Source organism: Canis aureus, chromosome 30 (genome assembly GCF_053574225.1).
Source record: "Canis aureus isolate CA01 chromosome 30, VMU_Caureus_v.1.0, whole genome shotgun sequence".
NCBI lineage: Eukaryota > Metazoa > Chordata > Mammalia > Carnivora > Canidae > Canis > Canis aureus.
In genome coordinates this window covers 6,431,761-6,548,400 of record NC_135640.1, presented here as the reverse complement: position 1 = coordinate 6,548,400, position 116,640 = coordinate 6,431,761, and the positions used below count along the sequence as shown (strand labels likewise).

The 116,640-nt window shown below is 37.5% G+C and overlaps 1 long non-coding RNA gene across 4 annotated transcripts; it reads left to right on the top strand.

Moving 5' to 3' along the window:
- The first annotated feature begins 3,904 nt into the window (after window positions 1-3,904).
- Window positions 3,905-70,077, top strand: LOC144301713 (uncharacterized). Of its 4 annotated transcripts, none has more exons than XR_013368446.1 (5): window positions 3,905-4,098; window positions 5,997-6,080; window positions 8,898-8,924; window positions 61,409-61,478; window positions 69,088-70,077. It is a non-coding gene; the product is annotated as an uncharacterized LOC144301713 (long non-coding RNA). The 4 variants fall into 4 exon arrangements; XR_013368448.1 differs by lacking the exon at window positions 3,905-4,098 and adding an exon at window positions 4,112-4,345; XR_013368445.1 differs by lacking the exon at window positions 8,898-8,924.
- The last annotated feature ends 46,563 nt before the right edge of the window (window positions 70,078-116,640 follow it).

The following is a 116,640-nucleotide window of genomic DNA, read 5'->3' as shown; positions in this document are numbered from 1 at the left end:
CAGAAAAAGAAGACAAAAGTACTAGCTGGCTCTTAGAAAACACTACACGAAGAAGAGACAATGGGAAAATACTTCCCAACCTAAGAGGGTAGGACTAGCAAAGAGGCCAGTAAGATCTTGACATGTTTTAGCAACAGAGTTTTTAAAAGATTTTATTTATTTATTTACAGAGAGAGGGAGCTCACACAACTGGGAGAAGTGGTAAGCAAAGGGAGAGGGAGAAGCAGGCACCTTCCTGAGCAGGAAGCCTGATGTGGGGCTCTATGTGGGACTAGATCCCATGACCCTGGGATCGTGACCTCAGCTAAAGGCAGAGACGCTTAACCAACTGAGCCACCCGGGCGCTCCGAAACAGATCAACTTGAGGATTTTTCTGCAGCAGTTGAGGAGAATGGAACTGGTGGGGGAAGCTAGGTTTTGTTTGCCTGTAAAGACTGTGCATTTAATTCTATAGGACATTTTATAAGTCTACTTTTGTTATTTTTTAAGGTGCAGAAGCTTTTGTTTTTCTTAACAAAATCAAATGTTGAAGTACAGAAAAATGAAATTGTAGCTGCTTTGTTAAATGGACTTGAAGAAGCCTATAATTCCTTTTCACTAATTTTTTCTTTGCCATTCCAAGTTAACTAAACCGTTTAATTTGTGGGCAGCATTAGAAAATCACTGCTAGTTACTACAGTCAACAGATATATTTAAATTGAGAAATTACATAATTACAGGTTTTTTTCTTTGTTTTTTGCTTTTCACAAACAAAACTCTTTTGGCAGCAAGGAGGGAAAAGCAGAAGAGGAAGAGATCCTTTCATTAACTTCTTCAAAAAATGGATGTTTACTGAGCACCAGCCTTTTGCTAAGCCCAGAGCTGGACAGTGGAAATACTGAGTGAACAAGATCCACTTTCTGCTTTCAAGATGTTAGTTAAGGAGACATATGTAAACAAGTAATTCCAGTATATGGTACTAAGGACTGTGTTTGGGATAAGTTCAAAGAAAAATGGGCATCTTACAGCATCTTGAAAAAATCAAGGAGACTCCTGGGAAAAGTGACATCTACATAGAGATTGAGAAGGGAAGTAGGGTGGTCCCCCGTTACAGAGAGGTCAGAGGAGGAGAACACCTCCTGTAGATGGATAACAGAATATTCAGCAATAGAAATAAAAAGCATAAAAATGAATACAGAGATTTGAGAGAACTACTGTTTAATAAGAGCATACAGTCTACAAAGTTGGAGAGATGAGTTCAGAAAAGTAAGATGAGTTCAGAAAAGTTAGCCAAATCAGGAATTCTTGTACATGTCCTTTAGCATCATATACTTTACCCTTGGAGAAACGCCTTGTCATTAAAGCATTTCAAGCGTTTGGGGGCAGCAAAAACAGTTAGTGCTACTAATGACAGGACTGTCCACATTTGCTGAGGGATATGGAAGCGATACTATTTCAGCAGTAGTATAGTATTTGAGTCCTTAAATTTTTTGTTGTTTTTACACATCAACACATTGGTTGTTAGGAAATGATGGAAAGTGAAGCTAGCTCCACCCAAAGCACAGATGGAGAAATGTTCTATAATCCCATCTTCTTCAGTCCTTGACTATCATTCCTGAAGATAGTCTTATTCTCTATTAGACCATTTGCTTTGGCCACTTGTATTTATTTAGGTATATTCTCTTTTTTTCTTTGTCCAAACCCAGGTCTTTTTTAGAGGAACTTCTCTCTGTTCAAGTCTTATGTTAATCTTCAATGCACTTCTCTTTCTTTGTTGATACAACTGAAAATTTCACAAATTGCTAAAATATTTACATACAATGGAGTGTGTTAAAATGTAGGAGTATAGCATAAGCTGAGGTTCCATTTAACAACAGACATTCTGAATATTTAAAATAAAAATTTAGTACGTACTCAATAAATGTTTGATACATTCAGATTATTTAGTTTTTTTTAATTTACTGTTTTTCTAAAGGATGGTACATTTATTCACACATTTAACAAGCGTTATTGGGTGCTTCCTGTATGTCATATTTTTTTTCAGGTACAGATTATATCATTATAAATTAAGAAATTGTATTCTTCTATGAGTGGTAAGATAGATGATGTGTAAAAAAAATTAAATGTATATTTTTTTCAGATTACAATAAAGTTCATGAAAGAAAATTAGAAAAGAAAGTAAAGTAGATCATGAAGAAATAGAGATATCCAATTTTTAATAGGGTAGTTATTAAGGATTTCAGTGAAAAGTTCATATTTGAAAGACAGAAAGGATAACGAATGAGAATGTGGTATTCTGGGAAGAGTGTTTTAGGCTGAGTGAAGAGCAATGCAAAAATCTCAAAAATGTTTGAAGAAAAGAAGAGTCACGGAAGTGGAACAGATCAGAGGAATAACAATGAGAGAAGGAATACTTTGTAGGACCTTGCAGACTATTTTCGATACTTGTGTCTTTTTCACTGTAAGTAAAATTAAAACCATGGAACAGTTTTGGGCAGATGAAGGGCATGTTCTAACATGTTGTAACACAATGGCCCTGGATTCAGTGATAAGAATAAACTATGAATAAGGAGGAACAGAAGCAAGGACACTGGTTAAATGATTATTACAATAGTTCCCTCAAACATGATATTGATTTATCAAGGTCATGATGATAAGTTTTCAGAGAATACCAGATGTATTTTAAAGAAAGAGCTGAGTATTTACAGAAGGATTGAATATGGGGCGTTAAAAAAATAAATCAAATAAAACTCCAAGATCTGGGTCTGGAAAAATGGAAATAAATAGTTTCCATTAGCTGAAATGAAGGGGGAAGAAATTTAGAGGAAAAATTAAGCCATCTTCATTTTTAAATACCTCTTAAACATTCAAGAGGGCACGTTGAACAGACAACAGGGGTCTTAACTAGAGACATAAATCAAATACTCGCCGGCTTATAAAGATTAACCATGGAACTGAAAGAGATGGCCAAGAAAAGAGGTCCAAAGAAAGAACGCTGGACACTCCAACCTGCACAAGTCCAAAAGATGCGGAGAAACCAGAAAAGATGTCTGAGAAGGAACAGCCAATGAGACAGCAATTAACAGGGAGAGTGCAGAGTACTTGGATTCAAGAGAAGCAAGTATTTCTATGCCGAAGCAATCATCGCGTATGTCTAACATTTCTCATAAACCAAGTTAAGGATTGAGGTTTGAACATTTTATGACCTTGACAAGACCAGATAGTTTGGCTAGTAGAAAAATTCATTCTGGAATGTGTATTAGTTTTCTAGACTTATCTAAGAAAGTGTCGTAAACTGGTTTGCTTAAAAAACTCAGAGATGTATTATCTCACTATTCTGAAGGTTAGAAGTCTGAAGTCAAGCTGTCGGGGCCATTACCCCTTGAGGGGAAACCCTTTTCTCTTCCTCGCTCTGGTAGTGGTTGACAATCCTTGGTGGTCCCTGACTTGCGTCTGCATTAGCCTTGGCCTCTGCTATCATGTAGCGTTCTCCCCGGGTATCCTGTGTTTTTTATAGGAATTCTAGTCACAATGGATTAAGGTCCCACCCTATTCCAGTGTGATCTCTCTTAACTAATTATATCTGTAATGGCTTTATTTCCAAAAAAAAAAAAAAAAAAAAAAAGTGCTGTGGGTCAGGACGTCAACATTTCTTTTGGGGAGAGAGACACAATTCAACCCATCAAAGAGTGTTTTGGAGGAGAATTGTGTAAAATGATAATGAGAATTTCTTTTAAGGCAAATATATGGGTGATAGCTGCAGGGAAAGTGATATTAACACATGATATTTATTATGAACTTTACATTTAAATTCTTAAAAAATACATATTCTTATATTGATGAGAACTACACCCCCCCCCCCCCCCAGGGAGAGGACCAACAATATAAAAAAAATGGTGATTCAGGAGAGGGAGGGGAAATTTGAGGGAAAGAGAAATGAGTAGCTGAGACTGAAGCTGGTGAACCCCTGAAGAATTTAGCTAGTTTCTTTTTCTTTTTCTTTTCTTTTTTTTTTTTTTTCATTTAAGGAAAGTGGAATGCAGAAAACAATGATAAAGCAAAAGCGACAAAGGAGTGGAGGAGGCACCGAGAGAAAAAGGGCGATAAACACGTCCGCTGGTAAAGTGGGGAAATGAGGGAACAGAGAGGACTGGGGAAGCAGAGTCTAGGGAACGGCAGGCGGTGGCGTCGCGGCAGGGCCCGCGGGGTCGCCTGTCCTCCGTCCAAGAGGCCGGAGCGTCAGCGTGCAGTTTTCGAAAAAGCAGTTGGGTGGGCATTGAGGGCTATATTTAAATAAAAGGACTTACTTGACTTTATTATGTAATTGAAAACTCAGTGTATACAGGAAAACTGCGGGACCAGCAAAGTAAGGATTCTGGAGGCAGGGGTGGGAAGGGTCTCGGGAGGGGTGTGTGGGGTGCGGGGCGGCGGGGAGCGTCCCGGGGGGAGGGGTGCGGGGGGGAGGGGGTGCGGGAGGGGAGGGGAGCGGGGGCGGCGGGGAGCGTCCCGGGGGGAGGGGTGCGGGGGGGAGGGGAGCGTCCCGGGGGGAGGGGTGCGGGGGGGAGGGGAGCGGGGGGCGGCGGGGAGCGTCCCGGGGGGAGGGGTGCGGGGTGCGGGGGGGCGGGAGGGGAGGGGAGCGGGGGCGGCGGGGAGCGTCCCGGGGGGAGGGGGGCGGGGGGGGAGGGGTGCGGGGCGGCGGGGAGCGTCCCGGGGGGAGGGGTGCGGGGGGTGCGGGGGTGCGGGAGGGGAGGGGAGCGGGGGCGGCGGGGAGCGTCCCGGGGGGAGGGGTGCGGGGGGGAGGGGGTGCGGGAGGGGAGGGGAGCGGGGGCGGCGGGGAGCGTCCCTGGGGCCGCGGGGGGCTGTGGCCAGGAGCGCGGGAGGCGAGCCTCGGGGGCCCTGGCCCGGGGTGGGGGGGTTGGGGGGTGCGCCCCGGGGGGGGGGGGGATTGCTGAGCCGGTCTCGGGGCGGAAAGCTGCTCCGCGGCAGGGCGGGGGCCGGCAGGGGCCTTGCGGGTGGCGGCGGGGGGACTTGTGGGTGGGCAGGGGTGCAGGCGACGGCGGGACACCTTGCCCGGGGCGGCGGGGCGGCGGGGCGGCGGGGCGGCGGGGCGGCGGGGCCCGGGGCGCTGTAGGGGAAAGGCGGGTGGTGCGAGCTCGAGCCTCGGAGGCAGAAGCCCGGCGGGATTAGGGAGCGAGGTGGGTCGGGGACCCTGCCGCGCCGCGGACGCCGGGGCCCAGCTCCGCCCCAGCCGGGCTCGCCCGTGGTTGCCAGAGGATGAGGCGGGTGAAGACGACCCGGCGTCTGGTGGCTGTGGCTGGCCCCGGGCGGCTCAGCTTGGCCCGGGGCTGACCCTGGTCTCCGGACGAGGCCCCGTCGGGCTCCCCTCCCCACGGGGCGGCCGCTTCTCTCTGCCTGTCTCTGCCTCTCTCTTTCCGTCTCTAATGAATAAATAAATAAATAAATAAAATCTCAAAAAAAAAAAAAATAGAAATTTTGATGGTTCAAAGGAAGGAAGAGGAAGAGGGAGGGTTTGTGATGTTTTGTTTTGTGTTTTTTAGGAAAGTGCAGAGTTCTGAAGTTCTCCCTTGACTTCTGACTCTGAAAGTTGGGAGGACAGAGAAGTCCTGTCCTCCAGGTTATATTCCAACCTCTGTGACCCTCTCGGCTTATGATAATGGAGTGTATTATATATATATATATATATATTTAATTTTTGTATTTAGAATACTTTGACGTTATAAAATATCTTTCTGACTTGGAAGAGACTGGCTTAGAAGAGGCCAACCAATTCTTTGAGATAGCAAATGGCCCACCTGGAATTGGTGATTGTGAAAACTAACCATTCTAGAGCCAAACCTACTCGACCTGGCCTATGCACTTCAGGAGATAAAATTCCTCTATGCGATCACCCTGGCACCGGGAACCGGGCAAGAGACCACACCTATGGCCCAAACTCAGTGGAATTATTCAAGCTAGCCAATTCTACACTGCTTAACCCATCCTGCCTTTTTTCTTAGCCCCAGCAAAGGCTCTGGTCTGAGGCTCTCCTGGGTTCCTGTCTTCATTCTCCTGACCACTTGTGCCCACCATTTCTAGGACACGTAAGCACTCATTCCCCCGCCCCCCAGCCTCTCCTCTGTCTCCTCTTGCGGCCACACCTGACTGACCATCTCACAAAAGAATACAAAACATGGGGTCAGCATGTATTCATTGCATTGCTTGTTTGCAAATCTAATAAATTGAAGTAAAAAAATTATTTTGGACTCTACCAATTTTCAGTGTTCACACAGATAAGGACTCTTGGTCTGACCTAACCCAAGCACTCATTTCTAATATAAAATCTGTCTGGGGCACCTGGGTAGCTCAGCCAGTTAAGCCTCTGACTCTTGATTTCCCCTTAGGTCATGATCTCAGGGTGGTGAGATTGAGCCTTTTCAACCAAACTACTTGGTTTTCCATCTTAAAATGAATTATGTTGACTTCTGCCTATGATCTATATGGAAAAAAAATCTGTAAATTGCTTTGAGTAGCACTGACATTTTTAACAATAACTCTTCTAATCAATGAGCAGAGCATATCTTTACATTTATTTGTGTCATCTTCAATTTCTTTTGTTATGAAAAAATTTATAATTATCTGTGTAATTACCAGGTCTTTTACTTCCTTGGTTAAATTTAGTCCTAGGTATTTTATTCTTTTTGAAGCAATTGTAAATAGAATTTATTTCTTTTTCTGATACGTTATTATTAGTGGATAGAGATGCAGCAGATTTTTGTATATTAATTTCGTATCCTGCAACCTTACTGAATTCATTTATTTTAATAAGATTTTTTAATTGTTTTTTTGAGTCTTTAAGGTTTCTATATAAAATATCATGTCATTTTTCAAAAAGTGACAGTTATAATTCTTTCTTTAATTTCCTTTTCTTGCCTAATTGCTTTCAGTAGGGCTTCCAATGCTATGTTGAATAACGTGGCAAAAGTGTGCATCCTTGTCTCATTTCTAATCTTAGAAGAGAACCTGACGTTTGAGCATGATGTTAGCTATGGGTTTGTCATATAAGGCCTTTATTATGTTGGGGTACAGTCCCTCTATACCCACTTTATTAAGAATTTTTATCATAAATGGATGTTGAATGTTGTAAAATGCTTTTTTTATATATCTATTGAGATGCTCATAGGACTTTTCTTTCATTTGGAAATGTAGTTTGTCACATTGACTGATTTGCATATGTTGAACCATCTACGCTTCTCTGGAATAAATCCCACTTGATCAAAGTGTGTGGATTTTTTAATGTATTGTTGAATTTGCCTTGCTTATATTTTGATGAGGTAATTTGCATCTGTGTTCTTCAAGGATATTGGCCTGTAATTTTCTTCTCTTGCGGTGCTTTTTGTATCCTGGTTTTGCTATCAAGGTAATGCTGGTTTTGTGAGATAAGTTTGGAAATGTTTCCTCCTCTTGTTTTTTGGGGAAGAGGTTGAGAAGGATTAGTTAATAGTCTTTTATGATCCTGTGTATTTCTGCGGTATCTGTTGTAACTTTTTCTCTGATTTTGAATCCTCTTTTATTTTTCCCTTGTTGATTATAGCTAAAGGGTTGCCAATTTTATTTTTTCAAAAAGCATGCTTTTAATTTTATTGATCTTTTCTATTGTCTCTTTAGTCACTATTTCTTTTATTTCCACTCTGATCTTTGTGATTTCTTTTCATCTACTAACTTAAGGTCTTTTTTTTTTTCTTATTCTAGTTCCTTGAGGTGTAAAGGTAGGTTGTTTACTTGAAATCTTTCTTATTTCTTGATGTAAGCCTTTAGTAGTGTGAATTTCCTTCTTAAAATTGCTTTTGTTACATCCCATAAGTTTTTATATGTTATACTTCCATTTTCTTTTTTCTTTTTTGGTAATATTTAATGTATGTATATATGTCTGTATATATTTATTTATAAAGAGAGAGTGCACATGCACACAAGCAGGGGTGGGGCAGAGGCAGAAGAAAGAATCTCAAGCAGACTCCACACTGAGTACAGAGCCTGATATGGGGCTCAATCCCACAGTCTTGAGATCATGGCTTGAGCTTAAATCAAGAGTTAGAGGTTTATCTGACTGAATCCCCCAGGGTGCCCTTGCATTTCTAATTTCATTTATCTCAAGATTTTTTTTAAGATTGATTGATTGATTGATTTTAATTTGAGGGGAGACTGTGTGCATGCATGTACCCAAGCCACGGGAGGGGCAGAGGGAGAGAAGCTGACTCTCTGGTGAGTGTGAGGCCCTCCAGGGGGCTCAATCTTATGAACCTGAGACCAAAACCTGATCCGAAACCAAGAGTCAGATGCTTAACTGAGTCACGCAGGTGCCCCTTATGATATTTTTTGATATCTCTTTAGATTTCTTCTTTGACCCATTGATTGTTCAGTAGCATGTTGTTTAATCTCCACATATTTGTGACTTTTTCAGTCTTCTACTTGTAATTGATTTCTAGTTTCTTACCTTTGTGGTCAGAAAGATACTTGATATGATTTCAACTTTCTTAATTTAATTAATACTTGTTTTTGTCGCCTAACATATGATCTGTCCTGGAGGATGGTCTGTGAGCACTTAAGAAGAATTTGTATTCCGTTGCCTTGGATGGAATGTTCTGGTGAAATCTAAGTCCATCTGATCTAACATGTCATTTATGGCCAATGTTTCTTCATTGATTTTCTGTCTGGATGATCTATACATCGATGAAAATGGAGTATTAAAGTCCTCTACTCTTATTGTATTGCAATCTATTTCTCTCTGTAGATCTCTTAATATTTGCTTTATATATTTAGGTGTTCCTATGGCAAGTCCATAAATATTTACAAATGTTATATCCTCTTGTTAGATTTAACCTTTGTCATTATCTAATGACCTTCTTTGTCTTTTATTACAGTATTTGTCTGAACGTCTGTTTTGTACAGTGAGTATGCTGTTTTGTGTGCTATAAATATAGTTACTTCAAGCTTTCTTTTGTTTTCCATTTGCATGGAAAATCTTTTGCCATCCCTATATCTTCAATCTGTGTATGTCCTTATTTCTGATGGTAGTATATCCATTAACAAATTTTTGTTAGTTATTGCATGCATTTGTCCATACTTTTAAATTGTGCATGCAGAATTGGTGAACTTTATTATAAATACATTGTACCCCAAAGAAGCTGATTAAAAATATTACTTATAGGATAAAGTATATGACAAATCATACCAGGTTAATTATTTTATCTACATAGAAAACTACCACTTTCCTTCATCATACCATATTCAAGAATAAATTTTAGGTGGATTAAAGAGGAAGAGATCATGGTACTAGGGAAAATAATTCAGAAATATTTTCTTTCATCCATAAAGTTTTAATGAAAGAGTTGGAGAGCAGAGCTGAAAGTAAGACTAAAAAGACAGGAGAGAAAAGACATGAAGAAAATATGAAAAATAGGTTATATTATGATTGTCAGATAAGTGGATATTACAGTATGATTTGCCCTTTCTGTACTCTAAAATAGTAAGACTAAATAATAACAGTTCTACTTTTTAAATTAAAAAAAAAGATTTTTATTTATTTATTTGACTGAGCGATAGTGAAAGTGAGAGCATCAGCAGGGCAGAGGGCAAGGGAGAAGCAGGCTCTCCACGAGCAGAAGCCTGCTGCAGAACTTGATGCCAGGACCTTGGAATCATGACCCTAGCTGAAGGTAGACACTTGACTGACCAAGCCATCCGGGTGCCCCAATAATAACAGTTTTAAAAAGAAGCAAAACGAGGCAGAAGTACAGGTAAAAAGTTTGAAAATAAGTATGACAGTTAAGCAGAGGAATACCGATAGCCAAACATAATTATTCATTTATTATCAAGGATTAATCCCTCTTGAAGGACAATAAATAATATAGGATATCATCATACTGTAAGTAACTATGTTTTTCAGCGAATTTCCAAGAGTAAAACAAATTTGCTGTAACAAATTATGTTTTCTAGCCATGGCCACCACAATATTTCTAGTCCAATATCACACTTCCTTTCACAGACAAATGGTACCTGTGGCCCCTCCTCTTAAATCTGGAAGGGGGCTTGTGAGTGCTCCGACCTGCAGAGCATGATGGAAGCCATACTATTTAAATTCTAAGGCAAAGTAATACTGAAGCTACAACTTCCCCTTGGGTAACTCTTGGACCGCTTTGGAGCCTGAGAAGCCACGTACCAATGCCAACTACCTTGAAGCTGATGTATTGCTAAAATACAAAGAAATAAAGAGAGATAACCAAGGAATCCTTAGCCATTCTGGTGCTCAGTCAAGCCTTCCTAGCCAAGGCTTTGCATCCCAGACCCTGTCGTGTGAATAGATGAGATTTTGAATGATTACAGACTTCAGGCTTCAAGCTGTCCCTGCTGATACAAAGTGGAGCAGAAACAAGTAGTCCTGCTGAGGGGCCAGCCCAGGAACCAGATCCAGGAGCAAAATGGTTATTTTACACCACTAAGTTTTAGGGTTTTGTGTGCAGCATTAGCTATCCAAAGCATTTTCCTAAAAATGGACGGTAGGTAGAATATTTAAAAGGAAATTCCATCAAATGAGGAAAGACACTAAGTTCTTTTTGGTAAAGTGTCACAGGGCAGTGGACATTTCATGTTTGTATCTTCAGACAACATATACATTGCAGAAGAGAAGCCCAGGAAAGCGATCCAGAGGAGTTGTAAATAGGGAAGACATTAGGTTAAAAATTATCTCTCAAGAAGGTGTATATGATGTACTTTCATATTTCCAAGAGGTGCTCACTCCTGACTAAACGTTCCAAATCATCTGGAAGGTGATATCAAACAGAATTCTTACAGTGTATTTTTGTTTGTTTATTTTCTATTTCCCATCAACACCAACCTACTTGTTCAAGTTAATGTTATCAATAATAATTCATACTTGTTCTGTCAATTTTATGTAGGATGTGTAACTTCAGGGCGGTCACAAGTTAAATGTTAAGTTGGAACTCAGAATGGTTAAATTGATCTTTTTCTTGCCTTCACAAAAGTGGAAGCTGTTTAATACAACTGTTTTTGAAGATTTACTTTTAAAGGGACACCTGGGTAGCTCAGCGGTTGAGCATCTGCCTTCGGCTCAGAGTGTGGTCCTGGGGTCCTGGGATCCAGTCCCACATAGGGCTCCCCACAGGGAGCCTGCTTGTCCCTCTGACTGTGTCTGCCTCTCTCACTCTCTGTGTCTCTCATGAATAAATGAAGAAAATCTGTATAAATCAATCAATCAATCAAAGATTTACTTTTAAAAAATTAATTCACAAATGTTCTCTGAAAACTTGCTAGATTAGGAGCCATCATGCAAATATTCATGATAGATACTGCCCTGAAAGATATAAATATCTAGAAGCAAGAGTAAGACATTTTAACCTAAAACACACATATTTAAATAAATAAATAAAATGTGGACCAGGGTATGGCAAATGTTGCAATAACATAGAAACTGAAAAATGATAGTATCTGTTAAGTCAATGAAGGAAGCTTTTCCATGGTATTAGCTTATAATATATAAACATTGTTGATTGACCAAGAGAATATTTTAGATAAAGTAAACATTTTAGATAGAATATTTTAAATAGAGTTTGTGCACACTCATAAAGTTGAAGAAGCATAGAGCATAGCTGGAAAGACTGTGTAGTTGAATTTACTTTGATAAGTACATGCATTCCGAGGTAAGAATATTAGATTTTATCTTTTGGTAAAATTTCCTTTGATGGTTTGAAGATAGAGTAAGCATGATAAAAACCGTATTTTAGAAATGTATACTTTTATATTAAGGATAAATCTGAAATCTAGAATAAAAATTTACAAGTAGGAGATACATATGTGTGTGTTTATATTGTGAATAAAAGTGGTATATGGTATACTTTCAGTTTAAAATCATGGAGTGAAGATTTGTTGTCATCTCCTAAACAGAGCTAGTGAAAATAAGGGAAACAATAAGCAGAGGTAACAAAAAACAAAACAAAGTTGATTTTAACCAGAATTGGGAAGCACCAGCGCCTGCAGCATCAATACATGAAAAATGTATTGAAAGAGCGTGTCAGACTTTGGCCAGGTTCACCAAGCGACTAGGTTTTCTAAACTACAAGGCACAAACTGAGGAGTAAATCAACTTATTTTGAACAAACAGATCAACAGATCATAGAATAGAAGCTTGTTGTAGAAATCTCCTGAATTTTGATTGACAATATTTAAGTTAGAGAAGAAGCCAGAAATCATGCAGACATTCCATCACTGCAAAAGCTAGCCTTTAGTGTGACAAATTAGAGAGACTAGGGGTTGCAAACAGCCTTGCTGCTGCCAATATTTGTCAGCTGAAGTTAAATAAGAACTTAATCATCCCCCCGCCCCCCCCCCACACACACATATGCGCACGCATGCACGTTCCTTTCCTCCCACCTAGCCTCCCTTGTCACAGGGGAATGATTTGGGCTCTCTAGAATACATTCACTCTTCTCCTCATAGGGATACTTTGGCGTGGGTGTCTTTCATTTGTAGTCTCTATGGTCCAGGTAAAGCTATTTCCATCTTTGGCTTTAGAGTTGAGAATGTTAGCCTGGCATCCCCTCCACCCCCATCTCCAGACATTGTTGTTTGTTTAGGAATGACCTATCACACAAGACAATAAATAAATTAGATTGAATTTCAGAAATTTTGTAAGTGAAAGCTAGGAAGTAAAATACTGTCCCTTTCTCATCTTGTGATTTGGGAATTTTATTATTTCTATGTACCAGATATTCAACTACAGTTTCTTAAGAAAATAAGGTTTATTTTTCTTTTGTGACTACTAGAGCATAAAAGAAAACAAGTCAAGTGCAAGCACAGTCATTACAAGACTTAGGAACCTAGGCTACAGCCAGCTCCATTCTCTGTTCTCCTTATTATGTGGCTCTTATGATCATAGAATGTTTGCTCCATCTGCAGGCAGAAAGAAGGAGGAAGGGGAAGGAGTTAAGACTTGGGTCAACTCAATCTATTCAGTTATTCCAGGAAAATAGTATCATTCCTGGACCACATCCAGTAGGAATCTTCCTTTTTCATTTTAAGAACTGGCTCATATAGTCACTCCTCAGGGTCACTCAGTCAGGAAACACAAATAATGCTCAACTGGACACATTGCATCTCTAAACCAAACAGCACTTCTATTAATAAAGGAGAAAGGGAAAATAGCCATTGAATAGTTAATACATTTTCTGTTGGATTTGGTGAGAGGAGTATTAAAGCCTAGAACTCATGCAAATAGAAGAAATCTAAAAGAAAACAGGACTGAGTAACCTCCTGATGCAGGCAGGCTGGGTTTCATAACCCAAAGGAGGGGTCCCACAGGACCAGCCAAGAGGGTCTGTGGCTTCATGCAGAAAATCTTCATTCATGATAGAAATCATTCATGATAGAAATCAAACATGAGCTGGAGGAAGTAGAAACAGAGTTTATTGAATAGTGCAGGTGAGGGATGCGTGGGTGGCTCAGTGGTTGAGCTTCTGCCTTCGGCTCAAGGGTGTGATCCTAGGGTCCAGGATCAAGTCCCACATTGGGATTCCTGCATGGAGCCTGCTTCTCCCTCTGCCTATGTCTCTGCCTGTCCCTCTCTCTGTGTGTGTTTCTAATGAATGAGTAAATAAAATCTTTAAAAAATGAATAGTGTGGGAGACTCAGAAAGGAAAATGAGTCTCATTGTTGCTTGGAGCTAGGGCCTTATATTGGAAAAGGGTCTAGGGGATGTGTTCCTTCAGGAATCTAGCGTAGGATATAATCAAAGGCAAGGGTCAAGTAAACAAGTAAACAATAGGTACTATTCTGTAAATTACTGAAAGTAGGGATATTGATGCCAGTGTCAGCTGAGGTTTATCTGAAGATAATGTCCTGGAATGTGTTCTGGATCTGGCTCTTCTTAGGTCTTATCAGGTGTTTGGGGCCTAAGACAAAACTCAGAGAATGATTAACTTTCTTTTTTCCCCCTAGAAGTGGGAACATAATATCTTTGGCTTACTCAGAGGCAAAATACATTGGAACATGAGTGAATGAAGCATAGTAGAAAAACAGTAGAGTTGGAACCTTTCTAGAAATGGAGTCCCTTCAGCTCCCTTACTGCACTCTAACTCCAGCCAAGTTCTGATGACTCTGATAATCTGGCTCCTGTGTCCTGGTCAGCCCTACCATAGAACTGTCAGACCCTGAATAAGAGGAATTCAGATAATTCCTTAATCCAGTTGAGTGTGTATGTGTGCACGCACGTGTGTGTGTGTGCGTGTGTGTGTGTGTGTATTTCCTTACAACTGGATAGGTCCAAAAATAGCAGACCCACATTGTGCTATAGACTTCTGCCTATACCAGAGTAGCACCAGGCTACACTGGAGATGCTCATGAGAAAATGACAAGGCTTTAAGTTCAATATCCCTGGGTTTTATTTAATCTCTCATCACCCTAACTCACCACTCTACTTCCTACTTTATTGTAAACTTTTGCAAAGAGCTTTTCTTGGAAAAACTTTTCAGATTCATAAGAAGAAATAAAAAGAGCAGTATCATGGCAAAAATAATTGAAAATAAGATGTGAAAATGGGTTTAGCCTCCAAAAGATGTTTATGAACATACTAGAAACATGCTAGAGAGAGTATACCATAAAGCAGGTGAAATTCAGTGTACACATTTGGTCATTATGTTAAGCAAATTAAAGTAAATATCAATGAAACCTCTTTATAAAACAAGATAGCATAGTGAGATACAAAGACTTAAGAAAAAGTGAGACAATGCAAAGAAATGAAAGATTATGTGACAAAATTAATATATTCATGTTTTTATATGAATTTCATTGGAAGTACATAAAGGGAAATATATCCTCCTAAAAATAGTTAGGGAGATAAAGGAGATAGTTAAGAAAATTGAGCCAAGTGAAATGTAAAAGAAAATAAAAAAAAAAGATTTTGGAAGAAACTAATAATTATGTGTAATAGAAAAAGATGATCTAACAAAGGTATTATTGCCGACCCTATTAAAGAAAGCAAAATAAGTAGAATGGGATAAATGAAAGCAGAAACAAATATTTTTCAAAGAGACAATTTAAGAAAATTTGCGTAAGATAAATGAAAACTTGAAGCTACATACTGAAACTATAAGGAAGTTTAGGGGGAAAATGTATTTAGGGGAAAAATGAAGATCAATTAATATAAGTATACTTCAAAAAGAAAATATATTTTTTATGTCACTCAGAGGGAAAATGTAATTTGACTATAAGTTGGAATAAGGCTGGGTTCAGAGCACGTGTATAACAACATGACAATTAGAAAATGAAGAAGCATTGTTCCAAGGTCATCAGGGAAGTAAAGTGGAATTCTAAAAAGAATTTTAGATTGAGCTAACGTCTTACTCAAGCATGAGAACAACAGAAAACTTAAAAAAGTCAGGAAACCTGCCCCTAGTAAGCCAATTGAGAGGACAAGCTTTAGGAAAGAGATGAATTAGGGCAGCTTGATAAAATTAGTGAACTTTAAAATCTTTATTAATTCCAATTAAGCAACACAGTTTTGGCAATTAAGATGACAGAATCATGGTTAAGCATAGTTCTGGTGTCAGACTGTTCAGATCGCAGCCTGGGCTCTGCCCCTGACAGCCCTGTGACCTACTACTTGACATCTGCATAGAGACGTGTGCCAGGGGGTTCCTGCCACAGAGGGTTGCTTAACAACATTAGACTACTGAGTCAGGCACTTGGAGTACTTAGAACAGTGCTTGGCACATGTTATCCCCTGGAAAAGTAGTCTTAACTAAAATAGAGAGTAGTGTTTAATAGGTGCTAAGTCTCTAAGACTTTGTGGGTTCAAATCTTGGTTCATACCCAGTTCTTTAGAAAAGAGAATCTAACATTCCAGTTTTACGTCTTACTCCCTTGGAGTCTCTGAAATAAAAATAGACTTAAATTAACCCACTGATATGAATTATGCTATTTTTCTCCAACTTGGAATAAAGAAGTGACTACAAAATTATTTCTTAAACTGCATGTATGTCTAAGGTGTGTGTACGTGTGTGTGGTTGTTTTAATGATATAAAGATCTTTGCCTTATATTACTTTAAAAGCCATTTATAATGTTCAGTGTATATTTCAATGTCACTAATGTTCTCTTGGATATACTATAATTTATTTTACTATGATCCTTTTTTGAGATCTTCATTCTTTGTGATTTTAAAGAATGTTGTAATAATCTTTTAGTGACGTTTGTAAGTCCATCCATTCTTACGTCTTTTGAATAAATTCTTAGAAGTAGAATTGCTGTCTCAAATGGATTATTTCACTGCTTTGATAATTATTTTATTTATTTATTTATTTATTTATTTATTTGTTTATGTTTGTATTTTCTTCCATCTTATTTTTTTACAGCGTAGAGAATGGTTAGAATATGTTAAATCTATGGTCTCTCTTTTTTTTTAATTTCAGTTTGGAATTTATTTTCTATTCTTTTTTTTTTTATTGGAGTTCAATTTGCCAACATATAGCATAACAGCCAGTGCTCATCCCAAGTGCCCCTCTCAGTGCCCATCACCCAGTCACCCCCCCCCCACCTCCCTTTCTACCATCCCTTGTTCGTTTCCCAGAGTTAGGAGTCTCTCATGTTCTGTCTCCCTTTCTGATATTTCCCACTCATTTTCTCTCCTTTCCCCTTTATTTCCTTTCAATATTTTTTATATTCTCCAAATGAATGAGACCATATAATGAGAGACAAGATTCTGTCAAAATCCAAGAGGAGAACACAGGCAACTCCCTTTTTGAACTCAGCCACAGTAACTTCTTGCAAGATACATCCACGAAGGCAAGAGAAACAAAAGCAAAAATGAACTATTGGGACTTCATCAAGATAAGAAGCTTTTGCACAGCAAAGGATACAGTCAACAAAACCAAAAGACAACCTACAGAATGGGAGAAGATATTTGCAAATGGCGTATCAGATAAAGGGCTAGTTTCCCAGATCTGTAAAGAACTTCTTAAACTCAACACCAAAGAAACAAACAATCCAATCATGAAATGGGCAAAAGACATGAACAGAAATCTCACAGAGGAAGACATAGACATGGCCAACACGCACATGAGAAAATGCTCTGCATCACTTGCCATCAGGGAAATACAAATCCAAACCACAATGAGATCCCACCTCACACCAGTGAGAATGGGGAAAATTAACAAGGCAGGAAACCACAAATGTTGGAGAGGATGCGGAGAAAACGGAACCCTCTTACACTGTTGGTGGGAATGTGAACTGGTGCAGCCACTCTGGAAAACTGTGTGGAGGTTCCTCAAAGAGTTAAAAATAGACCTGCCCTACGACCCAGCAATTGCACTGCTGGGGATTTACCCCAAAGATACAGATGCAATGAAACGCCGGGACACCTGCACCCCGATGTTTCTAGCAGCAATGTCCACAATAGCCAAACTGTGGAAGGAGCCTCGGTGTCCATCGAAAGATGAATGGATAATGAAGATGTGGTCTATGTATACAATGGAATATTCCTCAGCCATTAGAAATGACAAATACCCACCATTTGTTTCCACGTGGATGGAACTGAAGGGTATTATGCTGAGTGAAATAAGTCCATCGAAGAAGGACAAACATTACATAGTCTCATTCATTTGGGGAAGATAATTAATTTTTAAAATATTTTATTTATTTATTCATGAGAGACACACACAGAGAGAGAGGCAGAGACACAGGCAGAGAGAGAAGCAGGGTCCCTGCAGGAAGCCTGATGTGGAACTGGTTCCCAGGACTCTAGGATCCTGCCCTGAGCCCCTGAGCCAAAGGCAGGCGCTCAACTGCTGAGCCACCCAGGCGTCCCTTGATAATTAATTTTAGAATATTATTCATAAAAGTTATAGTAACTTATGTTCCTTTAGTACTTAGAGTCTCTATTTATATCTCTGCCAAAAATCACTATCAGTATTAGTTTTTTAAGTTGAAAGTGATATTTTATTACTTGATTTTGCATATCATTTGTTACCTATAAGACCATATAAAATAAATGTTAAACACAGGAGTTGAGAGCCAGAAATTTTTACATTCAAATCCTGGATTTGCCAGTTTCTGGCAATGTGTCCTTATGTAAGTTAATCTCATTGATACTCAGTTTCTGCATCTGTGAAATAGGAAAATTATTATGCCTAAACCGGCCAAGTGGTTTTAGAAGCTTTCATTGATATCTTGCATGTTGAGGTACTTGTACATATGGTATATGATTAATAATTTGTATCTAATGTAATGTATCATTCATATATTAATAATAGATATATTTTAGGTAGAGAGCATTATTCATATTCGTACGTTTTTAATGAGGTGTTTGTCGTACCCTCTTCTCTGTTTTTGTTTGTTTTTAGAGGGAGACTTGTTCTATGCAAATTGACCTCCAGGAGATTGGGTTGCCACCTGCTAGCTTTCAGTTTGCTGTGACTTTTTTTTTTCCCCCCCTATGGCTCCCAGAAAAACTGCTTTGGGAAACCTCTGTTGTCACCGCCAAGCAGTGGTTGTTTCCCACATCTGTGCCTATCCTGGCTTTTCCCTCTTCTCTGCTTATTCCCTATAATCCAGCTTTCTCTGGGAGGGCAACAGTGAGTGTGGCCTCACTGTCTTCTTTCTATCTGGTCCCATCTGTACTGCATCTAATGGAAATTAATCCATATTCCTGGCAAGAGTATGCTATTGTTTCCTAGTTCCTAGTTCTGATGTGGATGTCTTTCTTCCAGGATTGGTTCATAAAGAACTTGTATTCATGTTGATACCTAACTACAAGTTAATCCAGGAAATATATTCAATCAATGTTTATAAATACTGGTTTTGTCAACTTATTGACGTGTTCCCCTCCAGGGAAACAATTAATTTGGCATGAATTCTTCAGATATACTTGGCTAGCATCCAGGTGTTTAAAAATAAGTAGATAAAAATAAGCAGAAGCATGTTTAATTTTGTGTCATCTTTGAACTCATTTATATGTTCTCTGTTTAACCGACATTCTATTGAGTGTAAATCTTTTATTACTTTTGTTTTTCTTTATCAGAACTAGAAGAGAATGCTCTTATTAGACATTTAGTTCTCTACCCAGAAGTGCCTCCAAGTGAGGAAAAAGTTCACTATGATACATGACGTGATTTCTAACAAATTGGTAATTAAGATCTGTTGTTCTCTATTTGTGTGATGAATGGGAAACAAGAGTACTGAAGCTTTATTCAAACATCACAATTATTGTAGGTAGTATAAATTTTACTTAGCTCTTTTAAGAGCTGTTTTGTAATTTTTATATAAAAAGAAGGGGAGGGCAGCCCCGGTGGCTCAGCGGTTTAGCTCCTTCAGCCCAGGGCCGACCCCGGATATTCGGAACCGGGATGAAGTCCCACGTTGGGCTCTCAGCATGGAGCCTGCTTCTCCCTCTGCCTGTGTCTCTGTCTGTGTGTGTGTGTGTCTCTCATGAATAAATAAATAAAATCTTTAAAAAAAAAAAAGAAAGGAGGGGAGAACTTCTTCAAATGTAGGGGGGAAATGAAATTTGAAATTTGGATTATGTATATATAAGCAGATTGCTTTTATGTCTCTAATAGCCTCAACTGCTTTTCATAGTGCTGCTTTACTAAATCAAATTCAAGGCTTATCCTTTTCCATGATCCATATACATCAGGATTGAACAAGCAAAACTTGTTGTCTATCAATATAATACTCTTACCCAGTATTTTTGGTTATTTTTTTCCCACCCTGCGCCTGTAAAAATACTTGATAATTGAGTAGTATCAAGTAAAGAGGTAAATTTACCAAAAATGCATCCTTGCATCATTTTTTATTTCCAATTAACTTGATCTTTTTCAATTGAGCTCAAAACATACCATCTTCCTTCCATCCCTGGAACCCCTTGAATTATAAGCATACTCTCTTTTTTAAAGATTTTATTTATTTATTCATGAGAGACACACACACAGAGAGACAGAGACACAGGCAGAGGGAGAAGCAGGCTCCATGCAGGGATTCCCATGCGGGACTCAATCCTGGGACCCCAGGGTCACACCCTGGGCTGAAGGAAGACGCTCAACAGCTGAGCCACCCTGGTGTCCCATAAGCATACTCTCTTAATTGTTTGTTACTAAATCAACTTAAGCACTTCACAGTCTTGTTACATAAGTTTGGTCCATGGACCAATCCCAATTGCAGTGGGAGGTTTTTAAAAATGCACAATTTCAGTCTACATTTCAGAATTACTGTGTTAAAAATATATATTTTAGAGTCATGATTATATGCTCATTAAAGTATGAAAAGCTAAAGTTTTGTCAGATCAATATCTGATCCTCATCAGCCATTTGCCCCATATAATTTCTTCCTTGATTTATGTCCCACCCAATATTGAGGTTGCTTTGAAAAAGGTCACAAAAAATTCCTTAATAATCAAACACAGGTTTTTCCACAAGTCACCTCTTCTTCCAAACTTTTTTTTCAATGTATATTTCAGTGTCTGCCAACATTTCTTTCTATAGTATTGTTTCCTGAGTCTTTCATGGCAGTCTTTCATGGAAGTAAAGACTTCTCTTTCTTCTTTTGGAACCACATCTCTTTTGTCCCCATTCCTTTTTTTCTAACATTGATGTCAGGAACACTTCAATATTCTGGATTTTGCTATCATTTTTATTCTATTCTTTGATCAAATTACAATCATTCTTAAAACTTATACAATTAATTTGAGGTCCCTGACTTCCAAATCTTTATCTCGGGCTTGCATTTACCTACTGATATCTCTTTTATCTTAAACAGCTTGATGAGCACCTTAGCCCGGACATCTTCAAGGTCAATGGGTTTGTATTGATCTTATATCTTTCCTTCCCAAACTAGATTTTTTCTTCTCTTTGGCTATCAGGCAAAATGTCATGGTTTATTTCTCAATCCACTGTGAATACCTTAAAGTTGTAGATCAATTTAATCTATTTAGCACTTTATAATTTGAATGCAAAATACAAAATAATTCCCATATAAGTCATTTGACTAACCAAATTCTTGCGTTCACATGTCTGTTTAGTTCTGTTCTATCAAAGTGATTCTTAGGAAAGTCTGGTGAGGTTCTCTAAATTAGAGTTATTATTATAACATAGGAAAGGGTTAAATAATAGGATGTTAAAAACACCCTACAGATGTTTGGGTGGCTCAGTGGTTGAGCGCCTACCTTCTGCTCAGGGCGTGATCTTGGAGTCCCCCATTGGACTCCCTGCATGGAGCCTGCTTCTCTCTCTGCTTGTGTCTCTGCCTCTCCCTCTCTGCGTCTCTCATGAATAAATAAATAAATCTTTAAATAACAAATAAGTAAATAATAAAATCTCCCTACAGAATAAACTATATGGAGAATACCAAATAGTTACCTGAAGCACATGTGAATTACATATATCTGTATTTCTGTGTCTATATGTCTGTCTCAAATACCTATCTTTTTACCTACTAAAAAAGACTACTGGAATATGCCAATGTGATTATAATAATATCCTCTTTGAGAACTCGGTGGAAATATTTGCCAAATATTGTAGGTGAAGTATCTATACGTTATTCATTGTATAGATTCTTTTCTTCATTTATTGTTATATTTCCTTGTTCACTCATCTTGCTAAGTATTATATTTCTATCATTTATGTTAATATAAGTTGGACTTTTCTTTTTTTAGGGTTGATATGCAATCCATAGGGAAATTTTGGATTCTTTAATGGCTCCAAATTAGAAATAAATTCAAGGTCCAATAACTATTTCTGTAACCTTTTCTTATGTTAAAGTATGTGCTTGTGAGTACAGGCCTACTGCCTGTTTCATACACCAAAAAGGCTTGAAATACAGTGGAGGCTGAAATCAGTGGAAATAGAGAGCAGGTTTTGGACTTGACTTTAAATATCTGCCCTCTGCTAATTGACATTGTGGCCCAGATAAGTAAATTAAACTTTCTGATTCCATTTCTTTACCTGTAAAATGTTGTTACACATACTTTGTGGGAGTGTTTTAAAGAATAAATAATGGTATTTATGAGTGACTAGTAGCATAGGTTTTAGGGATTAGCCAGACTTCAGTGGAAAATTTGGTTCTAATGGCTACTACCTATATAATCTTTTTTTTTTTTTAAGATTTTATTTATTTATTCATGAGAGAGACACACACACACAAAGGCAGAGACACGGGGAAAGGGAGAAGCAGGCTTCATGCAGGGAGCCTGACATGGGACTCAATTCTGGGTCTCCAGGATCAGGCCCTGGGCGAAGGTGGCTCCAAACTGCTGAAGGTGGGCTGCCCTACAAACTATATAATCATGTGCAATTTATATAGCTTCTAAATGCTTCAGTTTCTGCACAAATAAAATACTGATAATTCCTCTCATTTGGTCATTTCCACTATTAAACAAGGTAGTATATGTTTGAAATCCCCCCATTTTTTTCTTATACTCTTAAACAGTGCATATAATTATATTAACTTTTAAAAGATGACCAGTTTATGTCTTATTTTCTTTCCATTTCTTAACCATTTCCATACTTTTGCTTGCTATTTAGATTGGGCTTAGGAGCTCTGATTTCAAGTACTTGTTTTTGCTGACTTACGGTGGTGCGTCAATATTATTTCTGAACTTTATATTTTCATTGTTGGAACTGGGATTATAATGCTCTGATGAGATAAAGCCTGTAAAAGTGCTGTGACAACTATAAAATGATACATAATATGAATTATTAAATTGTAGATGATATTGGTCTCCTAATTCATTCAACATATATTTACTAAATGCATAACAAGTTCTAGGCTTTGTGTTAGACATTCAGGAATGATACAAACAGGCTCTGCTTTAAGGGACTCACAAATCTGTGGATGATATAATCATATATATGGTAGCTGCAATAGTATGAGGTATTGCATAGAGACAAGATGACTAAAGGATGACTGTTCATTGAGTAGTCCCAAAATTCACTTTTCTGAATTTTACTTGAAAGTATTGTGATTGATGGTTGATCATTCTCCTTTTAATGATCAATTTCTATTTTTACCTATGTGGTCATTAATTTAATGTATGAATGTGACTGGGCATAGTGTCACCCAGACATTTTGTCCCACATTATTCTGGGTGTGTCTGTGAGGGAATATCTAGGTTAGATTAACATTTGAATTTGTAGAATTAATAAAACATATTGCCCAACCAAATATGGGTGGGCCTCATCCTATCAGTTGAAAATCTGAATAAAACAAAAAGTCTACTAATAATAAGTAAGAGGAAACTCCTTTTGCCTGACTGAATAAGCTGAGACATTATTCTGGCTTTTTAATTTGAACTGAAATATTGGTTCTTACTGAGTATTGAGCCTGCTAGTTTTTGGACTGGAACATGTACCATCAGCTCTCCTGATTCTCCAGCTTGCTGACTACAGATCTTGGGCTTCCTAGTCTCCATCATCACATGAGCAATTGCTTAAAATAAATCTGCATATACACTCATGTATATGCACATTCACACATATACACACATACTTCCTATTGAATCTGTTTCTCTGGAGAGCCTGGACTAATTCATTCCATTTTTAACCCAGATCTCTTATTGTGTTTCCTGTCTAACTTTCCTACCCTTCTACCACAGGTCAGATCTATTAAATGACTGAATCAAAATAAAATAGTTTTATGGGTAATCCAGATAAAACTATTTTGGGGAAGGTATGAGACTGTAGAAGAATGTAAGAAAAAAAATGATATGTGTGCCAGTTATTGAGTATGTTTGTCAATTTTTTTTTTTAACAAAACACCTTGAGGCCCTATGCCATTCTCAACTCTGCCGGTATCTTGTAATTTGTCCTTTAATCTATTCTTGTCCACAAAATGATGGCCTTTATCTTTAACTTTAAAAGACTTAGTTAGTCTATCCCTAAGTAAAAATTACATAGAATCTGCTAAACTACCACTAATGCAAAAAACACTGATGCAAAAATGTTAGCTTCTTAGTCATATCCTTTTATTTTCATGTTTGTCTTCATGGTTCAAAAGATAGCAAATGCAAACTTTACAGCAGTAGCTGACAGAGAGATTCTTTGCCAGCAGCAAAATAGTTCAAGTAAGTTGTAAAATCCGCATGGTCAAATTGAATTCAGAGAAAGTTTGACTTACTCCTCAAGGCAATGATTAATTTTATTAAGAGAAAAAAAAATGCCACCAAGTTAGTCTGTCAGTCATAATGTCTAATTTCATTGAATACTTAAGTACTTCATTGAAGTACTTAAAATACTTAATACTTATATAGGATATAAGCCTTGGATCTATGTGAATTCTCAAATGGTTAATGACAGTAGAACACAAAACCAGGTACTAACAGTTAACTATGTATGAGATAGGTAAGGAAATGTAGGTGCATCTAAGAACATATTGTCTAGGCTTAACCACTAAGCAGAATTTTCCAAAGGGTCTCCCTGGGGACTAATATCTACAGGAATGCATTTAACACACATCTTTCCTTAAATAATATATGATGTTTCTAAGCACTAACTGTACTTCAAGTTTAGAATCACTATCAAAAAATAAGAAGAGAAAATAACATAAGGCTGAAGTCAGGAGAAAGAAAGAGAAAGAGAGAGGGAGGGAAAAGGAAGGTGAGGGAGAAGAGGGAAAACTTTATGAAAAGGTGCACTTCATTTGCATATCATTCCTGCAGTGTTAATTATTAATTTGTGTGTGTGTGTGTCTGTGTTCATTACACAAAGATTAGAACATTGATCTGAAAATGTCTGAGTGACCTTGTTACAAGAAATGAGGGTTTTGGCTAGACAATTTCAATATCTCTCATAGCTCCAGAATTCTAATTATCTTTCAGTATATAAAACTTCATTAATATAAAAATTAGTTTCTTTGCACTTCCTTGCTTAGACTGATGAATTTCAAACAATTACATGAACAAAGTTGATTCTTAAAAGAAAACAATGAGGATACACTCTATAAAATATAGAACTATTATATGTTGGCTTAATGTATGTTATTGGTCATCATTTCATTAATAAACCCATATTTATATCAGGTAACATAGTGTTATTTTCAAATCTTAAAATTGTACTGATTATAAGGCATTAATACCTTTTTAAACATTCAGAGGAATATTTTAAAGATTTATAGCATTAAATAATATTTATATATCTTCCAGGGTCTCATTTTAAATTTGATTGGAATTTTTAGTAATTATGGTTAGCTAACAGGGAAGAAAGAATGAGAGATAAGTGAGCAGGTCCTTTTCTATTCCCAGTTGTAATGCAAATGAAATCTTTCATAAATAAATTAAATGCAATTTTATAAACATATACATGTTAACATGTATCTGGCAAAAACTTACAACCATGTACATTTACATTAGAGTAGGAAATATGACTAGGGATAAAGAAGAGCAAGAATTTTAGATTCTAGAAACAAATATCTATGCTGGTTTTGTTTGATTCCAAAGTCACACAAATGTGATGTTGATGCAAAAAAAAAATAGGAGGTATAAGTCCTTCAACTTAATTCTTTTTTTTTCAAGGTTTTTTTTCTTTTTTCTTTTGGTTTCCTTGCATTTTCATATGATTTTTAAGAGTTATTTTGTCAGTTTGTGCAAAAACTGGTGGCTGGGATTTGAAAGGGAATGCATTGAATTTGTAAGTCAATTAAGAGTGTATTCCTATCATAATAAGTCTTCTTATCCACGAGCACTGGTTTGCCTTATCTAGGCCTTCTTTAATTTTTTTTCAGTAACATCTTGTGGTTTTTCTGTGTATAAGTTTGAACGTCTTTTGTTAATGTATTCCTACATATTTTAATCTATTTGGTGATCCTATTGTAATACGGATTATTATAATTTCATTTTTGGATTCTTCACTGCTAGCATATAAAAATACAAATGACTTTTATATATTGATTTTATGTCTTGCAATCTTGTTGAACTTTCTTAGTTCTAATAGTATGTTTTGGATTCTTTGGGATTTTCTATTTACAAGATCACGTCATCTGAACAGGGACAGTTTTGCTTCTTTCTTTCCAATCTGAAGGCACTTAATTATTTTTCTTGCTTGATTGCTCTGGCAAAAATTTCCAGTACAGTGTTGCATACAAGTAATGGGTATCTTTTTTATTATTTTTGGGGGGAAACATTCAGTCTTTTTTTTTTTTTAATTTTTATTTACTTATGATAGTCACAGAGAGAGAGAGAGAGGCAGAGACATAGGCAGAGGGAGAAGCAGGCTCCATGCACCGGGAGCCCGATGTGGGATTCGATCCCGGTTCTCCAGGATCACGCCCTGGGCCAAAGGCAGGCGCCAAACCGCTGTGCCACCCAGGGATCCCCATTCAGTCTTTTATCATTAAATATGATGAGAGTTGTGGATTTTTATTGATGCCCTTCATTACAGTGAGAGTTTTCTTCTGTTCCTAGTGTACAATGACAAGGTGTTGAATTTTGTTAAATGCTTTTTCTGTCTATGGTGATGATTGTATAGGTTTTGACACTTATTTCACTATTTTGGTGTATTATGATGATTAATTTTCATACATCAAACCAACCTTGCATTCTTAGGATAAATCCCACTGGCTGTGATGTATTCTTTCTATAAAGTGCTACTGGACTTGAAATCACATGGATTGGGCTTTTCTTTGCAGGAATTTTACTAATTCAGTAGCTTTAGTTATTAACCCCCTTTGATTTTCTATTTCTTCTTGGGTCAGTGTCAAAAAATTGCATCTTTAGAAATTTGTTCATGTCATCTAGGTTATCTAGCTTGTTTGCATACAATTGTTCATATTATTTTCCTATTATCATCTTCTTTTATTTATACAAGTGTAGTGTTTTTTATTTTAATTTTTTAAAATTAGTTTTTATGTAATAATGTGATTTTTTTTTCATTATCAGTAAACTAAAGGCCTACTAGTTTTGTTGCTCTTTCAAAGAACCAACCTTTGGTTTCACAGATTTTTCTATATTGCTTTCCTTTTCTTTCTTTATTTTTTAAAAATATTTTATTTATTCATCAGAGAGAAAGAGAGAGGCAGAGACACAGGCAGAGGGAGAAGCAGGCTCCATGCAGGGAGCCTGACGTGGGACTCAATCCCGGGACTCCAGGATCACACCCTGAGCCGAAGGCAAGCACTAAACCACTGAGCCACCCAGGGATCCCCACTTTCCTTTTCTTTAATTTTGTTTTCCTTGCTTTAAAATTGTCTTCCGGGCGGCCCAGGTGGCTCAGCCTTCAGCCCAGGGCCTAGTCCTGGAGACCCGGGATTGAGTCCCACATCCAGCTCCCTGCCTGTAGCCTGTTTCTCCCTCTCCCTGTGTCTCTGTCACTCTGTGTGTGTGTGTGTGTGTGTGTGTGATTAATAAATAAATAGAATCTTTAAAAAATAAAATAATAAAATAAAATTGTCTTCCTTCTACCTTATTTCAGTTTAGTGAGCTTTTTTCTGAATTATTTTTAAAATTATATATAAAATTATATAATTATAATATATATATTTAGATATCTTAATTTTTAGAGCAGTTTTTAGTTATAGCAAAATTGAGAGGAAGGTACAGAGATTTCCCATATAATCTATGTTCTCACACATGCACAGCCTCCACAATAGACAAAATCACTTATCAGAATGGTACCTTTGTAACAAGGAGGAACCTACATTGACACATCATAATTACTCAAAGTCCAAAGTTTACCTTAGGGCTCATTCTTGGTGTTGTGCCTTCTATGAGTTTAGAAATAACATACAGAGTATTTTCATTGTCCTAAAAATCCTCTGTGCTCTGCCCATTCATCTCTCTCCCTTTCCACCTCTGGTAACCACTAATCTGTTACTCTACTTCTAGTTTTGCTTTTTCCAGAATGTCATATAGTTAGAATCATATTGTATTTAGCCTTTGCAGATTTTTTTCATCTAGTAGTATGCACTTAAGGTTCATCCCGGTCTTTTCATCGCTTTTTATTTTCTTTCTTTTTGGCACTAAATAATATTCCATTATTTGGGTGTATCACAGTTTGTTTATCCACTCACTACAAGGATATCTTTGTTGATTCAAAGCTTTGGCAATTATGAACAAAGCTGCTATAAACATCGTTGTGCAGAAATTTCTATAGAGATAAGTTTTTAAGCACTTTGGGTAAATACCAAGGAGTGTATTTGCTGAATCATGTGAGAGTATGTTTAGTTTTTTAACAAATTGACAAACTGTCTTGTAAGTGGCTATACCATTTTTTTATTCCCACCAACAGTGAATAAGACGTCTTGTTACTATCCATCCTCACTAGTATTTGGTGTTGTCAGTGTTCTGAATTTTGGCTATTCGGATGGGTGTATGTGTAGGAGTTTCTCATTGTTTTAATTTGCCTTTTCCTGACATATGATATTTTTCATATGCTTATTTTCCATCTATATATCTTCTTTGATGATTTGTCTGTTAAAGTCTTGGGCACATTTTTTAACTAGGTTTTTAAGTTTTAAATGTTCTTTGTGTATTTTGAAATAACTGTTCTTCAGATGTGTTTTTTTTTTTTTTCAGTTGGTAAATATTTTCTCCCAGTCTGTGGCTTGTCTACTAATTCTCTTGATGTTCTATTTCACAGAGCAATTTTTAATTTTAATTAAAACTTACCAGCTTATTTCTTTCATGATTATGTCTTTGGTGTTGCATCTATAAAGGCATCACCTCACCCAAGGTCATCCAGGTTTTCTCTTATATTATCATCTAGGAGTTTAGTAGTTTTGTGTTTTATGTTTAGTTCTATGCTCCATTTTAAATTATTTCTTTTAACATGTAAGGTCTGTGTCTGGGTTCATTTTTGTGTGGGATGTCTAGTTGTTCCAGCACCATTTGTACTCTACCATTTGTACTACCACTACAACTCTGTTTTGGGTACTGTTTGCATAGCATATCTCTTAAATTTTTTGTTTCTTCAACCTCTTTGTGACTTTGATTTCAAGTGTGTCTCTTGTTTGGTAGTACACTTGACCTTAAGCAATATGGGTGTAGGGTTGCCAAGTCCCCACATAGTCAAAAATCCACACATAACTTTTGACTCCTGAAAGCTTTATGAGTAGCCTACTATTGACTGAAAGCTTTACCAATAACATAAATAGTTGATTAACACATACTTTGTATGTTACATGTATTATATACTATATTCTTACAATAAAGTAAAGTAGAGAAAAGAAAATGTTACTGGGAAAATCATAAGGAAGACAAAATACATTTACAGTACTGTACTGTACTACATTTATCAAAAATCAAACAATCTCTGTATAAGTGGACTTGCACAGTTAAAAGCCATATTTTTTATAATTTTTTTTAAAAAATTATTTATTCATGAGAGACACAGAGAGAGAGGCAGAGACATAGGCAGGGGGAGGAGCAGGCTTCGTGTGGGGAGCCCGATGTGGACTCCATCCCAGGACCACGGGATCATGCCCTGGGCCAAGGGCAGGTGGTGCTCAACCGCTGAGCCACCTAGGCATCCCTAAAACCCATATTGTTTAAGGGTCCACTGTATATTGCTGGATTGTTTTTAAAAATTCTCTTTTTCAAAAAAAAAAATAAAAAAAAATAAAAATTCTCTTTTTCAATTTCTACCTTTAAGTTGGAGTGTTTAGTTTATTTATATTCAATATAATTACTGATTAATTAAATTACTATAATGTGACTACTTTCTTGGACTAATTCTGTGAACTCTGTAATGTGAGGCCATGGAAGTCTCTGGTTAGTTTAATTGTTAGCTAATGATTGGACAGAGACTTTCTTAAATGATTTGAACCAGTAATTCTCCCAGCCTTTGCTGAGAAGTTTCATATGTGTATTGGAGTATGTGTTCAGTGATCTGACAAGTAGTTTACAATTCTGCTTTAGCTTTTAATTGCTTGAGAAGAACTTCAAGGTCAGTCAGAAATGTGAGATTATGGCCTTCTTGTGTCTTTAGTGGGCATGCTTTGCATATATGCATGACCCTTTGATATATTCCCAGGAATATATCAAAGGAATACGACATTTCATTCCTCAGTGTTTCATTTTAAGATTTTGGTCAGCCTCTTGTTAGCCTCAACACAAGCAGCTTCAATGTTAAACACTTAGCCATGATCATTAGCCATGAATGCTTTGGGCATGTACTTTTTCCCACAAAGTAAGCTTCTAGAGTCAGGTCAAATAAAGGCAAACCCTAATAACAGAGCTTTCATAAAGCTGCCAAATAGTCAAATAGTGACATTGGGTGGGGTGTAAGTTTTTTGTGGACCTCTAAATCTGTTAATATTTCTCCAGTAGCTTCTGGGATGCTGGTTTTCATAGCCACCAGTGTTGCAAGACTATTGGTTTTCAAAGCTACTGAAAAGAGAGAGGAGTGGGATTAAGGCAAATTAAAATGACACAAAGTTCACTTTTAAAAACTGAGATTCAGATATTTTTTCTTTTGTTCTTTTTTAATGAATGCCTCTTAGATAGTTACAAGTCTTTAGTCATTTCAAGAATTCTTGAAAAGTTGATTTTGACCATTTTTGTTAGTATTCTTTTTGCTTTTATGGAGAAGCAGATTTTCAAAGGTCTTCACACAGTCATTTTGGACCATTCTTCTGTTTTCATAGTTTTTGTTCCAAAGAAAGTTCATTAAATCTCTTGGCCTAAGAATATAGATAGCTGGCTACTAAAATATAAAATGGGGGGAAATCAGAGTTGAGACTGACCCTGAGAGTAGATATTGACTGGAAAAGAGGACTGAGAGAGATGTCTGGGAGTGAAGTTTATATATTTATCTTAACAGAGATTTTCAGTTACACAGCTGTAGATTATGTCAAATATCAGTGAATAAACATTTAAAAAATATGTATTTCATTTTGTGTAAACTTTATATCAACAGAAAAATGTAAATAAATACTGAACTCAAGTAATGCTTTGTTTGAAAATATTTAGTGGAAAAATTTCTAATGCCTGCAATTAATTTACTTGTAACTTATGCAAAATAAAATGGATTCATGAATGGAGGAATGGATAGTTATATGAAAGAGTAAGTTTAGTGAAAGTTAATAATTTTCAGGCATTCACTGTAAAATCTCTCAAATTTGCCTTATTTTTGAAAAAATAAAATAAAACATTACAGTAAAAGCTTAAAGATAATAGATTTGAAACATGCTTTTAAAAAAAGGGTCCCAGCATAAAAGACTAGTATCTTCTTAGAATTAAGAAACTTGCAAACACTAGTAGAAAGCTAAGGGGATTTAAAAAAAAAAAATCATTGCCAAAGAAGTAGAGCTAAAATCTTCCAGAAGTTTAGAAAACGCTAAAATAAATAAATAAAGCTACATCTCTTCTAAACTGTGAGAGGAGAAATTAGTATCATTTGCAGCCCCATATAAGTGACATTTTAGAGGTTTTTCTGTAATAAAATAAAACCATGAAACACTGCTTTCATTTTTTAGTACTATTTCTGTAAAAATAAGAGTAGTAGTAGATGAATCAGATATCAAACTTTCATGAGACCAGTGAACACAATGGTTTAGTTCAAAGCTCTATAAGAATAAAATTGGCTCATAGGAATTCTGTTAAGTGAAAATTGTACATGCCAGCATAAAAATGCAATCCAGCCAGAGTATACTGGGGCCATCTTCTTTTTTTCCAGAAACTTCATTAGCCTAAAGTTTAAATTTTAATATAAAATATAATATTGTCATCCAGATTAGATTATTTGCCTTTCTTCAAGGGACCAGCTAGGTTGTTACTAAATGTGATTGCATGATACAAAGCTTGGGATATACATGGTAAAAATGCAGCAGCAGTAGCCACCACAGCAGGATCCATTACATAATTAGAAACATGGAGTAGTGTCTTTGGAGTTAAGAGGAAGAAATTGAAGAGCTGGCTCATCATGCTGATGCACAAAGCAGGAATCAGGACTGTAGGCAGTAGCACACTGACATCACAGGTCATCCAGGCTGTGTGGATCTCTATACCTGAGAGAATGAATGGAGTCCGGATACACGGGGCTGTCTGAGTGCTCTTTAATCACCTTAGGAGATGTCTGTACTGTGTTTATCTTGCTCTCTTTTATGGACAAAGAGGAGCTCTTAGCACAATAAGTGTACCAAATCTCTGGCTGTACATGGAAAAAAGAAAAAGAACTTTGTGATAACCAGAAAAGACATTTTAATAACTAGTATCCAACACAGAATCAGATACACAGTAATGATTTAGGCAACTTTGGCTGATTAAATGAAGGCACGAGTTAATTAGTGCATTTCTTCAAAAGATGTTTATTAAATAGATACTATTTATGCGAATCGGTGCTGGATGCATTCAGAACACAAAGCTTCATGGTGCTGGGTCTTTTTTTTTTTTTTTTAAGATTTATTTATTTATGAGAGAGAGAGAGAGAGAGAGAGAGAGGCAGAGACACAGGAGGAGGGAGAAGGGAGAAGCAGGCTCCATGCCGGGAGCCCGACGTGGGACTCGATCCCGGGACTCCAGGATCGCGCCCTGGGCCAAAGGCAGGCGCCAGACCGCTGAGCCTCCCAGGGATCCCCCATGGTGCTGGGTCTGGAGAAGCCTTCAATTTACCGGGGAAGATGAATTATTACAATTATTTATACCATAGGGCAAAACGTGATAAAAGGTGATAAGAGGCATGTGAGATAATTTGAGAGCTACTGGAGCTTATAAGGAGCTCGGGTCATCTTGGAAGACTGTAGATTCGGTTACAGTTGGACGGATGCTAAGATATCAACACGTTACTTAAGATTCTGCAGTTTCAAACACTAGAAATCAACTTTAAAAGCAGTGAAAATGAAAGTGTGGAACTTCTTTAGAAATGCTATCTCCACACTGCCCAGGGGAGTAAGTGCAATTCTAGCTTTATGAGGGTCTAGTAGAACCAGAAACTCGATGGAAGCAGTATTGTAGCTTCTCTCTCAGTTTCCCACTCTGGATCCATAGTCTCTTGCCTGTTTCAATCTGCAGCCTACCTTTTCATGCTTCTTCATGGACATGGCAGACGATGCATGCGTGCACCTCTCACCTGCTCCAGCCTTACTCATCTCCTCTTCATACACCTCATTGCTTAGTTTTCACATCTGGAACCCAGCCCATCCATATGCAAATAAGCCAGTAACCCCGCTGCCATTGGATGTCCTTTCCTGATCCCTTCAACTTTGCAGTCACTTCATATACAGAAGTTGCTAAAAATAAAATAAAAAAATAAAAAAAAAAGAAGAAGTTGCTGAGACACCTGGTGGGTTATGGCTGATAGCTGAACAGGGAGTAGTGGTAGCTCTCAGGACAGGGAAACATGCTGATTGTTAGAGATGTATTTCTCTCCCAGATAGGTGGGACTGGAAAGATGGATTCTCTATTTAATTATTAGCACAAGAATTCATAACTTTCTACTCTCTTACAGGAATTTGGTTAATTTTGCTCGGTTGAGACTTCCTCTAACATGCTTACCAAAATACAAATAAATTATTTTTTGCCTTAAGTGCCATGTAGTAATTTTCTAACATTACATTGCTCTGTTATTTTGAAGAGATCATAAGAATTTGACTTCTTGGTTATTTTAAATCTTGGGGTTTTCATATGAAATAAGGTTGAATTAAAACGATAAGAAATCAATAGTGAGCTGTGTGCTTCTCTGTTGGCTGATAGAGGTAATTACCAACATTGTCTTGGGGGGAAGTTTTGATAATGTTAGTAACCCCCTTGTAATGAAGTTAATACTCTAGCTAAGAAAAGAAAAGCACAGAGATAAAATTAACATAATAAATTGTCATCAGTGTGAGGCTTGATGATTTTAGGTGGGGCTTGCAGAAAATCGGCCTTCAGATAGTAATGAGATTAGAGAATATAACACCCCATATTGGCAATACCTTATGAAAGGAAAGAGCATTCTAACAATAGGGATGATGGACTTTAACAATGTCCTGTGAATAAATACTGTAAGTCTGGATTCTTTTTTTTTTTTTTTTTTTTTGCTCTGGATATTTCACTGATAAGTTGCAGTTTAACTAATACCCTAAGTTTCAATAACTTATCTATGTATAGAAAATATTTTAAAATATCACCTCACTAAATTTCAAAAAATTATTTTTCAAATAAGCTACCCATAAATGGATCAACTTTTATTTATTTTTTTTACTTTAATTAATTAATTTATTTTTTAATAATAAATTTATTTTTTATTGGTGTTCAATTTGCCGACATTCAGAATAACACCCAGTGCTCATCCCGTAAAGTGTCCCCCTCAGTGCCCGTCACCCAGTCACCCCCACCCCCCGCCCTCCTCCCCTACCACCACCCCTAGTTCATTCCCAGAGTTAGAAGTCTTCCATGTTCTGTCTCCCTTTCTGATATTCCTCACTTATTTTTCCTCCTTTCCTCTTTATTCCCCTTCACTATTATTTATATTCCCCAAATAAATGAGACCACATGTTTGTCCTTCTCCGATTGACTTACTTCACTCAGCATAATACCCTCCAGTTCCATCCACGTTGAAGCAAATGGTGGGTATTTGTCTTTTCTAATGGCTGAGTAATATTCCATTGTATACATAGACCACATCTTCTTTATCCATTCATCTTTCGACGGACACCGAGGCTCCTTCCACAGTTTGGCTATAGTGGACATTGCTGCTAGAAACATCGGGGTGCAGGTGTTCCGGTGTTTCACTGCATCTGTATCTTTGGGGTAAATCCCCAGCAGTGCAATTGCTGGGTCGTAGGGCAGGTCTATTTTTAACTCTTTGAGGAACCTCCACACAGTTTTCCAGAGTGGCTGCACCAGGTCACATTCCCACCAACAGTGCAAGAGGGTTCCCCTTTCTCCGCATCCTCTCCAACATTTGTAGTTTCCTGCCTTGTTAATATTCCCCATTCTCACTGGTGTGAGGTGGGATCTCTTTGTGGTTTTCATTTGTATTTCCCTGATGGCAAGTGATGCGGAGCATTTTCTCATGTGTTTCTTGGCTATGTCTATGTCTTCCTCTGTGAGATTTCTGTTCATGTCTTTTGACCATTTCATGATTGGATTGTTTGTTTCTTTGGTGTTGAGTTTAATAAGTTCTTTACAGATCTAGGAAACTATCCCTTTATCTGATACGTCATTTGCAAATATCTTCTCCCATTCTGTAGGTTCTCTTTGAGTTTTGTTGACTGTATCCTTTGCTGTGCAAAAGCTTCTTATCTTGATGAAGTCCCAATAGTTCATTTTTGCTTTTGTTTTTTTGCCTTCGTGGATGTATCTTGCAAGAAGTTACTGTGGCTGAGTTCAAAAAGGGTGTTGCCTGTGTTCTCCTCTAGAATTTTGATGGAATCTGATCTCACATTTAGATCTTTCATCCATTTTGAGTTTATCTTTGTGTATGGTGTAAGAGAGTGGTCTAGTTTCATTCCTCTGCATGTGGCTGTCCAATTTGCCCAGCACCATTTATTGAAGAGACTGTCTTTTTTCCAGTGGATAGTCTTTCCTGCTTTGTCGAATATTAGTTCACCGTAAAGTTGAGGGTCTACTTGGGGATTCTCTATTCTGTTCCATTGATCTATGTGTCTGTTTTTGTGCCAGATGTTTTGTGTCTAGGTCTTGATGATCGCAGCTTTGTAGTACAACTTGATATCTGGCATTGTGATGCCCCCATGTATGGTTTTCTTTTTTAAAATTCCCCTGGCTATTTGGGGTCTTTTCTGACTCCACACAAATCTTAAAATAATTTTTTCTAACTCTCTGAAAAAGTCCATGGTATTTTGATAGGGATTGCATTAAACGTGTAAATTGCCCTGGGTAACATTGACATTTTCATAATATTAATTCTTCCAATCCATCAGCATGGAATATTTTTCCATCTCTTTGTGTCTTCTGCAATTTCTTTCAGAAGTGTTCTATAGATTTTAGGGTATAGATCCTTTACCTCTTTGGTTAGGTTTATTTCTAGGTATCTTGTGCTTTTGGGTGCAATTGTAAGTGGGGTTGACTCCTTAGTTTCTCATTCTTCAGTTTTATTGTTAGTGTAGAGAAATTCCACTGACATCTGGGCATTGATTTTGTATCCTGCCACACTGCCGAATTGCTGTATGAGTTCTAGCAATCTTGGGGTGGAGTCTTTTTTGGGTTTTCTAAGTACAGTATCATGTCATCTGCAAAGAGGGAGAGTTTGACTTCTTCTTTGCCTATTTGAATGCCTTTGATTTCTTTTTGTTGTCTGATTGCTGAGGCTAGGACTTCCAGTACTATGTTGAATAGCAGTGGGGAGAGTGGACATCCCTGTCTTGTTCCTGATCTTAGGGGAAAGGCTCCCAGTGTTTCCCCATTGAGAATGATATTTGTTGTGGGCTTTTCTAGATGGCTTTTAAGATGCTGAGGAATGTTCCCTCTATCCCTACACTCTGAAGAGTTTTGATCAGGAATGGATGCTGTATTTTGTCAAATGCTTTCTCTGCATCTATTGAGAGGATCATATGGTTCTTGTTTTTTCTCTTGTTGGTATGATCTATCACGTTGATTGCTTTATGAATGTTGAACCAGCCTTGTGTCTCGGGGATAAATCCCACTTGGTCGTGGTGAATAATCTTCTTAATGTATTGTTGGATCCTATTGGCTAGTATCTTGTTGAGAATTTTTGCATCCATGTTCATCAGGGATATTGGTCTGTAATTCTCCTTTTTGATGGGGTCTTTGTCTGGTTTTGGAATTAAGGTGATGCTGGCCTCATAGAATGAGTTTGGAAATATTACATCCCTTTCTATCTTTCGGAACAGCTTTAGTAGAATAGGTATGGTTTCTTCTTTAAACGTTTGATAGAATTCCCCTGGGAAGGCATCTGGCCCTGGACTTTTGTGTCTTGGGAGGTTTCTGATGACTGCTTCAATTTCCTCCCTGGTTATTGGCCTGCTCAGGTTTTCTATTTCTTCCTGTTCCAGTTTGGATAGTTTGTGTTTTTCCAGAAATGCGCGCATTTCTTCTAGATTGCCTAATTTATTGGCATATAGCTGCTCATAATATGTTTTTAAAATCGTGTGTGTTCCTTTGGTATTGGTGGTGATCTCCTCTTTGTCATTCATGATTTTATTAATTTGAGTCTTTTCTTGTTTTTAATAAGGCTGGCTAATGATTTATCTATCTTATTAATTCTTTCAAAGAACCAACTCCTGTGTTTGTTGGTCTGGTCTACAGTTCTTACAGTCTCTATTTCATTGAATTCTGCTCAAATCTTTATTAACTCTCTTCTTCTGCTGGGTGTAGGTTTTATTTGCTGTTCTTTCTCTAGTTCCTTTAGGTGCCAGGTTAGCTTCTGTATTTGAGTTTTTTCCAGTTTTTGCATGGATGCTTGTATTGCTATATATTTTCCGCCTAAAGACCGCTTTTGCTGTATCCCAAAGATTTTGAACCACTGTATCTTTATTCTCATTAGTTTCCATAAATATTTTTAATTCTTCTCTAATTTCCTGGTTGACCCTTTCTCTTTTAGCAGGATACTCTTTAACCTCCACGTGTTTGAATTTCTTCCAAATTTCTTCTTGTGATTGTGTTCTAGTTTCAAAGCATTATGGTCTGAAAATATGCAGGGGATGATCCCAATCTTTTGGTATCAGTTAAGACCTGTTTTGTGACCCAGTATGTGGTCTATTCTGGGAAAGTTCCATGTGCACTTGAGAAGAATGTGAATTCATTTGCATTTGGAAGTAAAGTTCTGTAACTATCTGTGAAATCCATCTGGTCCAGTGTGTCATTTAAAGCTCTTATTTCTTTGGAGATGTTGTGCTTAGGAGACCTGTCATTTGTAGAAAGCACTGTGTTAAAGTCTCCCAGTATAAGTGTATTATTATCTAAGTGTGTCTTACTTTGGTTATTAATTGATGGATATACTTGGCAGCTCCCACATTTAGGGCATAAATATTCATGATTGTTAGGTTCTCTTGTTGGATAGATTTTTTTTTTAAGTATTATAGAGTGTCCTTCTTCATCTCTTACTACAGTCTTTGGGATAAACTTTAGTTTATCTGATATGAGTATGGCTACCCCTGCTTTCTTTTGAGGACCATTTGAATGGTACATGGTTCTCCAACCTTTTGTTTTCAGGCTATAGGTGTCCTTAGGTCTAAAATAAGTCTCTTGTAGACAGCAAATAGATGGGTCTTGCTTTTTTATCCAGTCTGAAACCCTACATCTTTTGATGGGATCATTAAGCCCATTCATGTTCAGTTTCTATTGAAAGATATGAATTTAGTGTCATCATGATACCTAATCAGCCCCTGTTTTTGTGGATTGTTTCCTTGGACTTCCTCTTTCTTTTACAGAGTCCCCCTTCATATTTCCTGCAGAGCTGGTTCGGTGGTCACATATTCTTTCAGTTTCTGCCTATCTTAGAAGCTCTTTTTCTCTATCCTGAATGAGAGCCTTGCTGGCTAAAGTATTCTTGGCTGCAGGTTCTTCTCATTTAAGACCCTGGCTATATCCTGCCAGCCCTTTCTGGCCTGCCAGATCTTTATGGAGAGATCTGCTGTTAATCTAATACTTCTCCCCATATAAGTTAGTGATCTCTTGTCTCTTGCTGCCCTAAGGATTTTCTCTTTATCTTTGGAATTTGCAAGTTTCACTATTAGATGTCAAGGTATTGAATGGTTTTTATTGATTTTGGTGGGGGGGGGAATCTATCTTCTCGATCTGAATGACTGTTTCCCTCCCCAAGTTAGGGAAGTTCTCAGCTATTATTTGTTCAAATACATATTCTGGACCCTCTGGAACCCCAATTAAAAATAGAATTTTTTCCTTCTGAGGCTTTCATTTATTTCCCTTAACCTTTCCTCATGGTCTTTTAATTGTTTTTCTCTTTTTTCCTCAGCTTCCTTCCTTGCCATCAACTTGTCTTCTATGTCACTCACTCTTTCTTCTACCTCATTGACCCTCGTCGTTAGGACCTCCAGTTTGGATTGCGTCTCATTTAATTGATTATTGATTTTGGCCTGATTAGATCTAAATTATGCAGTCATGAAGTATCTTGAATCCTTTATGCTTTTTTTCCAGAGCCACCAGTAGCTTTATAATTGTGTTTCTGAACTTCTTTTCTGACATCAAATTGTAATCCAAATTCTGTAACTCTGCGGGAGAGAGGACTGTTTCTGATTCTTTCTTTTGTGGTGAGTTCTTCTTTCTAGTCATTTTGCTCAGTGCAGAGTGGCTAAAAACAAGTTGTACTGGAAAAAGGAGAAAAAAAAAGAGAGAAAAAAGAAAAAAAGAACAAACAAACAAAAACAAAATACAAAAAATAAGGAGTGGTATCCTTTGGTTCTATACACTGTAAATCCCTTGACTTCCCCTGGAGCTTCCCCTGCTGCTTGGTCAAGAACTTGCTCTTCCCCTGTCCTTCCAGATGTTCTTCTGGGGGAGGGGCCTGCTGGCTGATTCTCAGGTGTGTGCCCCTGGAGAAGCTGCCCCTCCTCCTGCCAGGTGCATGGCTCAGTGGGACCTGTTTATCCTGTGAGGCCTCTGTTTCCTGGTGGCCCCACTGTGTTCCAGGGACAGAGTTACACCAGGAGGAACAACAGGACTGGCGCAGTCAGCCCACTTAGTAACTACTGCAGCTCCCAGTCCACACTGGCCTGGATGCTCCATGGGTGGGGGGCACTGATCTGTACAGCTGGAGGGTGCCCAGGATTCGGCTTTCCTGTTCTGGAGGCTCTAGCCATGGGCCTTAGCCTGGCTCCTCATAGGGGTCCCTCCCCCAATGGATATTTATTTATTTATTTATTTATCCATCTTCCTACCTTGTTAGAAATGCAAACTCTTCTCTTTGTAGCATTCCAGCTGTTCTCTCTTTAAATTTCAGGCTGAATTCATAGGTTTTCAGGGTGATTTGAAAGTTATCTAGATAAGTTGGTGGGGCCAGGTGACTTGGGGACCCTACCCTTCTGCCATTTTGCCCCGCCCTCGACTTATGTGTTTTTGGTGTCATATGGCTAGTGTACAGTTCCAGGAAGTGAAGTGAATCAGGCTATGTGCACTAAGGTTCTCACAGTAAGTGAATTAATGAATGAGTACACATTCCACCATCAGAAAGTACAGTTACAGTAGGAAAATTACATTAGTTTACTAAATACAATCAGATGCAATAGAAAAGTTAGAAAAGTATGCATTGTGAAATGGATTTTGACACTTACCCTTTCTGTACATGACCAGACTGAGTACAATCCAATACCATGGAGCTCCCAGGAGCTTCCACAGCTGGAGCTCCTCCCTGCCATTAGAGGCACAGCAAAAGACACAGAGTGACAGATGGTGTCTGTTGTTTCTGCAGCAGCAGGCTCAGGTGCATCCAATAGATTTTTCCTTTCTCTAATTTTTTTTCTTTGTTAACTTTATTATGTTTGAGATTCAAAGAGATGAAAACGATAAATTTAGTAAAGGCATAGTTGATACATCATTGCTCAGTTTGTCTTTCAGTCCATGTACCTCTTTATCAAAAGCACCAAATAACAATCTTACCATAACATCATTAAGCAGAAGTTACAAGATTATGCAACTAGTCAGAAAGTGTAGCTGGGCTTAGAATGTATGTTTGGCTTTTAGAATCTGTGGTCTCAATTGTTTTACACTATGAATGCTAGCAATAGCACCTACCGTAAGAGGAAGTAACTTGAAGGGGGGGAGGAGGGAAGAGGCAAAAGGACTCCCTGTCTCCCCCATTCTACTGAAACCCATTAGAGTCTCCCTCACTTAATCAGCAAGAGTTTATAGTTTAAAGCCTATGGATTGGAAGAATTTAGATAAGCCACTCACAATAGCAGCACAGTCTGTGGATTTTGGAAGCTGAGAATCATGGCTAATCATACAGCGAGTCCTAGAAAATTGGCTGCTTCAAATGGAAGTAGGTAATGGTTTTATATGTAATTAGCAAGGAAACATTTAGTGGAGTTTTAGGGACTGCAGTTAAACCAATCACTAGAATCCAGGAAATTATGAGTTTCTCAGGTTTTACATACGGGTCAGGTGAGTGGGAGTAGCCAGCAATTCTCAGCCCACATGCTTAATGGTTTTTGTTTTAATTAACCTTCCTAATACAACAGAAAAAAATAGCCCATTTATTTCAGAGATTTCTAAGGTTTCTTGGAGAGAGGACTATAATATGGATACTCTCTATAACATGTAGACTCCACTCTACTAATTAGGGGGGAATCCATGAAAGTTTGCAGGAAATATTGTGCTCGATAGTCATAACAACTATTATGTATTCAGTGAGAACTTGGTGAAAGATCCTGTGCTGGGGGCTATAAAAAAGATGACACAGAAAATCTTGGTGACCTTAAGAGAGATTTAAATTTACTGGAGAGGCTACGATGTGTGTAAAAATAACTGTGATGCAAAGCATTTAAATTGGTAAATTAAATTACCATTATAGCCAGAATAAATATTTTTAGCAATAAGGGGGGAAAAAAGCTAGTGAAATGAAAATTCAATTGTTCAAGTTTAGAGAAACAAAACTGATTATTAAGGCATTTCAGCAACATTATGATTAGGAGGATGATTCAGTTTTGCACCAAGACCACTATGACCTTACAGAAATTAAAACTCAGTCTCCTCACAAGACAGAAACTATCAGATCAGATGAGAAATGAGCAATTATCAGTCTATGCCCACTCTCTGACAACTCTACTGTTTACATTTAAAAGCTCATCCTCTAATGCAGTGCAGGAGCATTTTGTTAGACAATAATGCTTGGAGGTATTCAAAAGCACTTGCTATTTAAAAAAAAAAAAAAAAAGTTGTGCCTTGGGAGACAGGCATCAAACTGGAAATCATGGATACAGATGTCTATTGTTTGAAAACCTACTTATTAGTAAAGGGTAAAAACAAGGGCTATTTGTGATATAGTGTCTTTGGTGGACAATTAATAACCCTCTAATATTTGTTTCCTTTACTACATAGATTGTGCTCATGAGTATGTATATATGTGTGTTTGTATTGTTAAAAAATGATTAAAGAAGAAAATGTAATGATAGAAACTCAACTTTAACAGGCTGTCCTGCCTGAATAGACAGCATCCATTTGGAGAACTGAAAAATTGGGCAGAAGGCAGCTTTTGTAGGATGGAAAATGAACAAGGAGGAAAAAGAAGTAATCTGATTAGTGGGGGCCACACAGTCAATCTTGTTTTGGGTGAGTAGGAACAAAGAATTAAATACAGAACGCACAGCTGGCTTAGCGTTTTGGGATTGGCTGACTGGAAATGCCGTATTTCTGATCAAGGGGGCCTTTACAGGGCCACAGAAGTTATCTAAGTTTCAGTCTGCTGACATGGCACCCTGGGAATAAGTGCCTTCATCTGGGGCCTTGAAAGTTATTTCAACAGTATATATTATAGTAGCTTACTGTATGGTAAGCTGAAGGAATTTTAAGGAAACCTGAAGGAAATATGTCTAAAAATAATCAGTTCTATAAGTAGCAGAAGTCATTTCATCTTTTTGCACCTCTAAGAATACATAGTTTAAACATAGTTGTAATCTACAGAATGATTGAATATATAATTTGATCTCTGGCATTTTATTAGCGTCATATTGCTGCAAAACAGATTACCACACAGTGTTTTAAAACAACAAAAATGCATTATCTCACACCTTGTAGATGAGCTTTTGGGTTTCATGGGGCAGAAATCAAGGTTTGGGCAGTGCTATGTTTCTTTCTGGAGGCTGCAGAAATGAATCCGTTTCCAACCTTGTTCAAGATGTTGGCAGAAGTCTTCCATACAGTTTGAAGAGAGTCAGTTTTCTTACTATTTGTCAGCCAGGAGTCATTATCTTCTCATAGAAGCTACTCACATTTCTTGGTTCATGGCCCCTTTTCTCAGTCTTCAAGCTAGTAAGAGCTAGATGAGCCCTTCTCCCTTCTGATTCACCTCCGCTCTGCTTCTGCTGCAACCTCTCTGCTTCCAGCTGAGAAATTTCTTTGCTTTTCAGGGTCAAGTGATTAGATGGAGCCCCCATGGATCATCTAGGATGCTCTCTGTATTTTAAAGTTAGTTGATTAGTAACCTCCTACCATCGGCAAAGTCCCTTCGCAGCAGTATCTAGATTAGTGTTTGACTGAATAATAACCAGAGAATGGGAGACTTGTAGGAACCTTTTCTGTGATTTTACCCACCAAAGTCATTATTGTTTATCTGGTGATTTTAAAAACTAAATTTAAGGTACAATGTAAAGATCATCTCTTAGTTTATTGGACTGACAAATGAAGCAATTGAAAATTGAAAAACAAATAACTCCAACATGAACTGTTTATGAGTATCTTTTTTCCCATGAAGAATTAGTCATTCCTAAAATTTACCAGTATTTGAAAACCATGGTTTTGATAGTGAAATCCCATTTGGGCCTATGTACTTGTAAGAAAATAATATATTCTCCTGATTCTACTTCATGAAAATGGTATTTAGGCAAGCAAATATAAAGTCCTTCTTGTTCATTCCATTGTCTTGACTCACACATGCATCAACTTTAAAATTGTCCTGTTTGAGGAAGTCATGAAACTTCATATGTAACTTTCACTGTATTTACTAATTTCACCCAAATTCTTTATTCTAAACCTTGAAATGTGAAATGATTTGCCCAAGGTCAAATGACTGCTTGCTTAGATTTCACTTTTTATATTTACTTCTGTATCAAAATATTTATTGGTGTAGGTAACTTGTTACTAAACATAGAATATAATTTTCCCTTTGGTCAATTCACTGCTCTCAGCGTCCTTGGGTCAGTCTTATCATCTTTAAATGCTTTTTTTAAAAAAATTTTCTAATCTTTTCATCTTCTTTCCTTATTGTTACCTCTTTCTCTGGCTTGGATAATCTTCTAACTTACTGTGTAGGTGTTTTTTTCAGTCATCAAGGTTACTAAAAATGTTTAGCACTGGACCAGACTGAATTTGGCAGTGATCAATCAATAACTCCATGTGACTTTGTGACCAGTTATGTAATCTGCTAACGTGATATAATTGAACATTTTAATTTTGCTTTTCATGAGTTTAACAAGACCAAAATATATGAGTTTTGTTAATACAAGATTTTATCAAATGTTCTTTTGCCTCAACATTCTAAGCTTGTTTTTTTTTAATTAAAGATTTTTATTTATTTATTCATGAGAGATAGAGAGAGAGAAAGAGAGAGAGAGAGGCATGAGACATAGGCAGAAGGAGAAGCAGGCTCCATGCAAGGAGTCCAATGTGGGACTTGATCCCAGGACTCCAGGATCACACCCTGGGCCAAAGGCAGGCGCTAAACCGCTGAGCCACCCAGGGATCCCCTAAGCTTGTTCTTAAAAACTTTTACTGCAAAGTGATGCAGGAGCATTTTCATGTGGCTGTGCTTGTTATATTTATTGCATCTTTTAAATAAATAATTATGATTATAATCTTTCCAGTATTTTATCTTCTATGTAACACTTGCTTATTTTAGATATTACACATTTATATTGATTTAGATATTACACATTCAAATTGATTGTAATTTTTTAAACACCAAAAATCATGTTACTTCACATCCTTTTCTAGTTTATTCATCCATTTATCTGGTATTTACTGGGAAGCTACATTGTACTCCAAATGTTGGGGCCACATGATAAAGAAGATTTAAATCCTGCCTTCATGGCCTTTACTTTGTAGAGGGGAGATAAATAAGAAACAGAGTATTGGTTTCAGAGAGGTTAGGTGATGTGAATAAAAAAAAAACAGGATAAACAGTAAGAAAACACATGGGGCAAGTGTGTTCTGTTTTACCTGTGGTAGCTGGGAGGGGTTGGCAGGAGACCTGCATGGTACGGACACCTGAGCCAGGAAAGGTCTTTAAAAAAAAAAAAAATCATTTATTTATCTGACAGAGGGAGGGGGGCAGGCCGGGGAAGTGGCAGGGCAAGGGAGGAGCAGGGCTTGATCTTGGGTCCTAGGATGGTGACCTGGCCACCCAGGTGTCCCCAGGAAAGTTCTTTATGGGCAGACGTTTAGCAGGTGAGAATCCTGAAGTGAGAGAGATTGCAGGTGTGAAGCAACAAGCAGCCCGAGTTCCCAGAACAGGAAAACTGACAGAATGCTGAGATGAGCAGGCCCGGCCCTAAGATGTCAGGATTGGGTTAGAGTCAAAAATGAAGGTTAAAAGTTCTGTGTGTACAGATTTAACAGTTACATATCAAGCTATTCTCATGGCCCACCCAGCATCCCCACTTCACGATCTGGACATTAGAGGGGTGCCTTCTTGCTGCTCTGGCCAGCCTGGCATCCGCAGGCCCGAGAGCACCCATCTGTTGAAGCCGAGCAGGGGAGAAGCTGAGCATGCTCGCAGGAGTCCTGGTGCTGAGTGACCCCCCTCAGCTCACTGGAGAGTCTGACCTGTGCCAGCTCCCAGAGAGCTGAAGCAGGACGGGTTTTCCTCCCCATGCCTGATTTTGCTGACTTGTGATTTCCAGGCTGCTCTAAAAAGCCTTCAAAAAAAAAAAAAAAAAAAAAAATTACTCCACTGCAGAGAGGGCAGCCAGGCCACGTGGGGAGTCTGACCTCTGGGATAACTTGGGAGAACTCCAACTTTATTTATTTATTTATTTATTTATTTATTTATTTATTTAGAACTCCAACTTTAAACAAAGGTAGGCTTTAATTTTTTCTCAGTTGTACATCCTCCCTTGCCATGTTCTCTCTTCTAATTCCTGCTTAATAGTTACTCAATTTAAAAAAAAAAAAGCGTTTTAAAGATATTACAAAAGAGACCTTCTGTTTGATATTCGTGAAATACATCACTTGCTGATGTGTGAGGGCGCCAAGAGCAGGACTCCAGATGAGACTACCGGGTTGCCAGGGCCTACCTTGCAAGGGTTTTAAAGCTGCTTAGGAAACCAATTGATATTTATCTCCACGAGCTGGGAAGTGTTTTGGAGGGTTGAATCTGGACTTATATTGAAAGTGTATTAATAGAGCTCCTCCAGCCAAATGTTTTTTTTTTTCATTACAAGTTGGCATATTGCATGTTTTCTCTCTAGCAATCTTGACTTTATTCCTGGTGAGTTGTTGCATTGTATCTTCCATGATTATAGGCTCTGAATTCTTCTAAGGTGGGACTTCATCTTTGGGAATACTGGGGCACCTCTTATGACATTTTATACATTTGTTGATATGTATTTCTAAAACTTAATAGCAGTATCAAACTTGCACAAATGTTAAAAATATAATACAAATAAAACCTTTTTTTTCCTCCAGCCATTTGAGAATAGGTTGTCAAAATCAATTGCCACCAATTCCCAATACTTCCTATTCTACAAATAAGAATATCATCTCCTATAATCACAAATTGCCATCACAGGAAATTACCATTAACATAGTACCACGTTTAGTTCTTCCAGAGAAGGAACATGAAATTGAGACCATGGAGAAGTTGTGGTTGTTTGTAAGGATAAAGATCATTAATCCCCACTGGAGCGAGTGGCTGAAGTATATGAGCAGATGAGACTGTTGGAGAAGAATTAATGAAACCAATAGGCCATAGTATGAAAAGGATTTTCTATACCTGTGTTGAAACCACTTATGATGAGTCATTCTAATAGACCTAAAATCATGAAGAAATCAAAAGAAATGATTTGGGGGTTAAGTAGTTTAAAGGGAATTTGTAGATTGGTTGGTAACATCACGTGATAACATGAGCTTCAAAATCGAATTTGCTGTTGTCAGGGAAAAATAAGAAATGTTGTAAAAGTCTGTGAAGGGCCATCGTGGAGAACAGTGTTATCTTCCCTCCCAGAAGCACTGGGCTGTGGGGGAGAAGACACGGCACTGCCTGACGGGGCCACAGGGAGGGCAAGGCCTTCCAAAGGGAGCCAGCATTGTCTTGAACAAAAAGTGCAAGTAGAAATGATTCTTTCGGGGATCCCTGGGTGGCTTGGCGCTTTGGCTGGCACCTGCGTTTGGCCCGGGGCCTGATCCTGGAGTCCCCAGGTCGAGTCCCGGGTCAGGCTCCCTGCATGGAGCCTGCTTCTCCCTCTGCCTGTGTCTCTGTCTCTGTGTCTGTCATGAATAAATAAATTTTTTAAAAAAATTACTGCAATCCCAATTATATATTTAATATTCCATTCATTATAGTTTACGCAAAACTTTCTGTATTTTGCGTTGGGAGGTTTTTAGGATATCTGATTGCTTCATTTTTGGAAGTTTACTGAACTTTCTGTAGATAAACAGAGAGAAGGGGGAGAGTGGAGAGGGAGGAGAGGAGAAGGAGACATAGTACCAAGGAATAAAACTAACTGCATTTTATTCAAAGCTCTTAAAATCACTAAAAATATTTTGGACATGAAATTACCCTTGATGGGTTTTTCTTACTTATCTTGAACTCCAGATAGTCAACTGGGTCCTACATTTTCTATCTCAAAAATAGTCTTTTGCTTTCCGGCTTTCACCTGCCACCACTGTAGCCTTAACCAGCATCATCGCCAACATCCTTCCTGCTCTTCCTGACTCCAGTTTACAATTTAAATTTATTCTACACATTTTAGCCAGCTTAATAAAAATTAATCAAATTATGTCACTTCTTAGACTTAAACCCTTTAACTACATCCCACTCTCCTCAGTATAAACTCTACCATGGAAGGTAAATTATTCCATGAAATGTCTGCCCACTTCTTCAATGTCATTCCTCTGTAGCCACCAACAATTCAGCTGCATGGACTTTCTGTCAGCTTTAATGTATTCCAGACTCTCAGTACTACAGAAATTGTCACATATTCTCTCTCTCTTTCTTTGTCCCTTTCTCTTTATATATATATAGATAGATGTATCTATAGGTCTATCTATATCTATCTATCTATCTATCTATCTATTTATCATCTATCTATCTATATCTGTCTCCATCCTATTCATGACTAATTTCTTTACATACTCCTGGGTACCTTCTTACAGTCCCATCCTTTGAAAGGCCTTTCCTTACTATTCCTCTCTTAAGTTGATACTCTACTATTCTCCATCTCTGCATGCAGTGTGTTGTATGCATAACCTGTGCCTCATACCCACATTTGTTACCTGATATTTCTTCTTATTGTCTATTTCCCTTAGAGGGGCAAGCTGGAAAAAGGCAGAATCCATGTGTGATTAATTAATGAATGCCTGGTGTTACATCATTAGGACTTAATAAATAGTTATTGGAAGATTGAGTGAATTCAGTTATCTCGGTAGGAGGTGATTAGGGAGTAAGAGAACATTTTGAAAATGAGCTAGTACTAGATGTGATGGAGGCAAGGAAAAAAAAACACTATGAAGGACTATTTGTTAAGACTTGGTTACTACTATAAATGGAGAAGAAACAAATATATATTCGTTTACCTAGTTACTAAATTTGTAACTACCCCTTCTTGACAATGTGTAAAGCGTATTAAGGAGTAAATTTTGGGCCTCTGTTAGTAGTCTCCGAAACTGCTAGGTTTTGAACCTAAAAAAAATATTTAACATACAGAAGTGAGTTTAAACGTCTAGCTCGGGATTTCTCCTTTTTGAGATTTGAAGTTGGAAGTCCAGAAATGGATAAAATTATTGCTATTAATCTGCATGAAGGATAAAATTTTATGGATAACTAATAGTCGTTAGCCAGGAGAATTCTTTAAGCAAATTGACTTAGGACAATGTATACATACATACATGTATATCTAGAAACATGGTGCATCAATCATGATTACTGATTTAAAACCTCAAAGGTGGGCTCTGGTAAACTTCAGAAGAAAATAAATTATTGCAGGGTTTTTGAGTGACTAGCAGAAAGGATTGGAAATCTGGAGAACCTGGCTTAGAAAATTGAAAAGAATTGAATGAGCCTAAGACCTTGAGAATTAGAGCCAGAGTCTCTTGAGCCTTAGACCAGAGTCACAGAGCAGGATGTCAGGCTGTCATCACTCTAAAGCCTCCACCTCTAATCCCCTGGGAACATCTCTTTTGTAAGATTTAGTGTCTCAAGCTGGTTCTTTTTTACAAGGCCTACTTGCTTCCCTCACCAAAGTGATAACATAAGTGTGCTTTCTTTGCAAACATAAAGTGTGTAGACACTGGTAATGTTCAAGTGACAATTGTTCATTGCACATGTTGTTTTTCTGCATTTTTGATTAGTAAAATTGTAATGACTAATTTAATTGTATTGGCACCAATCAGTCTCATGTGAGTGTGGAAATGGTGTAGCAGATATTTACTGGGTATGGTCACTCACCATTAAGTTTCTAAGACTGCAACTGTCAAGATACCAAATCCTTAGGCTTATATCGACCTCTCCTTATCGGCAACCAGAATGAAATATCTGAATCTTATACTTCACTTTTCTCAGTAAATATTGAGAGTAGTTACTCCATGCTTGATTCTAAAAACTCTCTAATTGGTGAAGGTCACTAGTTGATTATCCAGTCTTAATTACTAATTGTTCCTGGTATAGAAGAGCAAAGGCCCTATAGAAATAACAGCCTAAACTGGACACATGGGTCTAACTTTTGTGACAGCCAAATGGATAGGAAAGATTATAATGGCACCCAAGCATCTGTTAAAACTAACTGTATCAATGATCTGTGAACCAAGCCATGCTTTTGTGATAGACTATTATCCTTTCAGAGACATAATTATAGACTATAAGGTCAAACATTTACTTTTTTAAGAGAGCACCTATGTATAAAAATTATACATTGCCCCTATAATGTTTTAGGATATTATCAAGTAGAACCATATCCCCATCAAATATAAAAATAAATGGAACAGATAGGACTCAAAAGGCATTTACCATGTGTTACTTCTGTGTAGCATGAAAGAAGTTAAAATTTTCATGAGACTTGCAGTTTGCAAATATTCCTTCTTAATAAAGCATAACCATTATTTGTTTCAGGTCTGAATGAACCACATAATAGGCATAAATCAGATAAATGCTCTTTTACCCTGGAGCCCTCTTTAGGGGATATCTATTGATGGAGATCTGTGACAATGGACACACTCCAGTAGCTCATGACTCTTAGCTGCTAAATATAGTAGGCAACAAAGATCAATGGAAAGATTAATGGTTTTAATTACCCCTATGTAACCAGTTGTGGGTAAAATTTTACTTGCTACTTTCACTTTGGGTAGCACACCACAGTCAACTTTCCAGTAAAGCTAATTTGACTTTCTGCTTGCTAAATTGCTCATTGACAATCCTGTAATGAGTCTCCTCTGTGTGTGACTGAATACTGAGCATGCTTCTGCTTTCTAAAAACAGGGAGAAAAGGCCATAAAACTGATGAATGACACACAAACTATTTCCTTGTGAAAAAATATTAGGAAATAAGACCATTTCCAGGCAATAGTTTCCCTGCTTGAGTCGTATAGAGCAACCAAAAGAGCACCAAATGAATGTTGTATTTATGGAGCTGCATGAACAATCCTAACAAATTTCGACAAACATCTTCTGAGGATACATGGAGTGACTGACAAATTACCTTTTTCTGACAAAAGGACAAAGACTGCTTTAGTCTATATGATTTGCTTATATGATTGATTATTGGAGAGAACTATATCATGACCCATGTACGTATTTGTAAGTGAACATATAAGAAAGGGGCTCTGAAAGTTTTCCATAATTCTTTCTGCATAATTCCTAGGTTAGCACTTATATACAAGAAATCAAGACCTTGCATCATAGTATCTGCTGCTTATCCAGGAAGAAGGTCTAGAACCATAGTCTAAACAATTTGCTTTTACTTTAGTTTTAGTTTAGGTGGTACAAAGGATGGATGTTATGGTTTTTAAAAAAGTAATCTTAAAATCATTCACCTTCCTACATTGATCTGATTGTATAATTTTTAGCTGTTGGGATGCCTGGGTGGCTCAGCAGTTGGGCGCCTGCCTTTGGCTCAGGTCGTGATCCCGGGATCCAGGATCAAGTCCCATGTTGGACTCTCTGTGAGGAGCCTGCTTCTCCCTCTGCCTGTCTCTGCCTCTCACTCTCTCTCTCTCTCTCTCTGTCTGTGTCTCTCATTAATAAATAAATAAACCTTTAAAAAATAATTTTTAGCTGTCCTCTTCTCAATTAATATTAATAGAATGTTCTTAATATAACACAAATCAGGTGGTCACAGTCAAATGTTAAGAAGCTGTTGAATACAAATGCTCAGGAATGTCTGTGCTGGGCATTCAGAGGGTCATTCAAGTTGAGAGTAATGAAAGGGGTAATAGGCACATGCATAGGTATGATATATAGTATTTTATAGTCCTAAAAGAAAATACATTTCATAGAGCAATTTATTTTTGAACTAAACTGTATTGGCTTATTTGCTCAATAAACCTGTCTACAACATGTGACACATGTGAAAACTGGCCACTCAGAGATTGTTCTTTATTTCTGAGGATAAGAAACAAGTATTATCATCTCTGAAAGCAAATGTTTATGTGGGGTTCAGTATCTAAGAGCTTACTGGAGTTCAGTTCTCATGAAGGGAAAGGGATTAGCTGGAAGAGAAAGTCAAATTGTAATACAAGCCCAATAAAACTCTATAAAACTGGTGAGGAGATTTGGAATAAGTATTTTGTCAGTTATTTGACCTTTCTACCTTGATTAGACTCTATCACCAAATGTCCGCTGCCTGGACAAGTACATGGTCTTTGGCTAGCTCTGTGGCAGAAGCAGACCTTAAAATACTTCACAGCTGAAGTATGGTTTCTTGGTTATCCTTTTTACAGTTGGGTAGCAAATCCTTCCTTGGATGAGAATGTAGGTATCACATTTCTTCATCACCGCCATCTCCATGTGCTGCCCAGAAGCACTTCTCCCTATGGATTCAGGGAATAGTCCCATCAGGATCCCAGGGGACTTTTTATCTTAAAAGAATGTAAAAGAGGGAAGTCAGTGGACAGAGTGGTTAGTCCTGGGACTGCTGTAGTTGGTTTTGTGGTCCTTCACTGCTTTGCATCCTCAATTCCTCCTACTCTTGGCTACCACCTCTGCCTGACTCAGTGGCTTACTTGCCAATATACCTGAGAGCCTCATCTCTGAGACGTCCAAACCCGTAGTCCCCATGCCTTTCTCAGGTTTGCTCTGTACCTGTTAGTTCAGAGTCACCATGGGCACGAGAACCAGAAACTGTTGACACGTATTCCTTCCAGCTCTCAGTGTATAAGAGCAGCCCTGCCTGAGGCTGGTAATCAAAGTCAACTCATCTGCAAAACTGATCCTTACTTTTTGTCTCTTGGTTTTTGGAAACAAAAAAGTGCCTACACAGCAGCAGTAAATTTATTGGAATGGTCACTTACTTAAGTGTCCCCTGGCAAAATTGTGCCTTTTTGGGGACCAGGACCTCTAACACCTGGGCCCAGAGCTGTGGGCACTGGAAGCATGAAGTCTCCTCAGAAGATGATGGGAGCAGTAAATGCAGCAACTCCTGTTTCACTGTTTGGATCTCCGAACCATATGGTCCTCCTGTTGGGAGACCAGCACCACTGAAAGGACTTTGAGTCAATGAGTATACAGCATTCCAGTGAAGAGAGTATCTCATAATCAGACTTTCGTCTTCATGATGGCTCTTCAGCTATGTTGTCAACAGGCCGTTTTTCCATCTCTCCACTTCTGTGCAGCATCTGTGTGTACACTATGTGATGTGATGGAGCCTGTGTTCACAGGCAGTCTCTAGGAGCTTCTTTTGCTGTTAAGTGGTTCCTTGGTCTCTTCGATGTTTTGGGACATTCTAGAACATTGGAACAAACATGCTATCAGCTTTTGTAAAATAGTATTGACTGAGGCTTCCATGCAGTAAAGACAAACCCTTACCTGGATTGCGTATTTATTTCTGTTACAGCAATACCTGGGCCTTCCAGGATGGGGGAGTCCGAGGTTGTCAGTTTATCATCATATGATGATTTGGTCTTAATACTACTGTTATTATTGATAAGAAATGGTGTATAAGTAATAGTAATTTATGTACTAAAAAGACTGCTAGGAGAGAAGTCAAAAGTATCATGTTTCAGTCCTTGTAGTATTAACAGAAGGAGGAATTGTAAATTCAGATTTGTTATGAATGCATGTTAATATTTATTGGAACCACAAAAAGAAAACTGAAGTATAAGTTTTCCAAAATGATCTTAAAAACTGAATAAAAAGAGAAAGTAAAATAGCACAGAAAAGGAGATAAAAGGGAACAATAACATGGGTAAAATGGAAAGCACAAGATGATGGAAATAAATGCAAATATAGAAGCTCTAATCTATGTAAATGGAATATTTTCATTTATACGATAAAAAGTGGCTAGACCAGATGAGAACACATAGATGTACAATGAAACTGTGCCATTTACAAAACACATAAAAACTTGGGTCAAAAAATATGAAAAGGAAAGAATAGCAGACAATGGTTCATAGAGATATTAAAAGAATGCCTATATAACTATTATAATATAAAATAGAATTTAAGGAACTATTAAGCAAAAAATATTCATTTCCTAAGAAATATGAACAATTTTTAACATAGGTATCCATGAAATACTTACAAAATCATGAATGAAATATGGAAATAGGCTTTTAATAGTGGAAGAAATCAGCAACACCACATATAGTGGAATTAGATTTTTTTAAAAATAGTTTATGCTGAATATATAAAGAAAACTATTGGAGAATACAGATTAGGAACAAACATGAAAAGAAACATATTAACATCTGTAAGGCCAAAATTGTAAATAAGTATTTTTAAGGGAAATATTTTATAAGATTTATTTAAAGAGGCAGAGAGCCAAAGAGAAGGGGGGGTCAGAGGGAGAGGGAGTGTCTTAAGCACTCTTAAGCCACCACTGCTCCATTGGGAGCAGAGCCATACACACTAGATGCCATGTCCCGAGATCATGCAGAGCTGAAACCAATAGTGGCTGCTCACCAACTGTGCCACCCAGGCGCCTCCTTGAGGAAAATGTTTTTAAATGACTAATCCAAATGCTTAAAAATTCAGAAAGCCTAAATGAGTTGCTTAAATAACTATGGAATTAAAAAAAAAATCTCCAAAATGATAACAATGAAAATATCACCTATCACAATTTTATGCTGTTAGGGAAACTTAAATGAGAAAAAAGTGACAATGACCCAAGCATTGAATTAAATAGGCACAGAAAGAGTCCTGAAATTATCCTGAAAGTTAATGAGATATAAAAGTATATAAAACAAAAAAACCCTACAAAACTAAGGTTGGTTCTGAAACTAATACAATTGAAAACCTTAAACATTTTATAAAGAAAATAAGACAAATGTCAGAAATAAGATTGAAAATTTGTCATAAATATATGTATATATGTATATATTTAGCAGAGATTATACAGTTAATAATTATTAAAAATTAGTTTAAATTTGAAATTTAGATTAAATTGAATTCTTTCTTAAAATATACTCAGCCCTTACTCAGAAAGAAATAGAAAATCTCAATAGAGATTTTACCATTTTACAATTTTAACCATTAAAACTATTGAACTGGCAGGTAAAAAAAATAATAATAATTATTCATGAGAGACACACAGAGAGAGGCAGAGACATAGGCAGAGGGAGAAGCAGACTCCATGCAGGGAGCCTGATGTGGGGCTCCACCCCGAGACTCCAAGATCACGCCCTGAGTGGAAGGCAGATGCTCAACCGCTGAGCCACCCAGGTGTCCAGGTAAAATATATTTTTATCCCCCAAAATAAATACCAGGCTCAGATAAAATGTGGTAGATGTAATTTCAAGCTTAATATGATTTTTTCTAAAAAATGGGGAAAAAGGAACTCTCCCAAATTTTGTGGCCAACATAGCCTTAATATCAAAACTGACAATGATAATATAAAACAGAAAAAAAATACAGATTAATCTCATGGAGTAGGTATGAAAACACATTTATAATAATACAAAGTAAAAATACAGCATGGATTAAAATGACAAAATAGTATGACCAAGTTGAGTTTATCCCTGCTAGTGCCAGACTAACTTAACTTTAAGAAAATCTATATTGTAACCATATTAATACATTAAATGAACAAAAGTGATCTTTTCAATATATGTAGTAAAAACATTAGATAAAATCTACTGTTCATCCATAAGTTCATAGCTAAACTAGAATGAAATTGATAAAGGTTAAATAATGGCTCTAACATAGAGCAAGCATCATACTTAATAATGAAGACTGAAAGGTTTATTTTTAGATAAATAACACCTGCTATCACTCTATTTATGGGGGGGAAGAGAAAGACCAATACCATATGATTTTACTCATATATAGAATTTAAAAAGCAAAACAAATGAACAAAGAAAAAAGACCCAAAAAGTAGACATTTAAATACGGAAGAGAAACAGGTGGTTGCCAGAGGCAATGTAGGTGAAGGGATGAGGGAAATTGATAAAGAGGATTATGAGGCACAAATGTCCAGTTAAAAAGTCAGTATAGCATAGGGGATAGAGTCAGTAAGATTATAAATATGTTTGGTGACAGATCATGGCTATACTTACTGTGAGCAGCACTGAACGATATTTACTATTGCTGAAGTATGTTATACACTTGAAATATAACTCTCTATTGTTTATCCCTCAATAAAAATAACTTTTAAAATTTGTGGTTTGGAAATTTGACTTGTGTTCACTGGAATGGCTCATCCCAGCTCTGCATGCCATTGGCTGGGCTTGATCATGCATTTGTAGAGAGCTGGTACTTGAGTTTCTCCTTTCGTGACTCTACGTGGGTTGGCTATTGATATGAATGAGGAAGTTAACTGTGCCTCATCACCCAGCCAAGGAGCCCAGGTTTGTTCATATGGTGGTACCCACAAGGTTCTAAGGAGACCATTTGCAGAGAGATCAGGCCTTATCATCCTATGATTTTGAAAGCTTCTCTGTGCTTCATGTTTTTTGTTTTTGTTTTTAAAGAATTTATTTATTTGAGAGAGTGAGTGCAAGCAGGGAGGGGAGAGAGAATCTGAAGCAGGGGCAGCCCGGGTGACTCAGCGGTTTAGCGCTGCCTTCAGTCCAGGGCGAGACCCTGGAGACCCGGGATCGAGTCCCACCTTGAGCTCCCTGCATGGAGCCTGCTTCTCCCTCTGCCTGTTTCTCCCTCTGCCTCTCTCTCTCTGTCTCTCATGAATAAATAAATAAGATCTTAAAAAAAAAAAAAAAAAGAATCTGAAGCAGAGTCCACACTGATCATGGAGCCTGAGGCAGGGGCTGGATCCCGTGACCATGAAATCATGACCTGAATGGGAACCAAGAGTTGGTTACTGAACCGACTGAGCCACCCAGGCACTCCCCACCTCCCCGCCTTTTTAATTTTCTTTTTTTTTTTTTTAATTTTTATTTATTTATGATAGTCACACAGAGAGAGAGAGAGGCAGAGACACAGGCAGAGGGAGAAGCAGGCTCCATGCACCGGGAGCCCGACGTGGGATTCGATCCCGCGTCTCCAGGATCGCGCCCTGGGCCAAAGGCAGGCGCCAAACCGCTGCGCCACCCAGGGATCCCCCCGCCTTTTTAAAGTAGGCTCCCCACCCAGCATGGAGCCCAATACTAGGCATGAACTCACAACCCTGAGACAAGACCTGAGCTGAGATTAAGAGTCAGACACCTCAGGGTCCCCTGTGTGCTTTGAATTTTTAAAATGGCAATGTATTAGGGTTCTCTGTAGAAACAAAACCAATGGGATGTATATATCTATAGAAGGAGAGTTGTTTGTTCATTCGTTTGCTTATTTTTAAGAAACTGGCTTACAAAATTCTAGGCGGGGTGAGTCCAAACTTGCTGAGCAAGGCAACAGACTAGAGAACCCAGAGGAAAGCCCCACATTGCAGTTCAGGTCTAAAGGCCCTCTACCGACTCCTAACCCTGGGAAACGAACAAGGGGTAGTGGAAGGGGAGGCAGCGAAGGGATGGGGTGACTGGGTAATGGGCACTGACCGGGGGAACATTGAAGGGATGAGCACTGGGTGTCATACTATATGTTGACAAATCGAACTTCAATTAAAAAATATTTTTAAAAATAAAAATAAATAAAGCCTCTCTGCAGCACGTTTCTCTCTTGCTCAAGGGAGGTCAGTCTTTTGTTCTACTCCAATTTTCAACGGATTGGATAAGGCTCACCTATATTATAGAGGACAATCTGCTTACTCAAAATCCACTGATTTAAATAATAATCATGTCTGAAAAAAACTTTTGTTTTTCAGAAACCTGTAGAATATTGCTAGACCACATATCTGGGCACCATGCCTAAGCCAATATGACCTAGAAAATTCACTAACCTAGTCAATTTGGCCAAAAAAACCCCTGATCGAGCAAAGCCCACATTCTACTTTTTCAGTAGAATTGAAATTCCCACTGCAGGAAAGTATACAATATAGGAATGGGAAAATGTGTGGCCATTTGGGGGGTAATATATGCATATGTATACAACTTAAAATCAAAATATTGTGGTCTATATTGTCCTTTCATATAGTAGGAAAGTTTGGAACTTAGGTAAAGAAAATCATGATTTTCGATTATTACAGCTTGATTAGAATTTGTTACTATAAAGGAAAATCTTGTATCTGCAGCACATATTTTTTATATCATAATAAAGCTGAATTTATATCATGTGCAAATGGTCTTGTTTGAACACACAATGCAGCCTTGGTACTTAGAAACTGCTTATTTCAACAAAGACAAAACACATGCATGCACACGCACAGAATTAAACTATCTTTTTTTTTTAAGTTTTTTTTGAGTTCATAAAGTATTGAAAGTAATGTCTTCAAAAAGACACAATTTTTCCTAATAACTTGGCTAGTGCAAACAAAACAGGCATATTTTAAAATAAGAAGCAGAGACTTATTATTCAGATATTCTTGTTTAAATCATGTACAAGTGTGTAAAAACTAAATTATGTATAGGTAGATTGTGGGAGGTTAATATTAGAATGCTTAAGACATAAAGCATTAGTTCTTTCTTTTGAGGTAATTGATGTGAACCAAAATGTGATTGGACTACCAGAGGCCATGCTTATCTCATGCTTATTTTAACAACTAGAGACTACGTGCCATTAAGAATGAGACTAACTGGTAGTGAGATGCCCTGTTTCAATCCCTAACTTGCAGATCTCTGCAAATTATTCAGCTTTCAGGGCCCTGATTCCTCATTTCTAAAATCAAATCTCTGATCTTTCCCTCAAAGAGTCTATGGATTAGGATTTTAATGCATATGAAAAGATTGACTTTTCTATTTTTTGATGGTGTGACATCCCACTCAGTTCTAATCAGGAAAATATTTTAACTGCAAATAGCAATACATTTTATTTCTAATTTCCTAGCATTTGAAACTCAAATGGTGCTTAGGAAACTTTCTGATTGGAAACTAGTTGTAAATAAGTTACCACTCATTAGGATCTGTCATTGAATTATTTTTCATATGTACTATTTCTTATAAAGCAGGGTGAGTTTTTTTTTAAATTCCATGATTCTCTTTATTTAATGGTGGCTTAAAATGAAACCAAAGTGTTTACCTATTGGTATTTTTCATATCATATTCATAATTTTATGGTATACATTTTTGTTGAGTAGATGAATAATTACATACTGATTTCTTTATCCAGTTTATTAATGAGCAGCTGGCCAAAATTATCTTTTTACTATGTTACACTGTTTCCAATCAATGTGTTGTATCCTAGCTGAGGATTGTTTGTTTTCAGGGAAGGCAATGCATCTTGTAGGGTGGAACAAGCTTAAAATAATCTTAAAAGGCAAAATAAGAAAAATCAGTATTGAAATGCTGTTGTCCAGGGATGCCTGGGTGGCTCAGTGATTGAGGGTCTGCCTTTGGCTCAGGTCGTGATCCCGGGGTCCTAGGATCGAGTCCCACATCAGGCTCCCCGCAGGCTCTGCCTTTCTCTCTGTGTCTTTCATGAATGAATAAATAAAATCTTTGAAATGCTGTTGTCCAAAGGCTATTGTAACATATTTTGGAATAAAGTCGAGGATATTATTTTTAATTATTGTAATTATATTTTTGACTTTATATTATTTTAATTACAAAGTTTGATGAGGTTTCTGAGCATATAACCTTCTAAAGTATTTGTAATGAGAGGTAAAATTGGTGAGTAAAAACTTGGACACAATAGCCAAAGGGAGAATAACACCTTATGTATAACAAATACATGCATGTGTTTGCTGAATTTATATCCAAATGGACTCCATCATTGGCAGAATGAAGCACTATGATAATCTTGCATCTAAAATAGACTTCAATCTGCTATATGAAACAAAAATATTGAGACAGATGAGTATTAATTGAACTTATGGATCCTTTATTTTGATTTATTTTAACGTACACAACCAAAATACCCTAAGTAACATTTGCATAATAGACAGAAACATACTCAAATAGAGGTATTGCCACAGAACCACCATAGTCCTGCTGACCCCTGTTACAATAGCTGGCCATACCTGGGAACAAGGCTTCCTTTACCTGATAATGACTCACTTGCACTCAACATGTTTTTTTGCTCCTTTTTCACTATTTTATATCATCTAGAAAAAAAGAACTTAACTAGAATTCTTTCAAATATGCATTTGATAAGAGACCTTATGACGAAGATTAGCATCTACTTGAGACACATCTTGAGAATGATCTCAGGGGTCAGTGACCCAAGCCAAACCAGCAAAGAGACAGTGTGTGACCTCTGCATTCTCTGCCACATGCATGATATTAAATAATGTAAGCATCAAAGAACTAAGTTTTTTAAATATTGAAATTGTGCTAAATACTATGTAACACTCCAGCATTCTTGAGGAAGATACTGCCTGCCAGTTTGTGTTTAAAGGAATGCTGCATAGAGGGGAAAAATGCTACATAGGGCTTTAAAGAGTGTAATCTTCAAGCCTACATAAATTGTTAATTTCAGGTCACATGGTATCTTCAATATATAATCCTAGCTTTTGTGGGAGTGCACTATGAATATGATGGCAATTATTATATCTTGTCAGTGATATTAATAAATTTTACAATAATAAATAATTACTTAAATGATAAATTACCTCACTGAGTAGGGTTCAAGGTAAGGGCAGTGAGTATTGATTTTGTATTTATGTTGAACCATAACTAGAGAATGTCAATATACTTGTGTTCTGGGGAATCTGTCTTTCAGAGTTAATAAGAACACAATATAAGGAAATAGGAGTTTATTGCACTGTTTATCTGAAGACTAAGATTTCCTACCATAACTCTATTAGGAAGATTAAGAAATGAATTTATAAGACACCTTGTACCCAGGAGTACCTGAGTGACTCAGTTGGTTAAGGATCCAAATCTCGATCTCAGGTCAAGACTTGATCAAGGTCCTGAGTTCAAGCCCCATGTTGGACTCCATGCTGGAATCTACTTAAAAAAACAAACAAACAAACAAAAAACAAAACAAAAAACAAAAAACCTTGTACCCAAAGGATAGTAAGTGGTAAAATTACAGGAATTTTTATTAAAAAAACTAATATTCTGTACTAGTAAAATGTCAGTTTTAACTAGGATTTTCTTTTTAATTTCTTTAAAATTGGACTAATTTTTACAATTTTTTTGGTTCGTTAAGGGTTCATGTATAATTTTCTTCAAATAATTTTCCTGTATTTTTAAATTTCTCTACCACACTGCATTACTTCATAAATAAAATGATTAAAGTTTAAAAAATCATATATAAAATATCTGCTAATGCAACAAAATTCCCCCTATGCAATGGACATATCAGCAGTATACACAAATTTTGTTACAGAGACCCATGGAAAAAATAACTTTTCAGGAGTCTGCAAAACTACAACATAAACTTTGGCCACTGCTCCTTGTACCTTAGCTGGTTCTTTTGTTAAGCTCAATGACCAGTGTGATTATAACCTGAAGGTTTGAATAAATAGACTGCTGTGTAATTGTGTGTGTGGGGTCTGGGTTTGGGGATGGAAATGTGTAAAAGAAAGTAGAAAGCGAGAGATACAAAGGATTGTCTTAAATTGAGTTCCCTGGAGGCAGAGGCTGAGACAATGAGGGTGAAGGAGATTTACTGAGGGAGGAAGTGTTCTCAGGAGAAAGAGATGGAAGGAAGCAGGAGGGTAATGAAATAAAAGCATAGTGAAAATGTGTTTGCATCTGGAGACTAGCTTCTGCTTCATCCTGTAGGAGATTTTGAAACATGAATTGTAGCTCAGAGCTGGTCTCCACTTGAAGCATTCACACTCTAGCCTGTGTAAATTAGTACTAAGCTTCTGGCAGTGACTCTTCTGCAAGAGCTTTCTTAAAAAAGGAGGTACCTAGAGCTGTTGGCAGTCAATACTCAATGGCTGGAGGATTAGTGGCACCCACTAATTAAGTGGCACCCACTCAATTAAGGACATATTGGTGGAGCACCACAATGAGACATTTAATGTTTGGAAAACCTGAGTTTTTGTTTTGTTTAAAAAAAATAGGAAAACAAGATCTCTTAGAGGAAAGAACATGAACCATCCCATCCTAGCCTTCGCAAGTCGGTAAACTTTGGTAAGCTTCAATTTTCTCAATTATGCTATGGCATTGTTAATTAAATGTATTTCTAAAAAGTCTTGGAAAGTGCCTGGAATATCCTAGGTGTTCAGTTAATAGTAATCACTTGCCTTGTGATACTGATCATTTGTGTTAACATTGTTGATTCCTTAAAATTAGCTTATATTTGTAGAGTACCTGAGAGTTTGCTACATTCCTCTGTACACATTAACATATTTAAACTTAAAAAGACCTCTGAGGTCAGTAAGTTACATATTATCACCTTTTACAGATCAGCAAAGGCAGATTCAGAGAAGCAATATGGGAGACAAACTATATTAGCTTCCTACTGCTAGATAATAAACTACTCCTAAGCATAGCAGCTTAAAACACCTCACATTTATTATCTCACAATTTCTATGGGTCAGGAATCAGAGTATACATTTACTGTGTTCTCTGCTTCAGGGAGTCTCACAGACAGAAATCAGAATGTTGACTCATGTCTCTCTCACAAGATGGCAATCACCATATTGGTAGGGGCTGTAGACGTCTCCAGGTTCAAACAGAGCACAATTCACTTCCAAGTTCACTTAGTGGTTGTTGGAAGAATTTTGTTCCTCATAGTCTGGTAGACTGAGGGTCTCAGTTTCTTATTATACAGGTGGAAAAAAAATCTTGGAAAAAATAACTTTTCAGGAAAAAATAACTTTTCATTTGCATCTTGCTCTATGAAAGTGAGCAAGATGAGGATACAAATTTGGATGGAAAGAGTGCCGGTAAGAAAGTAGTACTGGCAAGAGCAAAATTGTGATCTTTTATAATCAACAAAGTGATATCCACCTTTTTTACTGTATTCTGTTCTTTGAAAGAAAGTCACTGGTTTCAGTTCATATGCAATGGGAGGAGATTATACAAGGGTGTGAATACCAAGAGGTTTGAATTATTGTGAGCCATGTCAGAGCTGCCTACAACAAAAACCAGTGTTTTCTTGGTATCTGCTATGTCAGAAATTGGTCTAATATAATATAGACTGTAATCCATATTTTGATTATTTTTCTCTTTTTGCCTTTGGCAAGAGGACACTTTTGATTAATTTTATAGGATCACATTGCTAGTAAGTTGCAAATCTGTACTCAGATTGCAATGATGAAAATTCAATATAAGTTGTCTGACTTGTATTAGATGTCAAGAATGACATTTAATCCTTTCTTGTGCCTTGCAGAGTGGCTTTTTTATAAAGTTAACATTCAAAAAATTGAATATAAACTTAACAAAATGCTAACCAGAAGGATATTACCCTTTATTTTCTTCATTAATCTTGTTGAAATTCCAAAATAAAACTTTTCCAGATATGTGTAGAAAGTGAATATAATAAAGACAATTCTGTTAGATGATGACTAATACCTTCAATGTCCCCTCTAACTCTTCAGCATGAGGTGGGAAATTTTTTTCCTTACAAAGACATACTGAACTGAATTCTGCCCAATGTGTCAATGCTTATGATTGCTTTATTATGCAGGCTTATGTCACTCATAGCTTATCAGATTTTAAATTACCATATAAATTTCCATAGTTAGACAATATAAGAGACATCAGTTTAAAAAGCATCAGATCTTATTTTCAAAGTTAGATAAGAAACAATCAACACTTTAGAATGAAAGTGATACCCCTAAGCTGGAACGTGAGAGCCTATCAGTATTATCTAGACTAATCACCATTTGCTATCACAATCATAGTACTTACAAAATAGAAACACTGGTTTAATTAATTGTAACACCTGCAGGGTAAGAAGATCCAGAATCTGCTGCTTTTTTGGGGACATGGGGGCTGGCCGAACATATCCCAGTTTTCACTCAACAATCTATAAATTATCCTAAATACATAGTAAAGGGAATGCAAATACCATCCTACCTGTGAATTTCAGTCCTGTATCTATTCCTATGGCAACAGTTTTGTCTTCCACCTATCCTTTTTAATATAACTTTTACATCAGTTCAAATTGTCTTTTTATCAACTTAACTCATGTTACCACAAGTGGCCAGGTAGGACTCATTAGCATCTAAGAAAGCAATAGGACAAATGTAATTAAACTACAAAGTAAAATTTATGTTTCATTTGGAATTTTGTAGTTGTCTAATTTCCGATTCTGTTCCCAGCCTAGATTATATTTGACCGCACATGTGACTTTCTACCCTATTAGATGGCCAACCACTTGAAAGTAAGGAATAAATCCCATTTATTTCTTTCACAGCATATGACAAAAAATCTTGTATCTATGTCAGGATTTAATAAGCATTAAGACAAACTTTGTCATAAATAAAAAGTTGGCAGTGTCAGGAACCTCCAGCATCCCAAGAATGGAATAAGGGAATCCAGTTAATAACAAGAGCATAATAAAAGGAGTTTCAGTCCAAGGAAATGGTATTATACAAAATAAAACAATGCTTAAATAAAGGCTGATCTACATGCTTATTCATAAAAACCATATGATCAGAATTCAGCTACTATCTCTAGAAGGGTTTCTCCGTAGCTTGTAGAATCATTAATTATTCAGTTATAATGGCTAATGAACGTTTAAAAACATTCACCCTAATAATTAAGGAAATGAAAATTAAGATCATAAAATGTGATTTTCACCTATAAAATTAACATTTTTTAACTGCAGCAGTGAAGTGCTAAAGGATGCAGAGAAATCACTCACTCGTGCACACACACCACACATACACACATTTAACTTAAAAGTGAACAAATGCTTCATAGTACAGGAGTGAATAATATCACAGTGGCAATAAACATTAAATAAACTGTAAAATATACAATAACCTATTAAATCAAGTAGAACCAAATCTAATGAAAGGTGTTCAAGACAATGAAACAATATTAAGAGAAGCTTAAAAAAAGACATCAGTGGAGAATGTATGATGATCATGGTTTGAAATATATTGAGACAGAAAGAGGCAAAGAGAACGGAGAAACCTTGAAGATCTTATCCTCAAATTGACTGATAGATTCAGCAAAATCCCAGTGAAAATCCCCGCAGATTTGTGTGAGTATGCATTTGTCAGGAAACTGAAAAGCTGATTATAAAATTCGTAGGGAAATGCAATTGCCAAGGCATTCTGAAGAAGCAGAAGGGGCAAAACTTAACTCCATAAGGGATCAAGATATGCTGTAAAGCTAGAATGAGTGGCATCAGTGTAAAAATAGACTAATAAATCATTGGAGAATTAAATGGAGCCTAGAAACAGACCCATGAATATGTGTATTTAGGAGTAGGGAAATAAATTATTATAGATTCTTATGGTGAAATAATTGAAAGACTTAATTACATGAGAAAATACTTATGTAAAAAAGGATAAAAAGTCTATTAATGTGGTTTTAATGGTTTAAAATATATGTACATACAAAGAAAAAATATGACCAAACTATTATCAGAGAGCCTCTCTAGGTGATAAAAGGAAATTTTTTGTCTCTTCATACCTCTTTTGAATTGCCATATATTGTATATATAATATTTAAATTTTTTATAATCAGAAATTGCCTTAAGACAGAAGTACAAGGCAAGAAAAACTGTTTAAAAAGTATATAATTACATTAAATAATTTTCAAATTAATAAGTTTGGATATGATCATTCTCAATTTGTTTTCCCTAAAATCTTAGAGAATATGAAAATTGGAAGTAAGCAAATATTCAGGTATTTTAGAGGTGAATTTTTAATGTACAGGTCAATGCTTATGACTTTGATGAAGGGTACTTGGGATATATGACACAAAGCAAATATTGAAATGTAGGTGACAGAGACTGTAAGATTCTATTTCTAGTTTGAATATCATTCTCTTCAATAAAAATATACACAGAGCTACCAGTGGCAAAATTCAACTTCTGCAGCATCCTTTAAGTCTTGCAAGATTGTGTGTTAGGAGAGCATAGTTTTTAAAATTTTACAGAAAGTTCCTTTAGAAAAAAAAAATTATAGACTATTTCCCTTGATCTAACTTATTTAATATATAGAATTTTTATAATGTTATACTTTATTAAACAAATCCTCTAAAAGGGAAATATTAGTGATTTTTTTAATGTGATCTTTAGTTTTCTCTAGTGTATATAAATAAAGGGGTTGAAGGTATTATTCATTTAAAACCATTTTTTTAATTCATATATCTAAATGCTCTAAACTTGGAAATAAGTAGCAAGCATTGGAACATTGGAAAAGAAATCAAAGAGAATATTGAAAAGAAAGGAAATTTCATTGTACATTGATAAATACTCATGTAAGTCCAGGGTTTCTTTAAGTTAACAGTCCTCTCCCTCTCTGTCAACATTTCTGACTGAGGCCGGCCCCAAACCCTAGTACCACCTATGGACATGTAACCGAAATTTACAAAATCAGATTATTCACCCACCTTCCCCTGATCAAGTAATTATTTGGTCCAAGTCTAGAGATGGGATAGATTAATAGCTATTCTGTGTGTGTGTGTGTGTGTGTGTATGTGTCTGTGTCTGTGTATGTGTGTTTTATGAATGTATGGGCCCAAGAGGAGAGAAGGTCTTTTCTTCAAATACTAAGGTAGAACTCCTGATGTTGCTTCTTTTTTTCTTTTCTTTGCACTATGTGAGGAGTTTTAAGAATGAACCAACACTCAGGAAAATAGGAATCAGAAGAGAGAATCCTGATGACATAGTTTGAAACCTGTATCTAGACATCCCAGAATTCTTAATTGCATGTACCACTACACTCTTTTGGCATTAAAGTAGTAAACTGGTTTTGTCACTTAAACCATAGTGTCATATTCAGGGTCATCTATGTAACAGCAATAACAACAAAATCTGTTTTTCTCTTCCCATTAACTCCTCAGAGTGGGCTCAACTCTCTGACTTTAGTAAAGGTCAAAGAGAGAAAAAAAAAATCAGTTTTTACAGTTGCTATGTTTCTCATCCAAGTTTCACAAGAAGAAATAGATCCATAATTTTTAGTCTACACTAGAGCTTCTTCCAAGTAATGACACTACCACCAGTGGTAGAATAGGTGAGGAAATTGGATTCACAAAAACCATTGCTTATCCAAGATATAAATATCAATGGGTAAAATGTAGAGGGCACCAAAGTTCATGAGCAAGCAGTCTTATTACAATACCTTCTATTTACAATCCAAGTCTGAGCATTTATATGTTGTCCCCCGCCAAGTCCCTGTCTAGACCTTTCCCAAAGGTGGAGTTAGCTAAAACACAGATTATCACCCCCTTACTACTATTTACTTCCTTTGCACATGGTTTTTCATATTATAATCTTAGTAATGGCAGGTAAAGTCCTCAGAGCTAGGACAGCCAAGAGTGAGGCTTGCACGGTATTCTTGGCTGTTCTTACTTGTGTGACAAATTCTTCCTTATTCTGTTTTCACTAGCTGGTTATGAAAGCACCTCCTCCTTATTATGCTGAGCAGGAAAATTCAATACAGCAGCAAAGAACTCAAATCAACATATTTCTCTTAGCCCCAAATTCTTACTTATAAGTAGCATAACAACTAGGAGCATGGACACTGGGGTCAACCTGTGAAGTTGCAATACTGTCCCCGATTACTAGGAGTGTGATCTTGGGGAAATTCATGAATCAGTTTATGTCTCAATTTCCTCATCTCTAAAAAGGGGAGAATAAAAGAGGCTAATTCATACTGATTTTGTCAAGATTAATTAAATTATATTTTTTATTATTTGAGCTGCATTACATGACCTCTGTATATTACATATGGAATATACTCCTTATATTTGCAAGCTTATTTATCTAAAACCAATTTAATTACGTATCTATATGTATATTCCATCCTCTGCTGTAGGGTGAAAGAATTTCCAAATGGGTGACGAGAACTTTAATCACAACAAAAGGGTTATAATTATTGAATTAAAACTATAAGTCTTTCTGCAGCACCTTGGTTGAGAAGCTCTTCTTTGAATAAAATTATATTTGATAGTGTTAAGGCATTGTCTTTACATATATCTTTGCTGTTAAGGAAAATTTGAGACCCTCATAAATTAAACTTCATAGTATTTTGATTGTTAGGGAGGAAAGATTTGTCTTTATCTCTCAAGATTCTTCTGGCTGGTCTAAGAATCAAATTGACATGACACAGATTAACAAGAGAAAAATCTAATTTAGTTATATATGTAGGGAGAATTCAAATAAATGAGAGATTTTGGAAACAAGCAAAATGAATTATTTATGTCATTTTGGGCTAACATGAAGGGAGTATGAGTCTGGGGTTTCAAAGGGAAGAAAGGAAGTTAGTTCACTAGGAGAATGGAAAAAGTAAATGTTGGTTAAACAAATCTTTGCTTGACCATCCAAGAACAATGCGTCATACAGAGGAAATTTTAATTATATATTTCGTTCGGTTTCTCCCTGTCTACAAATACCTAGTTCATGTTCTACTATAGTTCTCTTTAGTGATAGCTCCCCTCCTGAAACAGATTCTCTATCTAAATTCTTTTAGGTAATCAGTGGGGAAGCAAAAAATAAAACAAACCTTGAGACTTTGATTTCTTAAAAATAATCCAACTAAAATAGTCCAAATGCCAAAGGGACATATTTAGGGGTACCAAATGTTACTTCTCTGTATATCAATTATAAAATTAGATGCATAATTCTTTATATGAAGATTAACTTCTTAAAATTCCAGGTTAACTTCTAAAATAATAACTTCAACTATTCTATTTGATGTCACAAAATAAAAGTATGATTATTTGAAAAAAACATAGCTAAGCATTTAATTCTATCAGTTGCTGAGCATGTCTATTTCTTGTTTTAATTTAAATTCATGTAACCAAGATATAGTACATCATTAGTTTCAGAGGTAGTGTTCAATAATTTATCACTTCTGTATAACACCCAGTGCTCATCACATCATGTGCCCTCCTAAATACTCATCACCCAATTACCTCATCCCCCTTGGGGGGGTCTCCCCTCTAGGAACCTTTGGTTTGTTTCCCAGAGTTAAGGGTGTCTCATGATTTGTCTCTCTGGTTTCTTCACATTCAGTTTTTCTTCCCTTTCTCTATGATCCTCCATGCTGTTTCTTATATTCCATATATGAGTGAAACCATATGATAATTGTCTTTCTCTGATTGACTTATTTCACTCAGCATAAGCATGTCTATTTCAACTTTGCTTTCTGAAAATGAGAAAGCAGAGACAGACCTGGACCAAAACTCCATTTATCACCTGACATTCAAACCACAGTGCCCAGAGTTTATCATCACTTCAACCCAGTATCCAGTAATCTCATTTCTTTTCTCCAGTTCAGTTACATGGTAAATGATTTCAGGTCCCTTAGGGGAAGTATCTAGAAATATATACTTCTAGAACTGTCAGTCTTTACTTACGGTGACACAGTCATTTTTAAAAAGAGACTCCTAGTATATAGACTGGCTCAGTCTGGGCATTGAATAAAAGACCATGATTGTTTGTTGTATTGATTCATATTAGGCTTTTGTTCACCAGACCTATTTTTGCTTTGTTTTTGGTATGCATTTCAAGTCGGGTTTTGAGTCAATTGCCTATTTCTGTCCTAGAGATACTAAAGTCAGTAAACTACTACAAAGATCTAATGGTCATATTGTTCTGATCTCTGTCCAGGCTGTGGTGCCTTATAGTAACCATGTCCACCATCTCAAGACTCTTCCTGACATCAAGGAGCCCTTTTAAAGTATGTATTGTCCACTGTGATTTATTGTCCACTGTGATTCCTGCCTGAAGAATACAGCATTTCAAGGATGAAAAGCTACAGCGGATGTACTCAATGTAATACTCAATGACATAATGAAGAAGTGATTAGAATTTTAATACTGTTTAATAATTATATAGCTTGAAATTATATTTCAACACTCTTTGTAAATCTCTTTCTGTTAACATTCTGAATTCAGTTATTATCCTTTTGGTACATTTGAATTTCTGCATAGCATTGGTGGCTGTAGAGTCCTCTGCAAGTCAGCACAACATAGACTCTAGTCTTCTACATTCCCATTGAGTTACATAGCTAGTAGAATTGCTGCTAAAGGACAGAAAACGTTTAATGTCAATGAAGTTCTTAGGTTTGTGTGTGTGTATTAAATACAGGCACATAAACATATTTTTATAATCCTGTGACATAGTAAACTATGAAAATAACAAACAATACTTTTTTCTCCCTCCACCCTATTGGGTTGGCACCAAATCGTATTTGGTAACTAAACTTGACTATGCTAACATTACCATTGATATTCTTATTTATCCCACTTAGTGTGAATATTGAGAAACAATGTGTTAAATTATAAAGTATGGATGGAAAGTTTATGTAATATATGCTATATGCAAAATCCATTAACCGAGGTTTCAGATAAGAGATTGTAGAACTATTATTTTGTTTTTTTCTGATTTAATGTGATCATTATTTTCCTATTTTTCACCAACTCTAAAAGGTATATATATATATATTAAATATACATATTTAATATCTACACATTTTTGTGAAATAAAACCTGATGTTGTTGACCTTATTTGTTACTTTTATTGGTTGACTGATTTTATTGATATTTATGAGACTTAATAACAAATTCATTTTAGAAATTACTAAATACTTCCAAATAATATTAGTTGCTATAATTGAACCATATTTTGTTTTTTCAGAATTTTAATTATTAAATTAAGTTTAAATTTTCAGTATTCTGTATTGTTTTATTTCAGCCTTAACTACTAAAATGTTCATGATTTACTTGAAATTTACATGATTTACAACAGAAGATCATCTCTTCTGTTTTATGCGGTTTGTAAAAAATTTTTAGAAGTCTGTATTCTGAAAGTCTGTATTCTATAAAGAACTATATTTTCCTACTGAAATGGACAACACTTTACTAAAGATATTAAGCTACAAAAACAATTTTAAAAATTTTTATTTAAATAAAAATTATTAAAAAAATTGTTTTCTCCAGATTAAAAGTCTTATTTTCATTGGAAACTATAGCAGTTTTCCTCATTGGAGCCAAGCCAACTGTGCCAGCATTTATATAAAAATATTCAATAGTTAGCCCTAATATTTAGTCTCTGAGGTATTTGGTTCTATAAGACCACAATTCATAGATTTGAAATGAAGAAATAATGGGAAGAAATGCATCCTCTCCTATTTGAAAACACTATTCTCTTTGATTCTTTTGTCTTGCTCAAGGCTTTATATTTCCCAGTGAACAGTTGCATCCAGCTGTCCCTGCTGTGGTCACTTCCAAGCTCTGGGATTGTCAGTTCCTCCTATGGATAATACTAGTAATAAGTGCGAATGTCACCTGGTGCTCTGTACATCACCTCCACCTAGGCTCTCCTCTGCACTGAAATACACTCCCTGCCTTGTTCCATCTCCTCATTCAGGCTTCCTGATCCTGCCTGCTGCGCTGGTGTGAATCCCCTCCTCTTTCAGGTAGCACTTCTCACTCATCTGGGAAAATATGTCCCAAATTTGTGAGAACTCACATAGGCTGTCTGATGTTTTCTCTTACATCTCTCAGACAAGAAAATTGAAGAATTGATCCCCTAGTGTGACACCTTGAAGTGCAACCCAAGGGAGGTCAATAGTTTCTCATCTCTCCCTCAAAGCTTCCCCTCACCTGAAGAGTGCGGACATTGAATCTTCCTTCTCTCTTGAAGGAGATTGGAGTGACCTGGAGAAAGTAGTTCAGTCTTCTATATATTCTTGCATTTTGGCAACTCCTGCTGTTGCCCATCTAATATGTGGTAGATAATGAGGTGAGGGATTTCCAGCTTCTATTCATGCTAGCTTTTGTCTCAGAACTTCCTAATTAATAAATATATCTGTTCAAACCCTGAAAATCACTCATTTTCTCCAGAGAGGACAATTTCCATCTACTGTAGGGGCTTAAAATGCATATTCAAGAGTGTCCATATCCTGCCCTCTCATTGCCTCATCCCCCTGTGCTTTGTTACAAAGCAGCCATTTTATTTTAAACACAGCAGTACTTTAAAGTTTTCAAGGATCCCCAAGTTTTGTTTTTAATCCTTGACTTATAATAACTTTGTATATCTATATTCTATTCAAAACCTGCATCTAAAAAAAGAATAATAATAAAACCTGTTTCACAGGCTTTATCCAAGCAAATCTACTTCCTGACTACTATTGTTCTTCATCTTTAAGCATCTGTTATAAAGCAAGTAATGCATGCAGAGAGGCACTGAACACACCGCATGCTAGGTGTTTATTTGGGTACTCATTTAAAGGCTAGACTGCATGGGGTAGAGCGTAGAATGGTCCCAGCTCTTGCTGTCCAACATTCAAGAAGTGTGAGCTGATGTGCTCCTGTTGAACTCAATTGTAGAAGTCTGCAATACTTCACGGTATTTAGAGATATGTTAAATATCTTTAATTCGAAGTGGACTGAGGCTGTCCCTTAGAAACAAAAAGGAAAGTGGATGCTGAGTAAGGAGCAATCTGTGACCTAGATTTCAGAGTGAGGGGGCCTTCCACTGACAATCTATTAAGAATGCCTATAGGGGAAATACAAAGTGAAACACCTGAGGGTTCAAATACGGAGAATCAGTGGAGACATTTACATTGTCAGGTTTCTTCATTTTAAAAGACCTTTTATAGAAAAGAGTTAAAAGTAAATGTACTAGAGTCTGAATAGAAAGGGTTCATTAGCACATTCAAAGGGACATCAGCCTAGATGGAGAGAAGAAAACTGGAATTAAATTTTCTCACCAGGATTTTCTAATGTGTCACCATCTGTGAGGAGACAGCTACAGAGGGAAAATTCACATTTACATTTTCTCACTAATTTGGGAAGCAAAGAAGAGGCAAAAAAAAAGGAGAGAGCTGGTTAATTTTCTAGTCTCAATTGACTTTGTTGCTTCTCTGAGAACAGGGTGAAGAAGGCAGAAGGATGTACGTATAATAAATCTAGTCGTGCTCTGTTGGCTAGGAGACAATATTGCTATGCTAAGAATTCTGGGGGCATAATCCCATAATTCAGTGGTTTCACTCCAATGCATGTTCTACTTCTTTTCCCACTGAGCTAATTTATAGTCCCAAACAGTTTCTTCCTGTCACTTTCCATTTGTGTCACCGAGTTCCATGTTTTTTTCTTTCCTTTGGAGATTGTCCCTGTCACAACCCATCTTACTTCTGACTTGTTGTCATCTTTCCTTGAGCTGTTCCAACCCCTTTTTTCTGCTGTCTCCCTCAGTTGCCATCACCTAAAGGTTAATGAGGCAGACTGTCTCCTGGGTGAAAATGCTCTGTGTGGACTTTCTTCGCGTGAGAATCATGACTGTCTTTTCCCTGTGTTTATGGCATACCTCAGTTTTAGGAGTTATGAGCTGTTTGGCTTTTTAGTTATCTTGATCAAAATGATAAAGTTATTCTTTGAAAAATATAAAATATTCAGAGACTTTTTTGTGACCACTTCCTTCACTTCCTTTTATTTTCCTTTCCTGCTTTACTGTCATGGAATTGGTGGTGGGGTTGTGTGTGCTTATGCGTGCAGGAGGGCCCCTTCCAACAGGGGCTAAGGTTGCTTCCATACTATTTAACATGTGTTAGGAAGTATTTTAGGAAATACCCAATGTCATAGATTTTAGTTAACTGCATTTCAGTTTGTACCCAAAGTTCTGACTTGTTCTCTATCTAGCAGGATTTTAATGAGACCATTCAGTTGTCCTCTCGTGACTATAAACATAAAATAATAGTTGGTGTTATACATACATAAAAGCTTGTTAAGACTTACCATAAAGTAATTATCATTCAAGATAGTTTTCTCCAAATCCAAACTCATCAATTAAATTTATGACTCAAAAAGTAATACATGCATACTTATTTAAAAAACACAGGCATTATAGTTAAATATAAAGAAAACTTTAAAATTTCTGTAATGGCTGTTGTTTCTGAATATATATTTTGTCACTAAGTACTAAGTACGGGAGTGTGGTACCTACACATATACAAGTAAATAGTATCAAAATGTTTTTCTTTTTTTAATGTGAGCTTTTTTATTTTTAGAAGTTACCTAGAAGTTATATGCTCCTTACTATATTTTCTTCTACCATTAATATTAGCATTCTATGGGGGGTTACCCTACTGCTCCAACATTGTCTATAAAACTAAATTATGTACAGTACTTGTACAGATACCCAGATATTTTAAGGGCTACTGTTTGTATAGATTAATTGGAACTATTATTATCCATTGATAATAATTTAAAAATGGAACTATTACCCATTGATTCGATCATGGAGCTAGATTTTCTGGGTTCAAATCCTAGCTTTTCAACTTATTAGCTGTGATATGTTTGTCAAGTTGCTTAACTTCTGTGTCTCAGTTTTATCTTAAAACTATGAAGATAATAACCATAACTACCTCTTAAAGTTGTTATGAAGTTTAAAGGTACTAATACATATTAAAACAGCCTAGTATCCAGCAGAGTATTTAGTACATGTTAACTATTACATTTTTAGGATTACAGCTTCTCTGAGTAAACCTAATTAATATTTCTTACGGTTTCATTTATTTCTTTTGGCCCTTGCATAAGGCTACACATTTTCTTTATTTGACATTTAAAGACAAGATTTACTATGGTCATTTATTAGCAAATCAATATCATGGATTCAAATATGATATTGAATTTCAGTCTCAGGGTGTCTGCGTGGCTCAGTTGGTTAAGCATTAGACTTTTTTTTTTTTATAAATTTCTTTTATATTGGTGTTCAATTTGCCAACATATAGAATAATACTCAGTGCTCATCCCATCAAGTGCACTCCTCAGTGCCTGTCACCCAGTCACCCCCACCCCCTGGGCCCACCTCCCTCTCTACCACCCCTAGTTTGTTTCCCAGAGTTAGGAGTCTCTCATGTTCTATCTCCCTTTCTGTTACTTCCCACTCATTTTTTCTCCTTTCTCCTTTATTTCCCTTCACTATTTTTTATATTCACCAAATGAATGAGACCATATAATGTTTGTCCTTCTCCTACTGACTTACTTCACTCAGCATAATACCCTCCAGTTCCATCCACGTTGAAGCAAATGGTGGGTATTTGTCGTTTCTAATGGCTGAGGAATATTCCATTGTATACATAGACCACATCTTCTTTATCCATTAAAAACTCTTGTACAAAACTGATCTAATTCTTCACTCCAAGGGCTGGGCTGTGGGTAGGAAAATGGGATTTTGGGCCACGGGATTTTCCCCAAACTTATCCCCATGCCCCTGACATTTCCCTCTATATTCCCTTCTTCCAAGACTCTCTCAGACTTGTAACTGGCATGCTCTCTCTCTCTGCTTTTTCTTTCCTCTCTTTTAAACCATGCATTATAACTTTGAAACAAACAAACAAAAAAAGGACACTGAGGCCCCTTCCAAAGTTTGGCTATTGTGGACATTGCTGCTATAAACATTGGGGTGCGGGTGTCCCGGCGTTTCACTGCATCTGTATCTTTGGGGTAAATCCCCAGCAGTGCAATTGCTGGGTCGTAGGGCAGGTCTATTTTTAACTCTTTGAGGAACCTCCACACAGTTTTCCAGAGTGGCTGTACCAGTTCACATTCCCACCAACAGTGTAAGAGGGTTCCCTTTTCTCTGCATCCTCTTCCACATTTGTGGTTTCCTGCCTTATTAATTTACCCCATTCTCACTAGTGTGAGGTGGTGTCTCTTTTTTTTTTTTATTTATTATTTTTATTTTTTATTTTTTTTGGTGTCTCGTTGTGGTTTTCATTTGTATTTCCCTGATGGCAAGTGATGCAGAGCATTTTCTCATGTGCTTGTTGGCATGTCTATGTCTTCCTCTGTGAGATTTCTCTTCATGTCTTCTGCCCATTTCATGATTGGATTGTTTGTTTCTTTGCTGTCGAGTTTCATAAGTTCTTTATAGATCTTGGAAACTACCCCTTTAACTGATAGGTCATTTGCAAATATCTTCTCCTATTCTGTCTTTTAGTTTTGTTGACTGTTTCTTTTGCTGTGCAAAAGCTTCTTATCTTGATGAAGTCCCAATAGTTCATTTTTACTTTTGTTTCTTTTCCCTTCATGGATGTATCTTGCAAGAAGTTACTGTGGCCAAGCCCAGAAAGGGTGTTGCCTGTGTTCTCCTCTAGGATTTTGATGGAATCTTGTCTCACATTTAGATCTTTCATCCATTTTAAGTTTATCTTTGTGTATGGTGCAAGAGAGTGGTCTAGTTTCATTCTTCTGCATGTGGATGTCCAATTTTCCCAGCACCATTTATTGAAGATACTGTCTTTTTTCCAGTGGTTAGTCTTTCCTCTTTTGTTTAATATTAGTTGACCATAATGTTGAGGGTCCACTTCTGGATTCTCTATTCGGTTCCATTGATCTATGTGTCTGTTTTTGTGCCAGTACCACACTGTCTTGATGACCACAGCTTTGTAGTACAACCTGAAATCTGGCATTGTGATGCCCCCAGCTATGGTTTTCTTTTTTAAAATTCCCCTGGCTATTCAGGGTCTTTTCTGATTCCACAGAAATCTTAAAATAATTTGTTCCAACTCTGAAAAAACTACATGGTATTTTGATAGGGATTGCATTAAACGTGTAAATTGCCCTGGGTAACATTGACATTTTCACAATATTAATTCTGCCAATACATGAACATGCAATATTTTTCCATCTCTTTGTGTCTTCCTCAATTTCTTTCAGAAGTGTTCTGTAGTTTTGATCCTTTACCTCTTTGGTTAGGTTTATTCCTAGGTACCTTATGCTTTTGGGTGCAATTGTAAATGGGATTGACTCCTTAATTTCTCTTTCTTCAGTCTCATTGTTAGTGTATAGAAATGCCACTGATTTCTGGGCATTGATTTTGTATCCTGCCACACTGCCGAATTGCTGTATGAGTTCTAGCAATCTTGGGGTGGAGTCTTTTAGGTTTTCTATGTACAGTATCATGTCATCTGCAAAGAGGGAGAGTTTGACTTCTTCTTTGCCAATTTGAATGCCTTTGATTTCTTTTTGTTGTCTGATTGCTGAGGCTAGGACTTCCAGTACTGTGTTGAATACAGGGGTGAGAATGGACATCCCTGTTGTGTTCCTGATCTTAGAGGAAAGGCTCTCAATGCTTCCCCATTGAGAATTACATTTGCTGTGGGCTTTTCCTAGATGGCTTTTAAGATGCTGAGGAATGTTCCCTCTATCCCTACACTCTGAAGAGTTTTGATCAGGAATGGATGCTGTATTTTGCCAAATGCTTTCTCTGCATCTAATGAGAGGATCATATGGTTCTTGGTTTTACTCTTGCTGATGTGATGAATCACATTGTTTGCTTTATGTGTGTTGAACCAGCCTTGTATCCCGGGGATAAATCCCACTTGGTCATGAAGAATAATCTTCTTAATGTATTGTTGGATCCTATTGGCTAGTATCTTGTTGAGAATTTTTGCATCCATGTTCATCAGGGATATTGGTCTATAATTCTCCTTTTTGGCGGGGTCTTTGTCTGGTTTTGGAATTAAGGTGATGCTGGCCTCATAGAATGAGTTTGGAAATATTACATCCCTTTCTATCTTTCGGAACAGCTTTAGTAGAATAGGTATGGTTTCTTCTTTAAACGTTTGATAGAATTCCCCTGGGAAGCCATCTGGCCCTGGACTTTTGTGTCTTGGGAGGTTTTTGATGACTGCTTCAATTTCCTCCCTGGTTATTGGCCTGTTCAGGTTTTCTATTTCTTCCTAATCCAGTTTTGGTAGCTTGTGGTTTTCCAGAAATGTGTCCATTTCTTCTAGATTGCCTAATTTATTGGCATATAGCTGCTTCTAATATTTTTTAAAAATCGTTTGTATTTTCTTGGTGTTGGTAGTGATCTCTCCTTTCTCATTCATGATTTTATTAATTTGAGTCTTTTCTCTCTTCTTTTTAATAAGGCTGGCTAATGGTTTATCTATCTTATTAATTCTTTCAAAGAACCAACTCCTGATTTTGTTGATCTGTTCCACAGTTCTTCTGGTCTCTATTTCATTGAGTTCTGCTCGAATCTTTATTAACTCTCTTCTTCTGCTGGGTGTAGGATCTATTTGCTGTTTTCTCTCTAGCTCCTTTAGGTGCAAGTTGAGCTTTTGTATTTGAGTTCTTTCCAGTTTTTGCATGGATGCTTGTATTGTGATGTATTTCCCTCCTAGGACTGCTTTTGTTGTATCCGAAGGATTTTGAATGGTTGTATCTTCATTCTCATTAATTTCCATGAATCTTTTTAATTCTTCTCTAATTTCCTGGTTGACCCTTTCATCTTTAGCAAGATGGTCCTTAATCTCCACATTCTTGAAATCTTTCCAAGTTTTTTCTTGTGATTTAGTTCTAATTTCAAAGCATTGTGTCTGAAAATACGCAGGGGACGATCCCAATCTTTTGGTATCAGTTAAGACCTGATTTGTGACCCAGTATGTGGTCTATTCTGGGAAAGTTCCATGTGCACTGAGAAGAAGGTGAATTCAGTTGCATTTGGATGTAAAGTTCTGTAGATATCTGTGAAATCCATCTGGTCCAGTGTGTCATTTAAAGCTCTTGTTTCTTTGGAGATGTTGTGCTTAGGAGATCTGTCATTTGTAGAAAGCACCGTGTTAAAGTCTCCCAGTATAAGTGTATTATTATCTAAGTGTGTCTTAACTTTGGTTATTAATTGATTGGTATACTTGGCAGCTCCCACATTTAGGGCATAAATATTCATGATTGTTAGGTTCTCTTGTTGGATAGATTTTTTTTTAAGTATTATAGAGTATCCCTCTTCATCTCTTACTACAATCTTTGGGATAAACTTTAATTTATCTGATATAAGGATGGCTACCCCTGCTTTCTTTTGAGGACCATTTGAATGGTACATGGTTCTCCAACCTTTTATTTTCAGGCCGTAGGTGTCCTTAGGTCCAAAATGAGTCTCTTGTAGACAGCAAATAGATAGGTCCTGCTTTTTTATCCAGTCTGAAACCCTACATCTTTTGATGGGATCATTAAGCCCATTCACATTCAGAGTTCCTATTGAAAGATATGAGTTTAGTGACATCATGATACCTAATCAGCCCCTGTTTTTGTGGATTGTTTCCTTGGACTTCCTCTTTCTTTTACAGAGTCCCCCTTAATATTTCTTGCAGAGCTGGTTTGGTGGTCACATATTCTTTCAGTTGCTGCCTGTCTTGGAAGCTCTTTATCTCTCCTATTCTGAATGAGAGCCTTGCTGGATAGAGTATTCTTGGCTGCATGTTCTTCTCATTTAGGACCCTGAATATATCCTGCCAGCCTTTTCTGGCCTGCCAGGTCTCTGTGGAGAGGTCTGCTGTTACCCTAATACTCCTCCCCATGTAAGTTAGGGATCTCTTGTCTCTTGCTGCTTTGAGGATCCGAGGATCCTCTCTTTATCTTTGGAATTTGCAAGCTTAACTATTAAATGTCGAGGTGTTGAGCGGTTTTTATTGATTTTAGGGGGGAATCTCTCTATTTCCTGGATCTGAATGCCTGTTTTCCTTCCCATGTTAGGCACATTCTCAGGTATGATTTTTTGAAATACACTTTCTGGACCTCTGTCCCTTTTGGCGCCCTCAGGAACCTCTATTGAACGTAGATTTTTCCTTCTGAGGCTTTCATTTATTTCCCTTAACCTATCCCCATGATTTTTTAAGTTGTTTTTCTCTTTTTTCCTCAGCTTCCTTCCTTGCCATCAACTTGTCTTCTACGTCACTCACTCTTTCTTCTACCTTGTTAACCTTCATCGTTAGGACTTCCTGTTTGGATTGCATCTCATTTAATTGATTTTTAATTTTGGCCTGATTAGATCTAAATTCTGCAGTCATGAAGTCTCTTGAGTCCTTTATGCTTTTTTCTAGAGCCACCAGTAGCTGTATAATAGTGCTTCTGAATTGGTTTTCTGACATTGAATTGTAATCCAGATTTTGTAACTCTGTGGGTGAGAGGACTGTTTCTGATTCTTTCTTTTGAGATGAGGTCTTCCTTCTAGTCATTTTGGTCAGTGAAGAGTGGCCGAAAACAAGTTGTATTGGCAAAGGGAGAACGTAAGAGAAGAGAAACAAGAAAAGAAAAAGAGAAAAGAAAAAAAAAAAAAAAGAAGAAAAAAAGAGAAAAAAAAGAAAAAAAGGGGGGGAAGCAAACAAATCAAAAAACAAAGGGGAGTATCCTCTGATTCTCTATACTGTAAATCCCTCGACTTCCCCTGGAACTTTCCAGTGCTGCTTGGTCAATAATTTGTTTTTCCCCTGTCCTTCTAGCTGGTCTTCTGGGGGAGGGGCCTGCTGTGCTGATTCTCAGGTGTGAGCACCTGGGGGAGCTGCTCAGCCCTCTGCCTGGTGCAGGGCTTAGTGAAAGTTGTTTAATCTGTTTATCCTTTGAGGCCACTGTGAGGCTCAGTGGGGGGTTTTATCCTGTGAGGCCCCAGGCTGAACAACAGTGGCGGCAGCCAGCTCTCCAGCCCTGGAGTCAGCTCCCACAGTAACTACTGCAGCTCTCGGTCTGCAGGGCCTGGATGCTCCGGGGGTGGGGCCGCTGATCTGCACAGCTCCGGGCCAGCGGGTGGCAGGAGTGTCCTTGCTGCCCTGTGTCCTCCAGGCCTCTGCCTGTCCGGGGGGGCGGGGGGTGAGGCCGGATCCTGGGCTGTGTCCCCGGCGCCCTGGGCTCAGGGGCCTGTGCTGCTAGAATCGCGCTCCCGGCAGCACAGCCCCTCTGCGCGGAGCCTCTGCCCAAGCTGCTCCCAGCTGCTCTTGGGTCCAGCCTGGCGTGTGCTGCAGCCTTTTAGGGCGCTCGGCTGCGTGGTCAGCAGGGTGTGGAGCACTCTCCCCCCGGGGCGCAGGTGTCTGTTAGTGTCCCCGGAGCCCGAGGGCATCCCCGCCCTCCCGGGTCCTGCTCCACCTCCCCACGAGCCCCTTTCCCCCGGGAAGGTCGGTGCAGCTCCTGCTCCTCCGGGACGGGGCTCTCCTGTCCTGGGGACACTCGCCCCGGCCTCAGCCCGGCTCCTCGCGGGCCCCTCCCCCTTGGAGGCCTTTTGTGTCTTTATTTCTTTTTCCCCGTCTTCCTACCTTGATAGAAGCGCGAACTCTTCTCACTGTAGCGTTCCAGCTGTTCTCTCTTTAAATCTCAGGCAATTCTTAGATTTTCAGGATGATTTGAAGGTTATCTAGGTAATTAGGTGGGGACAGGTGACCTGGGGACCCTCCTCTTCCGCCGTCTTGCCCGCCTCCTCAGCATTGGACTCTTGATGTCAGCTCAGGTCATGATCTTGGGGAGGTGGATGAGCGCCCTGTCAGGCTCCACATTCAGCATGGAGTCAGCTTGTCCTTCTCCCTCTGTTCCTTCATGCTCTGTGTCTGTCTCTCCTGTTTCTCTCAAACAGAGCATGAGTGAGCATGAGTGGGAAGGGCAGAGGGAAAGCGAGAGAGAAACTCAAGCAGATTCCAGGCTGAGCATGAGCTCAATTTCAAGCTGATCTCACGCCCCCAAGATCATGATGAGCCAAAACCAAGCGTCAGACACTTAACCAATTGAGCCACCCAGGCGCCCCAAATAAATAAAAATCTCTTAAAAATTTTTCTCTTAATCTTTTCTTTTAATGTAGAACATGTAAGTCTTGTGTAAACCACCCATATAGCCCTCTGCAAGCTCATCACCATCTTCTGATGGTAAAATTCGCCCAGATGTAACGTAACAATAATTGTACTTCCTGTCAGTAGAGTTCAAGCAATTAACAAATGGTGATTATGTATTTACCTGTAAAGAGGAGAATCTATGAGTGGGAAGGTGAGGCAGATCCTTAGTTCACTGAAAGGATGGCATCACCTCTAAAGATGTTTATGAACAAATTCTATGATGTGATTTTTTTTTAAGTAGATGAAACTAATTTTGGAAGGTTGGGTTATGAAATGCCACTGGGGCTTCAGAAAAGTTCTGAAATGGAAAGAGGCTAAGAGGAAAGGAATTTCATTTTCCCGTAATAGTTTTTGTTTATTCACGTCTCTCCCCCTGCCTTTTCAAATCTTTTTAAAATAAGCCTTAGAAAAAAAGTTGAGCCAAAAGAAAATAGGCTCTTTAATTCTACCTTTTTATAATTCTGAAGCTACAACTGACCCTCCTCAATATGGTCTTCCTTTTTAACATTAATTACCTTGTTATCTGAGAGATGCAGCTCTCCCCTGTCTGCTTAGGAAGAATGCCAGCAGGGCAACAGTTGGAAGTGAATTACCATGATTGTTTGGGGCTTTAGAAAGCCCTCTCTGCTGTCTATTCTTCTTAGATTCCTGGTAGAGTCACTTGGGTATGTTTTCTAATTCAGTATTCCTGTGTCCACTGTCCAGTAAACGTATGTTTATACTGTATGTATATAACCAATTATACTGTGGCTAGGGGCAATGTCTCTTCTGGATTCTTCACATGCCAATGATTAGAAAACCTGGTGTAGCACTCCTGGGCATGCCCTCAGTCAAGAGGTAGGGGGAAAGGTTGATGCCATTTGCCTACATGTTTTGCTCATTCAGATGATTGGCTATGACCACTGGGGTGAGCAGGCATCTTGCCTTGTGTTCCCCGATACTAATGCTTTTTCACTCTGCAGAGACTAGTGCTTATTAGCAAAAGTGTTAGGATTCGGAACCATAATAAGGATATTGAAGTGAACACACCCAGTCTATTTACTTAGTTTGATTATTTTGACTGCATCCATTTGTCACTTCAGCTTAAGGCCAGTTTGGCCAATTTGATTAAATTGACTGGTTCTTTCACTGAAGTGACCAGTCAATGCTAACAAATTGTTTATGTTTGTAGAAACTCATTAGGTTTTATCTCTTGCATTGTGTCTGCAACAGATATGGAATCAAGAATTTGACACAGTCTTGCTTTTAGCTCTTATGGCAAGGAGTGTGGAGAAAGAATCATGTCTGGAATTTTATAGATTTGAGATAGGGACAAATAATCATTATTGATTTAGGCTACAAGCTAGCCCCAAGGCATTAATTATTATCAAGGCAATCATGTTTGTGATTACTTTGTGCTTTCTTGAAAGGTTTTTTTGTTTTTGTTTTTTTTTAAATCACTTGGTGTTACTCTCATTACTCTGAGCACCTGGGTAGTCAATTAATGTGTGGCCGGGAGGAAAGTAATGTCTACAGCAAGTGTCATGCAAATTGTTTCTTGGAAGAGGAGAAACTGCTTTCTTGCCAAGAGGAGCAGTGCTGACCATCAACATGATGCTGGTATTGGAGTTTCATTTATTTCAAACTTCTTGTTTGCTCTCCCAAGAGCCACATATCTTCAAGGCTTCTGCACGTCAGCTGTGTAATTGCCATAATAATAATCTGGTACAAGAGTCGGTAGCTTTTTACTACCCAGCAAAATAATTTTCTGGCTTTTTTTGTGTTGTGTCCAAGCAACAGTTTTAACTACTACCTACATTAATCACAAGGAAAAATTTATAAAAATAAATTAGAAGATGAGTCTAACACCATCTTTTTGTGCTACTTCACTTTCATTTTAAGTAAAATATACTTGTCTCAGTGCTTGTTGCTGGGAACAGTAAGGCATGCTCTGAGCCCAAGGAATGCAGTTAGTGCCTCCGGAAGAATCCATGGTGTATGTTAGGAATTTTGGACTGCAAACAAAGGATACTGAAGCTAATTTAAGCTAAAGGAAATTTCTTGGGGTGATTTATGGAGCTCCCAGGGATAGCTGGATGCTGAGAAAGTAAGGAACAAGGGCAGAACCTGGGTTTCAGGTAGCAAGAAGTAATAGGTTTTTTTTGGTTACCACTGGGGGGTATGAATTTATGATCAGCTTTTCCAGTCTTTTTTTTTTTTTTATCTTGATTGATCATATCATCATCTGGTAGTGAGAAGGTCATTCTTAGTACAACAGTGGAATGATTACAAGAAGAATAGGAAATGGATGTTGGATCGAAATGTAATAAATGTTTTTTTTTTTTTTTTCTTTAGGGACATGGGGTAGTCATTAGAAATGCGTGGAAAGTTTCAGTGTCCTCAAACTCCAAATGGAGACTGAGGTCTCTGGCATTATGTTATGTAAACACTTGCATTTCTCACAGAAACAAAACAAAATGAATTGTTCTTAGGGGTCCATGGTAACTTTGCTATTTTTTTAAACAATGAAGTGAGTATTTACAGAGAAAAAAAATAATGTAGTTTTTGCTTAAGAGGGATTTTTGTTTATCTTATTGCTATATCAAGTAAACTTAGTACAGTGCCTGCAACATGTAAAAAAAAAAAATTCAGTGTTGTCTGCAATAAGCAACCTTTTCAGAAACCTTGCTTATTTTTTAATATACCTGGCTCCTTAAAAATTTGAGAACGAATTTCTTTGTATATAATAAATTGAAGTTTTACTGGGATTTATCATGGCCCACACATTAATCTCAGGAGAGTAATCCCAGTATTTAGAACAAGCCTTCTTTGGGCAGCCCGGGTGGCTCAGCGGTTTAGTGCTGCCTTCAGCCCAGGGCGTGATCATGGAGACCCAGGATCGAGTCCCACGTTGGGCTCCCTGCATGGAACCTTCTTCTCTCTCTGCCTGTGTCTCTGCCTCACTCTCTTAAAAAATACAAACAAAAAAAACCTTCTTTGAAGTTCAACCTCTACTGAATTTGGGCTACAAGGTGAAAGCAAGACCGTTCTGCCATCTATCTTTAGGAGCCTAGTTCATATAATTGAATATGCCCACCTTTATATAGACCCCATATATCACATAGAATATTGCCTAGGCATTGTATTTGATAGCTTCTATCTATTGCAGTCCTGAATATTCCACCTCTTTGAGGGAGGAAGGAAAAAAAAAAAGATTCTAGCCTAAAGAAGGAACATATTACTAACTGGTAACTCTCAAACATACCTAGTAGGTTGTCCAACAAAATGATCAACCCCCATTAGGATTAGCATATATTAACAGGAAGCTGGCATGAGTGTGGCACTTTCATTGATCTTGGGCAAGGCTGTGGGGGTATGACTAAGGAGGCTGGTGAAAGAGAGATAAATGAGTTCAGGGTATGGCTTAGGTTACCAGGTGGATGGTAATGTTATTCATTAAGATAGAAACTATGTGAGGAAAAACAGGGTCAAGGAGTACCCTGGCTGCCACTCAGAGTGAGTGACCATTCCTCACCTTCTATAGGCTCTTTCAATAACTAATCATTGTCAAGTACTCTGACTTCTATGATGACTCTGATTTTTATCTTAAATGCCCATTTTAAATACTTTGTGGGCATTTTTTGCTTTTGTTTTTTAATTGTGCTTTATATCTTTAGTTTGTGTCCCTGTTGAGATTTGTCCTGTTTCAATTTTTTTTTGGGGGGGCGGGGTGTATGAGTCATGAAACAGATCTCAGGAAAAGCCCCTATACTTCCACAGCACCTCAGGTGCCTCTTTAGTCACACAAAATACAGTGTCCTAGTTTAGGATTTACTAACTTAATGATACATTTTGGCAGGTCTACATCATAATTTTTTCATTCAGGTATGGAAATTACTCCCAAATAAGTTCTTGGCATAGACTAGAAAAGTCTGTTTAATATTAAAACCACTGTAATTAGAGAAATACAAAATTTACTGAGAAAAAAATATTCTTCACTGGAACCTAAAGCTTCATTTTTAGAACATGTTCTAAAAAATTCACTGTTCTAACAGTGAATCTGGTTGTAAAAACAACTTTTTTTTTTCAGTATAAATACATTCTTACGCTAGTTTTGTTTTTTCTTTTTCCCTTCAAATCAATTGTCAATGACTACGGGTCATACTTTGCCTCAAAGAACATCAGAGACAAGTACATTCATTCTTTACTGTATTTACTAAATAGAAAAGTTTATTCAAAATGAAATCTTAGTAACCTATTTATGTATGGGTGTGTGTTTCAGAGAGGCATTCCCTAAAAGCACTACAAATATATATTATTCTGATATTGAGTGGTCATTCTCGTGTCTGTCAAACTACCTGTATTTAATCTATCTGCTAGTGTTTACTGTTTCTACCTATCTAACACTTCCAATTCTTCCAATATAGAAGAATCAATAAAGGAATCAGACTTTGGTCTTTGAATGATTCACAGATCTGTTTGCTGGATCCTTCAACTCAATACCTTCCTCTAATAGAGAACTTTCCCATTGTTGGCAAGGGTTTATAGGGTCTGAGTTTTCCTAATCTCCATCTTCAGTCATTTTTATTATGGTCAAAGTTAGCTGTTAAAAACTAAGGGGTGGGCAGCCTGGGTGGCTCAGCAGTTTAGCTCTGCCTTCAGTCCAGAGCATGATCCTGGAGACCCCGGATGGAGTCCCACATCAGTCTCCCTGCATGGAGCCTGCTTCTCCCTCTGCCTGTGTCTCTGCCTCTCTCTCTCTCTCTCTCTCTCTCTCTGTCACTATGAATAAATAAAATCTTTTAGAAAATTAAAAAAAAATAAAAACTAAAAAATTTATTTAAAAACTAAGGGGTGAAAGGATGAGTACTTTTACATTCTTGTAAGTAGAATGACCATATTATTTCTTTTGGAGATCAGAACTCTTTGAGAATAAAAGAAGAAAAAACTAGTCATAAGCCAGGATTATCCTAGGCACACCAGGATATACGTGGACCTGACTTGTAGGTGGTATGTCTTTGGACAACCTGGCTAAGTATTTTTGACAACCCAATAAAATTGCTGTTCTTAATTCTTCTGCTATTGTTCAATCTAAAATAAATTGGTGAAGGATTAAGTCATATGATTAATATCCAGAAATAATAAAAGCCAAGACTTGCCAAGAGGGCAATGTAAGGCGGCATCTATTCAAATATGCAATGTTTTGTTAAATTCTTGTTAATTCACCTACTTGAGTTTCTCCATCTTTTTGAATGTTGTGTTACCTCTAGGTAAATGTATGCAAAGCAAGAAGAACTTTTTGTTTTGCTGTTTTAGTAACTGTTATCTTTATCCAAATACCTAGGAAATGTTTGCTGTAGAGAGAAATACCCTAAAGCAGAACCCAACTTTTTCACTTGCAATTATATTAATTATTGCCTATCAAAAGCACAAACAGTAGCTGCTATTAGATATTTTTGGTAAACTATGGTTCATGCCCTGGAGTGTTCACAGACCAGTCTTTTGCCTGAATAGTCTTTAACTCTGACATGGCTGCTTCAGTGCAGTCTTCCAAACCCCTATCAATAAATTTTAGTTATCTTCAGCCAAATAGATGCTTTCTCATGCAAAGCTAAAGTTCATTTTCCAAGGTCAGACTTCCTTGGGTGAGCAGAACTTTATCCCTGAATAATGTGGAGTCACCAGGTCCTACAGCTAATTGCTGGATCTTCAGTCAGGCACTCCAAGATTTACCTTTGCAGAATATATAATGCCAAAAAAAATTAATTAAAAACAAAGTTTTAGGGAAGCCCTGGTGGCGCAGCGATTTAGTGCTGCCTGCAGCCCAGGGAGTGATCCTGGAGACCTGGGATCGAGTCCCACGTCGGGCTCCCTGCATGGAGCCTGCTTCTCCCTCTGCCTCTCTCTCTCTCTGTATGTGTCTCTATGAATGAATAAATAAAATCATAAATAAATAAATAAATAAATAAATAAATAAATAAATAGCAAGCAAAGTTTTCCCAATACCTCAATCTGAAATCACAGGGCAAGGGGGGAGAGGGAGGAATAAAACAAACAAACAAACAAACAAATCGGAAATAAAGCCTACAAGAATGTGAAAACTTATTCTAAGTAGATTAAAAACCATGGGATTTTAGGGCAACATATTAAGGTTTTAGCAAACTTTTTTTTTTCCCCCTATAAAGCCTAAGGAAGTGCATTTTCCTTCCATTTGGCAGGAATTGAATAATTAAAAACCTTGGCCTTAAATTCAGGTCTCGGCTATCTACCAGCAGTTTAAGAAGGAGGCAAATTTGAATAATAAATGTTTTGATAAGTATATATGTTTATTATTGCCCTTAAGAGTACATATAAAGAACTTACTCAACTTTATTAATACAAAGTATAAACTCTTTAAATTTAACACTAGGAATACTAGCAGGTTGCTCTGAAATAAAATCTTTAGGGTTTCTTCTTTAAAAAGTTTTATTTGGGGACACCTGGGTGGCTCAGCAGTTGCCAGCTCAGGGTATGATCCCAGTTGGGGATCAAGTCCCTCATGGAGCTCCCTGCATGGAGCCTGCTTCTCTCTGCCTGTGTCTCTGCCTCTCTCTGTGTCTCTCATGAATAAATAAAATAAAACATAAATAAGTAAATAAATAAAATAAAGTCTTATTTGTAAGGATTTATATTTCATAACTTTTATTCTTTTAGAAGATCTTCCAATGAATAAAGAGAAAATATACATTTTTAAAGAAATAAAACAACTTTTATCTTGCTTTTTCCCTAAGTGCCAACTGGGCCCTTTCATAAATATAAGATTTACTGTGGAACCTTGGTGATCTTTTCCCATATCTTGTGTGCATAAGCACGTCTTCCCAGGGAGATTCACAACCTGGAGCAGGACAGGGAGAGTGCAGAGATGGTATCTGCTGGCCTCCCTGTCTCTGGAGAAAATTACTGTCAGTCCCTAGTTTTGTCTTAAATTAGGAGCCTGACCTTGAGCTGCAGCTTTTAAGATACGCAAATAGACCTCTTTCCAGGAAAGACTGGGTGGGGGGAAGGGGATGGGCATTTCAATCTGCTTCCTCATCACTGAGCCCTGGGAGGATAGCCAAAGTGAGTCCTAACAAGCCCCCAAATTATTTGTTTGTTGCCTGACTCCTGGGTATCCTGGACAAAGTTCCATTGGCTTTCAGAGCTAAGTGTTTTGAGGGCCTATCCCTCAGGTGGAAGGAATAAAAGATGAGGCATTAGATATCGGGCCCAAATCCTTCAATTTTCAGAATGAAGTGAGGAGTTTTAAATTCCTTCTAACCATATGTTGCCATGCTAGGAGTAGGGTTAATGGTAAGTTTTTTTGTCTGTGCCTCTTCCCATTTTGCTGTGGGTTTTTTCTCTTTTGTCTAATATGTAGGAGTCACTCGGCTTTCTGAATTTCTTTGAGAGGGAATTTCTCTATGTATAGCTAGATTTGGTCCATCTGTGGGAGAAAGTGGGCTCGGGGTCTCTATGTTGCCATCTAGAACTGCAACGTGCCAAGTTATTCTAATACAAATGAAAGTAATATGCAAATGGAAAAATGGTGGAATCACCTGGTAGAATGATAGAGTAGTGAAATAAATGACCAGCTTTGGATCATTTGTCAGTTTGTCTTATACATTGCCTAAAGGATTGCTTCTTTCTTCAAAAATGTTTTAGGGAAATCTGGTGCCACCTTCCTTGTAGTATTTTAGTTAATTTGAAGTTCTCATTGAATAGAATTAAGAACTCTAATTTAAAAAAAAAATACTTTCCATCTGTAATGGCAATGAGTAGGACATGAACAAAAGAAGACATTTCAAGATTATTAGGTAATAAGAAGATAAATGCAGAGCAAGATAGTGCACCTAAGATTCTAATGATATTGGTGATGTTGAAATAGAAATCTCAGATTATATGCCTTCAGAATACTGTATGTTACATGAATTTCCTCAGACTCAAGTATTAATGAGTAACACTGAGTCACAGGACCATCATTTCTAAGGACAGAGAAGGAAATACGATATTCTCATGCAGTTTATAACAGAGTTGAGGCATGCTTTTTTCCTTACAAAACATGTGATGATATTTTCTATCTTTTTGATAGTCACTGAAATGTACTTGATATATTTCATAAATGAAAAAATGCTGAAGGCCAATGTAATACAAAAGGATTGAAAAGAAATTGATCAAGTGGAAATGGAAAACGATTAATTGGCTTCTTTAATTGGTGTTCATAGACCTAAAAAATGTTTTATAATTATGAAGCATAAATCATGGCCATTCTCTTTAAAAAATATTATGAGCAGTCAAAATATTTAAAGGCATTAGGTTCTGGTGATTAAAGTTCAAGAAGAAGAATAAGAGCAATGACAAACTAGAACCCGTTAGAGCTATATATTGAAATGTGGAATCAGTATTTATAAGATGGGTAGGTTTCTGGTCCATGCCTAAAATTTGCTGAGCAGTTAGATGCATGTATGCATGTATTTATTTATAAAAATGTTTTATTTATTTATTTAGAGAGAGACTGCTGAATGCGGTGGGGGGAGTGCAGAGGCAGAGGGAGAATCTCAAGCAAACTCCCCACGAAGCATGTAGCCCAACCCAGGGCTTGATCAAGATCCTGAGATCATGACCTGAGCTGAAACTAAGAGTTGGTCGCTAACAGACTGAGCCACTCAGGCACCCCAAGCAGTTGGAGGCATTTAAAGGAGATTGACCAAAGAGCCTGAGTGGCTCAGTCTGTTAGCTACTGACTCTTGATTTTGACTCAGGTGGTGATCTCGGGGTCCTGAGATGAAGCCCTTCATTGGGCACTGTGCTCAGTGGGGAGTCTGCTTGAGATTCTTTCCTTCTGCACACATTTCACCCTCCCCCAAGTTGCATGCATGCATGCATGTGTGTGCACATGCATGTGTTCAGTCTCTGTCTCTCTCTCTCTCAAATAAATATATTTTTTAAATCCTGGGTGTTGTCCATTTGAGGTATGTACCTTCAAAAAATATGGAATAAAAATAATGGTATTCTATGTTTAAAATCTTATTAAAATTTCTAATAAAGCTGATTTTCACTATGTTTTTAAATCTATACTGTAGGGATGCTTGGGTGGCTTAGTGGTTGAGCACCTGCCTTCGGCTCAGGGTGTGATCTCATGCCTGAATCGAGTCCCACATTGGGCTCCCTGCATGGAGCCTGCTTCTCCCTCTTCCTGTGTCTCTGCCTCTCTCTGTGTGTCTCTCATGAGTAAATAAAATCTTAAAAAAATAAATCTATACTGTATTTACAAAATATCTGAAACGTATTTATTTTAAAAGAAATGGTTAATTTGATTCAGGGTAAATTATAATGAATTTTTCTGGCATATTGGAGTTACCTTGTCTTAACCAGACTCATAATGCTTGAGCATATATATATATATATATATATATAAAGTGAAAATGAGTCTGTAACTTTTAGCTTCCTTTCTTCTCCTCTCCCAAATGATATTAAATGGAGAAACATGGCTATTAAGTGACTATGGATTATGTGTGCTAGTACATTTTGAGAGCTTAGATGGTGTGGCAAGATATTCACATTGTAGAATTCCTCACTTGAAGTAATAAGTAATTCCTATTTGTTGAATTAATTGATTATTTGAATATTCAGGTTATTAAATGAAATTGTCCCTATGGCAGTAAGTAGGCTTAAAATCTTTCATATTAGTATATGAGTATACTGTAAGACTTGAGATATATGTAAATAGTATTTAACACTCTCTTACAGAAACCAAAGCGTAACCTACTTTATGTAGTATATAGCACTCATTCCTACTGACCTTACAACAAGAAAGGCTTTTGAAAGAAGCTGTTTGTATAAGAGACTGTTAAAACGTTTTGGCAGAATTGACGAAGTGAAGAGAGCACAGGAAACTGCATTCGTTTCACACTATCAGTAATAAGTTGTGAACAAATTAGCCCTTATGAGCCACATATTTTCTTTTTTGTCACCAGTAAAATGAAGGACGGTATTATGATCTCTGAATTCCCTGCTACCCCAGAAAAATCTCTATACCAATATCTTACATGACCCTAGGACCATCCAGGGACTCAGTCTTGGCCAGTCTCTTCTAACTTAGAACTGCCCCGGAAGGTGCCTAATAATTATAGAACTTGCTGGAGATGGCCTACAACCTGAGCAGTTTCTTCACTCATTATTGCTCTATCCTAAACCCTTTATTCTTTCTTTATATAAGATTACTGAGTAATGTGAGTCTTTCCCCTTAAGCTGTGTAATATGAAAATAGGCCCAATTAGGATGGTCCACTATTATAAGTCTAGTGACTAACACAATTTCTAACATCCAGTTGGAGCATAATAAATGTTTATGAAATAAGGACATAAGGTAATGTACAAACATAAAAGAATATTTTAACTTTCAGTTTATTTTGTTTTCTTTTCTTCTGTCAACAGGAGAAGAAAAAAACAGTTCCAGAAATTCAGGTAGCACAGTAAAATATCAACTTCTGGGGATTTCTGACAACTTATAAATATTATTCCTTTCCCCTGCAAACTAAATCTATTTCTCATGCTTGCTTGCTTGCTTTCATACCCACACACAAACAATCGGATTTTCTTGATTTCCGACTCCAATAGAATCAGGTCAGCAGTGAGGATAGAAGCAATAAATCTCTTTATCTCTGTTGACTTTTATGGAACTGACATCTCTTAAAATATTTTTCTTGACTTTGGTGCTCTTTTACTGACTGATTAGGCAGTAGAGCACAGCAGTCAATTGAATCTCCCCAAATCTAATATTAAAAGCGAAAAAGGAAAGACCTGAGGGGCAACAGAATAAGTGAAGAGGACCAAAGGAAGTCCAATAATTCCTTTCCAAAAAATAGGAAATTGTATTTAAGTGTTAGCCTTTCTGTCTCCCAGAGTTACTGTCTTTGTGGCTCTGACATTCTGTTTTCTATCATCAAGGCAGCATTCCACTGTTTTAAGTTAGTAATAGACTCAGCTCCTGAAAACTGATTGATAATAAACATATTACGAAGTAAAATGTATGTGTCTAATGCCAAGCAGGAAAGAAAACATTTCTCCATTGTGATGGAATAGACAACTTATCTAAGATAATGGAATGTGCAGAACAGACACATAAGCTCTGGGAAATTGTGTTTGTGTTTTGGGGTAAAGCTTTTGATTTGGGCATACTGGCATTTGCAAGAATAAATAACCAGTAAAATCGGGAACATTAAACTGCAGACCATTCAAGTACTGTCTCTTTCTAGTAAGTGTAGATATGGATGACACCAAGGGCAGTAATTGAATAGTAGCCAGATGCTTGAAGACATAATTAAATTTTAAAAAGCCACACAGAGATTTTTGCTAAAGCATCATGTCACTTAGCCAACTCTTTATAAATAATTTCCAAAGTTGCCTTATTTAAATCCCCTGGATGATATGAGAGCCAAAAACAAAAACAAAAACAAAAACAAAAAAAAAAACAATAGTTAGAACTCTTACATGCTCCTCCCACAAGGAAATAAATCTTTTTTCTTTAAGAACTGGTCAATATTTGTATAATGACCTAAATACTGCGTGGTATAAGGAAGTATGACAACTCCATCTTAGAGGCTGATATCTAAGAGCTTCTAATTTCTTATCCTTTTCATGCAGTTCTTTACAGCTCATAGAGAGGGCGTAAGTTGGAGGCTGTCACAGAACTTAATAGCTTCTTGTTTATTTGTCCTGAAAGGCTCAAGAAGGCTTGGAAAAGAGCCATTCAATTTTCCTTTTTGTATTTTTATTGTAACAGCTTTCCAAAAATATCCAGTAACACAAAGAAAGGTAATTAAGACACATGGTTGCAAGATGAAAAAATTAGTCTATATCTGACTTTTCTTATATAAAGGTTTTCAATATCGTGAAATTTGCCCACCTTCAAATTCAACCTGGGAACTGGAGCACCAGTTTGAAGCCATTTAGAAGATTCCATGTAGCCACAGTCAGAACAAAATATAACCATGAGACCCAGGTTTGTCAATCTAATTATTCTTACAGAAATAAAATCTCCTGATGGAAGAGAAAAAAATTTTGACATTTGAAATTCCACCACTGAAGAGAACTTTATGATGAAAATTATGAGTTCCTGATGTTTGAGCCATCTAACTCTGGAGTTTTGTGGTATGGTTTTGGGGTTGGTCTAGAAATCCCCTACAGAGTAATTCCACCTAGAAGACCCTGGTCCAGCAAGACTTACCTAGATTTATGTTTGTACTGCTTCCTGTTTTAGTGATGCTTGAGGGTAGAACTTGAATTATATCGATTCCAGCACATCACTTGCCTTGGTATAGATTCAAGTCTGTACTTATACCAGTAACCTAGAGCCAAGTTTCTAATCTCGTAGACCTTGTTTAACTAGCCAATAAAAGGAGAGATTAGGAAAGGAGAAAGTTCACTAACCTTTCTCATTCCCAAAACCATTAGATTGTTTGACCTAGAAGTTGGAGCACTGAAACAGAAGTGAAACACAGAGCTATGGTTAAAAGGCAGCGTGTTCTCTTGCTTCCTTGTTTTTGTCCCATATCTTCACTTTCAAGATGTGATAAAGAAATGAAAATTGAAAGAGGCAATATGCAAGATTTTGAACTCATGAATATTTGGTGGTGGGAATATAGCAGCTAAAATAAATTATCTGAGATCTAGGTGATTATCTAAAATAAATTTCTAAAAAAAAACCATTGTGTACTCAATCCTTTTTTTCCCTTGCAAGTGTGTATTATTACCCTAAGTTTTAAATCGTGTGCACAGGATGACTTATAACAAAATAATGTTAAATGTGTCCAGAAATCACACTGTATATACCCATCACCATTTTGTTGACATTTATTTGGATATGTAATCATTGCTTCAGAAACTCAAGTTCATATGAGAAATAATGGTAGCACTTATAAAACTGTGAACTCAGATCTTGAGAGAGGAATGTATATACTGTTGAAGTCGCTGATATCAACTTGAGTTACTTAAATTCATATTACAGTTGTTAATGTTGAGATATAGATAAGCAATATTACATTTTCTTTCAAGGTAGCTTTGAGAATTGGCTAATCAATATAAATATGAAAGCATATTTAGGAAACATTAATTCAGGGAAAAGGAAAAATTATATAAAATTATAATTGTTTTTATCAATACTTGCTCTTAGAAGTGTTACACAAGAAAAGTTTTTTCTCTAATCTCCAAAGGTTCTCCTGGCTGGTCTAAGAATTCAATCAACATAAGACAAATTAACAAGAGAAATAAAGTTTTGTACACACAGGAGCTCCACGTGCATGAGAGGGTCAAAGACAGGAACAATGAGGTATATATGTCATCCTGAGCTAAGGAATGGGATTGGGGCCTGAGGCTTCAAGAGGGAGGAAGACAATAACTGGGAGTAAAGAAAAGAGCAGATGTTTGATAATTAGATATTTGCTCTGTCATTCAGATGGGTCACTCAGATCAAATTTTATCTCTGGTAATGACACTTATTCTGGGAAAGATCCCCAATTTAGATTCTTCTAGGTAGTTAAGAGAGAGGCAAAAGTCTCTCTAGAGCCCTCAGTCTCAATTGCTGTAAGGTCAAAAAAGCTCACATGCCAGAGTGGCACATTTTGGGGAGACTTGTTCTCAACCCCCTGAGAAGTAACAGAATTTCAATGGGTTTCATAATGCTACAATGATCTTTACCACCCATTTTATAATGCACATCATCAAAGTTTATACTACGCTTCCTTTTCTTGATAGATGAACTATATTATACCTTGGTTCTTCCCTTAAGCGTTGCTCGTGATTGTTGTTAATTTTAGCCCAGTGGCAATTAAGAATCCTGGTTTTCTCACCAGCTGCAGAAGAGTTATTCATTAGCTAGGGCACCATGAGGAACGGATAAGTGTCTAAGGATAGATAATTGAAAGACACTGCAATTCCCCTCAAATACTTTACCCACCTGTCAGGTTCTCTGGCATAACAAAATTATTTTTGTGTCAATTTTTCAGTTTCCTAATAGCTTGGGACATTCTGAGAGAATATCAACTGATTTAATGGCTGAAAAAAACATCTCAGAACATCAGAGATTTCTGTTTCTCAGGGAAAATGATTAATTTGCTAAATATAAATAAAAATCTAATTTGCCTGACATTTTGGAATATCTTAAAGTAAATATGCAAATTTGAAAATCTTCTTTACCAGTGTTGCACTATCAATTGGATTTTTTTAGAAAAGGGAGGAAAAAGCAGTGAATTTCAAATTATTTTCCAAAATACTTTTTGCTATTGGCCACGCCTGCCAAACCACATCAACCCTTTGCTTTCCTTTCTCCAAACTTTCTCCCTTTGAAGTTCACAGCTTTGAAATGCACTATTATTATCTTGTCTCTTATCTCTCCTTTCCTGCAGCTTCTTTCTATTACCTTTTTGTTAGATATATAGGGGAAGTTGTGTTTGTGGGTGACCTCTGAATGTTTTTGGCTTCAGGGATATACATTTGTTTTTTAGCCTGGTGATCTGGGAAGAGGGCTTGAGGGTAAGTGAATATCGATCAACTTCAGGTTGGTAGTAATTTTTGTCAGACTCACTTTTGATGTTTATGCAAGTATATATGCATTCCACTACAGCCCCTTGTAACTGAGAATGATATCTCCATTCTTCAATTTAGTATTAAGTACAAAATCAAAGCACAGAAAGCTTAAACTAGTATGTTCAAATCACAGCCAAGCATTTCCCCCTAAATTTATGGAGCTTGTCCTCTCTTGTATCTTTTCTCAACTTAAGTGGATCTTTCCCTGGTCATCTTGTTCCTCTCGTATGTTCTCCCCTGCACATTCGGAACAGAGAAGAGCTATCAATGTGTGCAGAGCAGCATTGTGGACGTATGCCTATTCAACCTGCCCCATCAGTCTAGACCCTGGACATCATCATCATAACACTGACATTTCATTAGTGACCTTATGGCCAACTGTACTTCCAATTTAGCCATCCTACAACTTTCACAACTATTTTTAAATTAAAGGTAAGATTTGATTTGTAATATTGCTGTTAAATTTAGTCTTATTCCTTTGGACTAAGCATTCTAGCTTGTTGAGATATGTTTATATCTGATTTTTTCATTTATCATCTCTCTCAGCTGTATGCCATTTAAAATTTGATAAGCATACTTTGTGTCCTATCCTAGTCATTAAATTTTTTTTTGCTTGTAAAGAATAAGACCAAGATGGAGCCTTTCATCAAACTAGAAGAAACTTCTGGTTAGGTTGACATTAATATGCTTTATGTATTTCTCTATCAGTTATAAGTTTATTTCTAATCCTTAAAAGTATTAGAGTCCTGTCAAATATCTCAACAAAATTAAAATATACTATATGGTAGTTTCTAAATTGATAATACTTGTAAAATTGCTAAAAAGCAAGTTAATTTTCATGTGACTGTCTATAAGAAATCTTTGCTGATTTGCAGTTGTTTTAATTTTATTTTGTAGGTGCCCACAAACTTCCTGTTTAATAATTCTTCTATTCCAGAATTTCATATGACTATTTTAATCACTTTGACCTTAGAGATATATTTTTAAAGATTTATTTATTTATTTATGATAGACATAGAGAGAGAGAGAGAGAGAGAGAGAGAGAGAGGCAGAGACACAGGAGGAGGGAGAAGCAGGCTCCATGCAGGAAGCCCGACGTGGGACTCGATCCCGGGACTCCAGGATCACGCCCCGGGCCAAAGGCAGGTGCTAAACCGCTGAACCACCCAGGGATCCCCGACCTTAGAGATATTTAACATAGTCTAGTGAGGCCTAGTTTTTCATGGAAAGAAATCCGAATTTTATCATAGAAGTCATCTAGGAAAGGGAATACACATTATAATTTATTTTCCTGAAATGCATACATTCTGGTGAGGATGAACGAATTTACTAGAAAGCAGTGGGTAATGCATTAGGGTTTTTTTCTCCCCCCTTCATAGGGTGACTGAATCAGTCAAATAACTACTCTGTATTCAGTGATATGCAGTGGAGAATGTGAAGTAAAATATGACTTTTATAAGTCAGTATCTTTAAGGGATATAAAAACTAAACATTAAGACACAAATAGCGAATTAGTAATAAGAATGCAAATACAAAATAATATTACATTCTTGCTATTCAATTGGTTAGGGACATCAATGGAAGTTATTGTCGACAGAAAAATAATAGATTAGTATAGTAACTTAAAGATCATATCTGTGTACTTTATTTCATTTTATCAGAAGATTTTATGGGAAACATAAGACATAGTTGTGGAGGAAGGCCTAAGATCAAGGTCCAGTATTATGTCCTGCACTGACATCTGAGCTCCTCAAACAGCCATTCTGCAAGTTTCCTTAACCAGCCTGCTCCTGCACAAATACGGTTCCCTAGCCAAACAGTCCTCCTCATTAAATGGATAGGTAAATTTCTTACTTATTCCTGAGTAGTAGTTTTCATTTCCTGCTAGACCTAGAACTAATTCAAACAAGCTCATCATGTCTTTCTTTTGGAACCATAATGAACTTTACCCTCTTGATACTACAAAACCTACTTCCCACAGCTACTGGTTGTCCATTCTGGTCTGAAGTACATATGCTGTGTGTCCCTGTGACATAGTGCCCTCCTCCTCTGGGCTGAGTATATGTGGCTGATAAACTGCTGTCCATATCACTTGTCTAGAGCAGGGTGTTGTGTGTTCTGCTATTCTCATAACCTTAGGACAAGAATCCATCCCTCACCAATGGGCTAAATAGAAAGTGCTTAAAATAGTAAGGCAGATCTTGAAGAACGCAGGCCTTAGCCTACACAGAAAATTAAGAAGGTGTTCTGAGTTGGTGGGTGCAGTGGAGAATGGAGGTAGTATGACCTCAGTGTGTTGTGGCCCAAGGTGAAGACTGCCCGGGCTAGAAGGGAAGATACTTTTGAAGGATGTATACGTTTAAATAGAAATAATCAGTCATAAGAATCTTTCAAAGGAACTTGATATGATTTAAATTAATGAGCCTTTGCAAAGGCAAGTACCTGAAGAAAGTATTTGAGAAAGATTGGAAATATGGATGCCAGAAAGTCATAAAATCTCAGGGTAAGTAGAAATTCCAGTCCTGTATTCTTTCAAGTACTGGGTCTTCCTCTCTCAGGTTCCTGCCATGTAATAATCCAATATAAGCTTAAGCTTGAATATATACTGTGCCTGCTGGCCACACCATTTTTAGGTACCTCTGACACGTAGAAGCTTTGATCTTAAATTAAATGCTTGTACATGGTAGTCCTATTATAACTACTGAGATACAGGAAAACAAATTTAATTATCTTTTCATAGGACAATTTCTTAAAGAAATCTTTTTTGTACTCCAAGTAGCTTCCAATAGAAACTAACTGAATTGCCTACCTATTCTTTAGGCAGTGAGGTGTAAATCAGAATTCAAACCCAGTTTTTCCAATTAGGAGTCTATCACACTATGGTTATCATTGACACAGGGAAGTTTAAACACTTATCTATGGGTTATTTTACCTTTTTTGAATTGAAAAAAATCTAATTTTATGGTGGAAGCTTAAAATAAAACAACTAAACATATTATGTTTTTATTTTACATGTGTGTATTTGTATTTTTTTCCTTGTCTATAAGGATCACTGGATTTTAACATCCTAGAAGTTTATAAAGTAAAAGTAATTACTGCTTGTTTTTCAATGTAATTGGTTATAGTTTCTATTCTTTTGTTTTGAAATAATTATAAAAAGTCCTTTGAAAAGATGGGTATTCATCTACAAAGGGAATTCACTGTTAATAATGACTCAGTAAAGTTTCTGTGCATTAAAATTATTGACTAATTTTAATTCCCACATGGAAAATATGCAAACCCTTTCAAATACTTTACATCCCAAAACTACAGAAACTGATCCTTTATAGTTGTTTTGTAATTAGTAATCAGCATAATTATATTAAAAATATGTATATGCAGGTCAAAACTTTCTAGTGGTAGCTTTCTTCTGTGAGAAGAGTGGATGGCTGTACATTTTGTACTATGCTTTGTGTTAGTGGATTTTGGTGTTGAGAAATACAGGCATTGTCATGAATGGGGTAACCCTGGCTTATGAAAAGGCATCTACCTTTTTTGTTTCTTTTGGAAGATTACAGGTATATCTTGGTATGTAGTCAAGTGTAAGTCATCTGTTTTCTTTTTGCCTAAACTGGAATCATAAAGTTGAATATCAATCACATTAAGGTATGCATTTAGTTATTCAAGTGATATATATATATATATCACTTGAATATATATATATACACACATATATATTTTAACACAGAAGCATTCTGGAGCATTAAATCTCTCTCTCTTTCTCTCTCTCTCTTTCTAATATTCATCTTGATAACTAGAAAAAGAACTTTGTAGCGGTTGCTTGAAAACAAAAACTGCAGGCAGGTCCGGTGGCGCAGCGGTTTAGTGCCGCCTGCAACCTGGGGTGTGATCCTGGAGACCCGGGATCGAGTCCCACGTCGGGCTCCCTGCATGGAGCCTGCTTCTGTCTCTGTGTCTATGAATAAATAAATAAAGTCTTAAAAAAATGAAAACTGCTAGGAACTGAGGGGAAAGTAGATGTGTGCAGTTTTTTGTCCAAGTAGGACATATTATGTACTTGCGGAGTACATAATACTGCGATAAAGAATAAGTTCTGTGGGATTCTTATGCCTTTATCACAGAATATAGAAGTCTGAACTTGGGGATATTTTCCGTTTTTATGACATTGTAATTTTCTGGAGAGATAAATTCCAAACTCTGAGGAGCAATCTAATACCTTTGAAACAAAGACTGAAAGTAACAAGTTACAAACAAAAGGAAGTTTGTAAACTCTACAGTAGGACTTCAGCTCATCACATTATTTTTCTTTTCTTTTAAAGATTTTATTTATTTATTCATGAGAGACACAGAGAGGGAAAGGCAGAGGCAAAGGCAGAGGGAGAAGCAGACTCCATGCAAGGAGCCCGATGTGGGACTTGATCCTGGGACTCCAGGATCATGCCCTGGGCCGAAGGCAGGGCTAAACCGCTGAGCCACCCAGGATCCCACATTATTTTTCATACTTTTCTTCAAAGCAGGCAAATGTTCTCAGTCTGAATATGTTGTTAATAAAATATAGCACCAAGTTTCATGACCATTTATTGATCTGTGTTCATCTTCTGATATTGGCAAAAAGCTTCTCAAGAAACCTCAAGCCCAAGTACAACAGGTTCACGGGGTCAGGGGCATGACAATGGGAATAAGAGAAACACGTGGGTACTAAATGAAAGCTCTGACCAAGGACATGACACCTCATTCATAAGTTAGTATTGCCCAAATGAGCAAATTATAGGTCTAGCAGGACATATTGGGCTAAGTGCTGAGTCCCACATAGGTACCATTCTTATGATTGTTTTCCTCCTTTGATACCTAAGGAAGCTTTCCCATTTCTTTTTTGGGGTTAAGAGAAATAATGGGTATAGGCATACACAGATCTACTTCTGGAGGTAACACACAAATATCATCATAGGGTTGGAAGGAGGTGATTTTCAGAGATACTCTAGCCCTTCAACTATTGATAACCTTAGGAATGGATAGAAAGCATCTTTGGCAATATATCTGCACTCAAACAATGTTTACTGTCATTATAGAGAAGATAAAATGTATTGAAGTGGTTTGGCTGCTAATGGATTCCAACAGTGCAGCTCAAGTAGGATACCAGAGGTGATGGTTTATTAGGAATACAGAACATTTTTTGGAATTACAAGATTTAACATAATCAGTCTTACCTTTAAAGAATCAAAATAGCTTTAGACCAAGCATAAGATTCAAATCAGGGTGACTAGTCAGGAGGCTATTGCAATATCTACTTAAAGTGTGGTGGTATGAGTCAGAGGGGCTGCTGTGGAGATAGAGTCATATGAATAGATTTAGGATTAATTTAAATGTATGCTTAACATGATTGTCTGCTGGAGCACTGTGTGATGTGAGCGAGAGAGAGGGCAAAGATGACTTCAGCTTTTTCACATTGAGTAGATGAACGGAGGAATTGCAGACCATGGGAAAAGTAGATTTGGGGGAATGAAAAACTCAAATATTTAGCTTCAGACATGTCAAGTTTGCGATACCAATTAGACATCTAAGAGGAGAAGTGAGCAGGTGGAAATATGAATTTTGTATTTGGATGATAGGTGGAGACCAGAGAGAGCTGTTGGAGTGTCATCAGTAGAAAGATATTTAAAGTCATGAGACATGAGAAAATAGGAGTCAGTGTAAGTCATGATGGGGATTCCAGGAATAAGTCTTTTGACACAGAGAAAATCTGTGGTAAAGACTATCCTCTGAGTCCAAAATCTGCCATGAAAATTGCTGCCACAGCCATGAACATTGCTAGACTTCCCCAGTACCAGGCTGATAACTCTACTGCTCCTATCTTCTAATCTTTAGGGATATATTTTGTTTTCCTTAACTGAATAAGATTTTACTCAAGAGGAAGTCCAAAGCTTTCTTTAAATACCAACCAGCTTTTGCTCAGGTAAAGTTTCATAAGAAGTAGTCAACCTTTTGTTGGTTTAGATATTTGGAAGCCTAGCCCTATACTTTCTGACACACAATCATGTCAGACATATTCACCCACCTTCAGCTATCCAGGCAATCAATATTTCTCCTAAACTATGGAATAAGATATCTATGAAATGAGATAGAGGTTTCAGTAACATCTAGGAGCCTGACATTGACTTTATGAACAAGAGCGGCCCGATGTTATTTACTTGTTCCCCACTCTACCTGAGGAGCTTGTGGAGGACTGGGCAATAAGAAACAATGGGTCTTCCACCGCTTCTTGATATGTATAGAAAGAATGTGTTTTCTTTGAGTGGTATAGAGGAAAAAAATAATTGTATTTCTACCCTTTTGAGTTCTTGGTTGAGACCCCTGTAATAAAATATTAATAAGAGAAGAATGCACAAAAGTTTCTGAACTTGTATACCTCATGTAAATAAACATGGAGGTACCCAGGGAAAAGGGAGTGACTCTCCAGAGTGGTTTATAATTCAGGATTAAATAAATTTATCTTAATAAGGAAAAGGAAGGGGATATGGGTATCTTAGGGAAAGGTGATTTTTTGGAAAGATGAATGGGCTCTCAGAAGAATAAATGGGTGGTGTGACATGGTTTAGATGTGATGGTTTGTGTGGGTGTGGTATCAACTTCTAGTCTCCTTTCTCTTGATAGGAGTCAATCTTCCTTGGCTGATCAAACTCCCAGGGAAGGCATTTATGACTATTGAGTTTCTTTTGGAGGATCCACCTTTAGGCAGATAAAGGAAATTTATCTGAATCTCTTCCTGAATTTTTCAAGTGCCTAACCTTAAAGTAATATACCAACACAACACATTTTGGGATGACATATCTTGCTACCCTTCACTGGTTACCGGAGTTACTCAGTTATCTATAGCCTCTGAATGGCTTCACCTGTGTGCCACATATGGAAAAACCTTCTGTGAGCATCAAGGTCAGTGCTAATACGCACCCCGTGTCTTATACTGTAGCTTTTTGGCTTTCAATGTCTACTCTCCCAGAGGATAGTGCTCTGAGCATCTGACCATGAAACATAAGGATGTTTTGCTTCAAGACTTTTGACACACTTCTATTGCAGAGTATATTTTGTGGTCCTGCATTTCTGTTGTTCTGGGAACTGGGACTCTTACAAGTTTTTCTTTTGCTGTATAAGAAAATGCTATAAAATCTAGCTGCTTAAAATAACCATTTTATTAAATACTGTGACTACATGACTGAGGAATTTGGGAAGCTTGGTTAAATGATTCTTTTGCTGTGCGTGACATCAATACGTTATCGCAGGTCACAGGTACTGAAGAAGGAATTAGAACTGATTTTAATAAGGAAGAGCTAGAATTTTGAGCTGATATTATAATGAAATGAGATTTCTGGGGAATGTGAGAGAAGATATCTTACATTTAGGATGGACACAAATTAGTGGAGGCGAGAGGATAGAGTGTAGTAGGGAGTCATTTCTATTGCTTCCAGTGATCTCTACCTCTTGGAATTTCTGCCCATGTGTAATTCCCTTTAGAACATACCTGCATCTGATGGTTTGCTTCCAACAAGTAGAATATGGAAAAAATTATATAATGCCACTCCCGTGATTAGCTTTTAAGAGACTGTGATTTTTATCTTTCTACCATACTCTCTCTATTGCCTTCTTAGCATATATGTTGTTTGGTGGAGGGGGGACAGGAAGGGGGAGAGGAGAAGCAGAGGGAAAGAGAGAATCTTAAGTAGGTTCCATGCCCAGTCTGAAGCCTGATCGTGGGCTCCCTCTCACAACCCCGAGATCATGACCTGCGCCAAAATCAAGAGTCAGAAACTTAACCAAATGAGCCATACACGTACCCCTCAGCATGTATTATTTTACAAAGCAAGCTGCATTGCTGGAGAAGCCCACGTGGCAAGGAACCAAGGGCAACCTATAGTGAATAGTCAATGAATACCTGAAGCTCGTTTTGACAACCTTCGACTAATGGAATCTTGCTATTAATCACATGATCTTAGAAGCAAATCTTTAGCCAGTTGAGATTTGAGATGACTAAAGACCAGTTTTCATCTTGTTTATAGCCTGTGAGAGACTCTGAAGTAGAGGTCCGGGATAAGTTGTCCCAGATTTCTGGCCCACAGAAAACCTGAGATAATAATTATTGTTCTAAGCCTCTAAGATTTGAGGTAATTTGTTATGCATCAAAAAGACAAATAATGTAGAACCTTTACTCTCATCTCTTTATTTTTGCTTCTCTCTGATGTTTGGTTTGACTTGTATTGTGGTTCAGCTTCCTCCACAATTTGAGGACAGGGCCCCCAACTACTTTTATGTTTTATATCTCCTAGGTTTTGCCATCAGAAAAGACCGATGCTTTCTCCCTAATGATGGTAAGCATTTAGATACATAAAACAAGTGGTACTGTTGCCTTCCATAAACCTCTGACTCCCAGTGGCTTCCCATTACACTTACAATAAAGCCAAATTTTCCATAACCAAATACCTTACCTGAGTGGGCTGTTGCTTCTCACACTCCCCACCCCAACTTCATCTTCTTTTATCTGCACCGCCATCCCCTCCACCCCCCTCCACACATACCCTATGAATTCTCCACTAATTATTTCCTGTTTACTCTTGTCCTTTTCCCCCTCTCAATCATGCACACTCAGCCCTCTCCCGCCCCACTAAGCCATCTAAACTTCTACAGCTTTGTCTCAATTTTTCTTCCTGATTTTTATACTCCTGAATCTTTCCATTCTTCTGGTTTTACCAAAAATATTTCCTACTCAGAGTTGGCCTCACATTCAAACTAAAGTACCACATAACTCTATTTAAGACAATCTGAAAGAAAAAAAAAAAAGACAATCTGTATACATTTTCCTGCTTAACTTTCTAGATAACATTTAATTGCTATCTGAAATCACCTTCTTTGTGTATATATTTATTGTTTGTTTTCCTCTTAGTAGACCATAAATTCCTTGAGGCCAGGGGCCTAGTCTTTTGTATTTCATTGCCATAAATACAAGATTTGTAAGCAAATGAGTAAATTGAATAACTACAAAAATATTGGACTTACAATATTATACTTACAACTCAAAGCATGATTTCTTTTTTACAGAATTAGAGGCTATTTGAGAAGTCAGTATAAGACTGGCAGTGGCCTGTCATGGAGTTTTGTAAAAAAGAATTTCATAAAGAAGAATATTGTCTGAAATAATATCATCTATTGAATAGAAGGAATTCTTTTTGTGTTGGGTACAGTTAACAGTAAAGAAATGCCAACTGGAACATTATTTTGCAATTTGTTTTCAAGGAAGAAGATGGTGAGTTTGCTTTTGGGCTTTTGGGCACATTAGTTTCAAAAGGTCTTGGAGATATCTTGTATATGACAAATGAAGATTGGATATTAGGTTTCTCAAACACAAAAGACTGGTTCACGATTATGATAGACATTTGTGTGTTTTGTGTACAGAATGAAACTGACCATGGAATGGATGAGATCTCCTAGGGAGAGTGTAGGGAAAGCAAAAATAGATTAAAGCCAGACTTTGATGTGGTCCATTATTTAAAGGTCTGGAGGAAGGAGAGCAGTCAGCAAAGAAGACTGAGGAGAGTTCAGAGATATTAGAGAAAGATCATAAACAGAAGCTGGGGGAAATAATATTTCAAGAACAAAGTAGCAGCAACATGTATCCAAAGTTAAGATGTCAGATAAAGTAAGAAGAAATTGGCCATTCACTTTAAAGTTATAAAGGTCACTGTAACCTTAATGAAATAAATTTCTGTGAAATGGGAGCTAAAGCCAGACTGAAATGAAATGAAGACAATGGAAAAGTTAGAACTAAAACTTTATGTCTGAAGAAAAATTGAGAAAAATAGAGAGCAATTTGTTGATGGTGACAATGTTTTTGACATGATTCAATAATCTTGAACCTTCTATATCCCTTTCAGGAGAAAGTCTGGCCGTTTCATTTTATCCCCATATGGTGAAAGCAAATGTAGCTTTTGATGTATATTTTTATCTGAATTTTTTTCTTGGATTGCATTTATTTGTCTTTGTTTCCCAACATCTGTTTTCTCTTCTTTATTCTTTAATAATATACTGAGAATAATGGAATTCATCCAGGAACTGACTCTGAATTGAAATAAACCTGGAAGTGAGATTCCAAATTCAGCTTTAATATGATCTAAATGTTTCTCTTTGAATAAGATACTTACCTGCAAGATAAGCAGGTTTTACAAACTCTCTTTGTATCCTTCAATTCCTTCAATTCCATATGAATATTTGAAGACCCACATTTTACTTACAGCCACTGTGAGTAATTTGCATTTTTAGTTGTGAAATATGGGCATAGATAAACAATTACCCAACATTCTAGGGAGCTTTTTAATTTAATTATTAGAAATTTACTCACTTATTATTTGTCTTCAACAGAAAAATAATTAACAGATGTTATATTTTCCACATAGATTTTAATTTTCTGCAAATAAGTTGACATTCTATCTAGGTAAACATCACAGGCATACCAAAATGGGTTATTCAAATAAAACCAGATGAGAGTGTATTCACTTTTTAAATAAATAACATATAGTTAATATTTTATTTTAATGTAAGTCACTTCCTACATCCAGAACACTATAAAAGAAATGCCATTTTAGATTTCACATAAAAGTAAACCCACAAAGCTATCCTCATGTTCAACTAAGGAATTTATCCCTAATTACGAATTTCGTTAAAAAAATGATTTTCTCCTCTAAAGAATAGAGACAAAGACTTTTGTGATTTTTTTTTTTTTGGCAGACTGCATTTTAAATTTTCCATCAGCATTTCAAAATTAAGTTTGTCAGTATGAGAGAAGAAAGACAATACAGCCGCCCAGTTTTCATGATGCCTGCTATGTTTTACAAATTATGAGTTTGGCACTTATGGTTTGCTCTAGCAAAAAATGAAATAAAAGTAAGGTTTAGATAAGTTCCATTTCTATAGAACTTATCTGAAACTTCAAGATGACTGAAATAAGACTGAAACATGTCCACATTAATATATTGGCATCCAATTCAGTATTTTCTCTCCCAGACTCAACGATGCTATGTAGATCTTTAGAATCAAGTATTGTTAGCACATTTATGGACACACATAGAAATTTGCTTTTATAAACTTTGAAGGAAATGTTTAGGTGCATCAAAAACCAAAATCTTGCTTCCAGAATAAACAGCGGATAATGTTACCATTATGGCAGGTTTAGAAAATCTTTATATATATATATATATACTAGTGCCATAGCAAGCTTATTAGAGTTCAATAATTTATTATAAGAAAGGTGAAATAAATCTTTGGTGAATATCCAAACACACTACCTAACCTCTCCAATGTAGAAGTAAAGCCTACATAATTTTAATAACTTTCCTGGGGACTCAGTTTTCTTGGAGCACGTCCAGGAATAGCAAAAACTCTGACTCTTCACTTGGCCATGTCATATTTTACACATCAATACCAATTGTCCATTAGAAGTTCATGTTATTCTTAAAAATATAAATGTCACAACACCAATGACTTGCAATTTAATTCATTAGGTCTCGGGAGTGAAAAAATAATCTCTGATTGTGTTTAAAGAGCTAGGGGAATGACTGTTGTAATACCCAAAATTGTCCCTAGAGGTCACAGAATATTAATCTTGCTTGATGGAATGGATGTTTATTTAAATTTTTTTTAATTATTTTTTTTCTTTATTTATTTATGATAGTCACAGAGAGAGAGAGAGAGAGAGGCAGAGACACAGGCAGAGGGAGAAGCAGGCTCCATGCACCGGGAGCCCGACGTGGGACTCGATCCCGGGTCTCCAGGATCGTGGCCTGGGCCAAAGGCAGGCGCCAAACCACTGCGCCACCCAGGGGTCCCTGGATGTTTATTTAGAAGTGTATCCACCTTAAGATCAGTAGCATGCTGAGGATATGTTATCCATGGTATGGAACGCTCATATCATCACTTGAGAATCAATATTTTTCTGTTCTTATAGCTTTTACCCAGCACACATGTTGTTGCTAAGGAGGCAAGACCTAGCTTGAGGTTAAGAAAATCTTAGTGGGTCATAAGTATATTTTGTATGTGTGTGGGTGTTTACCTTCTTCTGAGTACCAGTTTTCCACTGAGAGAAACATTTAATATATCAGGCTTATCTTTTCCTATCAGCCAAAACTACAGGTGTTTAAGCCTTTTTTTTTTTCATACAAACTAGAAGACATAGATTTCCTTTTTCCTTCTCCCCCCCACTCCTCCATGTTGTCTGTTATTAGATAACTGAATACTACTTCTGATCCAATATTTTTATTCACCCACATTCTGGGTGGAAAGAATATCAAGTATAAAAACATGGCATTGGTTCTACACAATTGTTTTTTTTTCTTTTTTTGGACATTTTTTTTTATTGGAGTTTGATTTGCCAACATATAGTATAACACCCAGTGCTCATCCGTCAGGTGCCCCATCAGTGCCTGTCACCCAGTCACCCCATTCTCGCGCCCACCTCCCCTTCCACTACCCCTTGTTCATTTCCCAGAGTTAGGAAGAGACCACATCTTTGAAACCATTGTTCTCCCTTTATATTCCCCACCACCACTTCATTCCAGCAGGCTTCATCATGCTTTGAAAAGATTGATCTACATGTAACTGTCCTGGGCTCTCTCAGGGAGCACTGTCTGGTCCTTGAGCTCTGGTTCTTGAATTCTACATGCTGCTTTATCAGTGCTTCAAAGCAATGGATCTCACACTTGAGTATGCACCAGATTTCCTTGGAGGGTTTGTTAAGGAGTGTTTACTTCAGTAAAAATCAGATGAGGCCTGATAATCTGCATTTTCTACAAGTTGTCAGGTGATGCTGATGTTACTGGACTGAGGACCACATTTTGAGAACCACTGCTCAAATATAAGAGACGCTTGGTTTGAAATTCACCCCACTCCAGCTAACTTGAATATGCAGACTAATTCTTAAGCTTTTGACACTCCTGGTCTTCAATACCCATCTATGTCCCCAGACCAAAGGTATATTTCCTTTAGCTTTTAGGTACATTATTCATGTAGAGTTTCCCTGAGCATCCTCTCTTTAAAAAAAATATTGGAGTTCAATTTGCCAACATATAGCATAACAGCCAGTGCTCATCCTGCCAAGTGCCCCCCTCAGTGCCCGTCACCCAGTCACCCCAACGCCCCGCCCACCTCCCTTTCCATTACCTCTTGTTCTTTCCCAGAGTTAGGTGTCTCTCATATTTTGTCACTCCCACTGATATTTCCCACTCATTTTCTCTCCTTTCCCTTTATTCCTTTTCACTAATTTTTATATTCCCCAAATGAATGAGACCATATAATGTTTGTCCTTCTCCGATTGACTTATTTCACTCAGCATAATACCCTCCAGTTCCATCCATGTCAAAGCAAATGGTGGGTAATTGTAGTTTCTAATGGCTGAGGAATATTCCATCGTATACATAGACCACATCTTCTTTATCCATTCATCTTTCGATGGACGCTGAGGCTCCTTCCAAAGTTTGGCTATTGTGGACATTGCTGCTAGAAACATTAGAGTGCCAGTGTTTGGGGTTTCACTGCACCTGTTTCTTTGGGGTATATATATCCCCAGCAGGGTAATTGCTGGGTCGTAGGGCAGGTCTATTTTTAACTCTTTGAGGAACCTCCACACAGTTTTCCAAAGTGGCTGTACCAGTTCACATTCCCACCAACAGTGTAAGAGGGTTCCCCTTCTCCACATCCTCTCCAACATTTGTGGTTTCCTGCCTTGATAATTATCATCACTCTCACTGGTGTGAGGTGGTATCTCATTGTGGTTTTGATTTGTATTTCCCTGATGGCAAGTGATGCGGAGCATTTTCACATGTGCGTGTTGGCCATGTCTATGTCTTCCTCTGTGAGATTTCTGTTCATGTCTTTTGCTCATTTCATGATTGGATTGTTTGTTTCTTTGGTGTTGAGTTTACTAAGTTCTTATAGATCTTGGATACTAGTAGCCCTTTTCTGATAGGTCATTTGCAAATCTCTTCTCCCATTCTGTAGGTTGTCTTTTAGTTTTGTTGACTGTTTCTTTGCTGTGCAGAAGTTTTTTTATCTTGATTAAGTCCCAATAATTCATTTTTCCTTTTATTTCCCTTGCCTTCATAGATGTATCTTGCAAGAAGTTGCTGTGGCCAAGTTCAAAAAGGGTGTTGCCTGTGTTCTCCTCTAGGATTCTGATGGATTCTTGTCTCACATTTAGATCTTTCATCCATTTTGAGTGTATCTTCGTGTATGGTGTAAAAAAACGGCCTAGTTTCATTCTTCTGCAAGTGGATGTCCAATTTTCCCAGCACCATAAATTGAAAAGACTACCTTTTTTCCAGTACATAGTCTTTCCGGCTTTGTAGAATATTACTTGACCATAGAGTTGAGGGTCCACTTCTGGAATCTATTCTGTTGATCTATGTGTCTTTTTTTGTGTGCCAGTACCACACTGTCTTGATGACCACAGCTTTGTAGTACAACCTGAAATCTGGCATTGTGATGCCCCAAGCTATGGTTTTCTTTTTTAATATTCCCCTGGCTAATTGGGGTCTTTTCTGATTCTACACAAATATTAAGATGATTTGTTCCAACTCTGAAGAAAGTCCATGGTATTTTTATAGGGATTGCATTAAATATGTAAATTTCCCTGCGTAACATTGACATTTTCACGATATTAATTCTTCCAATCCATGAACATGGAATATTTTTCCATCTCTTTGTGTCTTATTCAATTTCTTTCAGAATGTTCTGTAGTTTTTAGGGTAGAGATCCTTTACCTCTTCGGTTAGGTTTATTCCTAGGTATCTTATGCTTTTGGGTGCAATTGTAAGTGGGATTGACTCCTTAATTTCTCTTTCTTCAGTCTCATGGTTAGTGTATAGAAATGCCACTGATTTCTGGGCATTGATTTTGTATCCTGCCACGCTGCCAAATTGCTGTATGAGTTCTAGCAATCTTGGAGCGGAGTCTTTTGGGTTTTCTATGTACAGTATCATGTCATATTCGAAGAGGGAGAGTTTGACTTCTTTGCCAATGTGAATGCCTTTGATATTTTTTTGTTGCCTGATTGCTGAGGCTAGGACTTCTAGTACTATGTTGAATAGCAGTGGTGAGAGTGGACGTCCCTGTCATGTTCCTAATCTTAGGGGAAAGGCTCCCAGCATTTCTCCATTGAGAATGATATGTGCTGTGGGCTTTCCATAGATGGCTTTTAAGATGCTGAGAAATGTTCCCTCTATCCCTACACTCTGAGGAGTTTTGATCAGGAATGGATGCTGTATTTTGTCAAATGCTTTCTCTGCATCTATTGAGAGGATCATATGGTTCTTGTTTTTTCTCTTGTTAGTATGATCTATCACGTTGATTGCTTTATGAGTGTTGAACCAGCCTTGTGTCCTGGGGATAAATCCTACTTGGTCATGATGAATAATCTTATTGGCTAGTATCTTGTTGAGAATATTTGCATCTGTGTTCATCAGGGATATTGGTCTATAATTCTCCTTTTTGGTGGGGTCTTTGTCTGGTTTTGAAATTAAGGTGATGTTGACCTCATAGAATGAGTTTGGAAGTACTCCATCCCTTTCTCTCTTTTGGAACAGCTTTAGTAGGTTTCTTCTTTAAACGTTTAATAGAATTCCCCTGGGAAGCCATCTGGCCCTGGACTCTTGTGTCTTGGGAGGTTTTTGATGACTGCTTCAATTTCCTCCCTGGTTATTGGCCTTTTCAGGTTTTCTATTTCTTCTTGTTCTAGTTTTGGTAGCTTGTGGTTTTCCAGAAATGTGTCCATTTCTTCTAGATTGCCTAATTTATTGGCATATAGCTGCTCATAATAAGTTTTTAAAATAGTTTGTATTTCCTTGGTATTGGTGGTGATCTCCTCTTTCTCATTCATGATTTTATTAATTTAAGTCTCTTCTCTCTTCTTTTTAATAAGGCTGGCTAATGGTTTATCTATCTTATTAATTCTTTCAAAGAACCAACTCCTGATTTTGTTGATCTGTTCCACAGTTCTTCTGGTCTCTATTTCATTGAGTTCTGCTCAAATCTTTATTAACTGTCTTCTTCTGCTGGGTGTAGGTTTTATTTGCTGTTCCTTCTCCAGCTCCTTTAGGTGCAAGTTGAGCTTTTGTATTTGAGTTCTTTCCAGTTTTTGGATGGATGTTTGTATTGTGATGTATTTCCCCTTCAGGACTGCTTTTGCTGTATCCCAAAGATTTTGAATGGTTGTATTTTCATTCTCACTAGTTTCTATGAATCTTTTTAATTCTTCTCTAAATTCCTGGTTGACCCTTTCATCTTTTAGCAGGATGCTCTTTAACCTCCACGTGTTTGAAATCCTTCCAAACTTCTTGTGGTTTAGTTCTAGTTTCAAAGCATTATGTCTGAAAATATGCAGGGGACAATCCCAAAATTTTGGTATCGGTTAAGACTGATTTGTGACCCAGTATGTGGTCTATTCTGGAGAAAGTTCCATGTGCACTTGAGAAGAATGTGTATTCAGTTGCGTTTGGATGTAGAGTTCTGTAACTATCTGTGAAATCCATATGGTCCAGTGTATCATTTAAAGTTTTTCTTTGGAGATGTTGTGCTTAGGAGATCTGTCATTTGTAGAAAGCACCATGTTAAAGTCTCCCAGCATAAGTGTATTATTATCTAAGGATGTCTTAATTTTGGCTATTAATTGATTGATATACATGGTAGTTCCCGCATTTGGGGCATAAATATTCATGATTGTTAGGTCCTCTTGTTGGATAGATCCTGTAAGTATGATAGAGTGTCCTCTTCATCTCTCACTACAGTCTTCGGGATAAACTTTAATTTATCTGAATTGAGGATGGCTACCTCTGCTTTCTTTTGAGGACCATTTGAATGGTAAATGAATGGTTCTCCAACCTTTTATTTTCAGGCTGTAAGTGTCCTTAGGTCTAAAATGAGTCTCCTGTAGACAGCAAATAGATGGGTCTTGCTTTTTTTTATCCAGTCTGAAACCCTGTGTCTTTTGATGGGATCATAAAGCCCATTCATGTTCAGTTTCTATTGAAAGATATGAATTTAGTGTCATTATGATACCTAATCAGCCCCTGTTTTTGTGGATTGTTTATTGGACTTCCTCTTTCTTTTACAGAGTTCCCCTTAATATTTCTTGCAGAGCTGGTTTGGTGGTCACATATTCTTTCAGTTTCTGCCTCTCTTGGAAGCTCTTTATCTCTCCTTCTATCCTGAATGAGAGCCTTGCTGGCTAAAGTATTCTTGGCCGCAGGTTCTTCTCATTTGCGACCCTGAATATATCCTGCCAGCCATTTCTGGCCTGCTAGTTCTCTTTGGAGAGATCTGCTGTTAACCTAATACTTCTCCCCATAAAGGTTAGGGATATCTTGTCTCTGCTGCTTTAAGGATTTTCTCATTATCTTTGAAATTTGCAAGTTTCACTATTAAATGTCGGAGTTTTGAATGGTTTTTATTGATTTTAGTGGGGGATATCTCTATCTCCTGGATCTGAATGCCTCTTTCCCTTCCCAAGTTAGGGAAGTTCTCAGCTATGATTTGTTCAAATACAGTTTCTGGTCCTCTGTCCCTTCAGTGCTCTCTGGAACCCCAATTAAACATAGATTTTTTTCCTTCTGAGGCTGTCATTTATTTCCCTTAACCTTTCCTCGTGATCTTTTAATTGTTTTTCTCTTTTTTCCTCAGCTTCCTTCCTTGCCATCAACTTGTCTTCTATGTTGCTCACTCATTCTTCTACCTCGTTAACCTTCATCGTTAGGACCTCCAGTTTGGATTGCATCTCATTTAATTGATTTTTAATTTTGGCCTGATTAGATCTAAAGTCTGTAATCATGAAGTCTCTTGAATCCTTTCTGCTTTTTTCTAGAGCCACCAGTAGCTTTATAATTGTGTTTCTGAATTGCCTTTCTGACATCGAATTGTAATCCAAATTCTGTAACTCTGTGGGAGAAAGGACTGTCTGATTCTTTCTTTTGTGGTGAGTTCTTCCTACTAGTCATTTTGCTCAGTGCAGAGTGGCTTAAAACAGGTTGTACTGGAGAAAGGAAGGACAAAGAGAAAACAAAGGGGGGAACAAAAAACAAAAAATAAGGAGGGGTATCCTCTGGTTCTGTATACTGTAAATCCCTAGACTTCCCCTGGAGCCTTCCAGGGCTGCTTGTTTGAGAACTTGCTCTTCCCCTGTCCTTCTAGCTGGTCTTCTGGGGGAGGGGCCTGCTGGCTTATTCTCAGGTGTGTGCACCTGGGGGAGCCGCCCCTCCTCCTGCCAGGTGCAGGGCTCAGTGGGAGCTGTTTATCCTGTGAGGCCCTTCTTCCTGGTGGCCCTCCTCCATCCCAGGTACAAGGTGACACCAGGAGGAACAACAACAGTGGCGGAGGCCAACTCTCCAGTCTTGGAGTCAGCTCCAACAGTAAGTGCTGCAGTCTCCAGGTCTGCAGGGGCCTGGATGCTCCCGGGGCTGGGGGCACTGATATGCACAGCTCCGGACCACCTGACAGCAGGAGCGTCCTTGCTGCATTGTGTAATCCTGGCCTCCGCCTGTCTCGGGTGGAGCATCGGATCCTGGGTTGTGTCCCCCGGCGCCCTGGGCCTGTGCGCTGGAATCGTGCTCCTGGGGCCACGCAGCCCCCTCCGGTTGGAGCCCACCTGAGCTGCCTGAGCTGCTCTCTGGGCCCGGGAGGCCGCACTCCAGCCCTTTAGGGAGCTCGGCCTGGGGAGTGTGGGTGTTCTCCCCGGGCCCAGTTCCTCTGTTAGTGCCCCTGGGAGCCTGAGGGCATCCCCGCTCCTCCTGGGATCCTGCTCGAGTTTCCTGCGAGTGCCTTTCCTTCTGGGAAGATTGGTGAAGCTCCTGCTTCTCCGGGCCTGGGCTTTCCTGTCCTGGGGACACTCACCATCCCCTTTAGCCTGGATCCTTGCCGGGGCCCCTCCCCTTTGGATGCTTTTCTATTTATTTATTTTTTTCTGTCTTCCTACCTTGATAGAAGCATGAACTCTTCTCACTATAGCATTCTGGCTGTTCTCTCTTTAAATCTCAGGCTGAATTCATAGGTTTTCAGGATGATATGAAAGTTATCTAGATATGTTGGTGGGGACAGGTGACTTGGGGACCCTACTCTTCCGCCATCTTGCCCGGCCTCCTACACAATTGTTAATATTATTTTTTAAATTATTATTTATCCATGGGAGACACAGAGAGAGAGGCAGAGACATAGGCAGAGGGAGAAGCAGGCTCCCTGTAGGGAGCCTGATGTAGGACTCGATCCCCAGACACCGGGATCATGCCCTGAGCCGAAGGCAGACGCTCAACTGCTGAGCCACTCAGGGATCCCGTTAATAGTTTTTTGACTGAAAATTACATAGGTAAAAAATTATTATTTAACAGAGAGAGACATAGGCTTGGATCCTGTCTTTAATGGTTTCTAGTTTGATATTTTGCTCAAGTTAGTTAGATTCTATAAAGTCTTCATTTCCCTTTAAAAATAAAATGTTTAGTATTTTTATTTAGGAATTGCACATGTAATAGTTTCTGAGAGCTACCACAGACTGCCATACACTGGGTGGCTTACAGCAGAAACTGATTCTCTCACATTTCTGGAGGTTTGATGTCTCAAATAGGCATCGGCAGGACTATTCTCTCTCTGTCTCTCTCTCTCTCTCTCTCCCTCCCTCCCCCCTCCTTTCTTCCCTCCCTCTTTCTTTTTAAAGATTTTATTTATTTATTCATGAGAGACAGAGACAGAGAGAGACAGAGACATATGCAGAGACAGAGACAGAGAGAAACACAGGCAAAGGGAGAAGCAAGGCTCCCTGTGGAGACCCCAATGTGGAACTCTATCCCAGGACCCTGGGACCACACCCTGAGCCAAAGGCAGACGCCCCACCACTGAACCCCCCCAGGCATGTGGGCTATGCTCTCTCTGAAGTTCCCTTCCTTGCTTCTTCCAGCCTTGCTGGTGTTCCTTGGCATTCCTTGGCTCATGGCTATTCTGCTCCAAACTCTGCCTCCCTTCTTCCATAATATTGTTTCTAGATCTCCCTATGTCTCTGTCTCCAAATCTCCCCCTTTTTGTTTCCTGAGACCTAAAGTGAATTAGTTTAATTATGTTTATGCTACAAATGCAACAATTCTTATTTTTTATGTATTTTGTTTGTTTCTGGAGTAGAATTCAGTGATTCATCATTTACAAAAAATACCCAGTGCTCATCACTCATCATAACAAGTGCCCTCCTTAATACCCAACAGCCATTTAGCCATCGTCCCTCACCCACATCCCTCCAACGTCTTTATTTCCTAAACTGTAAAATTAAGATAATATTCACTTTGCATATTATCACAGCACTAAATGTGAGAAAGCATATGAAATAGTTATCATACTGCCCAGACATATAAGTCTGGTTATAACCATTACTAATAAAAAAATCATTATTGCATAAATCAATATAAATGAAAAATGAATATAATATTCATAGCAGGATTCTTGCTATGTACTGAGTGTGTCCCCCCAAGATTCATATGTTGAAGCTCTAATCTACAATATGACTATATTTGGAGTTGAGGCCTTTAGAATGTAATTAGGTTATGAGGGCTCCACTAATTACTGAGAGTAATTAGTGCTCCTATGATAAGATACACAGAGATGATCTCTTCCTCTGCCATCTGAAGACACAGTAAGAACTGTTGTTTACACCACCCAGCCTACTGAATTTTGTTACAGCAGCCAAAACTAAGACAGAAATATTGGGGTAATACTAGGATATTCATAGAAATAAAGAAAAAGATGGGGAGAAAAGTATAGGAATCATGGGATCCATGAACCTTCTTGATATTTTCCAGAAGTTTAAAAACTGCCACTTGGTCCACATGGGCCACATGTGTCCGCTTGGACCCCATGTTTCTGCAAGGAATAAGAGGAGGAGTGTGTGTAGTGGTAGGTATATCTTTGATAGTTCTGTGAAGA